At 33.2% G+C, this 144,179-nt stretch overlaps 1 protein-coding gene across 1 annotated transcript; it reads left to right on the top strand.

Annotated features, from left to right (window-relative positions):
• Positions 1-24,860: 24,860 nt before the first annotated feature.
• TMEM161B (transmembrane protein 161B) lies at positions 24,861-122,217 on the top strand. The gene is made up of 12 exons (XM_003759855.4): positions 24,861-24,977; positions 63,801-63,904; positions 71,987-72,070; positions 73,436-73,533; positions 76,193-76,349; positions 104,271-104,422; positions 105,007-105,067; positions 105,536-105,676; positions 108,452-108,565; positions 116,750-116,924; positions 119,119-119,215; positions 120,880-122,217. Exons 1-12 carry the CDS (start codon positions 24,975-24,977, stop codon positions 121,155-121,157), a joined length of 1,464 nt encoding a protein of 487 aa, XP_003759903.1. The 5' UTR covers positions 24,861-24,974; the 3' UTR covers positions 121,158-122,217.
• The last annotated feature ends 21,962 nt before the right edge of the window (positions 122,218-144,179 follow it).

Genomic DNA, 144,179 nt, shown 5'->3' with positions numbered 1-144,179 from the left:
CTTTCTCTTCCTCAGAATAGGTAGAATTTCTGAAGGGACAGTAAGCCAATTTTCAATAATTTTAGAATACTTTTTTTTTCCTCTTTATATTTATATAATTCACATGCTTCTTTCCAATTTTGTGGTATAACTGGCACATAGTAAAAGCATATATGTCTTCATGCACTTTGGTGGTCAGTGCTATATACAGTAAATCAGTTCCCTAAGGTGGTGTAATTTATATGCTTTATAGTTTATTCTGGATTATCTAGTCTTCTTATGGTACTGAAATAAGAAAATGAGCCATTTGCTTTGTTGTTAGAAATAACATTCTTGATACTGAAAATCAGATATTGGGGAAATTTTATTAGAGAAGAATCTTAAGGAATTGTTTTAACATTTCTGGCCAGAAGCAGGCCCCACTCCTCTTCAGGAAGAGGGAGCACTGAGTACACAAATGGAAGAACCTTTATACTTGCTAATGTGGCATAGCCCCTACCTTCAGAGGACAGATTGGTTCATTTCATCTGGGGTACAATCTTTCTGATATACCCCACTCATGTTTCCTCTTCATATACATAAAACATGTTTCCACCCTCATCATACATCCCATGTTCAAAAATGGTGGAAAACTCAGCCTATGGGGTGTTTTGTTTAATATTCATTTAACCTATTATACAATCGCAGTAGTGATTTAGTCAAGTCCTGTCATTGATCCCAACTAGTTTGGGCTGGATATGCTATTATCTTAAGTTTGTGGTTTTCTCAAAACTACAAGATTCTTTCTGATTGGCTGAATCCACCTGCACCTTCCTAGCCCCTCAATTCCTAGTTTGATCAAGTCTTCTATTGATCATTTAATTGTTCTGTGAATCCTAACTTTCCTTAACCTCTCACATTCTGAAAACCTCTTGATCAGTGGTATCCACTATCTCACACTACCTCAAAGCTTGCAACACTGTGGAAACCCCACTTTTCAGCATTTCTCACATTATCATTTATGGTAAGCTAATAATTGCAAAAGTTCTGAGTAGAGGAATCCTGCAATCCTGTATCATTCTGTTTCTTTGATTTTTAGGACCAATATAAAGTTAATCAAGATGCCTTGTCAATAAATATTTCTGCCAGAGCATAGTTTTCTGGCATTTGTGAGGTCCTGTACAGTCTTCTCTGCTACTGTAAGGTCTCAGGGTATATCAAAATATACTTGACTGGATAATCTACTTTGCTTACTCCCTCATTCATGGAACTCATGATATGGATGACAGCTTTCAGAAATTTAAACATGAATCATCAGGACTTCAAATGAAATCAATGAATGAGTGGTATTTTCAAATATTTGGCTTTTTACATGCAGGATGCATTTAGTTCAAAGTTATATAAAAAAAACTGAACTGACGTTATATATAAAGAGACTCACTGACATTTTAAAGTCAAACTTCACCGGAAAGATTATGTTTAGAGCAATTAACATCTCTGCAATGCCAATATTAATTAACATATGCCTTTTTAATAATGAAATGGACAAAAATGGATTTAGAAAATATCCAAACACTCACATACTTACAAAATATAAGGTGCACTATCCCAAAGTATGTATAGAAAAATTAACAATAATCAAAACTAACTGGTAAATGTTCTCCTACTGCATAATTATTAAAAGTTTACAGAAGTTCTTTTTGGACAGACAATAGATATGCTCTTGGATCACATTAACAGACAATAAGTTATCACTGGATGGAGACTATGAAACAGCTAAGATCCAAGAACATAATGAAAAAGATTTTCATATTCAATATGTTCATAAACTGGATTAATAGTATGTCTTTTTAAAAGAGCATAGCAATATCCTGCCCAAAGATTTCAAACTGAACCAGAAGTGGAAGCTGTAGAGATAATAGTGACAGGAATAACTACCAGAGAGTTCAAATCATTGTCTTCCAGATATCCATCAGAGAGTAGAGAATGAGGTCAATAGCAATGTAACATGAACAATCCTATAGCATCAGAGGTATGAACTGTTTCTTCTTGTCATGTCTTAGCCACATAAACAAACGGCTAAGTAGACTTTGTTTACAAAGCAGATTGTTCAAGATATCGCTACAAAGGAATAGATCAGAGAAATCATTCTCTCTTCTTACTTTTCTCTTCAATTTCTTGCATAGTATATAGCAAGGTATGGGTATGTGTGTGTGTATGTGTCTGTATGTGTGCGTGTGCTCATGTGTATGTGTGGGGAAATTCTCCACTCACCATCAGAAGCAAAAATGGTGCCTTGTGGCAGAAATACAATGTATTTGTACAAAGCCTGAGAAGGAAAGGGAAAGATATTACTTCCTGAGCTCTAATTTTCTTTGTAGAGATGAGAGGATTCCAAATTCCCTAGATAGCATTATCTTAGAATTTAGCTTCTTTGAAGAGAAAGATTTCCAGGACAACACTAATTCTTATAGGGTAACTCCTATTTCAAGGGTTCCTGAATTCAAAAAGTCTAATCATTGAATCTTCTAGTGAAAGATTTCCTATTTTTTTTTTTTTTTTTTTTTTTGGAAAAAGAAGGCACTTTACATTGTTAAGAGTTCCTGTTCTTTTTAAAAGAGCATAGCAATATCCTGCCCAAGGATTTCAAACTGAACCAGAAGTGGAAGCTGTAGAGATAATAGTGACAGGAATAACTACCAGAGAGTTCAAATCATCGTCTTCCAGATATCCATCAGAGAGTAGAGAATAAGGTCAATAGCAATGTAACATGAACAATCCTATAGCATCAGAGGTATGAACTGTTTCTTCTTGTAATGTCCTAGCCACATATAATACCCACGTGTGCCCTTGTCACTTAAATATTCTCTATATATGTGTCTCTCTTTTCATCAATATGTGTATCCATTCTCACAGTTGGTACTAGGTGTATTTGTGTGCCTCAGGTTTATTGGGTTGCTAATTTACTGTGCTACTTTAGTAAATTACTGTACTTTTTTCCTCTTGAGGCAATTGGGGTTAAGTGACTTGCCTAGGGTCATACAGAAATTGTCTTTTAATAGGCAATCTGCAAGAGCTAGTGAACTAGTTTTAGAGGTAAGAATACAAGGAGGACCTTGAATATGGAGTATTCAACATCCATGGAATCTCATCCTGTGAATTAGGCAGTGCTTCTAGAAGCTTAACAGAAATTACATTCATAAGGAACTTAAAAGACTGATGCAGACTTACTTTGCAAAGAAACTGTTGAAACTGCAACATATAGAATACTTTTAGCACATAACAAATAAACATGGAGTTAGAAGCATATGTATACAAGAAGCTGATTATTATTCCTAAAATAATGGATGATAAGTCTCAATAACACAAATACAATCCCCTCCCCTACAGTCTATTAGAACTCAACAAGTAAACTGTATTGGAATCAGAGCATGATTACTAACAACGTTGTTCAAAGTCATGCTGATCTAACATTGACCCACAAAAATTTAATAACATTTTAAATAGATATCATCATACTGAGTACTCATAACTTTTAAACTTTAAAAATATAGAAACAGCAAAAGAAATCGAAATCATACAGGAACAGTAAAAAATACATATTATAACTGAAGTTCTGTCCACTTCACTGAATCTAGAGAAAACAAGTTTACAACCCAAGAATTTCATTCGGTGAAAAGGAATATCAACAACAAAAATAATTTCACTTTCCTGTGCAATAATCTATCAAAGATTAAACACAAAAGAATAACAGTATAGTGACTTATCCGTTGGCCATTTCTACCTGAACTCTAGTTAACAAGATGAGAAAAATGAAATAATAATCATCTCACATTTTTATAGTGCTTCAAGATTTTCTTCAGTGCTTCAAGTACTCTCTAAGTGGATTCATATACAAGTTCTTATTTTTATTCTTAGCACTTTATCCAGTATACTATACTCTATGTCTGACATAGAGTGAATATTCAGATTATTTGGTTTCTCAGTCCACAGCTTACTAGTAACAGCAAATTTCAAGCTTTGAGAATTAAATGAATGAAAAGCATTTATAAGCACTATGTGACAGCCACTGTGCTTAGCACTAAGATAAGCATACAAAAATCAAGAAGTTCTTTGTTTTCAGAAGCTTACATCCCAATGAGGGAAGCAATACTTATAGGGGAATGGAGTCTAAGGACTGGTATTTTGGTTTGAGAAGACACAGAGATGGTGAATGGAATCATAGAAAGGGAAATAAGGGAAAAAGTTTGGAGGATGGGGCAGGGGCATGCATGGCATGAAAATATATGAAGTGACAGCTGACTTTTAGGAAGAACATAAACCTTTTAAAAAGCAAAGATAGTAAATCAAAAAGCTTAGTGATTTAAGACTATTTATCTTAAGAGCAAACAACCAAACAAATCTTCGTAGGCTCTGAGGACATCATTGTATTGCAGCACAGTACAATAATTGCTATCTATAAAATAGTTTGTGTAGTAGAAAATTGGATTTAGGAATTAGGAGATTGGGTTTCCAATGCCTTCTCTAATTCTTACTTGTGAGACCAAGCTTAAGGAGGAGTCTGCATTTTCTCATATATTTAATAATAAGATCATGAATCTAGTTCTAGAGAGAACATCAGAAACCATTCAGTCCAATTTCCCCTTTTTGTTGTTTTGTCCTTTGTTCTCAGAGGACCACAACATGAGGGAAGTGATGTCATGAACAGGAAAGTGAATTGAATTTAAACTGATAAAGCAGCTAGGGTTCAGAGAGGCAAAGTGACTTGTCTGAGGTTTCAAATAGGTTGTAAATGTCAGATATTGGATTTGAACTAGGTTTTCTAACTCCAGAGCCTACCCATACTCTCTTCCACTGGATCACAATGCCTTCTGTGACTAATCAATAACCTTTGACAATGTACAGTCGGAGATGTGTGAACAAACTTATCTGCAGGGTTTTTTTGTGAGGAAAATTCTCTTTAGAAATTAAAGTTGTAATTTCTTGGCAGAGCCAAGATGGTGGAGCAAAGGCAGGAACTTGCTCAACCTCTTCCCCAAATTGCTCCAAATAAGGATTTTAAATAAGGATTCTAAATAAATTTTAGAGCATCAGAACACCTAAAAAGAAGGAATAGAACATTTTCCAGTCAAAGGTAACTTAGAAGCTCAATACAAAAGGTCTGTGATATCAGGGTGGGAATCCCAGTTCCAGCCAACCAATGACCCAGTGGCAATCTGGGTGGATTCCAAACTTCTCAGTCCAGACACACCAAAGAGGAGCTGAAAGATCAGCAGAAAAAGTCTGTGAAACCAGAGTGGGGCTCCAGAACTCAATCCCAGCACAGACCCAGCTCTGGCCCAAGCTCTGGCCTGGATCTGACTATTGAAAGTTGATGGAATCTTTACAAAGTGTTAAGTCAGTAGAGTTGATAGAGACAATAATTATATAATTTAGCATGGTTCAATATGATTGATCTGATCTTACAAGAAGATGTTATGGGCCAGAAGAAACAAGGTACTAAGTAGAACTGATAGACAATAATGCTTGTGTTCACACCTTTAGAGAGCTCATATAAGCAAGAAGTATTTAAGTACTCATTGGATTTCACACGTTTGGGAGATTTCAGGGTTTAGTATGAGATATCCAAATTCACACGTCCCTTAATCCCTCCCTCCAAGAGGAGGAGTCAACCTTTGGGAGATCATATATAAAGAGGCTCTTACTTTGGAGCACTCTGGGAGATTGAGAGTCAGGAGCACTCTAGGAGAGCCAGAAGCCCTCTCTTGGAGGCAAGAGAGACTCATTTCATCTTCCACCTTTGTGCTGGCTGGAGGTTGAAAGAACAGAGGCAGAAGCAAAGGACAAAGCTGCAAGAGTTCTTGGAACCAAGCAGAGAGATAGGCCACTAAGAAAACTAACGGACTATTTTGAAAGGAGAAAATAAATGTTTGAACTTTTAACACCTTGCTGCATTTGGGTGATTATTGATTTTAACTGAAACTAAGGCTGCCTCCAGAAAACTTCCCCAAGAAATCTGTTCCCAGAGAGAACCATTATTATTTTAAAGAAGAAAAACACCACAGAAAGTTATTATGGTGACAAGCAGGATCACGTACTCAGAAGATAAACAGAGTCAAAGCTCCTATGTCCAAAGCCTCCAAGAAAAATAAGAATTGAGCTCACCTCAGGTCATGGAAGAACTCTACTGGGACTTTGGAAATCAAGAGAAATAGAGGAAAAATTAGGGAAAGAATTGAGAGAAGTACAAAAGGAAATACAAAAATCTAAAAAGAAGAATGCCTCAAAAAAAGCAAACCTGGCCAATTGGGAAAGAAGGTACAAAAACTCACTGAGGCAAATAATCCTTAAAAAAAAGAACTGAGAAAATGGAAGCTAATGACTTTATGAGAAACCAAGAAACAATAAAACAAAACAAAACAAAACAAAACCTGAAAAAATAGAAAAAAAATGAATTATCTCATTGGAAAAACAACTACCTGGAAAATAAATCCAAGAAAGATAGTTTAAAAATTATTGGTCTACCTAAAAATTATGATCAAAAAAAGAGCCAGGACATCATCTTTCAAGAAATTACCAAGGAAAACTGTGTTGATATTCTAGAACCAGAAGGTAAAATAGAAATTGAAAGAATCTACCAACTGTGTGGGGGCAAGTCTCAACCCCAATTGCCTAGGAAGGAAGGAAGGAAGGAAGGAAGGAAAGGAAAGGAAAGAAGGAAGGAAGGAAAGGAGGGAGGGAGGAAGTGATTATCCTAAGGCACTTAATAAGGTGTATCACTTTACATTCCCACATAGAAGGATAATACTTATAACTCATTGGAATGTTTTAATCATGGCAGTTAGAAGGAGTATATATAGATAGAAGGCATGGATATAAGTTGACTATGAAGGGATCTTATCTTTTAAAAAAAAATGATGGGGCAGTTAGCTGGTGCAGTGGATAGAGCACCAACCTTGAAGTCAGGAGGACTTGAGTTCAAATCTGGCTGTAGATACTTAACACTTCCTGGCTGTGTAACCCTGGGCAAGTCACTTAACCTCGATTGCCTCAGCCAAAAAAAAGAAAGAGAGAAAGAAAGAAATTAAGAGATGAGAGAGGAATGTACTGGGAGAAAAGGAGAGGTAGAACAATGCAAACTGTCTTAAAAAAAAAAAAAAAGAGGCAAGAAAAAGTTTTTACAGTGGAAGGGAAAAAAAAAGGAGAGGATCAGAGTGAACATTACTCTCATCAGAATTGGCTCAAATAGGAAATAACATACATACTCGATAGAGGTATAGAAAGCTATCTTACACCCTGGAGGATAGGAGAGGAATGGGATGTAGGAGTGTGATAAAAGAGAGGGCATATTGAGGAAGTGGTCTACAGCAAAATATTTTTGAGGGGGGATAGGATGAAAGGAGCGAGAGGGGGAATAAAACAGGGGGAATAAAATTAGCAATAGTAATTAAAAATTATTCAAAGCAAGTTTCTCATGGAATATTATTGTTCTCTGGGAAATGATGAACAGGATGCTCTCAGGGGAAAAAAAACAAAGTCCTCCATGAACAAAGTGAAATCTATAGCATACAAAATAATTGCAATGTTCTGGCACAACCAGCTGTTAATGACTTATTCTCAGTAGTACAATCATTCACAACTACTCTGAAGGACTTATGAAAATCCTATCCATACCCAGACAGAAGGAATTGATCAAGCAATACAGATTGAAGCATTCTCTACTTCTCTATTTTTAGCTTAATTTTTTCTTGAAGGTTCTTATTTTTATTAGAGTGGGAAATCTGTATTTTTTTTTCACAACTTGACTTTTATGGAAATGTTTTGCCTAACTTCACATGTGGTTTCTTAATTGTCGATGGGGATAAGGGAGAGAACCTAGAACTCAAAAATCTAAAAAAAATTTAAATTAAAAAAATGTTTTGAATGTAACTGGGAAAAATATTAAATTGTAAAAAGAAATTAAAATTGCATTGAGGTGTTGAATGATGATGAGTATTATCAGTACTGAAGTTTGGGTTGGTTTTGTAGACAATGTATAAGTCACTTTCTTTTCCATATTTCTGAACTATTGAATTATATTGGTGAGATGATTGTTATACTCTCCATATTATTGTGCTGGGATTTGACAATATCAAAAATGACACTATAAAATCTTACCAAACTTTTTCTTCTCAAGGAATGTTATAGAAGAGATTATGGTGAGTGTTCTACCAACCAGATTTCTGATCCATCAGATGTTAATCCTTTTTTCTTTTCTTTTTTTTTTTTTTTTTTTTTTTTTTAAAGTTGTAAGGCAATCAGGGTTAAGTGACTTGCCCAGAGTCACATAGCTAGCACATGTCAAGTATCTCAGGCTGGATTTGAATTTAGACCTATTTGACTTCAGGTCCCATGCTCTATTCATCAGAAATTATTTCTGAGGCATCCTCTTGGACTGACTATTCTGTCCAAAAGTTGTTTGTGCTAATGTTCCCATAAGATTTCATATGAATTACATTGGCTCTGTGACAAATTTGATAGTGAAAATAAAAAGATAATAAATCATATTGATCACTTTTTCAAATATCCAGACCATTCTTAATCCCAATGCTCATATCTGGGTATCCACAGGTGATTACTATGTACCCAATCCTGGGTTTAGCTACATTTTTCTAATCTAATAAAAAGCATTTGAAGCAAATATGATATAGCAGAAAAAGTATGATTTGGAGTGAGATTTGGGTTCAAATCATTGCCTTTGTCATTCACCACCTATGTGATCAACCCCTTATGTTCTTTGAACTTCAGCTTCTTTATCTAAAAATAAAGGATGTTTGGAATAGTTGGCTAAAATTTCTCCAACTTTTAAAACTATATACCATGAGTTATAAAAAGTATGTTTGTAGTAACGTACAAGATTCTTGTGAGGATCAAATGAGATGTCTTTAAAAATACTTTGTAAACCTTAGCTATATAATTATTTATTATATGAAGTTTTTCTCTCAGTGGGTATAAGTAGGATGCAGCATATTTCTAATAATGGCTTTTGTACTCTTATAAAAAGGATATGTTATCCTTATTAATGTATAATATAATATATAATAAGATATATTATCCATGAAATATATGATCAGAAAAGAAGATGGACTGGCTACATCTTTACAGTGATGGATAGTGTTCCAGTGGAAGAAGGAAAGTCTATTCTATTTGAAGAGATTCTTACCTTACAAAGGTTAGTTTTTATATAAACATTGTTAAAGATAAAGAAATATATGCAATTGAACTTTAAGCACATTTATCATTTAATTCAATACTTGTCATTAGCCAGCAGAAAAGTATTTTATATCATAAAAGGCTATTCATTTTCATTGATTGGTTAGGTGACTAACCATTTTAAAAATGATTTTCTCTTAGCAAAAATGCTTGTAAAATTCTATGATTTTCTATCACATTTTTGTGAGGTAACATTTCTACTTTATTCTTTTTTTAAATCAAAATACAAAAATAAAATTGATTAAAAGCAGATTTAAGACTGCTTTTGTCTGGTAAGAAGCCAAATACTAAAAACTTTTGTTAAAACCAAAAAGACAACTACAATTTTTTAGCTTTTTATTTTTAAAATATATGCATAGATTTTCATAGTTTTTAACTTTCACCTGGTGTTCCAATTTTTTTCTCTTTCTCCTCACTCCCTTCCTTAGACAATAAGTAAAATATGTTAACATGTGCAATACATATTCTACACTTACCATGCTGCACAAGAAAAATCATAGCAAAAAGGGGAAAAAAATGAGAAAGAAAACAAAATGCAACAACCAACCCAAAAAAAGTGAAAATATTACGTTGTGATCTATACTCAGTCCCCACAGTCCTCTCTGGGTGCAGATGGCTCTCTCTATCACAAGATCATTGAAATTCGCCTGAATCACCTCACTTTTGGAAAGAGTCATGTCCATCAGAATTGATTTTTGCATAATCTTCTTGTTGCTTGTACAAGGTTCTTTTGATTCTATTCACTTCAATTAGAAACAGTTCATCTAAGTCTTTCCAGGACTTTTTGAAATCTTCCTGTTGATCATTTCTTATAGAATAATAATATTCCATAATATTCACACACCATAATTTATTCAGCCATTCTCCAATTGATGGGCAACCACTCAAGTTCCAGTTTCTTGTCACTACAAAAAGGACTGTTACAAACATTTTTGTACATGTGGGTCCTCTGCTCTTTTTTATGCTCTCTTTGGGATACAGGCCCAGTAGAGACACTGCTGGATCAATGGATATGCACAGAAGAACAACAAAATTAAGCTAACATGTAACTACTATATGTTAAACATCAACTTTGCAACTTCACTAAAATACTTAGTCAACAAAATTGAAAAATAAAAAAAAATTATATTAAATCTTACAGATAATAGTAAACATACATTTTGCTGAATTCTTTTAATTGGATGATTTAATTTAATAATTAATTTAATTTAATTTAATAGAGAATGTCCCACATAGACTATTTGTAAGTATTTTAATGTATGCTGTGAGAACATCCCAGAGTGGCAAATTTTATTGGCCATGGCTCCAAATTTTGCACATGGGTCTCCATTAAAGATAACCCGGCTATTACATAATTGGCAATGGATTTTTGAAGAATAGGTTTCTAAGGTTCCTCTTAAAGGACCAACTATCTTTATAGATGCATCCAAACAAAATTTGTGCTGTATACGCTCATGATTTAACCATAGAGTAGTCAGAACTCCTTTTCAGTCCACTCAGCAGAATGAATTATATTGATTCATGCTACCTCTTATTATCCAGGAGATATAAATATAATATATGATTCAGCCTATTCAGTAGGTGTGATACAACGAATTGCCACAGCCCAAATAAAATTTGCAGCTTCTAATGTTTATCAGCTCTTTAAGGAACTTCAAGAGCAAGTGAAAAAGCATCCAGGTAAGATTTATATCTTGCATATCCACTCACATAGGAGACTTCCAGGTCCTATTTTTGATGGAAATTCAAAGGCAGGATAGCTTTCTGTTAGCCAGTACTCCTTTATTTCAGGAAGCCCAAGAATCTCATTCTAAATATCATCAGGTTGTTCGAGCTTTATGTTTAGAATTTGGGATAACAAAAGAGGAAGCTAGGAGCATAGTAAAAAGCTGTACAGCTTGCCTTCCTTTCCACGCTCCTACATTCCCTCCAGGGAAGAACCCTTGTGGTTTGAGACCCAATGAAATTTGTCAAATGGATGTGACCTATTATAAATCTTTTGGTCATCTGTTTTTTATCCATGTTGTAGTAGACACCTTTTCAGGATTCACTTTTGCAATACCAACAGCAAAAGAGAGAGCCTGAGTGGTCACTGAATTCCTTATCCAAGCATTTGCAATTGTGGGTGTGCCACAAGCAATAAAAACAGATAATGGACCTGCATATACTTCTAAACATTTTGCACACTTTTATGCACAGTATAAGATTTTATACACCAAAGGCATATCTTTCAATCCTCAAGGTTAAGCAATAGTAGAGAGAAGAAACAAAGACATTAAGACACTCCTCCAAAAACAAAATGGGGAGCCACAGGTAACCCTAGAGAACTTCTAAATTTAGTTCTTTATACCATTAATTTTTTAATTTGTGATAAAGATGCACTGGCTCCTGCAGACAGGTTTTATAACCTACCAGAAGGGCAGTGCCCAGTGCGAGCAGCTCCACTATCTTTAGATAATTGCCAGGTGATATGGAGAGATCCTGAAAGTGGTGAATGGAAGGGACCAGATAGTTACTGCTTGGGGAAGAGGGTTTGCTTGTATTTCTACAGATGGAGAAGGAATCAGATGGGTGGCAAGGAGCAGTATTCACCTTGTCCATCAGAGAGAGACAGAAAGAGAAAAATCTGGACACAAAGGAGAAAACCTAAGAACAAAATCTGCAGGAATCATTGGATTCCCTAGCATAAGATGAGACTATTGCAGAACCTGAAAACCAGCAGGAATCATTGGATTCCCTGAGATGAAATATTGATGAGACTATTGCAGGACTTCAAAACTTGCAGGAATTATTAGCTTCCTGGCACATGAACTAATGGACAATGGATTCTTTTTGGACTATTTCTAGGACTTATGGACATGTATAATTCCTCATGTTGATTCATGTTATTTGTTACATCACTACTAGCCTGTGTTATATTGCTATGTGCTTATGTAATTTATGTATTTATGTGTAATACCTCCCATACCTGTTTCAAATGAGACCTTTCAGAAACCGGATAATTTGATTTGATTTCCCATTTCCTTTGATGTTTTCATCTCCCTGGGTAGTCAGGGAGGGTGTGATCAACTCCTTTTTATGGTGTTTTCACTCCTTTTTTGAGCAGTCAGGGAAAGTGTGATCACCTTTTTTTGGGTTCTCACCTCATTGAGAAGTGGGGGGGGGGAGGAGGGGTCATGATCACCTATGTTCTAAATCAAAAGATAAGGGGAGATGTTAGGATTTTTATAAGGTGCCAAGAGAGTGGAATTGATGAGATAATGATTCTCTAATTTACATGTACTTAGTACTTACTATAATTCCACAAGATTCACACCTTTAAGAGAACATATATAAGAGGAGCTCTCAAGGCCAAAGGACACAAGCCCACTAGGTGGTCTCGGAGGAGACAGATTTATTCCATCTTCCACCTTTGTAATGGCTGAAGACTAAAGCACAAACCCTTGGATTCAGAGGGAGCTAGAGACGGAAGCCCACTGGAAGCTCTAAGTTTCAGCCAGGATTCAGTTGAGGAGATTCACAAGTCAGAGAAGGCAGCTTAAGCTCTCGGAACCAAGACTGCAGAAGACCTCCAGAAAACTAGCCAACCTCCAAGTGAAGGAGACAATACTTTGAAGGAGACAATAAAGGATTTGGGTTTTTAACTCTTGGCTGCATTTGGGGTGATTACACTGAACTGAAACTAAGGCTGCCTCCAGAAGTCCCCCAAGAAACCTGCTCCCAGAGAAGATTATTTTTAGGGAAGAATATTACAGTCCTTAGAATAGTTGGCTAAAATTTGTCCAAGTTTTAAAACTATGATCCTATGAGTTATAAAATATGTTTGTAGTAACTTATAAAGTTTTCATGAGGACCAAATGAGAATGTCTTTAAAAATTCTTTGTAAACCTTACTATATAAATATCAGTTATATGAGGTTTTAAAATTTTATATTATATGTCTTTGTAATTATGGGTAGAAAAAACCATATATGTTGTAATTGTAACTTCATAGTATTTTAATTTGCAGTTTTTGGAGGGATAAAAGTCACTATAGTTACTGTAAGCACTTAAACCTAAAAGGTTGTTATGAGTATTATATTAAATACTTTGGGAGTTCACGATGCCTTTTTTTTTTTTGGTTGTTGCTGAAGGCTATTTGTGGAACAAAAAACATTAAAAACCACTGACTAGAAGACAAACATATCCAATAAGTTCCCTTGTAGGACATTCATGGGACAAGTATGGAAAAGGATGGAAACATGAGATAAGGAATGCATTTAGCTTTTTATCCTCTTGTTCAATCTAGATTAATAATAATCTATGGTAGAATTTCAACAGTTTATATGTGTAACTGGATATTGCCAAAATACAATGAAGAAAAGATACTCTTTTCCTTTATAAGTACAGAACTTAGTGGAAAGAATGCTGTTTCCAAATTCAAAGGTCTGGGTTTGGTTTCAATTTGATTTGACATTTATTAAGCCTACTATGTGGAGGCCACTGAATACTAGAGTAACCACAACAAAAACAAAACAACGTTGGCTTTGAGGGAGTGTAAAGGAACAAAACAATAGAGAAAAATATAATATACAAGTGGGCAAAATAAATCACTAGCAATTACTTTGATCAGGGTAGTCTTCACAAAAGAAGTCGTCCAAGCTTAAACTTTAAGGAAGGCAACAATTCTGATAGTCTGAAGTGAGGAGGAAAGAATTTCAAGCCCTAGGAACGATGTACAGAGATGAGAGAGAGAAGATCCAATTCAGGAACAGTTAGTAGTCTATTTTGGATGATAGTTTTTGAATGGAACAAGGATGAAGTATGGAAAAGTAGGTTCAAATTAATTTATAAAAGTACTTAAAACACCAAACCGCATTTATATTTTATACTAGAATTCCTGGTAAACCAAAGTTTTTAAGCAAATAACATGTTAGGCCTTTGCCTTACATCACTGGCTATGTTAAAGATGAACTGGATCATTCACAATTAATCTTATGAAAAATCATATCCATATCCAGAGAAGGAACTAATTATGTCTTAATACAGATTGAAGCATTTTTTAAACTAAATTTTTGAGGGCTTTTATTTTCATTGTAGTGGGAGATCCATGTTTTCTTTTACAACTTGACTATTGAAATTTTTGCAAAATCTCACATGTGGTTTAATTGTGGCTAAGGATAAGGGAGAGAACCTAGAATTTAAAAATCTTAAAAAACAAATGAAAAGTTTTTTGAATCAGGGAAAATATTAAAATAAAAATGATTGGAAAAGAAGAGATAAGGGTTAGAGATCTATTAAGAAACTTTCTCCCTCTGCCTTACTCTCTAAACCTGTCCTTTGTTCTCATTGTAACATCTAGTCATCCCATCCTTATTTGCTTTTCCGGTTATCATTCCTGCTTTAACACTTTCCTTCCTTGAAAATCTTTTAACACATTTAAAACAAATGCAAAATAAGAAAAAAATATAAAAAAGTATATGCCCAGAACAACATGATTCAAAATATTTCCATTTCAAGCAAGCATATTTAACAGGAGATACTGTATTCACAACTGTCCATCTTTGCTTCCTTGTATATTTTTTTTTTTCTCATCTGGGCACTTTTCTCCCTTTTCTTCTTCCAACTTTCCCCAAGCATACTATAATTAAACAGAGATATACACCTACCTACACAAATATAACCCCCCTATGCATATACACAAATGCATATACATCTAAAATATGGCTGATATCTAATATAGATTTCTTACTTGAATCCTTTGATTACTATCCCTATTTTTCCCCCCAATAAATTCTATTCCTGATCAGTTATATTTTGTGTATATCTTATTTCCTATTGCTGCTTACTTCTACCCATTAATTTCCTTTGCTATTAAAACTTCTCTCTCCCACGGATCCCTCATTTTCTCCCACCCTTCCCCACCTTTATCCCACTTCTTAATCTACACACCATTCTATACCCCCCCTAAACCTATTACCTCCCCCTCTCATTTCTTAGCTTTGGAGGATGTTACATCCTTCTAGATGTATATGTATTGTTCCCTCTTTGGCCCATTCTTGATGTGTGTCCATATTAGTTCTTTGCACAGATCATTTCAACTAGTCAGTTGACTGAAATTCACTTCAGCAGTTAAGAGATTGTAACCTTTCAGAGAGTCTGTTAAAAGGTAGTCAAAGTTGCAAGGCTTTAAGAAATTGGAGGGACTTGAAGCAGAGACAAGATTTTTTTAAAGCTTGACAGGAAACCTTTAAGAAAAATAGAAACTGCTAGTTTTAGGGAGTGGATTAAGATTTGAAATTTTTAAATTTTTATTCCTTGGTTTCTTACCCAGAGATGGTGCCATTAACCAAGGAGACTCAGGTGGGCACAATCTCAGAACTCACTGGTTGTGTCTTTTGAATTTGTCTTTTTTGGAGGTTTCTGATAAGCCAAAAAAAAGAAAAAATTTCACCCAAATCTTTGTTCTTGCTCCCAACATTCAGGAATGTATACAAAAGCATAATGAAGAGGATTTGTGTCCCCTCGTTTTGACACGAGAGGCCTCTGTGATATTGCAAGCTCAAGTAAACTTGATGAGGATTGGAAACTAAGGAGTAAGGAAGGCTTTCCTTGGAGTTAGGATTGATGGGATATGGTGATGAAATTAGCTAAAGGGAACTTTGCTTTTTTCCTCCCTTGTTAAACATAGATTAGCTGCAAAGTTAGCTATTTGTTTGCTAAACTAGTGGGCATATGTATCTTCTCTTTTCAGGAGAGGGTTGAGGGACCAAGTCAGTGCTGAAGTCAAGGAGGCAGTTTCCCTATAAATTTTGTTAGTGTAAAAAACTCTTTATCACTTCGAATTACTTTGGACCTCTTTTCTCTTTTTATAAAAGAAAATTCAAGGAGTTCTAAGTACTCATCTGGTGCAATTGATGGTGGCAGTAGGTAGAGATTTGAGAAGAGGTTTTGCTCTTTAGGGGAAAGGTAAAACACGTTCCTGCTTCAGTGGTTGAGGTACAAGGAAGAACAGAAATTAATTTTATTAGGAAATCCCAGAAGCAATGGAGATATATTGTTATACTACCAAGAAGGCACAAATTTCTCTTAACAGGAGACTCTATAAACTATACTTTACAAGTAAATATACAAACTCCAAAAGAAAAAAGGGGAAATCATTCTGGGGAAAATGGGCATGCTGCCTGTGACTTGTTCCCCTAGTAACCTTTTAAAGGAAATCTTCCTTAAATAGCCAACCCTTGCCTCATTTTGAGGGGACATCACTTAGAAATGCTTCAATATTCCAAATGTGGAGATAGGCTCTTTTCATGCTACCCTTCATTGAAATACTCTGTTTTTACATCACCATGTCATCATGTATTTTTTTTTTCCTGACACAAAGGTGGGTTTACTTTGAACAGAGGTTATGGGATTTTTCCAAAAACGACCTTGATAGTAAAAGGAAAAGGTGAGTCAATTTCCCTAGAACAATTCTTCATAAATGTGATTATTCTTAGAGTGGGCCCCACATCTGTAGTGAGGCTCCATCTGTACAAGGGGCTGTCCTTCTATGATCTGAAGGAAAGCCAAATAGTTCTAGCTTCTCCTCCTACCTTTTTTCAAGGGAAACATTACTACCAGAGGGGAAGCAGAAAATTGGGGTAGGAAGGCAAGAGGAGGCACCATCTTACTTTCCTTAGAAAGGATGAGGCTAGAATTATATCTTCTTGATTCTTTAAAAACTGTCAAGGGAATATTAGATTCCCCCTAATTTTTTATTGCTTTGCCCTATGTGGAATCTTGACACCCTTTCTTACCTAATATTGGTTCCATAATGGACACACAAAGAATAGTAAATAAGCCCATTTCACTAAATCATAAAATAGAAATCAGAGAAGATTATATAAGAGAACACGTGTCAGACAATACAGACTGAATGGATTCTCATATTGGGAGTGAAACAATGTGGCTCTATGAAGAATATCCTACATCTTAACTCTCTAAGTCTCCAGAATAGGAAGCTACAAATAGGGACATAGAGGACTGTCAGGATCTCTCATGTTTTCCCAGAGAATCTCCCTTCAGGCTTCTTCCATCTCTTCTTTCAAACTGGGAAGCTTAGGGGAACCAGAAGCTACTTTATGCTTCAACACTTGATGAGCCCCAAAGAGGAACACTATTCCCTGAAGCATCCAAAAGCGGGGATTGGCTAAGAACTAAAGCTCTCACCAATAAGGACAAAGTCGCACACCAGTGGACTTCGGGATAGGGTTTACATTAGGATCACAGATTTAGAACTTGAAGATTTGAGAGGCTTTTTAAGAAAACTGAAGCTCAGAAGTTAGGAGTTGTTGATCATAGTTAATAGTGACAATCAGTACTGACTTCAAATTTATGCTCACTGCACCACAATGGCTCAGAAAATGCAGCTGAGCCCAGGATTGGTAAAATAGCCAAACTTAGGTATTCTCAGATTTGGGCATCTGGAATGAGGGTGATTTGAACATCTGGGAAGTGCCCAACATTATTTCTAGCCTTCTTTTAACTACCAAACTTAAAGAGCTAGAAGAAATAGGGCAGTTTGATGGTAATATTAATGGGAAGAGATAGAGATAGGCCAATCAGGAATGGATGAACTGGAAAATTGGATAGGCAGAACATTCACCAAAATTACACATAACATTCCTTAAAAAGAAAAGGATCTAGGATTTTACCAAGTTAGTTTTGACATTACTATGTCAGATTTGTGCCCATAAATTCTAGCATACTTATATGACAAGTTATAAAATTAACTATTCAAGCACATGCCACATTACAAAAGTTTAGTTGTACAGAAGTTTGTCAGCATCTTGAAATATAACTAAAGAATGACATCTAAAAAAATACTAATTGCACCATACTCCATTAAAAATGTGCATAATCAAGCCCAAATTCAATTCTAAAAATGTTGGTATGAGGATTCTACATACCTACTTTTTTGGGAAGCTTTGTTTCAATTCTTTAGAAAGTTAATTTGAAACCTGAAATCATTTTTAAAGCAGATTCCCAGGAATATCTTAATTATTACTAATATTATGTAAATGTCATTTAAGTTTATAAAGCACTTAACATCCATCAATTAATTTAGTCCTACCAAAAATCCTATGAGGTTAAATATTTCAGGTATTTTTACTTCTATTTTACAGAAAAAGAAATTGAGGCTCAGGGGGATTAAGAGATTTTCCCAATCATATCAGTAATATGCATACATTTAAACCTGGATTTTCTTGGAACCTAGGTCAAAGAAGTCTTTAGGGGAAATCTGTTTCTAACCTTTTCACCAATCAACCAACCAAACAAACAAAAACCAAACCCAGAACAGATGAACTGAGTATGTAACTAAAATGCCAAATGTCCTTTTCACTTCCTTTTTCCCAACAGCTTCCCACTCTCCAGATCACACTGGGCCAGGAGAGATCCAACAGAATAAGTAGCAAGGGGAGCTCTTCCCTTGAGTATTCATGCCAATGGTCCTTCCTCCCAACAGGTTGATGACTTTCTTAGAGGCACTTCAGAGCCAGTTCTCTACCATGTTAGTTATGTTTCTTTTATGCAGCTCATACTATCTGAATGAGTAAAGAATTACTAACTACAATGAGGAATAAGACCCTCTACACTACAGCTTATAAATTCCTGAATGCTGCCATCCCATCTGCCAAGGTACCCTAAGAATTTCTAGATTTTCCCATCCATTCTGCAGCTGAATGATCCTTTAAGTGCCATTTCCTCCAACCAGAATGTGAGCTCCTTGAGAGCAGGATTAATTATTATAATTTTTTAATTTTTATTTTTAGGCCCAAGGCTCAACATGGTGGTTGGCATATTTTAAGGGTTTACAAAATGTTCATTCATAAACCATTCTGCCTTTCTCAATTTTACAAAGCATAAGCAGGCACTATATAAAAACTGAAAAGATAAGCAGCTCTTATACAACATCCACAATATACCTTAATGTACTGTCAGGTTTTGTAAATTGTAATTGAAAGTGATCACTGGCTATTTAAAAACCAGTGATAGCCAATGACTATGCATAACTGAATGCTCTTATTTGTTTTATGTGATTAAATAATGTAGGACTAAGTGATAATCTGAATCATATTCAGCAATAGTTAAGATTTTTACTTAGAAAACTTATTCTGACATTGGTTTTGAAAATCATGACCTTAGTAGTATTATAAAACGACAGAATTGACTCAAAGATGGAAAAAATTAGATCAAGAAAATATTTTTGGGAAAAAAAAGATTGGCATTTTTCTTAGTGAGAAGGGTAAAAGAATAATTGATGATTTTTACTTTGGTCAGTAAAAATATATAAAGGGTCATTAAAAAGATAACCAAATATACACTGAACAGAGAGATGACTGGTGATGGTAAAGGTGTAGATCCTTCATTCTTGAAGATCACCAATGACATAACAAGGATAATATCTTGTAAATTAAAACAAAGACACAGAGCTACACAAAACTTCATTATCTCCTTCAAAGTATCAGAATCCAGTGGCAAAAGACAACTGGCAATGGCCTGAAGATTGGTTTAATTTTTAGGGAAAACGTATATCCTTCACAGACATATTATATTATTTTATATTATTATTATTATATTTTTTATATTATATTAGTTGCTGAAATTGTGAAATCCTTTTTTTTTTTTTTTAAAAAAAACAAATCAAACATTTATCATCTAAATGTGGCTTAGCTAGGGTGAAAGGGTAATTTGAAGAGAACTTTTTTTTTTTTAAATAGAGGCAGCAACTAGTATATTGTGGGCTTTACTTTTATTCTTTATTTAATATCTAACAGTATTTACTTATTCTAGTTGCTTAGTAAAATTAAGTTTGCTGTTAATAACAAGTTGGATGAAAAAACCCAGTATATTTTAAAAATAGATTTCAAAGTGATCTTTGTAAGTTCTAGTAATGAGTACACTGAAAATCAAGCCAATTACAAGTAATTCTAAAAGATAAAAAGTGACACTACAATTAATATGTAAAAAGGCATGAGTATCCAAATACAATAGACTTAAAAGACTTACAGGAAGATGAAATACACTGATGTTCCGGAATTGTATTCTCATAAAAGTACTATAAGTGAATTTGTTTTATGAGGCATTTTTTGTTATTCTAGTAATTAAATGACTTTGTAGAAAATGATACTAAAAAGCATCACATGGAAAATAAGATGTGAAAGGTTAAGGCTGTTTAAAATGAAAATTATAAACTAAATGATCAGGGGTCAGATTTTTTTATCATAGTATTATACCCTTACTAATTATAACCATATTAAATTAATTAAAAAAAAAACAAATAAATCCAAAGAAAAATAATTATTAGTAATTATTTAAAGGTCCAGAGTAAGTCAGAGCAACTATATATAATACAGTAGAAATGTATTTCACAGCAATCAGTAATAGAACTGATGGTATATCAGAGCTCTAGTTCAACCCATTATTCACAAGCTCTTGAGCCCTCAATTTCCTTCTTTATAAAACCTTTAAGTAAAAACCTAAAAGTTTAAAGGCTAAAATGAGAACACATGAAAGTGCTTTAAAAATTGTTAAACACGATATAGATTTACATTTGTACTTATCAGAAAGATAACAACAAAAGTGTTGAATAGCTTGTCTTGTCACTAACAGCTCTTCCCACACCTAGAGACAATTACTTGGTTGAAAAGACAGAAGAAAAACTAAAAGAACACTTTTATAGTCTTTAAGTACATGAAAGGATATTCATAAATCATACAGCATTCATTTAATAAAGGGAATGAAAATGGAAAAAACCATTTATATACTACTATGTGCCACGCACTGTGCTAAACACTTTACAAATCTCATTTAATCAATAAAGTATTTATTGAGGATCTACTGCACTTGTAAGTCTGTGCTATGGAGGAATATAAATGAAAACAAGTTCTTTTGTCCTCCAGGGAGTTTACAGTTTAATTAGAGAAATAAGATATAAATAAAACAAGAGACAGTTACAAAAGCTTTTTACAAATTCATGAATATATAATAACATGGTACAAATTGTATGCATTAAAAGGCTATGGAAAGTTCACTGTGGAAAGGGTTAGTCAGGAGGGGTTCTGAAGGCAGTCATGTTGGACTTTAAAGGCTTTATAGGTGAGAAGATATTTCAATGAATAGCAAATAGCTTAGACATTTAAATCTAAGTTTTAAAAAATTGAATATCATAATGAAAATACGACACTGCTTAAGATTCTGTATGATAAGAATGTGTTAACCTTTTTTTTTTTTTCTTTTTTTTGGGGGGGGTTATGTACTATTTCATCAGTATGGTGAAACCTGGACTCATTACGAGAAGGCTTTTAAATGTATGAAATAAAATACATAGGATTACAAAGGATTGTATTATAGAAATTCTATGATCAAAATATTTTAAAAATTCACAGATCTCAGATTAAGGACCTCTGCCCTAAAATAATCCTCAATCATATTTCAACCCATCAGTGTATATTGCTCAGACACCATTTTCTGCTATAATCTTTTCCTGATGTCAAATGTTAATGCCCAAACTCCCATGGTACCTTGTCTTTATTTTATGTGTATTAGGTACATTTATTTTATTGTGACATGGTAGATAAGTGCTGCATGTAAAATCAAAAAGTCAACTTTGTGAATTCAAATCTGAATTGACATCTACTAGATTGTGTGATCCTGGGTAAGTTAGTTAACCCTGTTTGCCTCAGTTCCTTACTTGTAAAATAAACTCAGGAAGGTAATGGCAAACCATTCTAGTATCTTTATCAAGAAAACCCCAAATGGTATCAGACTCATACACAACTGAAAGAAATAAATAGTAATAATGTGTATATTACAAGTTTACACACATATATAGATATATATACTATATATGCTGTGTGTATGTGTATATATCTATATACATATAGATATAAATATGTATATATTTTTTCTCTTATGTTCTTAGAATGTAAGCTCATTGTGAGGAAGGATCATTTTATTCTTTGTACTTATATTCCCAGTGCTTAGCACATAGGTGTTTAATAAATGGACTGAAAGTAAAGGAGTACTTTACCACTTAATTGGTTTTTCCTTCCTGCTTTTCCTGTTCCTCTTTTCTTACGAATTCTCTGCCTGTGGTAGAAACTTACACACAGGCAGTTTTTTCATTTATAAAATGGGGAGCTGGATGATCTCTATGGTCCCTTTTGGCTGTAAATCCCATTAGTCCTCTGAGATTTGTGGGGCTACCACGTGCTATGGAATGAAATGGTTTGGGTAAAATATACAAACTTCTACAAATGGATACAAACTGCTCACAATTTGGTCCCGTTTTATTAGCGATCTACTTAGTAATTTGTTGTGATGGGGGGCAACCAGTCAACTGAAATTAAAGGATACTAACCAGATGTTATCATCATCACGAAGTGGGAGTACTGAACAGGAACCAGAGTGAAGAAACTTCTAGTTTTAGCAATAAACAGTTAAGCAGCTAGACATCTAGTTGTGATTTCCCTTAGGCCTCATTTTTGCTGGAATAAATTCTATTCTGACAAAAAATTGCACCTGACTGGAACATATATGGAGACAATCTCAAAGAAAATGCCCAATTTAGGAGAATGCATTGTCTTGGATTTGATGTCAAATCTTTAAACTCATAAATTCTTTCCTTCTGTACCTTTTTATGGAGATGGCTGCTGCTTTCAAAAGTAATCAATTACAGTGAGCTCTCAAATGATGACTACCACTCTATGGGTAGCTGCTCCTAGCCCAAGTGCCACTGTAGGGGTAAAAATGGGGCTTCATGAGCAAGATTCCTATAACAATCAGCAGCCTCAGAGAGCCCCATTTCATCACTTTATTCCTACTAGATAGTATTACAAGTCTCCATTATCATTCTTCTTCATCATCTACTTTGCACCTTTCTCTTGTCCCAGGTAACATCCCTTTTTTTTTTTTTTTTTTTTTTTTCCTTTTTGGCCAGGGCTCTCCATCAGAAGCTGATACTAGTGTCCGGTTGAATTACTTGAAGAGGGGAGGTAGGATGTAATCACTACACTTTTCATTCCAGCATCTTCTCTTGAAGGATCAGTACTTCAAAATTCCCAAGAGAAATTGGGACACCATCAGTACTTTTGAGCTTTAGGGACTTGTATGTGTTATTTAGTCCAATCCAATTCCCAACAAAGTCATAGTTTTGCTCAAGGTCACATAGTAGAGTCAATATATGGATCCAGATTCTTTACTGTTTTTCACTATACCAGACCTTCAGGATCGGACATGCTGCGAGTACCTGGGTCGGGGAACAACTATTATCTGAGCATCCCTGAGGATACTGGTATAGAGAGATTATTTTTCTTCTCTCCTCTTTCCCTCCTCCCCCATCCTATATGGGGTTAACTCGCTGCCAGATACGTCTTTTTTTTTTTTTTTTTCCTGAAGTCATTCAGCCTGATTTCTTTCCAGTTCAGCAGAATGGCCTTGGGCTAAGATGTTAAGGAGAGAGACATCACCTGGCTTTCCCCCTGCCTTTTCCAACTTCTCACAATTTACTTCCCAACACAATCCAAAGGCCTCCTGGGCCGTTACAGAACAAAACACTCGGTTCTGGCATTTTTTGTCTTCCAAACTTTCCCTTCTCTGCCGAGACTGCTTACCTCGCTGGCTTCCAGTAAGTCTCAACTAAAATCCCTCTTTTAATCATTTCCTATTTATCTTCTACATAAATAGCTTATTTGTTTTCATGTTGTCTAAGACAGATTGTAAGCTCCTCGAGGGCAACCGTCTTTTACCTCTTTTGGTATCCTCCTCCTTTACCATCGCGAATTCAACGCTAATTGATTGATCCTCCCATCTTTTGTCCTTCCCGTCTCCGTAAATAACAAGAAAACTGTAGGCCAAAGTCAAGAGAACGATTCAACAGTCCTAGCCTTCCTTCTCCCGGCCAAGGTGGAAAGGTCAGAGGGGTAAGGTTATTAAGGGCCAGAAAGTCATCATGAAAAAGTACTGGACGGGAAATGAAAGCCAAGGGGTTGGGGGCGTGTCCAAGCAGTTAAACAAAATCACCTGGACACAAGATAGCCAAGAACTGCGGGACAAGAGAAACATTTACCAGCAGGTCTCTTTCAGAAACAGACAAGCGGGCAACCTGCAGGGGGAGGGACACCTAACTGAGGTGCAATCATGGGGGCGGGGCTGGTGCAGGGAACTGTTCTAGCCACGTGTGTCCGAGTGAAAAGAGGAAAGGAAGCCTGGCTTGTCTTCCGTCGCCCGGGGCCGGCTTCATAGAATCCGATCTTAGCAGCTCGGGCAGTTGCTCATCACTCGGGTACGGCAACCGTTCTCCTTCTCTTGGGTTCCGAAAGGCGCCGCGAACCCGGCCGCACGCACGCGCATGCTCATATGCCAGGCAGCGCGCGCGTCCGCAGCTCCTCCGCCACTTCTGGCCCGGCAGCCGCAGTCTCCCTCTTCCCTCCTCCCTTCCAGGCGCCGGCGCCGAGGCCCCTTCCGACGTATCCCCTCCCCCTCGCCAAAGTCTAGGGGGTTCCTACGGAAGTCCTTTTTTGTAGAAAGCGCCCCTGCGTCCGCTCGCTGGCTGCGTGCCGCGAAGTCGGCTCAGCGTGTATCTGGAGAGGCGGGACTTCCTGTCCCGCGCTCTCTCGTTTTCCGGCCGGAGCCGGAAGACCCCCCGCTCCTGGAAGGAGTCAGAAATTCCCGGACGGGAAGGTGAAACCTTCAGGATCGTCCCGGGGAAAACCGAAGGTGGGATCACCTTGCTCCGGCGCCATGGTGAGTCTGCGTATTCAAGAAAGCGCGGGATTGGGGTGCCTACAAATGGATGGGGAGGCGGGCGAGACCCAAGTGACAAGCCCCGGAGGCGGAGCCCACCCGGCTTCTCGTCCTACTCTGCAGGTGGCTGTAGGTCTCGGGGCTCTCTCTGGCAGAGGCGCCCCTCGCAGTCATCATCGGGGGGCAAGGTATCGGTGGCATTCCTGCTTGCTTCTCGAGTTTCCACTGCGAAACTAGCGTGTTTGAGACCGAGAAAAACCTACTGTGCGCAGAGATGAGATGAGGCGAGGACTCGGATGTCAGTGATCAATCAAAGTCTCGGGATGTGTGGTCTTCTCTGGGAGAAAACCCACTCTGTATCTTCTCAGGAAATAGCACAGTTAAAAAAAAAAAAAAGAGTCATTCTTAAGGGTACAAACATGGATGTGAAATATTCCCTTCACGTAGTAGGTTTATTTTCCTTCTCCAGTTAGGAATAATAGTAAATCAGTCCCCCGAATCTTTAGACTTGAAAGGGTTTGATGCTTGTGCTAAAACTGTACCAGCATCTGTATAAGCTGCCCGCCCTCGGTGAATGTTAACCTTTATTTGATACTTTTTCAGGGTCAAGTTTGGGATGTCCGGAAAATGCATCTATAAGGGGTTGGGCTTTTTGTTTATTCACCTCTAAAAAATTTGCAAGTCTAAATCATGACGAAGTGTAATATAAGACCCTTTAGTTCATATTTAATTTTTGTACCTTTTTTTCGTATTTGCTGCTTAGATTGTATCGTATATTGAATGGATAAGTTGGCAGAGTGGTATAATGGAGAGAACACTGGATTGGGAGTCGGAGAAACCTGTGTTTTGAGTACAGTTTCTGCTATTTACTGCTGACCTTGAGCAAATCATTTAACCTTCTAGAACTTCAGTTTCCTTATCTTATTGAGTTAAATGACCTCTAAACTTCCTTTCAGCCTTAAGTTCTATGATACTGTATAAAATGAATAATCCAATTAGGTGAGTTAGTACACTATTTTCTTTGGAAAATTTGTTCACTTGCTCACTCAATTTAAATAGCTTAAAGGACTAGACTTTTATCTTCAGCCTGGGGGGAAAAAAAGGGCTAATTTACATAATTAAAGATTTTTTTTTTTTTTTTTTAAGAAAAAGGCAGTATATTTATTGAACATTTCCCAGAATACTAAAATTAGTGGGCCACCCAGTGAATCTTTTAAAAAGTAAATTTGAGTCCAAAAGGTTATTAGTTTCGATAAAGGCTGCATCCATGAAATGTTTTTTTTTTTTTCTTAAGAAAAAAGATACACTGAAAAGTGACACTGATTATGTCATGCTCCAGTTTTATACAAACTAATCATGAAAGGAGAAAGTGTTTCCTTAGACCTTCTATGTTAAAGATGGAAATTCAAATAGTTTCTATCATATGTTTAAATTAATTCATGGGACAGATCCATAGTGAACTTTAAGATCAGTTATATATATATATCAGTTATTGGATGAACAATCATATCAGTCCAGAAAGCATCCCTTCAAAGGTAGAATAATAAGCCATATTATCATAGATCTAGACGTGGCATTTTTTTATGTTCTGTCATAGCCTTACCTTTAGCCTTAGTTTCTCCACCTGTGAAGTGGGCTAGAAATCTACTGACATTTTTTGTGCTCTGTCAGTTAACTTTAGTTTTAGTTTCTTCATCTGTGAAGAGGGCTACAGATACACATCTGCTTACTCCTGGCCTGAATCATTTAGTTTTTGTGGAAGTGAGAAGTAAGTTAGATTTCTCCAGTCTAAAATTATATTCCAGAGTTTAAAACTTTAAGACTTAGGTTGCTATCAGAAGTGATATCTATAACTTTGTATAAAACCTCAGAACTTTGTTCTTGACGGACAAAGGAGAATATACTACATATTTCTGTACATAAACTTGATCTAATTATTGTTGCCATTGCTTAGCATTTTCATTAGAGTTGCCTTCTTCGCTAGTTTATTTTTTCTTCATTCTATTTACATTTCCTTAGTTGGATGTGTTTGTTTTTTAGTTCTCATAACTATTACCTTATATTGTATTGTATTGTATATATTGTAATGCTCATTTACTCTGTTTTTTCTCATAATGAATGTTTTTTTGAAGTTAAGATATTCTGCTTTCCTTTTTTCTGATGTCATATGCACCCAAATCAACTGGTATATGTAACTAAGAACAATATTCTTAATGTTTAATAAATGGGGAAAAAAATTTTAAAGACCTGGGATTTTTTTTTTTAAGTTTCTATTTTTTTGATAACTTAGCAAAGGAATAAAAGACTAGTCTTCTTTAGTTATGTATCAAAAAAAAAACATGAAAAAATAAATGCAGCCAGTTTATAAAACATAAAAATCATCATGTTTTTGACCAACTTTAAAGTATTTTCTAGATAGGAGAAATTGAATCTACAAATTAGTAATATAAATCTAATTATTTTACCTTTGAAGGTTAAATTATAATTTCTTCTTTTCAGTTTATTAAAAATTCTAAAGCCATTCCCTCCCCTTCCTTCCCCCCCCCTCTCCCAATATATAGACTCATTTTGTCGACTTTGGAGAAAAAAATTTTAAATTTAAACAGATTTGGTTCTTGAAAATCAAAGGACTTTTTAAAGTTGATTTTAACAAACATTACACTGTGTAGTGTAATGTGTTAGGTCCCGAAAGAACATTTCTGATAGAAATCTTACATAACAATAAATAGCAACCTTGAACAAAAGTTTGTCAAACTTTGAATAGCTCTTGTTTGCATTCAAAGTTTAGCTCACAATACATGAAAGGAGCCTGCCTTTAGACTATTGGAGAAGAGGACAGTCTTCAGGTGTCAAGTCACAAGGGTACTATTTTTTTTGAGCCATGTAAGTATATAATTTTACTCTTTAAAAGAAATAACTTTTAAAGATTTAATACTGTGAATACTTTAAAAGTTTTAATTAGGATAGGTTTATATTACTTTTTGGCAGATAATTATTTAATTAAATTGGTTTTCAGGCATGATGTCCTATGCTTGTAATCCTAGTTACTGGGGAGGCAGAGGTGGAATCTCTTAGGCTCAGAAGTTTCAAATTGTAGTGGGCCACACTGATTGGGTGTCCTGCACTAACTATGGTAATAAAATGTTGAGCTCCCTGAAGCTGTGGGTCCAATAGGTTGCCTAAGAAGTGCCCAGGTCAAAAATGAACAGGTCAGACCTATTATTAGTAGTAGTAGGATTAGACATTTGAACAGACCCTGCATTTCCATCATGGACAAGAAGGAAAGATCCAGTTTTAAATAAATTTAAAAACTTAAATATTTTAAATAAATATCATTTAAATTTAAATAAAAATTTCTTTAAATAAAGAAAATTGTTATTTACTTTCTAAAATTTGCAAATCAGTGTTTTAGGATGTAAATATGTGTTTATTTTACTTTACATTTTAATGTCATTTTCCTATGTCTGAAAGGACAAAAACAAATGGTTCACTTATGTTAAAGGAGGATAAGACGTTGAATTTAGTCTTTAGTTTTGTAATTAAAAGAAATACTTCTGTGCTACTGTTTTATTATAAAACGGTTTATAAAAGTAATAGAAATATGTAGTAATAATAAAATATATTAAAATTTGTTGAATGAATGACTATTAAAATCCTTCTCACTTTAAGACCAGGTATTAGGGTTATCACAAAGTCTTCCCTGGGGGATGATTTAAATGAATGTAGGGCTTCTTCCTTCCTTTTTATACAAATCAAGTTCTTAGATACTATGGATTTTCTAGGACACAGACAAAAGTGAAACAGTTCTTGCCTTCAGTGAGCTTACATTCAAATAGAAAATATAGATATATGTGTTTGTGCATGTATATGTGTATATGTACACATACATTAGATGTTTTCATATACAGGATGTTCCAAAAGTCGTATTGTAGTTTTAGACTTTAATAGTAAGCAAATTCAGTGCAAGGTGGTTTGGAGAGGACTGATGCTGGCAGCTGGTAAGATTCAGTAAAGTTCTTAAGTTCAGGGTCCTAGGCATAACACATCTAAGTGAAAGGAAAGATAATTGGTAAGATAGTTGATGTAGTTTGACCTCCCTGGCACATGCTGCTAACTCTTTTTCTCCCACAGATACCTGGTTGCCTCTGCCAGGCTAACTGGCCTGCCCTGTGTATGGAAATTGGTGGGGTATGACTAGCCCCTTCTCAGGAGTTGCTTTTTCAGATGATGTTGTAAGGATATAATCAGATATATGCTTTAGGAAAAAAGCCATTTTAGTGACTGTGTGGAGGATGTTTTAAAGTGAGGAGGGACTTGATATAGGAAGCTCAAATAGGAGACTTGTAATACTCAAGGTGAGAGCTGATGAGTGATTGAACTAATAATAATTGTGGGAAACAAAGAAGAGGAGATGTTTTTAGGGATATAAACAAGATTTTGCACCTGACTGGATATGAGTGGTGAGAGAGAATAAGAAGACATCACTGAACTTGTGAATTTGACTAGAAAGATACTGTTACCTTCAACAGTAATAGGGAAATTCTGGAGAGGGGCAGTAGTTGGGAAGATAATGTTCTTTTTAGAGAAGTTGAGTTTTAGATTCCTATGAGACTTTTCAGTTCTAGTTTGTTCCTTTCTCCTTACTACATTCTACCTTGTCTCATACTCATAATTTTCTTATTAACTTGTAAAAATTTTGAGGGAAGATATTTTGGTTGTTTTTAATTTTATCACTGAGTGTTTAGTCTATTTGTTGTTTTAAATGGGATGTGTGTCATTATTCCCTTACTAGATCATAAGGTGGGGGATACCCTGTCCTGACATTTTTCTTCTTATAGTAACTATGTATTAAGTACTGTGAAGAGAGGGAATAAACATTTATATTGCACATATTCTTTGTGAGGTACTGTGCTAAGTGTTTTGAAAACATTATTTTATTTAATCCTCATAACCTTATGAGCTAAGTGCAATTATTTTCATTTTAAAGTACAGGACACTGAGGCAGGCAGCAGTTAAATGATATTTAAGATGTCAGGTCCTCAGCTTCTGTGATCTAGTTTTATTGAAAACTGAGATTATAGTCTGAGACTACTCTGGGGATGTTTCATCATAAAACTAAATATGGGCCAAAATGGTGTTTATAAAGATTGGAACTTGTAAAAAGTTAAGGTAAAGTTCCTGCAATGAAAATTAGCTTACATTTGAACTACATGACGTATAAGTTTTTTCTGTGGTTTTATATCTTTATTATACATCTTTGGTGTTTGTTTTTAAACAAATTACAGTCTATTATATTTTCATCATGTTAACATGCATGTAATGGAAGTTTTATTCAGAACTACAAATTGGTATGCCTGTATCACTTTCCCATCATTTGTAGAACAGTTAAGAGATCCAACTCATTGATAATGGTTTTTGTGGAGTCTTCCTTCAGTAGAGTGGGAAGGGGATGAGTCAAAAACAATGTTATTGAGCAGGTTGGCATCAGCAATCTTTTTGAGTGCAGAGTAAGGGAGATGGACTAGGTAATATCTAAATTCTTTTCTAGCTTTTAATATTTTATGACTGTGGTCTTAAGGATGTGGCCTACATGTTTTTATGCTGTTATTACTTACTTTTGACTAGGATTTTCCTTCTCTTCTCATTGCAAAAGCATATAATAGCATACTTTCCTACCATTTTTCCCTGGAGTAAGCCCCTCTTTGTAAGTTTTCTAAGAAGTTTCTGCAAATTGATGACAGTAGTAACACATAGGATAGAAAATCATCCCTCTATCCTTTCTTAAAGTTTTTTTCTCATAATGGAAGAAAACTTTAGGGTTTACTGTCCAGTCTTGGGAATTAATTAATGGTCTCCTTCATTGATTATTTTCAAATAGAATCTGGATAACTATTTGTTGGTAATGTTTGTAGGAGGAATCTGGTAAGCTGTTGGGATGCTTATCTAATATACAATATTAGATATGGTAAACACTTCTGACTATGGCCAAACCAGATTATAATGCGAATTTGGAAAAATTTAACAAAGTAAATATAAATACAATAAAAAACAAATAATAATGTGCCCACAAAAGAATCCTTACTCTAGTTTAATGCCCTCTGTTTCTGTTTGAGTTTGATGGATTAGATCATCTCCGAGATTCTTTACAACTTTTAAAATTCTGTGATTCTGCCACTTAGGTAATCAGTCTTTGGGTAGTGGACTGAAATAGTCGTAATATCATCCACTTTTCAGATAAACTCTGGGCACTGAGGAAATTGCTGAATAGTTTAGAAGAAAGGTAGTAAAGGTAGAAGCATGGCTTTCTTCCCTTCCTCACCATGAGTGGCCATCCATAATAAACTCTAATCTTAGAGTGGGTTCGGGATTGTAGGAGGATTAATGGTTGGGGTTGTGGTATTGGATGGGTTATTGAGAGATGAATATGTGTATGTTTTCAATCCTTAATAGTAGGAATTTCTTCTATTTCTCTGATGTGTGCTTCTTGGAATGTCTTGTGGTCTCCTGAGGCCATCTTTTTAGATTGCTGTAGGCTACTGTCATTTCAGGTGCCAATGTGCCTTGTACCTTAGACTATAGAAATGGCTCTTTAGGAAAGTACATCAAAATAGTTAAGAACACAAGCAGCAATCAGTATTTGACTAACCAAATGCTAGGCTGTGATTACTTTGTTCCTTTGATAAGCTAATGTAGTTACCATGTTTTAGCTAAGGGACAGTATTTTTGTTATGTTTCTAAATTACTTATCAGTTATCTTATGTGGTTATATAAATAACATTCTTAACAAGGAATTAAATTTTTTTTCATTTTATATATATATATATATATATATATATATATATATATATATATATATATATATATATCATTATAAACCCCAACAATTAACTAAAGCTTTTGGCTTTAGTTTCCCTTTTCTCAGTCATATCTTCCTGCTTGATTTTAGGAAAATTAATCCTTTTGGAGTTTAATGAGACAAGGCAAATACTCAAAAACTTTATAAGGAATGTTTTATTTTTCTCTTCTTAAGTCTGAAAAAAAAAAAACAAAGAGTAAACAGATAACAGGGAGAGGGCATTTCTAAAAGGTGAGTGAGCCTGAAATATTTCTGATGTAACTTTGTTGTGTGTTCTTTAGGAACACTGCTTGTATGATGCAGTTGGCTTTCCCCATAAAGTTCTGGGAGAAGGAACAGAAGAGACTAGGACTTGATACAAAGGAGGAGAAAATTATTGGGTGATTTGAAGTGGCTTGGACTGGTGAATTGGGTTAGAGGTTAAATTTGGGGAGGAAAGATTTGGCAAAATTTTGGGGAAATTGAGGAACATATAAAGAATAAGGTAATTTCTTTGCCCAGATATTAATACAGATTCTCCTTCTGAGTTGTAAATGAGATGAGATCAAAGATACTTAAGACAAATATAAAGGGATTAAAAGAGGGTTAAGGTGTGAAACCTGAAGGGGTACACTCAAGAAGGATAAGTTGAAATTAGTTGGTAAGACAATAAGGTAAGTAAGAAATTAAATTGATAAAATGGTCTCTGGTGAAACCAACAATTAAAATGTGTGATTGTGGAGGTATTGAAAAAGAATTTTAGCTTAGAAAGACTTAAATGAACTGATGCTGAGTGAAGTGAGCCGAAACAAAATAACATTGTACACAGTAACTACAAGATTGTGTGATGATCATGAAGGACTTGACTCTTTTCAAGAATGAAATAAGTGATTCAAGATGTTTGTATGGAAAGTGAGGAAAAGTGCTCTTCATATCCAGAGAGAGAATTGGGGAGACTGAATGTGGATCAAAGCAGAGTATTTTCAACTTGTTTTTAAATTGTTGTTTGCTTTTTTACCTTTTGATGTGCAGCATGATGAATATGGAAATATGTTTGGAGGAGTTGCACATTTAACTTATAAAAAAGGCTTGCTGCCTTGGGAAGGGAAGAGGAAGAGAGGGAAAAAATTTTGGAACACAAAGTTTTGCAGAGGTTAATGGTGAAAACCATTTTTGCAAGTATTTGGAAAAATAAAATACTATTAAAAAAAGAAAAGGAATTTTAAATATTTTTTTGTTAAAAGTTCAATGAGGTTCTTAAGATTGATGCATGAACAACTCTAAGTTAATGAAAGAAAATAGATGAGAATATCTCAATTATGGAAGTAGGGAAAGAAATTTTTTATAGTGACTTGCAACATTGTGCTATGTTTGTATTTTGGTTCCAGTGACGTGGAACTATTATGTTAATTTATTATGTTAATTATATTTTAAGTTTAGGCTATTTCTTTTCTTGGGTGAGAATGTGATGAGTCTCAAAAGATAACTTCTTTCTTTACAACCAGATTTGTTAAGAGAAATGAAGGCTTCCCAAAAAAGATGTATGGCTTTGGGGGCTGGTGTTTCCCTGAGGTTGAGGACAAGATTTTTGATCTAATGTTAAACAGAATAGAAAGAAAATAAAAGGATGGTTGTATAATTAGGGCATTAAAAAAAAAAAGGCTTGAAGATCTTTTAGCTTTTTTAAAAAAAGTTTCTTTTTATTTTCAGTTCTGAAATCTCTTCCCACTTCTCACCATTCCAATGAGAGAGCAAGAAAAGCAAGACTGTTGGAAATGTGTAATCAGGCAAAACAAATTCCTGAATTAGCCACATCCAAAAAAGAAATCTTCAAAGCTTCAGTCTTCATTTTGAGGTTACCTTACCTCTCTATCCATGAGTCTTCTGGAATCGTAGTTGATTTCAGTATTGATAAGAAATCTAGTCTTTCAAACTTGTTTATTTTTACTTTGTTATTGTTATAGAAATTGTTCTCTTGGTTTTGCTCACTACACTCTGCATCAGTTCATATAAATCTTACCAGGCATATCTGAAATTATCTCCATCATTTCTTAGAGCACATGCAGACCATAACATGTTCAATCATTACCCAATTGATGGATGTTCCCTTGCTTTCCAATTTTTTGCTACCATGAAAAGAGATACTATAAATATTTTTTGTATATTGGTATTCTTTTTCTGTTTTTTTTTTTTTTTTGTTTTGTTTTTTAATCTTTTGGGGAGTATAGACCCATTAGTATTACTAGGTGTGCATTTTAAAAACTTTTGGGGCATAATTCCAAAATACTTTACAGAATGGCTGGGCTATTTCACATTTCCACCAGTAATCTATTAATGTATTCCTCTTCCCTTCTCTTCCATCCCCCATTGCTCCTTCAACATTTGGCATTTTCCTTCCTCCCCCCCCCCCTTTTAAAATTCAGTCAGTTTTGCCAGTTTGATGTGGTACTTGATGGCCTTTTTTTAAAAATTTTTTAATTTTTTTTTATTTAATAGCCTTTTATTTACAAGATATATGCATAGGTAACTTTACAGCATTAACAATTGCCAAACCTCTTGTTCCAATTTTTCACCTCTTTCCCCCCCACCCCCTCCCCTAGATGGCAGGATGACCAGTAGATGTTAAATATATTAAAATATAAATTAGATAAACAATAAGTATACATGACCAAAACGTTATTTTGCTGTACAAAAAGAATCAGACTCTGAAATATTGTACAATTAGCTTGTGAAGGAAATCAAAAATGCAGGTGTGCATAAATATAGGGATTGGGAATTCAATGTAATGGTTTTTAGTCATCTCCCAGAGTTCTTTTTCTGGGCATAGCTAGTTCAGTTCATTACTGCCATTGGAAATGATTTGGTTGATCTCGTTGCTGAGGATGGCTGGGTCTATCAGAACTGGTCATCATATAGTATTGTTGTTGAAGTATATAATGATCTCCTGGTCCTGCTCATTTCACTCAGCATCAGTTCGTGTAAGTCTCTCCAGGCCTTTCTGAAATCATCCTGTTGGTCATTTCTTACAGAACAGTAATATTCCATAATATTCATATACCACAATTTACCCAGCCATTCTCCAACTGATGGACATCCATTCAGTTTCCAGTTTCTAGCCACTACAAAAAGGGCTGCCACAAACATTCGTGCACATACAGGTCCCTTTCCCTTGTTTATAATCTCTTTGGGATATAATCCCAGTAGTAACACTGCTGGATCAAAGGGTATGTACAGCTTGATAACTTTTTGAGCATAGTTCCAAACTACTCTCCAGAATGGTTGGATTCGTTCACAACTCCACCAACAATGCATCAATGTCCCAGTTTTCCCGCATCTCCTCCAACAATCTTGATGGCCTTTTTGAAGGAAAAGTAAGTTGATATGTCTGAGGACAAAGCTGCCTGCCCTCTCAAGTGTGATAGCTCAACTAGTATTTTTCATTTTTATTATCTACTAGGAAGAATTAACCTTTCTTTACCTTGGAAATGACACAGAAAAAATGAAAAAAAAGTCTAATTGTTGCCCAATTTAGAAAGAGAGGAAGAGGGGAAAAAAGGGGGACAAGAGAGAGAGAGAGAGCATAAAATAGCTGTCTTGATGAAGTCAAGTCATCTAGCCTAGATGAAACGCATCTTTAAATCCTGAAAGAACAAACATATTGAGAATATATTATTGGTAATATTGGCAGATGTCCTGATTTTCAAAAATTGTCTGCAAACTTGAGCCCAATGAGCTTGACTTTGGTTTCTGGGAAAGTTTTACATATCTTTGGAAAATGGTTAGCAAGCATTAAGAAAGGAAAACAGTGATTGCAAAGAGCCAGGAATCTTCATTAAGGTCAGGAATTGCCATATCAATCTAATTTCTTTTTTGACAGGATTACTGAGTTGGTTAAGATAATTATACTATTATGAAAATTGAAAGTTATGTATTTGGGAAATATTCAGTGGGAAAGAAAGAGTAATCTATTGTGTGTTAGTTAATGTGCTCAGTGTCTACGGATGCAGTTAATAAAAAGAAAGTCTCTGCCTTCAAGGAACTTATATTGTAATGGGAAGGGGGGAAAGGGAAGAGAAAGAAGAGAGGTAACCTGAGTAGGGGGCATTATGTTCTTTGCTGTTAAAACCTGGTAGAGCAAGCAGATGTGGAGAGTGGGTTCAAGAGATAAGTTTTTACTAGTTATAAAGGAAGGCTTTGGGAGGAGTTTGATATTCTACTTTCTAGGCCTCTAATCAGAGAAGTGAGGAGGCTGAGGGATTTAGTATTATTTAAGGCTAGAATTAGCATAGTGATGATTTTTAGTGGTGGTGAGCTTAATCTGGAAGCAACATTTTTATCCCTGGAGTTGAAATCAGAGAGCAGAAGATTCCAAATGACATTTAATGGTTTAATGTCCATTAATTTCTCCAGTGGACTACTTCATTGAGTTTTGATTTATCTGATTTTATCAGTGATTTTCATAAAATGCATAGATGTTAAGCTCATTGAATTTATAATTGCCACAAAACTAGGAGTGATAGCTAAACATAGCATATGAATATCAAATTAAAAAATGAACTTGACAGGCTAGAGTATTGTACTCAAATTCAGTCAAGATAATTGTAGACTTGCGCTTGGACACAAAAAAAATCAACCGTACAAACTGTACAAATACCGTACAAATTGTACAAACATTAGGTATGTGAAGCACCAGTTCTAAAACTTATCTAAGGTCTTAGCAAATTCAGTATGAGATTACTGTGTAATGTGGTAGCCAAAAAGCCCAACTAATGTCATCTTGGCTTTCATTAAGAAGCAGCATATAGCTTTCAAGAATAGAGAGGTTGGGATGTGATAGTCCCAAATTCTGTTGAGGGCATCGTTTTAGCCTTTTTTTCCACATCTAATCTCTTGTCAAGTCTTGTCATTTTTACTTTCATAATAATTCTCATATATGTCCCTTTCTCTTCATTCTCCTAGCCACTACTCTAGTTTAGGCCTTTGTCACTACTTACTTGGATTATTGCAATAACTTTGTAATTTGTCTCCTTGCCTTAAATTGCTCCTCATTCCACATTTTTCACATAGCAATTTCTTTACATGTTGTATACCTCTAGTAGAAAGCAAACTCCTGTAAGGCAAGTGTTATTTCTGCCTTTCTTTATTCCCTTAGTACTTAGCCTTATGCCTGGCACATAGACCTCATCTAGAGCATTGTGTTATCACAGTTTAAGTAGGACATTAATGAGTTGAAGAGTTTCCATAAAAGCGTTGTGGCAAGAGTAGGGGGAGGGTAAGCAGGTGGTTTTCTAACCCACAAAGGATATATCTGCAGCTTCTGAGGTGGTAGCAACTTTTCCTACTTCTTAGACATGAGAATGATCTACAAATGGTTATCAAGAATATGTGTATAGGTAAAGAAAAAAGAGACTTGTGTTTTTTAGATGACTCCTGAAAGGTAGAAAGATAGAAATTGGTATGTGCAAAATACATACACAACAGATGGAAGGTAATTTTAAAAGAGAATGTTGTGGTATCACTGAAATCATGAAAAGATTCCCATAAGTTTTCTTAGAGTTTTTTATTACTAGCAGCAAAGTGTAAAAGTTGAGTATATTGTGGGGTTTGAGGTACTAGGTAGAGACTTTTGCTTCTTTCCTCTAGACTTTTGCTTTTTTTCTCTTTTCCAAAACACTCGAGTTTTTTCAGTTTAACAGTAGTAAGAGTATATTATACAATCCCCTTTCCTCCGGGATCCTAGATGGTATTGTAGGAACTGCTAATGGATGGAAGTGCTCCTCTTCATTTGGTGGTCTTCAGATGGAAGCTGTATGACTATTTGCCAAGAATGCAGCGGAGGGCATTCTTATTCAATAGACAATTGGAGTAGATGGCCTATGATGTCCTTTCTAACACTGAAATTCTGAGATTCTGAAAGTTTTTGAACGAAGTCACTTAACCACTCTGGTCCTCATTTTCGTCATTTATACAATGAGAAGGCAGGATTAGATGGCTTCTGAGGTCTTTTCCAGCACTGAATCTATTATATTTTTTCTGGTTCTACGTCATAGACAGAGGAGAAGACAACTTTTTGAAGCTTGAATATGATAGGAGGCAGGCAAAATTGGATCATTTAATGAGGGAAAGGAAGAAGTTGCCTGAGAAGGACTAATTTCTTAGAGGAGGGAGGGGAGATATTGGATTGGTGGGAGTAATGTCAATTCATGTCTCTAATTTGGATGACTAGAGAACAAATTAGACTGAACAAAGCATTATTTTAAAGATAGGAGAGTCAGGGATTAAACAAAAGTTTAATTTCAAAATGAGGAAAACACTTCTGAAGAGGAGGACTTATGACTTGTGGCAGGGATAAGCTTTTAAGCATGAAAAACAAAGTGGAATCCATCATATTCTTAGGTCTTGAGTAAACAGTTCTGACAGCATTTTGGGGGACAAATACAAGCATTTTGTAGGATTAGTCTCTTAAGCTATTAGAATTGGTGAGTCTTGTGATTATGTCAGATTGTTAGGGTCATTGAGCCTTGTCAGCAGCATACAGAACCATAGTTAATGTGTCAGGAAAAGGAGTATAGCACCTGGTTCAGTTCACTTAGCAATTACAAGCACAGGGATTGCTTATAGAATATGAGGAAATGTGATTGATCATTTGTGCTGCAGCAACTTTAGCTTTCAGGCCAGGATCTGCTGGGAAATACGGATCTAAGTCATTATATATATCCTATAAACATTTTCCAGAAGATAAGATCATTCAGAGAGTGAGCTCAAAGGAGTGTTTATCAACAAGCTGAGGACACAGCTTGCTTGTTTATTATGTCTTAGCTCTTGAAAACAGGATATCTCCTAATATCCTAATAGTAGGTCGTTTTAGCAAAAAATAAGAATACTTCATGCTCTGAGGTAGCAGGGAAGAAGAGTCTATTGAAAAATTTTGAGAAGCAGAAATGAATTGAAAATACTCTTCTTGAATGTTTTCAGTTTTCTCTGTAGACTATGTCATCTGCCATAATTGTGGCTTTTAGTTATGTGACTCAAATTTTAATAAAAAAGATTTGCATTAGCTGCTGTAGTGGACAAGATTGAGAGTTATCCTCAGTTCATATATCTACAGTTAAATGTATATAATTGTTCAATATTGAAAATCTTGTTTGGAGATTAGACTAGAGCCAGGTCTAATTTCATCTTGATATCATTATAGCAGCATGTTTGTTCTCTTTCTTTTTTCTTAATCTCTCTCTCTCGCCCTCTCAAGTCTTAATTGCTAATATACATTTTTGAATAGGTCTTATATGTCTTTGTAAGGTATCTAGTTTTTGCCATTATTAATGGTTTTTGTTTTATTGTGATACATACAAATATATGTTTTGCAGTTAATTTGTACTCTATTAACCTCATTTATCATCTTTTTTGTTGTTTTGGTTTTATTCAGTTCTATTTTTCAAAATTTCTTTTGGAAAGTTTATTTTTGAGAAGAATCAAAAGGAACTTGCCTCCCTTTTATCCTGAATTGTCTATTCTTCCTAGATATTATTATTAGTAAAGTGACTTGAAGAATTAACCTTCCCTAAAATTGTAAATGAATTGTTGAGTCCTGTGTTTTGGAAGGTCTCTAAGAAATCTCTCCACAATTCTACTATGCATATTTATTGGAGGTTTTGGGGGATTTCTAGTGGGGAAAGAAGTTGACTTCCTCCTTTTCTTCCCTGCATCCCCAGTTCATGATTATAGTTGGGTCTCTGGACTACAGAGACTCCATGCTAGAAGTCTCAAATTCATGTGCTATGTTGTCCCTCAGTGATGGCAGCCTTGAATATTATAGATACAGAAAGTAGTTGATATGAATCCTCTAATCTCTAATTTTAAAAAAAAAAGAAATAAAATAATTTACAGAATTGGGATTAAGGACCAAAACAATCAGACTATTTTTCTCATTAGTAGAAAGAAATGGAAGAACTGTTGAGAACATATTCATTTTTTCATAATAAAGTGATTTTAATATAAATATTCATTTTTAAAAAATTCTTAATAAAATTTTTAATTTAATTTTTAGTGAAGGATGATATAGGGTTCTGTTGCATTAAGATAGAATATTTAATATGTAAAGAGGTAAATTATTTCTAAGTCAGTTCAACACAGTATACTCTCATTTTCCCCTCCTCTCTGTTTTTTCCCAAAAGTAAGCACATAATCCCCTGGTAGTTTTTATGAGGAATTTTACTGCTAGCAACAATATAGAGGATAAAGAAGAGAGAAAATTTTCCTTGTATCTTTTTTTTCATTCATTCATTGTGTTTGTATATTTAGTGCAGAGTTCAGTGCCTTGCACATGCTATTCATTTGTTTCAGTCATGTACTTCATGACCCCATTTGGAGTTTTCCTAGTAAAGATAGTGGAGTGATTTGCCATTTTCTTCAGCAGTTTGTTTTACAGATGAAGAAACTACACAAACAGGGTTAGGTGACTTGCCCAAGATCAGACAGCTAGTAAAGATCTGAGGTCAGATATGATTATTTCTGACTCGAAGCCTGGCATTCTTACCTATCCACTGAATCACCCAGCAGCTCATAATGATTGATTTGGCTTTTCAAGATGAATACTGATTTTTTTTTTCCCGTTCCTGATAATAGTGACTGAAGCTTTCAATTAAAAACAACAATTAAGAGAAGGAAATAATAGAATCATAGAAAGAGAAAATGTAGCAATCAACCAGCCCAAATTCCCTGCCAATACAGAAATTCTAGCAGGTGTTTGCCTCTATTTTATATCTTATTCTGTTTTAATGTGTTTAATACCTCGTATTTTATATTCTATTTTTAGACTTTCTAAATTTTACAGATGTGGTTCTTTTATTCTTATCAATCTTTTGGCTAGCTTTGTCATTTTTTTGAAAGTCTGAGTATTACTCTGATGTTTTGTTGTGGTGGAGTGGTAACTTTAATAGTTCCTGGACTTTGCTGATTGAAAGAACTGGTACATTTCAGTTAAGCTAGAAATTCTCCAGGTATAGATGACTACTGAGTAAAGATGTCATTGCATAAAGAGATTTTCGTTCTTTATCTAGAATGAATCCCATTACTTTAACTCCAGTACCTGAGTTCGACTTATTTATGTAATCTTGGGCAAGGCATTTTACTTCTTTGGGTCTTATATTCCCTAGTCTGTAAAATTGAACTTGAATTAATTGAGGTCTTCTCCCCTTCAGTTATCTGATCATTAACCTTTGCTTGCAATAACAACAAAAGAATGATGTTCAGTCCTCTGTAGCCCTTTTTGATTCTTATGTAATAAACAGTGATAGAGTAGAAATGGGGATCTTAAGTGGCTAACAATTAGGTTTTTAATGCTATCTGTAATTTTAACTATTGGTCACTTTAAAGTGAAATTTTAAAAAGTTTTATGGATATCTTTTGTTTTTAGAATCTGTTGACCTACAAATTGACCAAGGGGAAATCTGAACCACATCAATATTGTTATCTATATTTTCGTGATAATTGAAATCAGAAGACAAAAGGAAGTTGTAGCTAAATGGAAAAATGATTGTGGGGTTGTGGAAAGGTAGCATCATGCCTGAAACTAAAATAAACAAACAAACAAATAAATAAATCCTCTTCAAATAATGGCTACTAGGGCTTAGAAATTCACCATTGTAAAAAGAAATAAGAAAAGTTGCTCCTAGATCCCTCTAGCTTGTTCAGGTATCCATTAGGGCCCCCAGTGGGGCTCTCTGAAGGAGACAAAATTAGGTAGATAGAAAATAGTACAAGACAATCTATGGGAATTATGATCAAGGCATTCTTGGTACAAGTGAATTTAAGGTCGATGGTAGGAGGCAGGATTTTTGCAAAGAGCAATCTGGGATATCCCTGTATCCCAATGAATTTCCAAAGGGAGCAGCTCCATCCAGAGAACTCCCAGTGAGATTAAGTGTGACACTAAATAGCCTAAGCCTTATGGTAGGAGAAAAACTTTAAAGAAGATTGAGGTGTCTCTGGATTCCCTTTTGAAGCAAGTACCTAATCTTAACTATCACTTAGCATAGGCAAACCATGATCATATTATTTATTAACAATGCTTCCCTCCCCATCCCCACCCCCTATTTTGAATGGTGAGGCTGATGAGATGACCAAGCCAAGGAAAACTTAGCAACATAAACATTGAAAGATGCCCTTAGGCTAAATTCAAGTGAGAATAATGACCCCATTACAAGTTCAGATAAAGCCTTAGGGGGGAAAAATGTCCTGATCATAAACACTAAAGAGTACAAGTGATAAAGTGTTAGGAAAGAATGGCAAGGAGAACTGATACCTTGGGACCTACAGTGGGGACAATCTCATGTAAGAACTGCATGCTCTGAAAATTTGGTTGCATCAAGCAGAAAATGATTTGGGAATATAAAAAGAAATATTAAAGCATTGAAAAAAGAAAAGTCTTAAGAAATATTATTGAAAACAATTGATCCAGAAAACTTCAGAAAGAGATAATCCGAGAATTAACAAACTACCTGAAAATCAAGGCAACTTATTCATCACCCACCCTTACCAAAACAATTGGAAATTATTTCAGGAAATTATAAATGAGATAGTATAGTAGATAGGGTATTAGCTGGAGTCAGGAAAGTTCAAATCTGAGTCTGAGTTCAAATCTAGCCTCAGACACTTGACATTCTGACCAAGAGCAAATGACTGAATCCTGATTGCCTTGCCAAAAAAGAAAAAGATTATAAATGAAAACTGCCCAGAACTCTTAGAACCAGAATGTAAAGTAAAAATGAAAATAATCTACTGGTCACTCATTTAAGAAACCCAGAAATGAAAACTCCAGAAATATCACATCATAGCCAAAATCCAGAGCTTCTGGAGAAGAAATACTATGAGCAGCCAAAAAAGGAGCCACATTCATGCAAGACTTTGCAGCTACTATTTTTAGGGAGAGGTGAGTTTGGAATACAGAATTCCAAAATGTGAAAGATAAGAATTTACAATTGAGAATAATTTATATGAAAAATTAAGAATATAGTTTAAGTTTAAAAAAGAAAAGGAGTCAGGGACAAGGAAGAGAAGAATATAAAAGAGAAGATAGAATAGATAAAAAAGGGGATTTTAAGCAAAAAAATTTGAATGTCAGAAGTAGGAATTTGAAGGGAGGATTAAAAAGAAATAAAAAAAGTTAAGAGAAAAACTTTGAAATCAGGATAAATCAGGAGAAGAAAAGAGCTGCAACAGGCTATTTCATTTATAGGGAGAAAACGAACATTAATATGTGTAAGGCATTATGCTAAGTTCTTTATGAATATCCCATTTGATCCTTAAAACATTCACAAATAAGTGCTGTTCCCATTTTGCAGCTGAGGAAACTGAGGCAAGCAGGTGTTAAGTGACTTGCCCAACATCACAAATCTAGTTGCCTTTTATAAATTATAAATAACAGGCATACTTAAGAAAAAATTCCTTATGTATATAAAAAAAATAGGAAAAAGTATAAGAGGATAGGATGAAAGGAAACATTTAATAATCATAATACCAAATATGAATAGATAAACTTAGTCATCAGATGAAAAGAATAGAGTGGATTAGAAAATGGAATTCCAAATTATATTGTTTATAAGAAATAGGCAAACTTCAAACACAAAGATTCACATAGTCAAAATTAAGGTCTGAGCAAAATCTCTTTATGTTCAGGTGAAGTAAAGGCATAGTGGCAGAAGGAGATTAAGATGCCACAAATGTGGACATGATTAAAAAACTAGATAAGCAGGTAAATTACATTGTATAGTTAATACAAAGAATAAATCAGCATTAATTATATATACCAAATAGTAGAGCATTTAAATAATTAAAGGAAAAATTAGTAGAAATGCCTAGAAAACTCTAAGTAGGTGATTGTACTACTGTACTACTTTTAGTACTTAGTGTACTACTTTTAAACTCATTAGAGATGATAAATCCTCTGCTGATTAAATAATGGAAACAGGTTTTTCATACCACTCACTTGTACTTGATGTCTATTTAAAAAAAAAAATGATTAGAGGACAGTAAAACCATAATGAAATAATTTGTATTCAGTAATTGGAGACAAATTAATCAAAGACTAAACATGATTCAAAGAACTGATGGATAAAAGAACAAATCATCGAAAAATCTCATCAAAGAAAATGACAATAAATGAGACAACATTGCTTAAGGAATGCCACTAAAGCATTTCTTATGGAAAAATTTATATCTGTAAACTGAAAAACCAAAAAGAGAAAAAATAAGTCAAGTTGGGTCAGTAACTTAAAAAACTCTTAAACAATAGCACATTTAAGTCCTCAAATAAGCAACAAGATAGAAATTTAAAGAATTGAAGAGATTAATAAAGTTCTAAGCAAAAAGACTTTAATAAAACTAAAAGCTGCTTTAAAAAAAACTAGTAATATAAAGTTAATTTGAATTGATTTTTAAAAAGAGAGGAACATTACCAAATTGTTCATTTTTAAAAATGAAATTTATATCAGAATAATTTTATTAGATAAATGAATTCATCAGAAATATTTTGCCCACTTAAATACTAGTGAAATACATAAAGCAACAGTTGTCAAAATGTGAATTTCCTCGGATTTCTGATACTTTTCCAGTAACTTGTAAGGTTAAAACTTGTTTTTGTAATAGTACTAAGACATTTTAATTTTTAATTAAGTAAATATTAATATGCATAATTCATAAATACCTATTTTGGGTTCCTTAGATTTTATGTGAGTTGATCTGTGATCAGTCTAGCACTGTGCACCACACAATGCCTTCATCACTCTCACATCTTGTCTGTCTCTTCTTACAATCACATAGTCTATTAAATGCCAATGTTTAATGCAGTGATTTGTTTTTTTTTGTTTTGTTTTGTTTTGTTTTTTTGCACCTAGGTAAAGAGAATATGGTGCTAATTTTAGCCTAACACCACCAAAACAACACAAGTACTCCCATCAACCAGTACCTCACCATCCATATGTGGAATCATCAGTAATAGCAAATGGAGAAATTTTGAATACTGTCAGAAAATTCACTTTGGCATTATAGTTTCTGGGGATGTCCACAATGATAATGAGATTAACCTAGCTCAATGTTTGGGAAATTCCTAAGGAAATGTGGGGGAAGAGAGGTATTTGACTGACTAATAGACCAATGGTCTATAGACCTGTTGTGCTAACCTCATTATTGTATACCTATGAAATCTGGACAGTATACCAGTGCCATGACAGGAAACTGAATTACTTCCATTTGAATTGTCTTAGGAAGATTTTTAAAGATCATCTGGTAGGATAAGATAACAGACCCTATTGAACTAAACTGCCAAGCATTCCAACTGTTACTGCAGAAAGTGCAATTGTGTTGGAATGCCAAATGCACGCCTACCAAAAAGATTATTTTATGGAGAACTCACACAGGGCAAGTGTTTGCAAGGTGGTTGGAAAAAGCAATCCAAGGACACTATCAAGGTTTCTCTTAAGAACTCTAAATTTGATTGTAGGACATGGGAGACACTGGGACAGGATCACCCAGCATGGAGTGTCCTCATTAGAGAAGGTGCTGTCCTCTATGAGCAAAGAAAAATTAAATTAATTCAAAAGAAATAGAAAAGTTAAGACAATCCCAGATGTTTATAGGGATTATTAATGTCTGACCTGTGGCGGAGAATTCTGAATTTGTATTGGTCACATCAGCCACAGTTGGACACAGTAACTTGACTAACAGTGATGTCATTTTGGTTTTCTTTGAGGACAAAAGACAACAGCCAATCAGTCAACCATGTTGGTGGGGTCCTGAGACCAAAAAGCTTGAGAACTGCTAACTTAGAGGAAGGAAATAGAGAAATTGTTACAAAAATATAAAAATATTTAGATTAATGAAAGAAGATATAGACTACTTAAAAAACCAGTATTATCGAAAAAATTAAATTAAGCAATCCACAAATGAACTATTGAAAAGGGAAGGGGGGAAAATCCCCAGTATCAGAAATTTGAGTAAATTCTATAATATGTTTTATACAGAGTTTACCCTTCCAAGTTATTTCTGTGATACAAAAGTGGTCTTGTGGTCAAAGAAAAGGCAGAGAAAGAAAGTAAAGAGATTAATATCCCTAATGAACATTGAAGCAAGGCCTTCAAATAATATATTAAGTTATATAACATATGAGAAGGATTATACTCTTAGGATTACCTTGTTTATACCAAGAATGCAAAGTTTACTTAAAAATAAGGAAGACAGTCAAACGCATAAATACAGAAATTAAAAGATGCCCATTATCTTAAATTTAACATAGTACTATAAATACTACTTCTAACAATAACATAAAAAGATAAATATATATATATCCTGTCTATAAATGTTTACATTCTGTGTTCTATATTAGACTGAGCTTTTTTTTTTTTTTCTTTTTTATTTAGTAGCCTTTTATTTACAGGTTATATGCATGGGTAACTTTACAGCATTAACAATTGCCAAACCTCTTGTTCCAATTTTTTACCTCTTACCCTCCACCCCCTCCCCCAGGTGGCAGGATGACCAGTAGATGTTAAATATATTAAAATATAAATTAGATACACAATAAGTATACATGACCAAACCGTTATTTTGCTGTACAAAAAGAATCAGACTCTGAAATATTGTACAATTAGCTTGTGAAGGAAATCAAAAATGCAGGTGGGCATAAATATAGGGATTGGGAATTCAATGTAATGGTTTTTAGATTAGACTGAGCTTTTTGAGAAGAAGGAACTGTTTTTTGTTTTGTTTTGTATTCCTACAACTTAGCATACTGTCTGGCACTTACTAGCCACTTAATGTTTTCTGACCATTTCAGGAAACAGAAGTATCAATTTTTTTAGATGACATGATTTACTTAGAAAATCCTATAGTTACTCCAAAAATTAATCAAAACAAAACCAGTAAAGTTTCAGGATATAAAATAAATCCACATAAATCACCAGCATCCTTGTAATACTATAATAAAAAACTGCAGGAAGAGCTAGAAAGAAATTCTTTTTGAAATAACTACAGAAGCCATAAAATATTTGGTAATATGACTATCGAGATATTCCCAGCAACTATATGAATTCAAAGTATAAAACACTCTTGCAGAAATTAAGATAGAGAAACATTAATTCGTGATGATTAATCAACATAACAAAAATTATAATACTACCTAAATTTACTTTTTAAACTCTCAAAGGAATATTTTTATGTGGCTAGAAAAAAATAATAAAATTCATCTAGCACAAGAAATGCCAACAGTCTTGAAGATGATAATAATAAAAAACTTGAATAGTAAGACAAATAAATATATCAGTATCTGTTTCTAAACTTTTTATTTTTCCAAATACATGCAAAGATAGTTTTTTCAACATTCACCTTTGTAAAATTTTGTGTTCTAAATTTTCTCCCTTTCTCCTCCCATCCCTTTCCCTAGACTGCAAGCAATCCAATATAGATTAAATGTGCAGTTTTTCTAACCATATTCCCTCATTTGTTATGCTGCGCAAAAAAAAAAAAAAAAAAAATCAGATCAAAGGGGGTGAAAAAGCCATGAGAAGAAAAAAAAAGTGCCAGCAAACAAACAATAACTACAAAAAAGTGAGAATATTATTCTTTGATCCACATTCAGTCTCCATAGTTGTCTCTCTAGATGTGGATGGCTTTTTCTACCACAGCTCTATTAGAATTGTCTTGAATCACCTCATTGTTGAAAAGTCATCTCCATCATAGTTAATCATCACTTAATCTTGTTGCTATGTACATGTTCTTTTGGTTCTGCTCATTTCACTTAGCATCCCATTCATGAAAGTCTTTCCAGGCTTTTCTGAAATAAACCTGCTCATAATTTTTTATAGAATAATACTGTATCATTGGATTCATATACCTTAACTTATTCAGCCATTCCCCAACTGCTGGGAATCCACCCATCTTTCAGTTTCTTGCCACTACAAAAAGGGTTACTACAAACATTTTTGCACACATAGATCCTTTTCCCTTTTTTATGATCTCTTTGGAATGTAGATCCAGACACTGCTGGATCAAAGGGTGTGCAATTTGATGGTACTTTCAGCATGGTTCTAAATTGCTTTTTAGAATGGTTGGATCAATTCACAATTCTGCCAGCAATACATTAGTGTCCCAGTTTTCCTATATCCCTTCCAACATGCATCATTATCTTTAACTATCACTTTAACCAATCTGAGAGGTGTGAAATGTTATCTCTAATTTGTATTTCTTTAATCAATAATGATTTAGAGCATTTTTCATGTTTGAAAATGGCTTTAATTTCTTAATCTAATTCATATCCTATGATCATTTATCAATTGGGGAACAGCTTGTATTCTTGTAAATTTGAATCTGTTTTCTATATGGTTTAGAAATGAAGCCTTTATCAGAAACACTGGATGTAAAAATTACTTCTCAGTTTTCTATTTCCCTTCTAATCTTGGTTGTATTTGTTCTTTTCTCTGTATATCTGAGAGAGAGATTATCCCTTGTTCTCCTAATTTGCTTATAGTGTCACTCTTTATGTCTAAAATATGAACCCATTTCGGCCTTATTGTGATATAGGGTAGGGTGGTAAGTATTAGTCAATATGTGGTTTCTGTCATACTTATTTCCAGTTTTCCCAGCAATTTTTGTCAGATATTGAGGTCTTATCCCAGAAGTTGGAGTCTTTGGGTTTATCAAACACTAGATTACTAGAGTCATTGACTATTGTGGTTTATGAACCTAATCTATTCCATTAATCTACTACTCTGTTTCTTAGCCAGTATCAAATGGTTTTGATGACTGTTGCTTTATAATGAAGTTTTAGGTTTGGTAGAGCTGGTTCACTTTCTTTGCATTTTTTATTAGGAATTTGATATTGTTTAAAAAAAAAAAGGTTATAGTTGTGTGACCCTAGGCAAATCACTTAACCCCAATTACCTCAACAACAACAACAAAAAGGTTAATTGGTGGAACATTTTAGGTACACAACTGTAATGCTCTGGTTGGTTTTCTGGAGGCCTTTGGACCAGCCTTCTTTTCACCAGAGTAATCACCACGAGAATAGCCAGGGACTCCTTCACAGTTTGTTTTCCTTGCCTGGGGCTTGGGCTAGCTTTCTCCAAGTCTTTCAGATGGGACTTGGTTTCAGCGGAGAAATGAAGGAGGACAAGCCAGCCACCACAAAGGTGAGAGATGGAATGAATGTCTCTGGCTGAGTTTGTCCCAGCTTATATACTCTATTATAATTACATCATTGTAGATGTGAATCTTGTAGAATAGGTGTCAATCTTGTGGAACTATATTAAGTACTAAGTATATATACTGAACTAGAGAACTATTAATCACCATGCTAAACTGATAACCATTGTCTTATCAATTCCACTGAGTTAACACATTTCAAGAATGCTTGTTGAAAGTACAGAGTTCTAACCCATTACATCTCCTGCTTTCTTTTATTTTAGAGCACAGGTGGTCATGCCCTCTTTGACTTTTCAGGGAGGTGAGAACCCCAAAAAGGAGGTGATCATACCCTTCCCTGACTTCTCAGAAAAGGGGGTAAAAACATCAAAAAAGGAGGTGATCACTGCCCTTCCTGACATCTCAGGAAAGGAGATGAAAACACCAAACGGAAATGGGGAATCAAACCAGATTAGCGGGTTTCTGAAGGGTCTCACTTGAAACAGGTATACATAAATCCATCAACATGGGAGGTATTACACAAGTAACACAGACTAGTAGTGATGTAACAACATGAATCAACATGAGGAATTATACATGTCCTTAAGTTCTAGAAATAGCCCAAAACCAATCTATTGTCCACTACTTCATGTGTCTGGGAATCCAATGATTCCTGTAAGCTTTGAAGTCCTGCAATAGTCTTATCATGTTTCAGGAAATCCAATGATTCCTGCTGATTTTGAAGTTCTGCAACAGTCTTATCAACAATTTTTCATCTCAGGGAATCCAATGATTCCTGCGGGTTTTAAAGTCCTGCAACAGTCTCAATATCAGCCATGCTCTTTCAGTGTCAGATGTTTCTTAGGTCTTCTCCTTTGTTTCGAGGTTTTTTTCTCTTTCTCTCTCTCTCTCTCTCTCTCTCTGAAGAGAGAGACATGTACTGTCTCCTTGTCTCTTGGACAAGGAGAATACAACTCGGCACCCATCTGACTCCTTCTCTATCTGTAGAAATATAAGAAAACCCTCTTCCCTAAGCAATTAACCTATCTGGTCCCTTTCATTCACCACTTTGTGGGTTTCTCCACATCACCTGGAGATTATATTGAAGCTGCTCGCACTAGACACTGTTCTTCTGTATTCTACCCAATTGTAATTCCTTTTTTCCCATTGGATTGCTTTTCAACTGATTGATCATATCAGAGTACTGAAGTTCTAAAGACTCTGGGTGTAATCTCAGCTGCCATCATTCCCCACCTGTTCTTTGAGGTCTTAGAGCAGGGCCCTGCCTCTCATTTCCCTGGGTCAGTCTACATTCTGAGGCCCAGTGGAAGCCTCTGTTGCATTTTGGACACAGGGTTTTGGGTTTTATTCTCTCACCCTGTCCTCTCATTGTATCTCTGCCAACATTGAGCTTTCAGGCGTCCTACTTTACCACATTGAAAGCATCTCTTTGGAAGTCCCTTGCCAGGAGGGATCCTGTCTTCCTATGTTCTGCATCATAACCTGGGTATAGCCCAGTGTGGCATATCTCCTCTAAAGGAACATCTTTGTGTAGTCCCAGTATGATTCTTCTACAAACTTCATTAGCATTTTCTCTAGCAAGTTGTTTTATTGTAATTCCTGTTGCTTCATTTTCACCAATAGTTTGTATGACAGCTGTCTACAGACGTCCCACAAAATCAGCAAATGGTTCATTTGGACCTTGCTCTATTTTTGTGAAGGCTTCCCCTCTATATTGTTTTCCTGGGAGAGTGCCCCATGCTTTGATAGCAGCAGCAATTTGCTTATATGCTATCAAAGGGTAATTAATTTGTGCTAAAGCATCTGCATACTGACCTTTATCTGCTAGTTGGTTAAAGGTGATTTGTATATTAACTCCAGTTTGCCTATTTCATTGGGCTTGTATTCTACAGAGTTCACTATATTCAGAAAGTCACAACAGGTTTTGTCCAGGTTCTAAACATGTCCTTGCTATAGATTTCCAATCACATGGGGTTAAGACTTCATAAGCCAAATTCTCTAATACCATTTTAACATAAGACGATGTATCCCCATAAAGAGTGCAACCCTTTTTCAAATATTTTATAATTTCCAGATCAAAAGGAGTGTATCTTCTCCTTTTTTCTATTAAATCAGATATAGCCTGTCCTTTTTAAGCTTTAACTAGTGCCTTTTGTAATCTTGTCATGGGGGTGGACAAAGCTGCTGCATGGATGGTGCTGATTGTGTCACTGCCCCTTCCCCTTTTCCCTCTACCCATGAAGGGTTAATTGACAGGGATAGGTCGGGGGATGGGGAAATGCCCTAATGGCTCCTGCTGTGAAGCACCACATTCCTTAATTTCATCAGCATTGTATTTAACTCCTTTTTAATCTAATTCTTCATGCTTTTCAACTATTATATTAGTAGTCTCCCTCCTGCACTTTCTTCTTTTTCCTTATTCTATAACTTATGTAATTCCCTAAAGACAATTATATTAAATTATATGTATAGAATGTTTCTTTAGGAATTGAATCAGGGCGATTATCATTGTAATATTCAATTAATTGCTCTCCTACTAGTTTCCACTTGTCTGGCTCTAATTCTTCTTCCTTAGAGAACCAGGGAGACAAGTACTGTAATGTTTCTAAAAGTCCAAAGTTCTACTCCCAAGTTACAATCAAACCTTGGTTTTTTAATTAGTCTTAACTGCTTTCTACATACTTTGCTTGCGGTGGAAAAGGCTGTTTTCTAAACATTTGTCCCATTTCAGCTGAAACACTAGTTTAGCCCTTAACAAAGTTTCCTCCTTGTCTATTTTTGTACTCACCCTAATTTATGGATCACGAAGACTTTTTCACTGAACTCAGGATTGTGTCAGTTTGGACTTCTGAGTGTAAATCCTTAGTCTCACGTTCAGACGACAAAATGTAATGTTCTGGTTGGTTTTCTGGAGGTCTTTGGACCAGCCTTCCTTTCAGCAGAGTAATCATCATGAGAATAGCCAGGGATAAAGTCCAAATTCTTTATTATCTCCTTCACAATCTGTTCTCCTTGCCTGGGGCTCAGGCTAGCTTTCTCGAGGTCTTTCAGATGGGACTTGGTTTCAGTGGAGAAATGAAGGAGGACAAGCTAGACACCATAAAGGTGGGAGATGGAATGAATGTCTCTGACTGAGTTTGTCCCAGCTTATATACTCTATTATGTTGTTTATAGAATGGAAACCTATTGACTTCCACAATGGTCTGTCTATATACTTTACTTTGTTTCTTTGGGTTTTTTTTTTGATATAGATCCTTTCTAGGATATAGTTGTAGTCCAAGCACTGCTGCTTATTCATAGTAACCCTTGTTTATGCCTACCTAATTCTTGGCTTCCTCTTGAAAATCTGAGGATATCAGTGAAGAAGGTAGACTGAATAGAAGGTGGAATGAATATTCCTTGCTTTCAATTTGTGATCAATCTGTAGACTCATTTAACCATACATTTTGGATATCTTTTACTTTAGAGTTCATTGGAGATATATTATAGTCTGCTCATTTCTCTTTTTACTTTTACTTTTGCCTTTTATATAATATACAACTCTAACTTTTTTAGAGACTATCATATTCCATGATTTGTAGTTACATAGAATTGCTAGAAAAAATATTGCCTGAAAGATTGCTTTTATGTTAGATGAAGCTTATAGTCCTTAAAAAAAACTTTTTCTAAAGACATTCCAGTCTTTTTCTTATCCAGTGATGGGTCTGCATGTTTCATTATGAGTTTACCACATCTGCCTTATTATACATATGTACTATGGACAAGTTGTATGACTTTTCCATATAATGACTTTTTATTGTCAGAATGGTAGACCTCCTTTTTTCTACTTGGTTTTTCCAGTTTGGATACTTGGTAAAATTGTAGAATAATTATAGATCTCATTTAGGAAACTTCAGTTTCTAAGGCTTACTACAATTAGAACAGTATTTTCAGTAAATTGGAAAATCTGGAGAATGTTTTAGTCTGTAGAAAGAATCCATCTTGCATTTGGACTCAACTACTATATTTTCAGACTCAGAAATGGATCCCTACTGAATTGCATATTGACTTACAAAAGCACAAATTAGCTTTATATGTGTTGCATGTTTATTTTGTTAAACATTTCCCAATTACATTTTATATGGTTCTAGCTATATTTCCACACTACTAGATTCCCCTCCATGACAATGACATCCTTTTGATGACAGAACATCTACTTCTTCTGTTCCCTTATTAATAATCAGAGGGACATAGAACAAAATTATTTCACCTGTTACATCACTCATACAATTTTCTATAACTTTTACATGTACATAGGAGAAACTTTTCTTGAAGGAATTTTTAAGATTTTTCTTTGCTCCACCTTCTTAGTTGTTTATTATTTTATATTTAGCAAATCTACACAGTGGTGTCTTGTGTTCTCCACACCTGTTATTAACTGTGGAACTAAATTGATGTGATATTGTTGTGGAATATTTTCTAACTTTACAAAATGGTTGAGAGTATTCTACATGCATGTGTATGCATCTAGAAGAGAACAAACTTTAGAAAATGGTTCTTTCAAGGCGTATAAAAGTTATTGGTATTATTGTTATCATTTGGCAAAGGTGAATGAGTCAGAAAAGGTTTGATTCTTTCTCCAGGTTTTAAAAGGTTTATAATATAGGATTTTGACAAGGTTATCTGAACATGAATCTTATTTACACAGTTGACCAATCTTGATTGAAACAAATGTAAATGTAAACATGCAATAAAATTGGAACTCCAGATTACACATGCTTGAGAGTATGCAAAACAAGTCCTGGGTGTTGTGCCCCAAAACAAAAATATTTTGGTTGGGTCCAGGACTTAAGGAAACCCAAAAGTTCTCCTAGTTTCCAATTCATTGTTCCTAGAATTATTGTAATCATTTTGATTCCCCATGAAATGTTTTTTGTTTCTTGACACAAGAATTCTATTGCATTCCTTCTTTTATTTTGTGTTTGTTCTGTATATATCTCTCTTTATGTTTGTATATTTATTTGTATATTGTATCCATTATATTGTGAATTCTTTAGGGCAGGGACTATTTTTTGCCTCCCTTTTTATTCCTAGTGCTTAGCACAATTCCTGATACATAGTAGGGGCTTAATGAATGTTGATTGATTGATGAGGTTCTCTATATTGACAGAAATAAAATTTCAACTTTTTAAAAAGAATCAGTGGAGGAAAGAAAAAAAAATTCACTTTCAGAAATTTCACTGTCTCTAAGACAGTTCATAAATTCATTTTAGTTCTTAAAATTATATAATATTTATTGTTGAAAAGTTTGAAATCATATAATTCAGTCTGTTAACTTACAGCCAAAGAAAATGCAAAGATAAAAATATTCATTCAAGGGCACAGTCAGTGGTAGAATTGAAAGGACACACTCCATTGCTCTTGGTAGTTTTATCTAAAATCCATATTTAAGTCCTGACAATCAATTTAATATCCATCAAAATATATCTAACTCAACATTTTGATTGTTCTAATATGTAATGAATGATATTCTATTATATTTACTTGTCTTGGCTTTTTTAACTTTTCAAAATTTATAGAGGAAAGCTGAAATTTGAGGTTTATTTTATTAAATATATAATAATTGTGGTTATCAATTATAATATTTAGCTTTAAAATATAAAAGAATGAAATATAATCAAATAGGTTTTTCTACTTAAATTTTTGGGTTTTTTTTCATGCACTGCTTATATATTATATCTGCTTATTTTGAACATATGGAAAGTAGTATAATGCAGTATTACAAGTAGATTCTATCTAAAGTTAACAACAGAAGTCTGCAAATTTAGGTGTTATCCTCTTGTTTAAAGCTTTATCCCTTGGTCACAATGTTTACATATAGAGTAGACTGAGATTGCCTCTTTTATGTGAAATGTAGTATATTAATAAATTTCAAATGTTTTTGAGATACCAATAATTTCATTCATGATTACAAGTAGCTTCTAATCAAGATAAGACCTGTTAGCCGAAGCAATCAGCAATTAGTATAACATTTGATTTGTAGCCAAGAGATCCATATATTTCCTTTATATTGTTGAGGTACAAATAGTATTTTGGTACTAGTTTGTTTTTATATTTCAGATGCGATTCCTTTAAAAAACTATACATAGCATTAATTTGAAGACCTTAAAAGTGATTAAAATATAGCTAGCATATTATATTGTGTTATGATAAGCATTCTATTTTTCTGTACAGAGAAGTATCTCTATCATATCCTCTTTTTTTCTTTTTTTTATCCCTTTTTGCCTGAAGTCAAACATCACTAGTTTCCATTTTAAAATTTTTTTTAAGATTTCAAAGTGACAGCCACAATAATTTTCTATCAAAAAAACCATCATTTTTTTCATCGATATCTTAACATAGATAACATTATATTATATTTAACATATTATACTTAGTTGAGACAATATCATTGAGATTTTTGGCCACAGACATAATTATTGCATGTTTAGGCCATTTGTTTTTATTTTTTAATTACTAGCAGTTATTTTTATGTGAAGTAAGTTTGCTCTAAGTATAGTGTTGTTTAATTGTTTAACACGCTTAGTTTCATGATTTTGTGTGTGTGTGTGTGTGTGTACATACACACCTGATTTCTTCAAGATTAAGTTTATGGTATATGTAATTAATTTTTTTAGGTTAATGTAATTAAATCCAAGAAACAATATATATATTGACTATTGTGTATAAAGCAACTAGGTTGCACGGTGGCTAAGAGTGTCATTCCTAGAGTCAGGAAGACTCAACTTCCTCAGTTCGGATTCTTCAGTATCTTTACAAAACAAAAAAACAAAAAACAAATGGGATGTGAATAGTCACACACAATTGAAATGACTGAACAATAGACATAACATGTGCTAGACAGAGGGCATTTAAAAACTAAAAATGAAATTATCCTTACCTGTCCAAGTCTAATGGGAAATTATATCATTAATATAGATAAGTAAATAAAAAATAATAAAAAGTATTTTCAAGAGATAGAAACCACTAACAGGGGATAAAGAATTAAGAAAAGCCTTATTTAAAACAGTGGCATCTAAGATATATTTTTAAAGGAGAGGTGGAAATAAAGCAAGTTCCATATATGGGGAATAGACAGATTGTACACAGAATTAAGTGAGAAATGTGTAGGGAACAGCTAGCAGATCAGTATTAGAACAGAGAATACTTTAAGTTAAGTAATATGAAATAAAAGGTGAGTGTGAGTTAGGTTGTGGAAAGCTAAATATAAATTGTTATGTTTGATGGTAGAACCTTTAGGGAACTACCGAAGCTTTTAAAGTAGGGTAATGATATTGTCAGATCTTTGTGTTTCAGGAAGATCAAATTGACCCTTGTATGGAGGATATATTAGAGAGAGGGAGAAATTGGTTGCAGAAATATCAATTAGGATACTTTTGCAATACATGTTTAGAACTTAAACTAGGGCAGAGACTATTTGGAATGGAAAAGGAAGGAAATAAGCATTTATGTAGTGCCTATTATGTGTAATGCCCTGTGTTTGCCCTAATAACTCTTGGGGAAGTATGTGCTGTTATTATCCCATTTTGTAGTTGAGAAAAAGTAGGCAAATAGAGTTTGTGACTTTTCCAGGATAGTACAGCTAATAAATATCTAAGGTAGGATTTGAACTCAGGTCAAGCACTTTGCCCAGCTGGGTGTTACAGCTGTGAAATTGAGAAACACTGGCCTTAAATATTGATTGCATGCTGCTTATGAGTATTTTTCATTATGTGTAAAAATGTATTCTTTGAGACTATTTCATCATGATCTTTTGTATTTATTCAAGAAGATCTCTAAGTAGGAAATATTTACTCATTTCTTCTTTTATAAAACTTGGAACAAGTACTGAAAACGCATGCTATAAGTCCTTGGATATAATAGATTTTGTTTTCTTTTTTAAAAAAATATAACTTTTCTTTTACTTTTTTTTTCAATTAACAAGCATTATCTTCTCTACCTTCTACCTGCTTGCTACCTTCTGCTCCCAACACTTTCATTTCCTGTTATTTCCATAAGCTTTGACACATACACATCCACATCCATCCATGTCTGTATTTCCAAGTTGGAAGAGCTATAATTTAGTGCTTTCCCTTTTTATCTACAAACTGTAACACTAGATCACTTTACCTTTTTTATTTGGGAAATACTATTTAAGAGAGAAAATTTGGCCCTGTAGACATGTATGCTGCTGAATCTTTTTGTTCTTCTCTAATAGATTGACAAGAAAAATAATATAATGATTATTACACTGTTCCTCCCACCTTATATTATCTTCTGCTTTTATTTTCTGTACCTCATTTACTAATTTACCAAAAATATCTGTAATATCCAAGGTGAATTCCTAGTTTTACTTTCATCCACTAAATTGGATGTTAGAAGATCTGATTTTTGTGTAGCTCTCATTTCTTTCCCCAATTTCTCCTCTAGCACTATTATTTGTTTTTGATCATTTTTTGGCCTTTTTAAAAAAAAAAAAAAAAATCTATTTAGTCCTTCTAAGAATTCTTTTTGGACTTGTGCCCAAACTGCAGTTTTCTTTGAGGTTTTCTGTTGGAGATATTTTCAAATTATTGTCTTCTTGTGTGTCACACAGCTAGGAAGTGTTAAGTGTCTTGAGACCAGATTTGAACTCTGATCCTCTTGACTTCAGGACTGGTGCTTTATCCACTGTGCCACCTAGTTGCCCTGGTAACTAATATGTGAAACATAATAGACAACGATACAGTAAATCAGTTCAGAAATCTTAGAAATGCTATGACATTTGAGCTATAGGAAATAGTATATAATTGGGGGAAATTGTTTTAAAAATAATTACTAAAACTTTTATGTAAGAATGTTTGAAGAGTTTATGGAAAGAAAAAAAAAAACTTGGTGAACGATTTAGTAGTTTTTATGGAAGGGGGGGGAACCTTAGTGAAAAACTTGATTTTTATCAAGTTTTACAAGTTTTTATATCGTGTTTATAAGAATACTTGCTTAAAATCTTATCATTTCCTTTTTGTATGATGGGACAAAAAATAGAAGTTATGTATTTCCTATTCCATATCTATTTGGTTCTATTGAGAAAACTTCTATTAAGTGTCCTTTATTTGCAAGGCCTTACAAAGACAAATCATGAAAATTCTCTAATTAAAGGACCTTAAATGTAATTAGGAGATAAGGTATGTGTGCAGAGAAGTAAATAAAAGGTAATATAGGAAGAAGGCATTAGCAATTTGGGACGATCTAGGAAGGCTTCCTTGAGGAGGCCATATCTAGGCTGAGCCCTGACGAAAAGAATTCTTCAAGAAAGGCAATAGAAATTACAATTCCACCATGATTGAGAAATGAAAATGAGGAGATTGAGTTTTTGTAGATATCTGAAAAAAGGATGCAAAACAGTGTGAATATAAGGTCCTAAAGATATCAGATAGACCAGTCTGGCTAGAATATAAAGTATTTTGAAATAAATTTGGAAAGTTTGGTTGGAGTCAGATTATAGAGAAATTTATATCCTTGGCTGAGGAGTTTGTACTCAGAAATAAATAGAAGACACAGGAGGTTTTTTGTTTGTTTGTTGGGGAAAATATGGTATCCATATTAGAGGGAGAACAAGGTGAAAATTGGGAAAATAAATTAGCATATTAGTACAGGGAACCCCACAAGAGGATTTAAATAAGGATGACAATTATGAGATTAGGGTGTGAGAGTTGGATGGCAGAAGAATTGAAAAGTTCCATAAAATGAATATTAGTGAAGGGTGTGAGGTAGGGGAAAGAATCAGGGAATCAAGTCAGAAATCCTATTTATTGGAAGGATCATAGAATCATAGAATTTCATAGTTGTAAGACTTCTCAGCATATCTGTGGTCTAATACAGGTTTTAAAAAGATTCTCTATTCCAACATACTTATCAGGCTTTGTTTGGAGATGTTAAATGAAGTAAGAACCTATCTCCTGAAGTGGCCTGTATGGTAGTGGTTGTTTTTGTTTATTTGTTTGTTTTCTTTTTTGATGTTTGTCTCAGGAGACAGGGGGAACAGAAATATTTTGCTGTTTGATTCTGAAATGTCAATGGCAACATTCAGTCAAATTTGTCATCAAAGAGTTGGTTGGTATTGGGGTTCTGGAGTTCAAGACACAAGTTATGACTAAATATTTATAAATATTTGTGGTTCTTTTCTCATTTTGTTTTTAATTATAAAATTATAAATGGGAAAGGGGACAATAAACATAGCCTATTGTGTGCCAACCTCTATGCTGTGATTTACAAATATAAATATAACATTTTATCTTTACAACAAACCTAGGAGATAGATGCTATTTTTAATCCCATTTTACAAATGAAGAAACTGAAACAGACTGGCAAATTGATTTACTTAGGGTCACACTGTAAGAGACTAAATTTGAATTGAGTTTTTCCTGACTCTAGGTAATACTTTTAGCCACATTTCCAATTCTTCACCACCACAAAAAGAGCAACTATAACTATTTTTCATATGTATCAGTCCTTTTCCTTTTTTTCTATATTCTTAGGATACAGACCTAGATATTACTGAGTCAAACAGTATGCAGTTTGGGCATATTCCAAATTGTTCTCCAGAATGGATGGACCAATTCACAATAGCATTGCATTAATGATACCTTGGTATTCATTATTAATTGGTTCCAGAAGGCAAGATATAAGTGGCAAAAAGGATGAGTATGTGTAGTGTGCTTTCTAGAGCCCCAAGTTGGGGTGCCAAAATAGACTGTTCAGACTAGCTCTCTGGAGGATCTTGGGACCAGCCTGAGTTGTTAGTCTTAGTAGAGGAGTGATGAAGGCAGGGTACCCACAAGGATAGTCAAAGATGGAGTCCATTTATTTCAAGTCCTCTCAGCCCCTAAATACCTTAGTAGTGACGTAATTGTACTAATGTACCAGGTGGCACTTGCCCTTTTGGGAAATTGGGGCTTCCAGCTGTAGAGAAATAAGCCAGTCCATTGGAACTCTTCCCTTCTTGACTTTTATAATTTCTCCCCACACCACAAAGTCTAAGTTGGGGCTGCAGAGCAGGATGGGAGGGTAAGGGACAGAGGGACTCATTATGGAGGAGGAGGCTATAGCTATGCCTTTGTGTCCTTTGTTGCCTTTTCCTGGGCTCCCACTGCTGCTGCTCTTCCTCCTGATGAGCATGTCAGCCCTTTCAGTGCTACTGTTTTGGAAGCCAGGAGATTATATGCTGCAACCACATCATCCTGCAGGAACTTCCCTGCCACCTGCTCCCTGACATGTGCATCCTCAGCATTGTGGGCTCCAGTTCTGCGTAGGGCTGCCTTTGCTAGGGAGGAACTGCCTAGGAACAATAGCAGTGGCAGCAGCAGGAACTGGGCAATATTCCTGACCAATCTCACATCCCTACTACTCAACCAAGACAGTCAACAAGTAAGACAAGTATGGAGCAGATGGCAAATGCTGAAATATTTTTTTTCTCTTTAAAATGTCTCAAATACCAGTTGTGAAGTAGAGTGCTGAGGTATCACTATAGTTTGAAACCTAGTACTGCTAACTCACATTCCTAGTGATTTGATTGATAATGGCACTGATAAGTAAATTAGTTTAGATAGAATTATAAATTTTTTCAGTTTTATTCTATTGATTTTATCATTCATGAGCAATGAATATTTCTACACTTGTTTACATCTGTCTTTATCTCACAAGTTTTTTTTTATAATTATCTTCATATGGATCCTGAGATTGTCTTGGTAGATAGACTGTTCCTAATAGATCTTGTTGATATGTAGAAATGCTAATGATTTATGTGGGCTTATATCTTTATATTTTGCTAAAGTTGTTAATTGTTTCACCTAGTTTTTTTTTTTTTTTTTTTAGTTGATTTTAGGATTCTTCAAGTATTCTATCATACTAGCCACAAAAAGTGATAGTTTTGTTTCCTCATTGCTCAATCCTACTCCTTCAGTTTCTTTTTTTCATGTTATACTGCTATGCCTTCTATTTCTGGCAGTTTCTGGTAATAATAAACATTTTTGCTTAACCTCTGATTTTATTGAGGTTTCTAGTTTCTCTTCATTACCACTTGTTTGAAATAAATATTACTGATTTTAAGAAAATTTCCATTTGTTCTTATGTTTTTTAGAAGGAATGGAAATTGTGTTTTATCAAAAGTTTTTTCTATGTCTATTAGTATATTTTTGTGGTGAGAAACTATTTTCTATCATATTAACAGCACTTTATTGGTTAGGATCCAGCTTTTGTATTTTTTCATTCAGGAACCAGCTTCTGTAGGTCAGTCAGTTAATTTCTGAAGGACCAGGCTGATTCTTGAGATTGAACTAATCCTTTGAAAACATGCAAATCTTGGACTAAACCACACCCAACGAAGAGATTTTACTTTTGTTTAGAATGTAAACAGAATCTAATCCAGTTGAATTTTAGCCCTCAGCATCAAGTCTGTGCCCTCCTTACTTTAGAGAGATTTTAGGGTGATCCACTTATGAAGGAGAAAATCAACCAGACTTGTTTGGGTGGAGGTGAATTTCTTTGTCCAGATTGCTAGAAGCAGCTACATCTCATGATCAAGCTATGTTCACAGAAAAAGTAGCTGAAGGCTTTCATCTTATCTCCTTATTTAAAATGAGGGTTCATCAATCAGGGTTAATTTTCACTCGTCAGAGGGCATCCCCTTTTTCGAAAGTTTTTAAAGCATTCTATGTCTCCATAGTTTTTCTTTGGTGAGAGGAAATCATTAGCCCATCATTTTTTTATTTTTTATTTAGCTTAATTGATAAATTTATCAATTACCCAGAAAGTCTTGATTTTTTTTTTTTTTTTTCATTTATCTCAACTGTTTTTATTATCAATCAATTTGCTTGGTTTTGTGGTTTTAGGCTGGTGCTCTGATTTACTTTCTCTTTTTTATATTTTAAACCACAGTAGTTGTATTGGTGCTTAAAAGTGATGGTTTGCTTTCTTTTATACTTTTGTATAAGTATTTTGAGGAATTGTTTCCGTCTTATTACAATTTCTTTTTAAAAGTCTGAGATTTTAAAATTCTTTGGATTTTGTTTTGTCAGAACCATGAAACTATTTGAAATTGTCTAATACAATCTGTTGCAAATGAGGATCTTCAGAAATAAATTCAAGTTGGAGATAGTTGTTGTATTATGTTTCATTTATATTGGAGAAATGGTTCTTAGACCAGGTTTGTAGACATATTTCGTCATTGGTCTTTGTTACTCTCTTATTTTATTGACTTTTCAAATGTTTTGGTTTTATCTATTGTAGGTGCTGGCATGCACCATGTATAACAAAAGATAGTTTTTTTAAAAAAAGAACTTATGATAAAGATACATAAATTATCATAAAATTAGTCTATAGAGACAGAACAACAATTTACTTAGAGCATATAAAACCTTATTCGACATGTTAAATGATTGATATTGAACCAATAAAAAGGCAACTTTTAAGTTGCATGGCCAGCCAGTTTTTTTTTTTTTTTTTTTTTTGTTTGTTTGTTTGTTTTTTTGTGCTTGGGGACATTGACTGGATGTATTATATGCCAATAGAACAACAAAGTCAAATAGATTTTCAGTATGTGCTTGACCAACATTATAACATTTTTCTTTTGATATGATAAACTTGGGTTGTAGGGAAATTTAATATATAGCAGAAGATATATTTAAAATTTGCTACAAAAGTCACTTTCTAAAAATTAATACCTAGAAGCTCTTTATGTTCAGTATAAAATTTATACTTTCCTTGAATTCTGCCCTTTTAGCATTTATAATATTGATTATGCTATGAGATTGCTATTTAGGTGAAATTTAATTTCAGGAATTGTGATTATTTTGGTGTATCATTGGCTTTTGCCTCCTTTATCAAGGGCTAACATTATATAGAATTTCATTATATAGTAATAAGTCTTCCAGTCAATACCTGGGAAAGGAATCAGCAATCAGTGTCATGTATACTGAAGATGGCATCAGGGTTTGGGGATGGTGTGTCTTTTATCTAGTAGCACTATTATATACCATTTCCTGATTATTAACTGAAATTGATAAATTGTATATTCCAGAAGAACAGGGATCAATTGAATTGACATGTCATTTTGGAAAAGTTTGACATCCTTAGTGGATTAAAAAGAATAAGTTGAAAAAACAAAATGCTTTTAAAAATTATGCCTTCTTTTGAAAGGGTCAGTGTTGAAAAATTACCCATGCGTATGTTTTATAAATAAAAAGCTATAATTTAAAAAAACAGAAGAATTACACATGTTTAATCTGTATTAGATTATTTTCTGTCTAAGGGAGGGAGAAAGGAAGAGAAATGGAGAAAAATAAGGAACACAAGGTATTACCAAGGTTAATGGTGAAAACTATCTTTGCATATATTTTGAAAAATAAAAATCTAGTATTAAAAAAATTATGCCTTCAAGATAAAAATCAGGAAATTTTACTTATGTAGAAAAATTTCCATACAGTGTCTAGATATCTATACATATAAATCATTTATTAAATTTAGGTTCCTCTTGACTATTTCATATATTTGGATACGATCCTTTGGTAACTTATTATGGAAGAAAATAAGGAGAACCTTAAATCTTTCAACTTTTACTTGAGAAATGTAGAATACCTAATATTATAATAGATTTCTATAGTATACAGACCTTTACTATAAAGTGTTTTTTAAAAACACTATTTGGAGGTTATGTAAGATTCATTCAAGGAAACTCAACAAAGCTCTATTGCCTCCCCTAATTGAGCATTGATTTATTAGTAATTTGTTTTTTTCCACAGGGTGTGATAGGTGTACAATTGGTTGTTACCATGGTAATGGCCAGTGTCATGCAGAAGATCTTACCTCACTATTCTCTTGCTAGATGGCTTCTTTGTAATGGCAGGTAAGTCAAGAATAAAATGATTTTGATAATGACTTTAAAATAAATTCAGTTTAACAATTAAATTTAAATTGAGTTTCACTTCAGAAAATGATGTGAATTCAGTCACAATTTTTTGAAAAGGCAAGAAAGGAAAATTTTTTAAATTATCTTTTTCTTAATTTTTCAATTATTTGATTAAGTTGAAAAATTGATAAGGTCAAGGTAATAGAATCAGTTCCCATATGAATCACTTAACTTTACTATGTTCTGTAGACATTCTTAATTTGTATCAGCTTCCTTGAAAACTCATGTTGTAGATTATAATGGTGACAAGTTGTTTAAATTATGCACAAGTCAAAACGTATTCCTCCCTAATAATGATCACTTGTTCCAGTTAATGGCAGTTACCCTCTACTTAAAGTAGAGTTTGTGATTTGTTTTGCTGAAAAGTTCCAAATTTGAAAGGATGGAGGTGAGAAAGTTACTTAATTTGTGAACATGTTGTTTTCTATATAGAATCTAAGTTCTTTGAGGGCAGAAGCTTTTATTTTTGTTTTCCTTTTCTTAACACTTAGACACAGTGCCTTGAATATAGTAGATACTTAGTGATTATTAATTGTTAAGATTATGATTGCAGTAACTAAAACTACTACTATTTTGTAACATTTCCCCTAGTTTTTCATCTTTGTGAAATTTCCATACTCTCTTGATGTATTTATTGTTCACCATTTTCTTATGTTTGGGCCTTTTATGGAGATCTAGAATAAACAGCTGGATACCATTTTTCTCTTGATAATTTAATATTGTTAAAGATAGGGAAGTTTTTTAAAAATTTCTTTTAATGTTTCTCTACAGAGTTATCTTGACTAATTGGCATTCTCTCCAGTTTCTTTCTCTCTCCCCCCAATCTATTTTATAATATTGCAGAGCCCCATTAATTCAGTCTTGTTAGAAAAAGGAAAGGTAGTCTAAATTAGAGAGTTTATCACAATAATATAATGACAGATTTTTCTTAAGGCCTGCAAGATCTCTTTTAATAGTTATGGGTCATGTATAAGTGGCTTAAGATTATATGCCTAGATAATAATTGTAAATTTTTTTAGGAGGGCTTAACATTTATTCTGTAACCTTATTTTCATAATTAATTCATTTAACTTATCCTTTTTTCATAGATGATAAAAAGGAATTTTAGACAAATTTATAAATTATCGATAAATTCCAAATTATTTGAGTTTGAATATATGTATTCTTATTCTACAGATAAAATTGGACTTAATGCATTAATGAAGTTTTGGACTCCAGATCAAACTGTATCACCTCTGTTTTATACATATGACTTCTGTGTGTGTTCGTGTTTTGCTAGCTCTAAAAAAAATTTTTTTAAGAGTAGACATGTCTGCTAAATCATTAAATATACAGTTCATGAAGACTACAATTTTTCTTTCACTGACATTTTGTCCTTGGTGATCTTTCCCTATCTTCATCTGATATGTATTTTATGTGATAAAGTATATCACCTTGAGCCCATTGAGTTTGCTAGTTTTACTAGGGAGAAAATCCTGAAAATCCAGATTGCTGTATTTCCTTTTCAGTATTCCTGAATTTTCTTTGTAATTTGAAGAATTTAAACCTTTGGTTTTGATATGAGTATAGTGTCACAGTTCATAAACTTGTAGTCAATGGAACAAAGTGGAATTAGTTGATCAGGGTTTGAAGTATAAGTAAATCATTACATTTTTCTGAGTTTTAGTTGATGATATCTGAATACTTACAATGATAAAACTTGCCTGTCTACCTCATAGTGAAGTGAGGAAATTACTTTGTAACATTGTAACACTTTATTGTCTATTGAAAGTATGACCTTGTTATAAAGTAGATGACTTAGCACTATTTAATATTGCATTCAATACCAAAATTGGTATTGGATGCAGTCTATTGATGCTACTTAAATTCTTTCCAAGAATACTGTCAGAATTTAGTCAGAATAAATTACTGCCTTTCTTTTTATATTTCACTGTCTAGTTTGTAAAGTGTTCTGGTGTTTACATAGTGAATGTGCAGGTGTTTACCTAGTGAATGCAGAAGATCGGAGAGAGAATAATATTTAAATTCCTGGTGAAGGAGAAATTTATTTTGTTTTTATTAGATAATAATATTAATATTTTTAATATAAATGTGAAGACAAAAGCTGTAACTTTTTTTGTTGTTAGCTCAAGTGAAAGCAAGTGTGCTGGAACAGGCAGAGGGCTAGAATTAGAATGAAGAGCCCTGGGCTCAAATTCTGGCTATAATTTGCCACCTATGTGACTTTGGGCAAGTCATTTAATCTTAACAGTTTTTAATTTTTTAATCTCAAAGGTGAAGGTCTTAGAATTCACTCTCGGATAGGGATTCTTAACTTTTGTTTATATCATAGACTCTTCTGACAGTCTGGTTAAAAACCTAGAGGCCCCTTCTCATGATGTATTTAAAATGTGTAAAACAAAATATCTGTGATTATTCCTCCCCCCCCCAAAAAAAAAACCCCAATTATATTAAAATCAAAATACAGTTTTAAAAATACTTTTAAAAACAGCTTCATGGACCTCAGGTTAAGAATCCTTTGCTTTGGCTTTTCCAGCTTTCCAGCTCCACATCTTCTGATCACAATTATACTTTGAAAGCATTGTGAACATAGCATTTTATTTTTTATTTTATGTTATTTTAATAATAATAGTTTTTTTTTTATTTTTCAAAATACATACAAAGATAGTTTTTAACATTCACCCTTGCAAAGCCTTGTGTTCGAAATTTTTCTCCCTTCTCCCCTCTTTCCTTCCCTAGACATCAAATAATCCAATATAGGTTAAACATGTATGAGTCTTCTAAACATGTTTCCACATTTATATTAAAATGTAATTTAGAAAATATATAACAATATAAATAAAAATACAACAAAGCTAATACTAAGTTGTAGTTTTCTAAGTCAATATGTTGATCATCACATAATCTTGTTGCTGTGTACAATGTTCTCTGAAGGTTCTTGTCACTCCCACTTAGCATTACTTCATGTAATTCTCTCCAAGCCTTTCCTTTCTGAAATCAGTCTGCTGATCTTTCCTTTCCTTCCCTCCCACCCTATTGGGCTATTGGGGTTAAGTGACTTGCCCAGAGTCACACAGCTAGGAAGTGTTAAGTGTCTGAGGCCAGATTTGAATTCAAGTCCTTGTGACTTCAGGGCTGGTGCTTTATCCACTACACCAACTAGTTGCCCCTGATTATTTCTTCTAGAAAAATATTATATTACATTTATATACCATAACTTATTCAGCCATTCCCCAACTGATGGGAATCCACTCAGTTTCTAGTTCCTTGCCAATACAAAAATGGCTGCTATTGTGACTATTGTGTTGCCGCTAGGTAAAAGAAAAAAATTTTTGAAAAAAATTTTCAATTTGAAAGTGTTTTAAGGAGTTTGAGGAGGGAATAGGTCAAGTGAAAACTTTTTAATACCATAAAGAAACATTAAAAATAAGTTGTGTGAAAACATTATTGTTTAGGTGCCAGCAGTTTAGGAAGACCACAGGTAAGCTGGTGTCCAAAGTCTGGTTGTCCAGAAGAGTAAAACCCACAGAGGTGAATGAAGGTTCTTGAATTTGTTATGTGACAGTTGGTTGAAGGAAGTGGATGTGTCAAGTCTAGAGAAAAGCAGACTGACACAACAGCTTTTTTCAGAAAGGCTGCTATGTGAAAGAACCATTAAATATGTTTTATTTGATTCTTTGGACAGAAGTGGGAGCAGTAATGGGAAGTTACAGAGACCAATTTAGGTTTGAGATTTTGGAAAAATTGTCTCAAAACCAAATGAGTTCCCTGGAAGGTTGCATATATAATAACAGAAAATATACATTCTTTTTCATGAAAATTTTGGACTTGAGCAGTGTTGTCAAACTCATATAAAAAGGAATCTTTATAGGCTACATGTTGACTTAGAAGACTACAAATTATTATTAGTTATATTGTATTTTTATTTTATTTTGTTATATATTTCCTAAATTACATTTTAGTAGAATTCAAAAATCTAGTCTAGAACTGTAAGTTGGATACCTCTGGTCTAGAGAATTATATCCCTTTCAATACTGAATATCTGTGAGTTTTTTTAAAAGTGATTATATCTGTATCTATTTATACACACATACCAAAATGTGCTTTGCCGCATTTTTGTTTTTGTCTTCCTCTGTAGACTTCAGAGCTTCTTTTTTTAATTGTGTTAGTCATTACTTTTTGATAATGCAGTACTCTCTTTCATAGCCTCTGTTCCCTTATGGAATAAAGGCCACCAGCTTATACTCAATTATGGTAGGTGTTTAAAAAGTAATCCAATCATTTTCAGAAGGGCTAATAAAATAAGGAAATAAGAAATTTCAGTTTTCTTGTAATTTGTTCATAATCTGCCCCATTAACTATTTAAACTTTTATGACCTTATTTACTCCTCCCTCCCCCACTGCGGTTTATGAAAAATTAATGTTATTATTATTTGACTGGATCTATTCCCCCTGGCAAGGAAAGTTTAGTTCTTGACCAATTCAGATGAGCAACTTTTAGTAGCTTATATTATAGAAAGTTGCCTGTATCACTGAGTAATTAAGGGACTTTCCCAAGGTCATGCAGCTAATTTGTGAGAAAGATGAATTATTTTTAAAGGAAAACTTTTCAGGATAGCAACAATGCTTTCAGAATTTTGTATACAAAAAATATGATTCTGGAATTATGATTGTTGTTTCATTAGCTGCCAAATAATTATCTTAATATGAGGCAATTGGATTTTTGCTTTTAGAAATTCACTAAAAATTCTCAACTTGATCTACTACTATAGATAGCCATTAAAGCTAAACTACTTCCTTTAACTTCCGATTCTGTGTTAGATTTAGAGAAGGAAGAGATATTAGACTTTATAAGGTGCTAGTAGGAAAAATTGTATCGAAAACAGGTTTTTTTCTTCTTTTTCCATCTTTTCCCACATATTCTCTTATGTAGTATATTCATAGAAAACTGTTTAATTTTATTCTAAAATTAAAAGATTAATATAAAACATTGATAGGAATTACTGAGCACAAGCCAAGTGTGTAATACAATTTAAAAAATGTTATCTGTCCTAATAACTTACCTCTCCTATCCTCTGTGGGACTATTCTGTGTAATTGAAATGACCCTCCCTTTGATTTAACTTTATTTTTCTACTTTAGGTGTTTTTCATGTTTGGAAATAAATTTTTGACCAATTAGAAAAACTAAGCAACTTTTTTAGGGGTCTTTGTTTCTCTCTCTTTTATCATATCTTATTCCTATGAACTGGTCAAAAGAAAAAAAACACTGGAGTATTTGGTAACATTAGGACTTTATCCAGGAAATGCTGCCTTTTTTAGGTTCTTCAGCTATATATAAGCTATTCTCTATAATCCTACAGATAAACTTCTTGTATCCTTCCCTGGTCACTCACCTGCCTATTAAAGAAATCGTTACTATAGGGTGACTAGTTATGGAGTGAATTGATGTTTATATGATACATTGTCCAGTACAGACTATTTTATCTAAACATTCTGTTCCATACCCCATCTAAAAATCCAGAGCTACGGAGTATTATACTCTGTTGTAATTAAAGTTCCTTTTTGTTTTGAAGTGTCTTGCTTGGCCCCTCTCTTCTTGGAGAGGTAAGTGATAGGCTATAATCTTTTTGTACATTTGAATAGTGGGTTTTGCATGGGGATTTGGGGAAGGTACTGGTTTTTCTCCCTGTCAGTGCCTTGTTAGACTTGCTTTTCTCTCCCTGATTGTGCCCTTCAACCTGATGCATTATCTTTGCCCCCTCTTCCATCTCCTTAGGCTCTTCCATTTGGTGAATTACCATCTTTCTCATGTCCCTCTTCAAAAATCTACCACTCTGTTCAGATGCACAGTAAATTTGACACATCATTTATTGGGTAAAGAAAAATATGAAAATGCCTCCATATTCAATTGCTGGGACTCCTTTTGCCTGTTGTCTTGCATGTTGCCTGATCTTAAGAGCCTATTTATTAGCTTCCTCCTTTAAACCTACTATTCAAATGCACAGTAGGTGAGATTGATAATCTAAGGTATGGGAATAAAGTTTAAATACCTCAGCTCTGTCCTAAGTGATGCCTGAAACCCTTGCTCTCCTTGCCTTGGCCATTTTTTTCCCTTCTCTCTCTGAAATGACCATGGTATTTTGTTAAAATTGTCAGCAGAGAAGAACAGGGATCTATTAGGTATATGTACAAGAAACTGAATTTTTAAAAATAAGCACATTTTCTAGAAATGAAAATGTTGCATATTTTTGTAAGTTGTTATTTTAAAAAAATCAAGAGGAAAAAAGGATTCAAAAGTGAGATTAGATTTTTCTTTAGTTTTCTAAGTTGTATATTTAGGGTTGGAAGCTTTTTGGAAATGGTGCAATTTTAACCAATGTTTCATATTTCTTTCTCTGTCTCTTTTTCTTTCTCTGAAAATTCAAGATTCACTTTATTCACAGTTCCTTGTATAATTAGTTTCTAAGAAACTGGGAAACTAGGATTTTTAAAATTATAAAATAGGTTAATTGAAGTGATGTTTTGTTTAGTTTTGTGAAGTATATGAACCATATATATGTATATATTGTTGATTACTGACATTAGACCTTTGAACAGAATTACTAAAATGGTGTGTTAGGCTAAGATTATCATCTTCTGTGAGGGAATCAACGGGCAAGAATGTTCTAGATATTATTCATTTTGACATGTTTGTGCTTGTATTTAATATAGAGTGATATTTCACTTCATCTTAACAACAAGGCTAAGAACTTGGAACTAAGAGAAAAAGAACCAAACCTTAAATAAAAACAAGAGAGGCAGGACTTGAGAGGCCAAAATAATGGTCAGACTCTGTGTTTTATTGATAAGAGATTTCTCAAGTTCATCTTCCAATCCTATTAACTTAATAAAACTATCCTTGTTAGCTGATTTCAATTTAAAAATTAAAGTAAGAATCATATATAGGCAATTGTATTGATAATTGTGAGAAGTAACTGCAGAAGAAAAACACACAAACTTTTTTAAAAAGACATGGCAGCCTGAGGCCAGTTAGTGTATAGGCAACCAAACAGCATCTCATCCTTCATATCTTACATTAATTATAGCATAACACAGCTATTTATCAAAATGGCAATGCTGAATCGTTAATATATTGTTCATTTTACTTTTTAAAAATCTTTCATATTTCTATACTGAGTAATTAACTTTTTTGAAAGGCTTGATGCTTATACAAATGTACCCTTATCCAGAAAACTTGACTAAAATGAGGAGAGAGTTCTAAATAGACCAAGTTTTAATACGATAATTCTCTCATGTTATTAATTTTCTTTCACTCTATAGAGAGCAAAGCTATAACAATAATCTTGGGGTTCAGAAATTGTCTATTGGTTCAAGGATTCTAATAAATGTTGCAAGTTAAGATTCTGGCCCCAAGCTAACATTTCTAAAAGCTCTTACCTACCCTTTGTTGCCTACCCCCTTTCAATAATATCCTCCCTAATAGCACCTCCCCCCTTATTTTTAAAATCACTCTGTTCCCATGTTCTCATGTAGAAACTATTTGGATAGTATACATACAATTTTTTTTTTTTTTTTTTAGGAAGTAAATAATACAGAAAACTCGATTATTAACAGTTTGTTATCTCTTGTAGTTCATGTAGTTTCCATGCTTCCTTTCCTGTTTCATTATTTGATACCTATCAAAGAGAGTAAGAGACTGACATGGGCAATGCAAATTGATCACTTTTTGGCACTTGTTAACTTCTCTGGGGAAAAGTTTAAGTAAGACTTAACTCTTCCAGAAAGTGTAAAATTAAAAATACTGTCTAAAATGAATTCTGTGGTCTTGATCTTATCCACATAAGTAAAATCTGTAAATAAAGCAATAATTTATTTATTGCCATGGTCTCATTGTTAAGTGAAGAGGATAACAGAAGGAATGGCTTATTATAATACTTAGAATGAATGTCAATATTTTTTAAAAGCTTGATACTTTGATGTGTTTACTATTTATTTTGTTGAATTTTTGTTGTTGTTAGTTTGCGATGGTATCAGCATCCTACAGAAGAAGAGTTACGCCTTCTTGCAGGAAAACAACAAAGAGGAAAGAGCAAAAAAGATAGGTAAATGTGTCATTATTGTGTTTGTTATGTCACATTATTGGATAGTTTGTTTAAGAGAATATTTTTATGTTAGGCTTTCAAACAGAAATGTGAAAGTTATGATAAATATCAGGATGAAAAAACTAAGGAATTTGGAATAGAAACAAGTTGTAAAATGTCTATAATTGAAGTACTTTAAGAAAATTTGATATGCAAAAATCAAAATAATGTAAAACATAAATTAGGTACTGACTAGTAGCAGTCTTGAGGTACTGTTGTATTGTGGATATGATAGAACAAAAATCAGACTGGGTTCAAATCCTTCTGTGATCTTGGACTGGCTGGTATTTCAGTATACTAGCTATCTCTCTAAGAGAGGAGAGGTTAGTTGCTAATCTGTAGTAGAGTAATTAATTACATATTAGGAATTCCATATAACAAAATCAAAGGTCTGTACAAAAAAAGCCCTATTAACAAAAAAAAAAATCTATTTCACAAAGTGATTTATTGAAAATTTCCTTTCTAGAATAACTATGGAAAATATCTCTATCTCTATCTATCTATATACATAAACATATTTTTAAAACTTTTATGAAATATTTATGTTTACTATAAAATATTATAGACCTTTATAGCCCAGAACTGTTATATCCATAGTTTTTTTAGTTTGTTCAGTTTCTGTGTTCAAAACTTTTACTTGACATATTTTATACACCAAAAGTATAGGCTTTTTCTTTCTCATTAGTATGATGCTTGCATGTATTTAGAACATAGTCAGGCTATTTCACCATTTCAAATGTGCCCAGGACCATACCTTGTAGATAGTAGTTGTCAATATTTGCTAGTTTATTAACATGAAGTAATTTCTTTATAACAGTTTATTTTTAAAATTTAAAGCTATGGTCTAGTATTTTAAATAATCTTATTTTATATCTCAGTTGTAGTGTACATATGATTTATATATATATTGTTTGCCTGGTCATTTTTTAAAATTCTAGAATGATGGCAGTTTCATTAGATTTCTTCTCTGCACCCTCTCCCTGACCCCCCAACAAAATTTCTGTATCAGCAATCTCTTGGGAAATTCAGGTCTGTGACTCTTATTCCAAACAGTGAGTATAGAATTAGGGTTTGAAGCTGTTTGTTAAGCTATCAATAAACTGATATTTCCCACAAAATGTTTGTTCCTTTAAGTTGGATGCCTGGTTTATTCACTTAAGGGTCTTAATAAGCACCAAATAATACTTCATTGAAATAATTTCTAAAAACTGATTGATGCATTGGTATCAGCTATTCATTCCCCTCGCTTAAAAAAATTTAAATTTTGACATAGTAACCTAGACAGCAATTTGATAACTTTTTGTATATTTTATCTCATGTTTATAGGAAATATAATGGCCATATTGAAAATAAGCCACTAACCATCCCAAAGGATATTGATCTTCATCTAGAAACAAAGTCAGTTACAGAAGTGGATACTTTAGGTAAGAAAATTTCAATAAAGGATTTTTGGTTAAGAATTCTTTAAAGCTCAGTTGCACATTACCTTCAATGCAGTTTAAAATAATAGAACTTATTTATATATTTATATGTTGCTCTTATTAATATGTAGGAGCTGTGTAAACATTTAGAACTAAGAAACTCATAGAGATTTCTTTTAATGACCTTTTTATTCATGTATTGGTTAATCTATAATAAATTCTATGTTATTTTGACCATTTTATCATCTATGTTATTTTGACCATTTTGCCATGGGGAAAACAAGAGGTTAAGTGGCATGCAAAAAAATAGACTATTTCATAGGCATAAATGTTGAAACCATATAGCTTTCCTTTTCTTGATGCTTTTAATTCCAGGTCTCATTCTACTATAATGTTCATAATGATTAGATTTAATTAATAGACATGTATGTTAATGCTGAATTGTTTTGTTTATAACATTTAGTTCTAATACAGAATAGTTTGGATAGGAGTTATAAAAATCTAATTTATGGTTCTGCCACTGAAAAGAGGTAAATTTCTACAATTCAGTTTAGCTAATAACCCCTATGCCACTGAAAAGAGGTAAATTTCTACAATTCAGTTTAGCTAATGATTAAATGGGTATATTATTTTTTCCTTGCCTTAGTGCAGTTATTTTGAGTATAAGTGCAAAAATATGTATAGTGCTTAACATTTCAGAAAGAATAATAATTTAAAGGAATCTAATTTGAAATTATGTTTGAATAGCCAAATTTAGCAGAACTAATAGTAAGTACAACAAATCTTGGTTTTGTTTTTATAAAATAGTGGCCATTATTACATAGTACTTAATATACCATGAGTACCTACCTACATATATTGCTTTTCTGAATTCTGCCTTTTTGCAGCTCAACATTATAAAAGTGTGACAAAACATACAATAGAGTTATATTAGACTTAATGCTAGTGTTGTAGATATGCAGAAGATATAATTGACAATATCTTTCATATGCACTGGGGGGAAGTATAAAATAAAGTAGTGAAAAGACTAAAAGAATATGTCTTTTGTGTTTTATCATTTTCATTTGTTTTCCCCTTATTAGTAGATATATGGATAGAATATAATATTTTTTGAAGTCTTGATTTAATTATTTTTAATGATGTTTAAAAATATCTAAACATATATGATCAAATGTTTGGTTCACCTTTTTGGAGTTAGAGATTTAGAGGCTAACAACAACCTAGAACTCTATGGAAGTACCTATTACATAGTGAGCTTTTAATAAATGTTTGTTAAAAAAGGAAAGCAACCAATCTTAAAGATGTCTAGAGATGTGATAGGATGAAACCTTCTGCTTTATTGAGAAATCATTAAGTATATGTGAGAACATAAGTGCACAAAAGAGAGCTAAAACAATTACCTTGGGTATGAAATTAGAAGTGTTAAGTCAATTTGAAAGCAAGTGAAAACTTTAGCCAAATTGAAAAAGCATTAAGGGCTTGTTACTTTACATCTTGTTATTTTACCTCTTTTACCTCTTCACAGGGAAATCACCATGGGTTTAATGTTTTAACCTATCTTGTTTAGAATAGCATTATTTTATTTTAACATAAATTTTTCTTTGAGTGATTTTTTAAAAGATTCACAAAATTTATATGTTATAACTAAGGGCCAAATATTCCACTCTCAATTCTCACAACTTGTCCCCAAAGCAATGTGTATGCATTTTATATTAGAAGTTAGAAGAAATGAAATTCGACACATAGAATTTTGATTTAGTAAATAGGATTGTATTAATGGGCATTTATATTGTTTACCTATGTGAGTGCTATTGGACTAAATTCTATATCAACAATTAAAGGTGTTTCCTTAATCTTTGAAGTTTTAACAATGTAAGTAGGATAAAAGGAAGAAATTAAAAACAGGCAAATAATAATAATATTTCCCATTCAGTTTCAGGCCCCTGACCCTGCCCAGATTTCTTTCTATCCTTTCCCTAAGTGGCAGAGCTTAGGAAAATTGTGGAAAATACTGGATGTTAGGTCAGTTTTAAAGGATCCTTTTAGGGAGACATATTAAGGAATATAGAGACCAAAAGAAAGTAAAAGTCTGTTCATATTACAAGTATTCTGCTTGTAATGCAAATTGGAGATGGGACAATTATATCTAAAGAGACTGGTTTTATGGAATCCAAAGGATTTCTCACTATTTTAGTAAAGATCCATCAAACAGAAGAGAAAAAACAAAACAATACTTTACAGTTTTTTTTTAATTGCTTATATTAACTCATAAAATAACCCCTCCCCATCATTGATATTAAAATGGCTTGTTTCTTTTTTTAAGCAAAGCTCAAAAGACATGTACTTTATATGTATCCTCATGATAAAATGAATAAATGAAATTCTCTTTTAAAAGATAAAATGCTTTGGAATTTTCTTAAAAATTAATCATTAAGCTACAATGTATTTATAGTCATTTTAACATAAATTTATATTGATGACATTCAGTTTATTATGATAATAAAATTTGTAATGCTTAATTTTGAATATAACATTCTGTATTAAAACCATCTTCATGTTTGTAAACATTCATAAATCTAGAAATAGTTTAGTATGCTTAAGTCCTTTGTTATTGATAAAAGTTTAGATAAAACTTTTGTATTTGAAAACCTTTATTTTTCAGCATTGCATTATTTTCCTGAATATCAATGGCTGGTGGATTTCACAGTGGCAGCTACAGTAGTTTATCTAGTAACTGAAGTCTACTACAGTTTGATGAAACCTACACAGGAAATGAATATCAGCATTGTCTGGTGCTTGCTTGTTTTGACTTTTGCAATGTATCCTTCACTGTTCAAATGGTAGTTCGTGAATTTATTTTGCTTTTCCAGTATATGCTTAAAGAATTTGTCACAATTTGAAAGATAGCAAGATTATTGAAAGCATAAGGTTTTATTTTTGTGTTAAAATCTGACTTTTTGAAGATATTGGCAAACAACAGTCTGGTGTAAACAAAATGTAAAAAGTACTCTGAACTGACCATATTTTGAAAATTATTTGACCTAGGAAAACAGATCCTGAAACTAAGGTAGAATTTTTAGATCCTATATTCAGTACAAAGCTGTATCTGCCAGCATCTTTACAAAGCAAAATGCTGCACTGTATAAAAGCAGTAATCATCTAAATTAGCTGAAAAGCATGCATAAGATATCCATATTTCGATAATTGTAGTAGCAAATTTAGTTCAAGCATTTAAATCTCTATGGATTTTAGCTGATAGAACTACTTCAGTAGTTAAAAATCATCATGTAATTCGATTTCTTAAACCTCTATTAAAGCAGAATGTGTCCTCTCATAATCAGTAGTCTATATAAAACATAATGAAAATATCTTAACTTTACTGACTGTTGTCCTCCAGATGTTATAGACATTGCATTTCAATACATCTGATACTGATTTCTGATGACTTTGAAAATTATGGTGCTAAAACAATGACACTTCATGGTCTACTTTTAATTTTCCTTAAGTTTATTTAATTTATAGTGTGAGTGAATGTATATATGTACATATACATACATACGCATATATACACATGTAAAAATAGTATATAACAGTTTTGTTTAAAAAACAAAATAAACATTTTTATGTACATTTTTGTTTTAGATCATGACACTACCCTGGATATGTTGAGAGTATAGAAAAGGATATTTGCTAATGGCAAGGCAAATTATTGATCATGTGAATACATTTCACCTTTTGCTTCACTGTCAGCACTAGTTATTAATATGAGAGTAAAGGTCCCACACACTCTCCAGCATTGAACTGACTTGACTTAGTCTTAGCAGAGCTCTTGTGAAAGTCACCAAACAATGCCAACTCTGCGGGATCCCAGGAGCTTGCTGTCTCCCTATCATATAGAGGGACAGAATGTGCTGAAGGGCTTAGAATACAGTCTTGTTTTCCCCCAACTCCGACTTTCCACAATGGAAGAAGGGAAGAAGAGAGAAAAGGTTTTTAAGAGAACCTGTACAATGTAAGAAAATTTTCTTGTTTTCAACTTTATGAGGCATACTGGAATTTAAAAATCCTTTAAAATGAATGCCAGATGATCTAACACCAACCATGATACTATTTACGGCCTATCTTTCATCTTAGCGATAGTGTATCTGGTATGCCTTTTATTCCCTATGCATGGAGAGTCTAGTTGGAATGACCTCTGTCTGGCTTCTGTTCATTTTCTTATTGTCTGTGCCTGCTTATTAGTCAAACACATGTCTCCATTGATTACGTAGGACAATAGCGCTTCTTAATTATAGAATAGCACGTAAATCAGCTAAATCAAAATACCTCTGCAATCATGCTAGTGGAATTGTGCTTTTAAGAAGACCTGAAATTGATGATATATAGCTTAAAGTCAATTCTAAATTTAAAGGTGAAAAAAGCATCACTTTAATTCTGTAATAGTTTTTACTTGTAATTTTTGACTAATCAGATATAGAACCAGTAACTATACGGGAATTTACAGTAAAGCTTTATAAACATTTCTGAAAGGTAGATAAATGAAGCACATAAAAAAATGACACAGAAATCCCAAACCTTATACGTCCTCAGATTCTATCTGTTTTCATCTTTAAAAATTCATACATTTAGCCTTGCTCTAGCTTTAAAACTATTCAGGGCCTTACACTTAAAATAATCCAAACTTATTCTTAATTCTAGCCCATTGGCCCATTTCTTATCATGGACTACTACTTTACTCAAATTCACTATCCCTACCCATTCCTGAAATTACTTCGTATAATTTTAAAACATACATCTCATAGTGGAGGAGATGGTGTGAAAATATATGAATACCTTAGTATATTTTTTTGCTAAATAATTTATATCTATACAAAATATACTCTGAATACCATCTTAGTCATCATCTATATTGTTTCATAAAGCCTTTATAATCAAATCTCCCTGTTCTTATGGTTTTCCAGTTATGAATAGGAGAAGCAAGCAGAAGGGGGGGATTTCTTAAGCATTTTGATTAGGAGTGAAACTCGTAGAAACTTTAAAGTTTCAACATTGTATAGATTGTAAAAAGCCTTCAGCATATTATAGCATAGGAGTTATGAGTCAATTAGATGAATCTGAGTGAGTAGAATGCTGTTTTACAAAGAAAGATAAAGCTTCTCAGTAGTCCTATTATATTTGGTTAAAGGACTGGATCATTAGTCACATTTCCACAATGCTTGTATTTTACAATGTGGATGCTTTAAGGTACAAAATTCTATTGTATATGTTTTTATGGCTGTGTTTAAAATTTTTAATTTGAGGGAAGTATCTAGAAATGCAAATTTTGCATCAAATAAAGTAATGATTAAGCTGGAATAAATTTTAGAATTTCTAAATTCTGTTAGTATTTAACATTTAATCATTGGCTAAATTTTTAGATTGAAGGTCACTGAAGACAGTGGCAAAGTAAAGCACTGGAAAGTCACCTTTCTTGAAGAACATACATAGTTTTAAATAATTTTCCTACTTCTCAGAAATGTTCTGTTTTCCTGTACAAATCCTGAAGTATATAGCATATGATATTGAATATTACCAGTGAATCAAAGCTTTTGAAACAGAACCAAAGTATTTGTTTTGTTTCAAAAATTTGCATTTGGCCTATTATATTAAAGCTTGTTTTTTTCAACTCTTTCTAGGTCTTTTATGCTATGTGGCAAATTATTTGCCTTTCAGGTCATAAACTTATGATTAGAGTGAGAATTTATTTGGACCATACTTATTTCCGAGAACTAATTAATTTTACAGTGATCAATTTTTTTTATTAAGGTTATAATTTTAAGGTTAAAATTGAGATAAGATTAATTTTTTTAACAAGTTACATAAAACTAGTAATTTTGTTAGTTGGGTTAGTGGTTTATAAAATCTTTACATTTTGTCTTAAGGGATCTTTGTATAGATCTTTGTTGTACTCTGAAATACTTTGACTTGCACATTTCATCCAAATGAGATGTATCAAAAAATTTTAAGCATCTACAAAATTATTTTTCTTCTATTTGATTAGAGTAAAGTAATATACTTTTATAACTATCAATCATCTAAAGGAATATATTTTAATAATAGAAATAAGATTTTTTTATTAAGTTGCAAGTTAGGATAAGATTAATATGTTTTTTCTTAAAAGATTATATTTGACAGGCTTGAAGGATTATTGTGCTACTCATTGTTAACATTCCACGTGCAACCTGTGGAACAAAACAGTTAATATGACATAAGTGTTTCAGTTGCTTTTTCTGCTGGACTAATAGATACTGGTTTACACACTTGGAAGAGGAAAAGAAACATTAGAAATATTTGTTTTTCTCAGTTGTCTCTAAAAGGAGATGTTTAGATATGCATGAAAATCTTTTAAAGAAGAGGGAAAATGACTTATTTTGTAAAAGCTTGATTTTGCTAAAGTCAAGGATTTTCTGAAATTTCTCACTAGTCTCCATATTAGTGTTTCATTTGAAAACTTTTCTTTAGACTGTACTTTTATTTTTTCTTTTAATGTCTTATCTGAAGAAAACAGGGAAAAATGTTTAGATAATTTAGGGTTAGATATAGTATAGATACTAATACACTTTGCATTTTTTTTAACTTGTGAATTACCGTTTTAAAATCTAAATAAGCAATTTGTAAAATGATGATAATTAATGATAACTTTGAAGATCTGGGAAGCTTCACATGAAGCTGGGACAAGTCATTTAAATTCCCTGGGCCTCAGTTTTCTCATCTGTAAAATGAGATAGTTGGATTAGATGACCTGAATGTACTTGGCTAGTTTTAAATTTTTGATTCTAGGATAATTTTTAAAGTTTTATTATCTAAAAAGGTTCCCAGGTAGATTCAAGAGCATCTATTCTTTATAGGGAATGGGGCAGTTTTCATTAGTTTTCCCTGCTCTTACCAACCTTTTTTATCTCTTCATTCTTTTTCTTTTCTAAATTCAGCCCATTTGCATAAAAATTGAAATATCACTCCAATAGAGAAATATTAATATTCAATTAGCACTTTAAAAAAAAGTTCATTTCACAAAGGATTTTTAAAAATACCTATTTGTTATATTTTCTTTGTTTGAGTTCATAAATATGAATATAAATATAACATAAAGCAGAATGAATTCTTAATAGCATGTAGTCTATAGTAATTGTTATTGAAAAGTTAAAAATGAAAAATACTAGAAAAAGAAAATTATTGCATTAGTAGATTTTCATGTGCAGTTTTGAGAATCTACTGGTGAGATTATTTTCATAAGGCCTAATTTGTAGAATGGTGTAAAAAAGGTAGAAGCTAAGTGCCATTTATTTCCAATAATTTTTTGTTTATTTCACTTCAAATATGTTATAAATGAAACTTGGTGTATTACTGACTAATTTGATTTTTTTTGGTAAATCTGGAACTCATTTGAAAGGTATTATTTTAACTTATATCAAATTTATCATTCCTAAATTCAGTCTTTATCCTAAATGTAAGCATCTGTTATTCACATGATAATTCTTAACAGTAATTATAGAAATGTATACTACTTCAAAACAATATAATTTTGCCATAAAGGAATAAAATAAGGATTTAAACATTTTTAGATTGCACTTAGGTTATTTCTATATTCTATGTAGGAACCTTTGACTTTAATAAACATCTCATAGAGGAGGAAGAATGTTTAAGAAGTCATAGTAGCAGTCAATTTTTTGCCTTTTCAGAAATGTTATACTCTGGGGGAAAAAATAATAAATGACTTCCTGTTGTAGCAGAAGATTATCACTAAACTAGTACGACAATTTACCAGGAAATTATGTGAAGGTTAACATTGAAATAAATTAAAATTTGTAGACTAGGTAGTAGCAGCTACATTCCTTGTTGTGTTAAGACCTATGCTTGTACTTTAAAATTCCTAATATTAGTAGCAGGCTGTTTCATTTAAAGGTGATAAAGGTGCCAAGTTGTAGTATACCAAATTCTAATCTTGGGGAATAAATCTTGTTTTTGAATTAGTAAACTCACAAAAGCTCAAGGTGATAGTAGGATGATGTTTTCTTAGCTTTGCAGTATTGCAAAATACTGAGAGACAATTTCCTGCCTTAGATTTTCAATTCCAATACTAGGGAATTCCAAGATAGACTTTATTTTATCACAGTTTTGTATTTGCAATTGGAGAAAATTCAGCTTTCTGTAGACATAAAGGTATAACCACTTTGGCAAGCTAGCTTAAAATATTAATGTTTTCCCACTGGGATTCATTGTGGTTCTTCAGTAGTACCAGAAGTGTCCCTTCCTATTATTAGCCAGTGAAACCAGCTGCTGGTTCTAAACTACCACTTTGAGTTTTTTACTACTGTGCAATTGAAGTTACTTGGAAGCAAGTTATTTCATTGTATATATTTGAGCTTAGAATATTTTTCAAAATTTGTTAAATGTCAATATATACATTTTAATCTAAAGAACAGAAAAAAAGGATTATTTGTGAAATTGTGAATCTGTTATATACATTTTTTTTTAGTATATATTATATTTAATATATTAGGATAATAGTTCCAACTTTGCCCTCATGAACTTCTTTCTGCTTTCTGTTTATTTTTTTAGTAGTTCTTAGTAGGTTTTAGGCATATTTTATCATTGGTTGGTTAATCAATGTAAATTTATCAGAGTTGTTAAGTCTTTCAAAGTCATTCCTCTTGTCATTATTTAGTCCCCTAATTCTACTTATTTCACTTAGCATCAGCTCATATGTCTTCGTATAGTACTCTGATCCATCTGTTTCATCATTTTTCACAGTGCAATGATATTCCATTATGTTTAGATATCATAATTTGTTCAGCAATTCTTTGATTGATAGACACTCGATTTTTTTCAGTTCTTTGCCATAACAAAAAGTAACTTGTAAATGTTTTTGTAAGTGTGGGTCTTTCTGTCTCTGATGTTTAGGAACATAAGCCTAAAAAAAGGTATATGGTATTACTGGTTATTGACAGTTTAGTGATCGGGGAGGGAGGTGAAGTTCCAAATTGTCTTCTAGGATGGTTGGGCCAGTTCACAGTTTCACCAGTAATTTATTAATATATCTGATTTCCCAAAGTTTCACCAACAATTTACATTTTTTTCCCATCTTTGCCATTTTGATGGGTATGGAGTAGAACCTGAGTGATTTAAAATTGCAGTTCTCTTACTAATGATAATTTGCAGTTATAATGTGGTTGTTTTATATGGTTATCCAGCACTTAGAGGGATCACAACATAGTAGGCACATAATAATTTTTGATTGGTTATTCAGCACTTAGAGGGATCACAACATAGTAGGCACATAATTTTTGATTGGTTATTGATAGGTTGTATTTCTTCATTTGAAAACTGCCTCTTTGAGGTGTCTGACCATTTATTACATAATTACTTATATATTTATGCTAATTGTCTAGATATCTTGAATATCAAGATAAGAATCTTTTATGCCTGTGCTTTAGAAAGCAAATTTTTTGTATTGAATTTACTAAACTTGAGAAAATAGTATTATCTTTGGAAGAATTAAATTATAAAACAACAATCCTCCAAAACCTAGATTTAATTTTAATAGATTAAGTTGCAAGACTACCACAGCTAGGAATTATGTCCAGATACAATTAACTTGGCATTGAAAGGCTGTTTTTGAAGATTTTCATACTCTTATGACTTACTAATAAGTATCTTACCTTGGGCAAGTACTTAGATTCTCTAGGCCTCAGTTTTCTCTTCCTTATAAGTTGATAATCTTCAAATCCAGCTCAAAATCTATGATTTTGTATGCCTCACTTTTGAATTGTTTCTTTTTGTACTTTTCTACCTGGGCTTTATTTAGAAACTCATGATCGTTCATTCAATTAAGGCTGTCAAGGCAAAAGGATAAAAAGTGGATTAACATCATGTCTTTGCTCTGAGAGAGGAATCTGGGGAAATAGGACATAAACATAAGAACAGTTAAGTAATAACACAAAGCAATACCAAATTAAGTGTCTGAAGAGTGGTATAAAAAGTAAATGGATAGTTAGGTTGCACAGTGGATATTGTGCTCGACTTGATATTAGGAAACTTGAGTTCACTTCTTTTTCGATTATTTACTAGCAAATTACTTAATCTTTTTTAGGTTCAGTTTTCTCATCTGTAAAATCACTTATTGCCTATTTGGTATAAAGTTCTTCTTGAGGTAGTCTATGTTAAGTGCTTTGTAAAACTTAGATTTAGAACTTGAACTACAACTTAAATATCTTAAGGGAAATTAATATTAGAAAAGATAAGAGATTCCTTTTTTTTAATATTATAAAATATGGAGTTTTTACTAGCTGATCTTTGTAGTCTCCACATACCTCTATATCTCAAGACACCATCATACCATTGCCTGTTTGCCACCTGCCTGGTGCAGAGTTAAAATGTTCCTGGGAAGAGATGGGGAAACAGGGTCCCACAACTATTAAGGGTCTGAGGTCGGCTTTAAACTCAGGTCTTCCTGTGTCTAGGACTAACGCCATGTACCTATCTCTAAAGATTATTGTGATAGTATGTAATATAATTAGAGATAGGAAAGGTTAGAGAGAGAGAGAGAGTAGTAGGAAGTTAATCTAGGTGTGGTTTTTTTTTTGTTGTTGTTTTTGTTTTTTAATAATGAGAATGGTGGTACTGGGAATGGAAAAGACGGGACAGATATAAAAAGCACCAGTTTAACCAATAGGACAAGATTTGTGTGTGTGTGTGTGTGTGTGTGTGTGTGTGTATAATTATTATTGAGATAAAAACCACACTGTTAACATGAAAAACTTGTAATAATGTAGTCTTGTGTATAAATTAAAATTGAATAAATGAATGTAGCAATAATCCTAAAAAAATTTTAATAGGACTGGATTGGGGCAGCTAGATGGCACAGTGGATAGAGCACCAGTCCTGAAGTCAGGAAGACTTGAGTTCAAAATCAGACACTTAATACGTCCTATCTGTCAGACCCTGGGCAAGTCACTTATCCCCAATTGCCTCTACAAAAGAAAAAAATTATGACTGGATCTATAATTTTATTGATACATTGAACGTTGTGAAGAAATTCCTCCTATCAGTGAAGAACAGTCCCTGCTTTGTAGTTAATAGATTTGGAGAGTGGCTTAGGTTACTGGGAGTTTAAGTGATTGTCCCAGCAGTCACTCTGCTAGTATGTCAGATACAAAACTTAAAACTCAAATTTTTTCTGACCCAGAGGTTTCTATATTGCATTTCCAATATGATAAAAAAAAAAAAAATGTTATCTTTTAATTCTTACATTTTTGACAATGCTATTTAAACATAATTCTTTACTGCAGTAAAATAAAGGAATTGTAAATTGGTTCCTTAAATTCTTGTAAACATTTTTAGTAATTTTTAGTAAAATTTAGTAATTTATGGGCCTACAAAGCCCAACAAATACCTTTGGATTGTGGTGAAATCTGGACTTTTATATATACCTTTTTTCTCTGACTTATTGTCCTTTTCTACATTTTATCTTCATGAATCTGCTACAGACCTTACCTGCTACCCCTAAATAGCGTTCATTCTCAAGTAATCAAGCATATTCCAAACTCTGAAAAGCTTTGCTAAAGGTGGCAGCAGTTTTAGACATGAAACAGTGATACATTATCCAAAGACCAATTAAGATACTCAAGAATACGTGTTCCTCATATGTGGACCACAGAGTTGTAAAAAAGATTTTGGTTTCCATTGGTGGTTAGAGAGCTCACACTGGTAATATTGTGGATCCTTCAACTAAAATCTCAAGAAAAATAATCTTTTGAAGTTTTTTCTAACTGGAAAATAATAGGCCATTTTGTTTTATCTTCATAGAGAGAAATAAATAAACATTAACTAACCTACTATGTGCCAGGTAGTGTACTAAATGTTTCACAAATGTTATTTTATTTGATGCTCACAAATACCCTGCAAGTTAGGTTCCCACTTTAAATCTGAGGAAACTGAGGAAATAGATAATTTGCCTAGGGTCACATGGTTGTGTGCCTAAGGCCTAATTAGAACTCAAGTCTTTCCAAGTCTAGCGTTCTTCAAGAGATCATAAAGATCATCTAGTCTAACTATAGTATTTTGGAGATCAAGAATTGAAGGCCAGAGAGATGCAGTGATTTGCCCATACAAATCATTAGCAATAGAATTGAGACTCTTATTCTTATTCTGAAGCCACTGCTCTTAACATATTAAATATAAATATTCATAATAATGCGAATGACCCTTAGGAGTCATTGGATGAAAGAGTTTGAGAATCATTTCTTCTATGCCAACATACAATCTCTCTCTCTGTCTCTTTAAAAAAAATAGGTAGAATTAAATATTTTGAGAATTAAGTTGGAGAATTATTTTCTCTGATGTTCTCAAGATTTGTGGCATTAGGGCAATAGTATTAGGAATAGCATTAAAGATTTTGGAAATCATATAGAGACTGAACGTTCACTGCAGATTAGATGCTCACTGGAGAGATTTGTTACTTGGAAGGAAAGGACACTGGATGGGCTGGGACTTCTTATAGTTAAGTTAGTATCAGGGAAACATACTGCTATTAAGCTGGTTTCCAATTCTCTCCATCTTTTTTTCATGTTAAAAAATAAGAGGCTATACAAATTAATGTTAAAATTCCTTTTCAGCTCTCATAATTCTGAGCATATGGTTTGGGGTTTACTTATCTTCGTATTGCTAACACTTCTTACTTTTAATCAGGTTTCTCTTCCTTCCATCCCACTGTAATAGCACATCATGCTATTTATCCATTTTGTTGCCGATGAGTAAACACATACTCTAAAAGTTTTACAATAGGTTTCACTGTCAAGAAAAATGGTAGGCTGGGATAGGAAGGTTGAAAAGAAATATCTCTGTTCTGTAGACAGAAGGGAATTATCCCTTCTCTCCTATCCTGCCACTTCTCTTTTTTTCACTTAAAGGTATAAATCCTGTAAGGAAATATGGAAGCTAGTTATATTCTTGGAACAGGCTATTTCAGGAATTGATTTCAATTTTATACTTAAGTATCTGTATACCAGGCTTTGTGCTAGGTTTTGGGAATATAAAGGTAAAAATCAACAGATCTCTGCCCTCAAGGAACTTGTATTCTAAATAAAGAACTACTGCCACAGGTAAGTGGTGGTCTCTTTTGTTGATGCTCTTCAAACTCAAGCCAAATGACCATTTATAAAGAATCTTGTAGAGAGAATTTGTTTAGTTATGGGTTGAGCTGAGTGACCTGAAGTTCCTTCCAAATTACTTGTACGATTCCAAATATTCTAACTTGTAATACTATACAGAACTTTTTTTTCCCCTCTGCTTAATTGTATGCTTTCTTTTGCTCTTATTTTCAGATGAATTATTGAAATATTGTAATTATATCATGTATTAATACTGATGCATTCATAATCGGTAGAATATAAAGACCTCAAGGGAAGTGGACTTTTTCTTCCATATCTGAGTAACCTAATCACCTGGCATATTATGTGTTGTAGGCACTCAGTATTTAGTTTGAAAGATTTTGAAAGTACAACATCTCAGCAACCATCTAATATGGGCCTGGCAATGGGGCAGCCCCATTCAGTTTTTTTAAAGCTTTAATTGTTAGGAATTTCCTTATATTTTATAATTTGCTGCTTTGTAGCTTCCTCATTCTAACCTCTGAATTTAGTAAAATAAATTTAAGCCCCCTTCCATATTAGAGTCCTTCAAATATTTGAAGGCTGCTATTATATGTCTCCTAAATCTACTCTTCTTTTAGTTTATATATCCTCATTCCCTTTACTTAATTCTTATATTATTTGATCTTTTATGGTTTTTTTTTATTCTGAATTGAAATGCCAAGTAAAACAAGCATGTCATATAGAAACACAGATAAATATCTATATAGATATGTATAAATTAGAAAAGATGATTATATGTGAAACTGAATCTTATACTTTCCTTTTCCTTTTTAAGTAATTAATAAATTTAACATGCATTGTTTAAAGTTGTCCTGATTATTTCCTATTGGCCTTCCCTCTGTTATTTTCTGTATTTTTAAAAAAAACAATCATTGATGTCACTTTTCTTTTAGTTGAGGAAGGCGAAAGGCAAACAAATTGCTAGCTTTCTATCCTCAGTTCTCCCCACCAGATTGGAAAACAAAACCAAAATCCTTCTAAACAATGCATTGTCAAGCAAAACAGATTCTTTCTTGAGCTGTGTCCAAAGTATCTCTATACTTTGAATTCTTTTCTTGTTGTATAAATTATTCTCTGGATTCTTAACTTTCTATATCATTTTTGTAAAGTCTTGATTCACTTTTCTCTGATAGTTGTACATTTGTTTTTAGTTCTTTCCTCTTACAAAAAGTGTTGCTATGTATAGTTTTGTAAACATTGATCTTTTCTCTCATTCTTTGAAATTGTTGGTGTGTGGGACAAACTGAATAAAGACCTCTCATGGGAATGTGGCTTTGAACTGTGCCCTAATTGTGACTTGAAACTTTGCAATAACAAATTGAGCTATAGCTAAAAAGGTGGAAATGTTCAGTTGTCTTGAATGAACATTTCCCCTTCTGTTTCCCACTACCTTTTAATTAGCATTTAACTATTTCTTTTAAAGGTGATGATAACTTTGGGAATTTAGGTAACAGAATTCTCTCAACCAGGAAAATCTGCTTATATAACAGTTCTCTAGGGAAATTTGAATTAAGAATGTTATTTAGGGGGAAACTAGGTGGTACAGTGGATAGAGCACCAGCCCTAAAGTCAGAAGGACCTGAGTTCAAATTTGGTCTTAGACACTTAATACTTCTTGACTATGTGACCTGGACAAGTCACCCCAGTTGCCTCAGGTAAAAAAAAAAAAAAGACTTTTTATTTACTAATATTTTTTTGTTTCTGGGATAGATTTCTGAGTTTAGAGAGAGTTTAGTATAGAGTGTTCTTCCAGACAGTGGGAGAAAAGGCCAGGGGGTTTGGGAGCTTTGTTCAGGATCTATTTAATCTTGTGTTTTGCAGTTTGTGCTTTGCACTCTCAACTGATACCTTGTCTATTGGGAGTTGCCCTTTCTTGCGAGATCATAATAAATCTCTTTTAAAATTTTTCTTACCTTGAGAGTCTGATTGTTTTTGTGATTGCTGGTGTCCCACACATTGGTGTATTGGCTGTGTTAGGAGTATCTTTAAATTGAAGGGTTGGATACAGATTAATAATTTTTGGATCCAATTTTAAATGAATGTCTGGGCCAGTTCACAGCTCCATGTATATATGATACAGCATATCAGTTGAGTATGCATTTGCTTTGTGCCCAGAACTGTCCTAAGTAGTAGGAATTTAAAGAAAGGCAAGAATACTGTCTCTACTTTCAAAAAGAGATAATACATACACAATTATGTACCAGCAAGATACATACAGAATAAATTGGAAATAATCAACAGAGGCAAGAAAGTGACATTAAAGGAGATCCAGAAAGGCTCCTTGAAGAAGGTAAGACTTTAGCTGAAAAATTAAAGGAAGCCAGGGAACATAGGAGACAGAGATGAGAAGGGAGAGATTCCCAAGCATGGGGGCAGCCAGTGAAAACACTTAGATTAGTATTTGAGGCAAAGGAAGGATTTTGGTATGATTAGATCATAGATTATGTCTAAGGCAGAGGAAAAAGGGGTAAATTGTAAGAGTACTAGAAAAATAGGAGGGGGCCAGGATATGAAATATGAAAGACTGCAAGCCAGAGGATTTTATATTTGATCCTAGAAGCAACAGTCACCAGAATTGATTAAATTGAGGTAGCAGTGTGATTTAGTCAGACTTGTGCTTTTGTAAAGATTACTTCAGAAACCAAATGAAGGATAGACTATAGTGGGGAAAGAATTTGAATTAGGGAGATAGTCCAAAAAAAGGAGATGATGAGATCCTGCACTGTGGTTGTAATCTTAAGAGGAGAGAAGGGAATATACATGAGCAGTTTTGCAAAAGTCAAAATAGGTCTTAGCAACTGATTAATTTTTAAACTAATTAATTAACTTACAAAACATATGCATGGGTAATTTTTCCAACATTGATCCTTGCAAAACTTTTTGTTCCAAATTTTCCCCACCTCCGCATCCCCTTCCCAGCTGGCAGGTAATCCAATACATGTTACATATGTTGAAATTATTAATTATTAATATTAAATCTAAAACATATTTACTTATTTATACAGTTATCTTGCTACACAAGAAAAATCAGATAAAGAAAGGACAAGAAAAACTGAAAAAGAAAACAAAATGCAAGCAAACAACAGAGAGAGCAAGAATGCCATTTTGTATTCTATGCTATGTTCCCATGGTTCTCTCTATGGGTGTAGATGGCTCTCTTCATGACTGAACAACTGGCATTGTTTTGAGTCATCTCATTGTTGAAAAGAGCCACGTCCATCAGAACTGATCATCGTATAGTCTTCTTGTTGCTGTGTATAATGGTCTCCTGGTTCTGCTCATTTCAATTAGCATCAGTTCATGTAAGTCTCTCCAAACCTTTCTGAAATCATTCTGCTGGTCGTTTCTTACAGAATAATAGTATTCCATAGCATTCATATACCATAATTTATTCAGCCATTCACCAATTGATGGGCATCCACTCAGTTTCCAGTTTCTTTTGGCAATTAATTGAATGAGTAGAGGTAGAATTTTGAGAGAGAACATCTTAAAGCCTGCTAACAATTGTAATTTTTTTTTTTTTTATTGTTGTCTTTGCCAATCCAGTAGATACATGTTGGAATCTCAGCGTTGTTTTACTTTTGACCATTTTCCCCCAAATAGCTGTTAACTTGTATTTATTCTTTGTATTCATATCTTTGCTATCTTTGTATTCATATCCTTGATGATTTATCTTTTGTACTATGGCTTTTAAATATATTTGTTTCTTATGTAACTTGGATTGTAAACTTTTATCAGAAACTTCTTGCAAGAGTTTTTACAGTTTAATTATTTTCTCTCTGTTGTTCATTGCTTTTGGATGTTCTATTAAAAAAAAGTTGATTGAGTTTTTCTTTTTTAACCAATACCAAATTCATTTGATGATTATTGCTGTACATATATATACTTTCACATATGATACTGCTAGACCATCTTTCTTCCCACTTTTTACATGATTTCCTTTGATACTCTTGAACTTTTGTTCTGTTGGATGAACTTTTTTATTATTATTTTTAATAGATCAATAAAAGATAGTATTATTGGTTTAAATTAATTTAAACTATCATTTCCTATTATAGCTACATTATTTAAGTCTATTTTTGTAAAGACTTTTTTTATACTTCTTATAGTTACTATGTGTGACTTGGTTGGTAGACTCAGATATATATTCTTTAGTTATTTGGAATGGTATTTTTCTTTATTCTTTTTGTTAATTGTCTTTTGTTTTTGTTTTGGGGCGGGGTTTGGTATTAGAAAGACTGTTGATTTATGTAGCCTTATTTTCTATTCTCTAGCCTTACTGAAGTTACTTTTTCAGCTAATTTTTAGTTGATATTAGTCTTCTCTACACCATTTTCAGAATGTATCGTCTTGTTTCCTATTTGTCTGTGCAATATCCTTTTTTTTTGTCTTATTGATTTTTGTAATATTTCTACCACCATTTGAAGTAATATTAATGTTAATGGACATCCTTGCTTTTGTCCCTGATGTTACTAGAAAGCTTTTGCCCTTCTTTCAATTTAATTTTGGCTTGAGGTTTTTTCTCCTTATTAAGGAAAGATCCATTTATTCCTATAGTTTGTTCCTTTTAATCCATTTTTTAAAAACAGGAATGAGTAGTGAATTTTATCAAAAGCATTGTAAACATCTGCTGATTCATATATTTTTAATTTTTTGTTTATATTTATTATATATTGATATTTTTAGTATAGATTTCTATTTACTAAATATATGCATGAGTAATTTTTCAGTATTGACCCTTGCCAAACCTTCTGTTCATCAGTTCATGTAAGTCACGCCAAGCCTCAAATCATCCTACTTATCGTTTCTTATAGAACAATAATATTGCATAACATTCATATACCACAATTTATTCAGTCATTCTCCAATTGTTGGGCATCCACTCAATTTCCAGTTTCTAAGCCACTACATAAAGGGCTGCCACAAACATTTTTGCACATACAGGTCCCTTTCCCTTCTTTAAGATTTCTTTGAGATATAAGCCCAGTAGTAACACTGCTGGCTCAAAGAGTATGCTCAGTTTGATAACTTTTTGAGCATAGTTCCAAATTGCTCTCCAGAATGGTTGCACTTGTTCACAATTACTTTTTGTGTTTTTTGTTTTGGTTGTTGTTTTGTTTTGTTTTTGCTGAGGCAATTGGAGTTAAGTGACTTGCCTAAGGTCACACACCTAGGAAGTATTAAGTGTCTGGGGTCAAATTTGAACTCGGGTCCTCTTGACTTTAGGGCTGATGCTCTATCCACTGTGCCACCTAGTTGCCCCTCATTCGCAATTCCACCAACAATGTATCAGTGTCCCAGTTTTCCCACATTCCCTCCAATATTCGTCATTATCTTTTTCTGTCATAGTAGCCAATCTGAGAGGTGTGTAATGGTATCTCAAGAGTTGTCTTAATTTGCATTTCTCTTATTAATAATGACTTTTGGAGCATCTTTTCATATGGCTAGAAATAGTTTCAATTTCTTCATCTGAGAATTGTCTGTTCATATCCTTTGACCATTTATCGATTGAAGAATGGCTTGATTTCTTATAAATTAGAGTCAATTCTCTATATGTTTTGGAAATGAGGCCTTGTCATTACCTTTGAGTGTAAAAATCTTTTCCCGGTTTACTGCTTCCCTTATAATCTAGTCTGCATTAGTTTTGTTTATACAAAAACTTTTCAATTTGATAAACAGAATTTTCTATTTTATGATCAATAATGATCGTTAGTTCTTCTTTGCTCATAAATTCCTTCCTCCTCCACAGGTCTGAGAGTTAAACTATGCTATTTTTTTCTAATTTATTTATAATCTCATTCTTTATGCTTAGATCATGAACCCATTTTGACCATATCTTGGTGTACGGTGTTAAGTGTAGATCAATGCCTAGTTTCTGCCATACTAATTTCCAATTTTCCCAGCAGTTTTTGTTAAGCAGTGAATTCTTATCCCGAAAGTTGGGGTCTTTGGGTTTGTCAAACACTAGATTATTAAAATTATTGACTATTTTGTCCTTTGAACCTAACCTATTCCACTGATCAACTAATCTATTTCTTAGCCAGTACCAAATGGTTTTGGTAACTGTTGCTATATAAATATAATTTTAAATCTAGTACAGCTAAGTCACCTTCATTTGGTTTTTCGTTCATTAGTTCCTTTGAAATTCTTGACCATTTGTTCTTCCATATGAATTTTGTTATTTTTTCTAGGCCATTAAAATACTTTTTGGGGAATCTGATTGGTATAGTGCTAAATAAATAGATTAGTTTAGGTAGTATTGTCATCTTTATTATATTTGCTTGCCGTATCCAAGAGCACTTAATATTTTTCCAGTTGGTTAGATCTGACTTTTATTTGTGTGAAAGTGTTTTGAGGTTTTGTTCATATAGTTCCTGAATAATCAGTTTCTTATAAATCAATTTTCTGTATACTTTGGAAATGAAGCCTTTATCATTGCTCCCTTCTAATCTTGTCTACATTAGTTTTGTTTGTACAAAAACTTTTCAAGTTAATATAATCAAAATTTTCAATTTTGTGATTAATAATGATCTCTCCTTCTTCTTTGGTCACAAATTCCTTCCTCCTCCACAGGTCTGAGAGGTTTAATCTTCTAATTTATTTATAATCTCATTCTTTATGTCTAGATCATGAACCCATTTTGATCTTGGTGTAAGGTGTTAAGTATGTAGGTCAATGCCTAGATTCTGCCATACTAGTTTCCAGTTTTCCCAGCAGTTTTTGTCAAATAGTGAATTCATATCCCAAAAGTTGGGGCCTTTGGGTTTGTCAAATATTAGATTGCTCTAGTCATTGACTATTTTGTTCTGTGAATCTAAGTTATTGCACTGATGAACTTCTCTATTTCTTAGCCAGTACCAAATGGTTTTGATGACTGCTGCTTTATAATATAGTTTTAGATCTGGTATAGCTAGGCTACCTTCATGTGATTTTTTTTTTCTTCAGTTCCCTTGAAATTCTTGACCTTTTGTTCTTCCAGATGAATTTTGTTATTTTTTTTCTAGGTTAGTAATATAGTTTCCTGGGAGTCTGATTGGTATAGCACTAAATAGATTAGTTTTAGATTTATTAATCTAAATAGATTAGTTAATTAAACTAAATTAGTTTATATTAGTTTTAATAGTTTAAAGTATTGTCATCTTTATTATATTCGCTCTACCTATCCAAGAGCACTTAATATTATCCCAGTTGTTTAGATCTGACATTATTTTTGTGGAAAGTGTTTTGTAGTTTTGCTCATATAGTTCCAGACTTTCCCTTGGCAGAAAGATTCCCAAATATTTTATATTATCAACAATTATTTTACATGGAATTTCTCTTTGTATCTTTTGCTGTTGCATTTTGTTAATGATGCATAAAAATGCTGATGATTTATGTGGATTTATTTTGTATCCTGCAACTTTGCTAAAGTTGTGGATTATTTCTAATAGTTTTTTTAGTAGATTCTCTGAGGTTCTCTTGATATTTATTTGTAAACATTTTTTTGGTCAGCACTACTTAGTGACTAGAGTCGAAGTGGATAGAATTCTGGACCTGGAGTCAGGATGACTACTCTTCCGGGGTTCAAATTTAGCCTTAGACATTAGCTGTATGACTCTGGTCAACTAATCAGCTTTGTTTACCTCAGTTTCCTCATCTGTAAAATGAGCTAGAGAAAGAAATGTCCACTCCAGAATTTTTGCCAAAAAAAGCCCCAAATAGGGTTGCAAAATGAAAAATGACTGGACAGGCCTTGGGGCCAGAAAAATGTGGATTTAAGTTTTGACTTTGATATATGCTGACTACATCAATATAGGCAAGTCACTTAACTTCTTCATATTCCACACAACTCTTAGACTCTGAGTTTTGGAAAAGGTACTGAACTGAATTGATAGAAGAAGTTGACTCGCCTAAAAGTGAAAATCACATACCAGTGAAATCACAGGTCTACCCCAGTCCCACAGTGTTATAGTTTTCTTTACATTGACTCAATTCTGTTTTCCTGTTATATATACAACCTAGTTTTACTAAATGGATACTCATAATATCTGGTAGATTCTAAAGAGATATTATAGGACTACATTATTTCTCTGCTTGATTTTCCCCTGATTTGGATATCAAGGATTGTAATATTCTAAAATGTATTGTTCTCTGTTGAGTTTTTCTTGGGGTCTCTGAGAACCTTCATTTCAATTCAGTGTAATCATTACACAAGTACAACCAGGTGTTAAAGCCCAGATCCTTTATTGTCTCTTTAAAAGTCTTGTCTCCTTTCCTGGGGCCCGGTTAGTTTTCTTAGAAGCCTATCTCTCTTCTTGGTTCCAAGAGCTCCTGCTACCAGTCCTTTGCCTCTGCTAGCTTCTGCCTCTAGCTTCCCTCCAAATATCTCTGAATCTTTCTGGCTGAGGCTTCTAGCTTATTTGCTGCACACTGAATACAAACCAATCATTATATCACTAGGAAATCATTATTTGTTGTAGGATTAAATCAATGCTAAACTAGATTTAACCATTATCTCCTCAATTCCACTTAGTATCTTGTTTCAAGTTCTGGCCCATAATATCTCCTTGTAGGATTAAATCAATCATACTGAATCATGCTAAATTAGGTAACTATTGTCTCTATCAATTCCAATGAGTTAATACTTTGTAAGAATCTTTTGTTTCAAGTTCAGAGTTTTGGTCCTTAACAAAGGATATCAATATTATATTTGGCATAAGGAACTATTTTTGCATTATTTCTGTAGTTCTAGAATTAATTATTCTTTAAATATTAGATAGAATAAAAGATAAGATATATATTTTTCTTGTGCATATATATCTGGCCTAGAGGGTCTCTTCTCCCTCCCCCTCTGTAGTATCTCATGTATGATTTTTTTCAGTTCCATTTTCTAAAACTGGATTCCTTAAATTCTCTTTCTTCTGTTAATCTGGATATAATATTTTTATACATATTATATTACTGGAGTTAGTTTATTGACACTTAACTGGACAAAATGCTTTCTGATAGTTTACTTTTTTCCCCATTTGTTCTGAATTTTTTTCACTTTTGACGCTAACAATTTGATTATCCTTTTTCAAAAACATTGGATTAGGTAATTATTAATCTCATTAGTTTTTTCAATTTTTTATTACTTTAAATTTTGTTAATCTTTTGAATTTGAGATTTGTCGTTTAGTTAGGTTTTTTTGATTCGTTGCTTTTCTATTTTTTAAAACTTAATTGCCCAGCTCATTGAACTATTTTTCTGAAATGTTGATAAAATTTAGAATTTAAAGATACAAATTTTTAAAAAAGCTTTGGCTATAAGCCTAAAAGTTTTAGTATTTTCTCTTGTATTTTTGTTTGATAAACTTCTCTTTTTTTTCCCCTATTACTGGTTCTCTTGATGCACCAGTTCTTTAAAATTAAATTATTTAGTATACAATTGATTTTAGTCTTTTTAAAAAAAATAGAGGCCTTGTATTTTTATTGCATGTATAAAACACTTTAAATTTTATTTTTTTGCATTTGTGAAGTTTTTATACTTTACTGAATTGTCAGTTTTTGCAAAAGTGCCATGTTCTTCTGAGAAATATATATATTCTTTTCTGTTCTGATTGAATAATTGCCAGAGAATTGTTATTTCATTGCCAGTTTGTCTAAAATTCTATTCAGGTCAGTAATTTTATTCTCATTTTTCTTTGAATACATTGAGGTTCACTGTTATTGTATTCCAGTGTTATTGTCTATTTCTTCTTGTAATTTGACTAACTTTACCATTAAGTATTTAGATGCTATGCTATTAAGTGTTACTATTGATTTTTTATCTTTGTTGCTTTTATGTATAACACTTTTTATTTATCTCTTTTAATAATTCTTTTTTCACTGTTACTTTGAGATCATGATTGGTACTGCTCATCCTTTGTTGAGTGAACCTGAAGTCACTCAGTCAACAGTTGTTTGTTAATTTATAACTATGTATCAGGTACTGTGTTAAGCTTTGAGGGAAAAAAAAGTTTATGACCTTAAGAAACTTAAATTCTTTTTTTTTTTATTATTTAATAGTCTTTTATTTACAGGATATATGCATGGGTAACTTTACAGCATTAACAATTGCCAAACCTCTTGTTCCAATTTTTCACCTCTTACCCCCCCAACCCCCTCCCCCAGATGGCAGGATGACCAGTAGATGTTAAGTACATTAAAATATAAATTAGATACACAATAAGTATACATGACCAAAACGTTATTTTGCTCTACAAAAAGAATCAGACTCTGAAACATTGTACAATTAGCTTGTGAAGGAAATCAAAAATGTAGGTGGGCATAAATATAGGGATTAGGAATTAATGTAATGGTTTTTAGTCATCTCCCAGAGTTCTTTCTCTGGGCATAGCTGGTTCAGTTCATTACTGCTCCATTGGAAATGATTTGGTTGATCTCATTGCTGAGGATGGCCAGGTCCGGCAGAACTGGTCATCATATAGTATTGTTGTTGAAGTATATAATGATCTCCTGGTCCTGCTCATTTCACTCAGCATCAGTTCATGTAAGTCTCTCCAGGCCTTTCAAGAAACTTAAACTCTAATGGGAGAGAAAAATATGTAAACATTTAAGTAAATGTAAGCTGTAGATAGAATGGGTGGAATCTCCTCTTATTTGAGGAAGAGAGGGAATGACAAGTTAGGGGACTGGGGTAGTCCTCTTGCAGAATGTGGGATTTGATTTGAGACTTGAAGGAAACCAGCTAAAACTAAAAGCAGACATGATTTTCAGGCTTAGGGGATAGCTAGTGCAAAGGCAGGAGCACCAAGGAAGCTAGTATTAAACTAAGTCATAGTCTGTATATGGAATAAAGTAAAACATAAGAGGAATGTAAAGATAAAAAGGGAACATTTTATAAATAATTTTAAATGCCAAAAGGAATTTATATTTTAGCCTAACAATAATAATGAGGTCATTAGGCATGGCATGGCATGGTTTAAAAAAATCTTCATATCAATTGTGTTCAGGATGATTTGATCCAAGGTAAAATTTAAAGCTGGGAGACAATAGAAGGCTATTGCTAGGAGCAGCTAGATGATGCAGTGGATAGAGCAGTGGCCCTGGAGTTGAGGACCTGAGTTCAAATCCAACTTTAGACACTTGACATTTACTAGTTCTCTGACCCTGGGCAAGTCATTTAATCTGGATTGCTGCATCCCCCCAAGAAAAGAAAGATTGTCACAATGTCTAGTTAGAAATTAAACCAGAGAGGTGATTGTGTGAATGGGGATGATAATTTTTTTTTCATTTTCATTATAGAATCTGGTAAAGCTGGGTGGTTTCTTTTATGATTTTGTGAAATAGAGCATCCAGCTTTTTCATTTGGTCATAGTTATCTTTGGCTTTTTTCCCCAGTATTTTTTTGTTGTATCATGGAACCATTGAGTTATTATTATCATCTTTTTTTCAGAGAACATACTATTAATATAAGGTTTTATATCTTTCTGTCTAAAGTATTCTCATGCCAGTTCTTCCTTACATAATTCAGATTTCTTTTATAATCTCTTACTGTCTTCCAAGTACTTATGTAATCCTTTTCTGAGCCTTCTAGTTGTGGAATTGCTTTCCCCAAAGATGTTTTCCTCCTAGTTGATACTTGGTTCATGATTTTTCTTCAAAATGTTAATGTATTCATGTTTACTTATATCATTAGTCCTAGTACTTGTCTAAATATTTAGTTCTAGTTTCCCTAGAAATTTCCTGGTAAGGGACAGGGGCTTCTAGACTTTTAGCCTGCTTATCTGCTGGCTCCTTTAGCAAGACCCCTCTTCCATGATGTAGCTTTTAGTTATTTGGGGCTTCAAGAAGGAACTTCAGTTGTTCCTTTTCTCATTCTGGCTACCTCATCTCCCCTCAGCCCTTGAGGTGTTGGGAGTACAGGTTCCTATATGACTCAGTTTTGAATCCCTTTGCCATCTTGCTCCTTTGTTTGATCTTCAGTTTATCTGTGTCTTTACTAAAATGTGGCGTTGTATTGTAATTGATTAAAATATTCAGTTATAGATTTATAAAGGTAGAAGAGTACATGAAGATCATGAAATCCCAAGTCCTGTTACAGTGCTCCTCAGCTTAAATTGCAACATTTTTTTTTAATGCCATGTTAAATTGTTCATTCTTATCTTTTTCAGACAAATTCCTGTTTGGTCATGCCTTCTCAGGTCATACTTAGAAGATTGATATATATATTTTTTTAATTCAAAAGATTTAAAAAAATTTAAATTCACTTTTTTAATTTAATTTTTTTTAAATTCAAAAGTATATTTATGCCTATTAAATGCCATCTTAAGTACTGTAGACCAGCTTTCTTGAACATGAGTATCTTATTCAGAAAAAATTCTTAATATAAGCATATTAATATAATATAAGCATAAAACAGTCTTTCTTGGTAATTTGAACTACAGGAGAAGGACTCAGTATTTAAACGATTTTTTAATTTGTTTAGTTTTCTTTCAACTTCACTATATTGTTTTGGAATTTCAGTAAACCATAGTAATTATCAAAAAAGAGAGAAGTTTTGCATTACTGCAAATAGTATTCCTTTCCTGATCAAAGATTATCTGTGCCTTTCACATACACTTATATTCTCATCTGACCATTTAGATATACTTTTGTACCACTTAACAACTTTATTCAAGTAAAAATTCTTTAAAGGGTAGTGGTCATGATTATTTGTATCTTCACATAACTTAAAATCCCATTCATACGTAAATAAAGGGTGTTTAATTAGTATTGAAAGGAAGGATTGCTTTTTATTCTGATATAACATCCTCCCTATGTTTTTTCCAAGGGATAAATGGTTCCTTAAATTTATATCACAACAAACTCTTTCTTAAATTATGCCAGATAAGATCACACATATCAAAACCTAAATCTGTCCAGTGAATAATGTCTTACAAAAAAAGTCATGATCGAATATGCATAATAATTGTTTTATAGATAGTAAACATGTAAAAGGTAAATTTTTTTGTCATGTTCATCAACATACTTCATAATGATCATATTGAATCTATTGAAATAGAATAATTTTAACTTTTAATTGAAATTGACAATTTAAATAAGGCTTTAATAATAAGCCTTCTGTCAAACCTAAAATGACACTGTTCTTAAATATTTCCCAATTGCTAAAGAAATTACCTTAATTTTGTAATTAACAGTGAGAAAGCTCAGGTTAAAATTGAGTAAAAGTATGTTGATAGTTTGAGACCTTTAAAAATAATTTTGAGGGGAATTAGAAGAAGGCTAATCTTAATATTCCCATTTTGACACAAACATAGGAAATTTGCCAGTTTGGACAATTTATCATATTTATTGGTGAGTGAAACTCTACTTTTGAATATGTTTATGTGTATATGTATGCATGTATGTATAATGTATGTGTGTATGTATATATTATTGAAATATCTAAATATGTTGTTTGAAATATGATTCTCTTTCCTTCCTCCATACTAAATATCTGGAAAAGGTTGATGTTAGATTTTATGAAAACTTATGCAAACTTTTCGATTCAATAGAGTTTAGGAATTACTAGAAGTTGGCATAAATTCATAAGATGCTATTATTTTTTTAAAAGTTTAATTACAATAAAAAAACTGGAAGGATGCTATTTAGGTAAAGTATTGAATATTATTTAGATGACATTTAAGTAAAACATTCAGTTTAACTGAGTTTAACTTCATTTCTTGTTGAAAAGATTCTTTGGCTGAAATTTGCTCTATTAATACACATAAGTTACAGTGAATTCAAGGACAGATTAATAGTGAATAGAAAGAATAATTTTTTTTTATTTGGTTCTCCTACCTTGACTATTTTTTCTTTTTTAACTTAAAGTCTTGGGGAGAAAAACAAAGATAATTAAAGCTATCCAAAAATGGAATGGACTCCTTAGTTAGTTAGTCTTCAAATGCAAATAGGAAGATCACTTATGGGAATGCTAGATGAAGAGAATGAATTTCTTTTGATGTATGGGTTTGACTAGGTGACCTGAGCCCACTTCTGTTTCAGATTTAAGATATTTAGTAGTTAACGTTCACTGTTTTATGAAACAAAAAGTACAGGAAGGTAGATGTGTAGAGGTTTTCTTAAGTTTTTAGTATATAAAACAGACCAAAGAGCATAAATGGACCATCTTAATAGTTTCTATTCAATAAAAAGTGTATATAGTTTCAAAATATTCAGTGTGAATAAAATAACACAATTTAATATTGTATTTATATATAGCAAATATACATGCCATAGTATCAAATTACATTGTTTAGATCACACTAAATATTTTTAAATTGTGTAGGACATCTCAGGAGTAAATTAGCTGATCTTATTTATGAATTGTCCATAATTTATCATCAGACTCATGATTAGGGTCTATCTCTTCCTGATTTTTCACCTTTCTTTTCATTATTCAGGACCTTCCCTTGATAGCCTCATACAAACTGTTGTGAACTGACCAGGATGTAGTAAGATTGTAAAAAGTCCCCAGCTTGCCACAAGTTGGCTTTGAGTAACAAATATAACTATACTGGCTTACAAATTAATGAAGTTATTTTTAGTATATTTTGAAGAGGTGTGCTTCCAGGTGTGTTACATGCTTGTCCTAGTGAGATTTAAAAAAAGTAAATACAGTCTCTGCCTTTTAGAACTTAACAGTTTATTAGTACGATACTAGTGCTAGGCCAAGTGGTATTTCAGGTTCTGGATGATTGAAGTCAGGAGAGATCAAAACTGACAGGGGGCAGGGAGGGGTGTGTCAGAAAAGAATTTGTTGAGAAGAAATAACTCATCCTTTAAAGAATATATAGGATTTAATCAGGCAGAGATGAAGGGGATTGTGAAGTTATTGCAGGTATAGGGATCAATCCGAGTAGTTGTGGAGGTAGAGAATGCTGAATTAATTTAGGGAATAGGCCGTTTGCTTATAGGGGAAGGATGTAGCATGAGATGAATTTGGAAAGATAGGGTGATGTCAGATTATGAGGGTCCAACAGAATAATATATATAATCAATCAACAGTTATTTGGAATTTTGGAACACGTTTTCCTCAAATCTTTGGAATGATATTGTTTAGGATAGAGTCCTAAACTATCATATAAAAATCTACTGACATTAATAATGTAACTTAAAAATATTTGATTATTATAATAGAAAATAATATATTTTACATAACCCTAAAATAATCAAATTGAATAAATGTCCATTTATCTTGAATGCTGCTATTTGAAAAATAGTTTTCTGTGGAATATATTACACTGTAAATGGTAAAAGACAGGAAAAGGGGAGAGATAGACACAATTTATTTGAGAGGTAAAAATATATTGGATTGAAATGGTAGCCATCTCTGGTCAGTGGCTGCTGTTAGTCCAAGACAGTTTGGTTTCTGTACAGAGATGGATATAGAGTAACAATTTAAAAATAAGTGCTAAAATGAACCTTTGGAAGTGATTTTACTATCAGATCACATTGTCAGTGACTTGTTCAGAAGTGGGTCTAGTGATACAGCTTGGACTGGAATCCAGGTAGCACATGCAAACATACATACATGCATACAGGTGTGTGTGTGTTATGTGAGAATGTGTCTATATGAGACAGACATAGGTCAGTTGTTGATGTTTTAATTTGAGGAATGTCTACATCATTATGCTTACAAGCATATTAAAAAGAGAGACTGTAATTTAATAACTTTATAAAGGATCAGGAAGTCTCTTGAATTTGTAATTATATAAATGATGAAAAGTTTTGTCTATTTTATACTCTTAGAATCATACATTGGCCTGTAGAGCTGTAAGAAGTTTTAGAGATCTCAATTTTGTAGATTTTTTTTGTAGATGCATAATTACATACTAATGGTAGAGCTACGGCAGAATCAGGCCTAGAACTCCATTCCCCTAACTTTTTCCACTTCAGTCATAAAATATTCCTCACTTTTTGAAGGTGTTGTGTTCTGAGTTAATTTCTCTGTTTGGTTATTTTGAACTCAGGAGTGTTATCTTAGAACTAATATTATAGTTAAGTTTTCAAACTAAGCTCAAAAGGTTAAAATATAAGACTAGTAACAAAAATAAAAAAAAACAAAAACAAAATAAAAGACTAGTATTTCAGTTGCATCTAATCCTTGAATATAGAATTGTCTCTATGGAAAAATTCATTGATTTCCAAGTTCAGATACCTGAATAAATACATCTCCCCTTGTTATAAGTAGAAGTTTCTTTTATACATAAATGTGACAGGTTAGTACTAGAATTTAAAGCTTATATAAAGTTTATATAGATGTTTTTGTTTTTTTCTTTAAAGAAGACAATGTAGTATAATGGAAAAATCTCCTGAGAAGGGAAAGGACGTGGGTTCTAGTCCAAGATTTATCACTAGACTCAATTTGATCAAGTCACTGACTGTGATCTGATTGCAAAATTCTTTCTGTGGTTCATTTTAAGACTAATTTTTCTAAATTTTTTTTTTGTAATAATCTTGAAGCACAGAAAAATTAAGTAATTTGGTTAGAATCACACAAATGAATTTAGGGCTTACATTTCCACATTTGAAGATTTCACCAGATATAGAACTAAAAAATAATTTCCCAACTATGGGTTAAAGTAGCACCAGCTATTGGTTATTTTGAATTCAGGGATATTACCTTAAAAACAGTATTTTAATTAAGTTCTCAAGCTGTCTAAGCTCATATGGTTAAAATATAAGAATAAAAGGATTATAAAGACTATTTCAACTGCATCAAACCCTCGAATATAGAATTGTCTCAATGGGAAAATTCATTGATTTCCAATTCCAGATAGCTGAATAAATATTAATTCCCCTTCTTATAAAGCAGCATGGTCTCATGGAGTGTGCATTGGTTCTGGAATGAAAGGACTCAAGTTTGAATGTTGACACTGCCTGGGAAAGTCCCTTAGCCTTTGTAAGTTTCAGTCTCTTCCTACTAGGACAAGAGTTGCATTAAATGACCTCAAAGGCCCTGAGGCTTCTAGTTCTAAATTCTACCTTATCAATCCAGGAATTAGGATTTTTTTTTTTTTTTAAACAGACTCAAGTGTTGCCTACTGTCTTGAAGACAACTAATTACAAACCCATGGTGAAAAATCTTAGTTTCCTAAAATGGCTGCTTTCCTAGTCTTTCCTGTCTCCAAGAACCTATTGCATAGATATTACTGTAGTAACCTATAGTGCAATATGATACTCATTTTAGTATCTACTCTATTTGAATTTTAGTATCTACTCTATTTGTCCAAGGACAATGTTGCTACTGTTTATTCTCTTTTCCTAAGTCAGGGCTACTCTAAACCACATTTGAACCTGCTGCATTCTTAAATGCTACATTCAGCTTCTTGGGAGAATGACCAGTTTTCCACAAATTTTCTGATTTCCAAAGGTTAAGGAACTTTACCAAGCAGTGTCAACTTCTGAACTTGAAGTTACTTTTGTTGTGGTATATTGTAGACAGTGTTGAAATTCTAATGACATTCCAGGTAGCATAAAGTGGTACTACTGTTGAACTCCACAAAGTTGTTTGTTTTTTTTTTTCCTGAACTTTTTATTCCTACAGCAAGGTACTGTTTTCATTGACTACACACTATTTCAAAGTAGAAGAAGGTGGTGAAAGATCAGTTTGTGTTACCTTTGGATTTTTTTTCTTTGTCAAAGCTATGGCAATCTTGATAGTTACTGAAAACTACCTAGAATTTGGACTTGAAACAGGTAATAAATGCTTTGAATTTAAGATGATTTTATAAATATGTGTGTGTATATGTGTCTTTTCACTGCCCCCCCCCCAATATGTATATGTGTGTGTGTGTGTGTGTGTGTACATTACATATATTAAAATAACTTGAATGTTTCAGGTATACTTTTAATTCTTTCATGTTGAAAATGTGTCCCATTTTAAAAAGCACAATTTGTTGTTCATTGTTTTTAAAAGAAGCAAGTCTTCATTGTGCAGTATTTGCTTTGCTGATATTATTTGCTTACCTTTCAATTTTAATCCCCACCCTGCAACTTTCTTACAGTTAAATATTTCTGTGATGCAAAAAAATTAAACAAATTCCTGAAGAATTAATGCAAATTTTATTCATGTTCATGGAATGTACAAATATCAAAGGGATGTTTTCAAAGACTGTTCCTGTTAATAACCAAATTTTATTGCATTGTGGCATACTAATTAGCACATGAAAGAGCTAAGCTAGACACTTGAAAATTTAAGATGCTGTTTTCTAGCATTTTATTTCCAAAGAAAGATTCTGTATTTTGCCCCTATAAGAATAATACATTTTTTTTTCCTACAGGTTTTACAAATTTTTCAGAAAGTGCGATGCAGTTTCTTGAAAAGCAAGGTTTAGAATCCCAGTAAGTTTTGGAAGATTTTAAAGATAAAATCCAAATATTTTAGCTGAAAATTGAAGTTTGCTTTTTTGTATAGGAAACGTCCTTTCTGATACCATCTTTGTTGCTTTACCTATTCCCTAAAAACTTTATCCTTGTTACAAGGAAGTTGAATTAATAATTTTTGTTTTTAGATTTTGCATTTACCTACTCTTATTAATTTTGTTTTGACCTTTCCAGATTCAAACAATTCTGACTAGAATTTGCTTGCTCTGATATGTCCTCTTAAATGCTTTTTTCCAATGAGAATTTTAACTAGTTAAGTCAGAGTTGCCTTTACCATTACTGTTGTCTTGAGTCAGAAATTGATCTGAATCTGTTTAAAATGTTTCTGGCTGTGATTATTAAATATAATTCATGGACTAAATTGTTAGGAAAAAGGAAATTCATAGTTACTTAAAGAAATATTGATGAATCTTTTCATTTTTTTAGGGGTCCTGTGTCTAAACTTACTTTCAAATTTTTCCTGGCTATTCTGTGTTCACTTATTGGTGCTTTTTTGACTTTCCCTGGGTTGCGGCTGGCTCAAATGCATCTGGATGCCCTGAATTTGGCAACAGAAAAAATAACACAGTAAGCGGAAAATGTACATAAGCACATGCAGATAAATATATGTTTTTCATCTCAATGCAGGTATATGCAATTTATTGTAATGAAAATTAATAATGAAGTAATCATTGATCTACTTAGATTGTACTTCATATTTCTACAAGTTGAACACCCTTTTTACTTTTATTTTTGTTAATGCAATGTATTTTTAAAAGCTATTTACCTTCTCCTTTTCCACCCCTCCAAATAAATCTTCTGTCCAATGAACATAAAAGATACAAATACATATTTGTGCTTTTATTTAAATTGTTAATACTAACAATAACATAATCACTAAAATTAGAATGCAGATATAGATATATATATATAGTTATATATATATATATATATATATTTTTTTTTTTTTTTACTTTCATAATTTGAGCACATGGTTTTTCTTAACTTTTATGTTTGTGCACCAAATATACTGAAACCCTAGTTAACAGTACAAAAATTACTGTTTTATCAACAGTTCTGATAACATAATTTAGGTTGTTGATATTCCACTATGTTGTAAAAATATTAATCAAATTCTTGCTCTAATTTACAATGTTGCCGTTTGCTTTTTAGCCCTACACTGTTGTATGTCATTGAACACTTTTTCAGTTTGAGATATTTTGCTGAATTTCCAAAATAGTTAATGACATTTATTGCAATGTACTTTTCATTATCAATAGATTTTTCTCTTTTTTTTTTTTTCTTTAATGCAGAATATTTGGGGAAAGGCAGTTATTTGTATACAGTTCCACTTATATATAAATCCAAGTTTTCCTTTAGTCTTTTTTTTTTTCTTACAGTTTAAGTCCAAAGTTGAAAATAATCCATTTGATCTATTTATTTACAATGATTAGGATACTCTGAGTAATTCATATCTCCTAACATTCTTAGTCTGTAAAACCCTGTATTTAATAGTGGACCTTCTTTATAGTCTTTTTCTTAGGGAGATGAACATTCATATCACTTTTACCTGTGTCATTTTCCTTTATTTAATTTTGACAGTCCTTTTGTTTTGTTTCCCCCACCTCCATTTTTCTGCATATGCTTTGTGTGTGGGTGTACTTATTCCCACCTCTAACCACACACCCCTTCATCCCCTTTTATTTCTTCCTTTTACTCAGCATGCTCTTGGCTACATCCTGCCTTTCTCCCACCACCCGTCTCTCTAATGGCTTCTTTTAAGAGAAAACCTGATTCTCCCCCTCTACTCTACACACACACTTCAGTCCACTAACCCCAGCGTTATGATTTAAATAAGCTGAAAAGGGTGGGTGGAGGGGAGCCCTTCACAAGCTACTGAAACCGCTGTGGGCTGCTCCTTGATACTATAGTGTTCCCTAGCAACACTGCATACCTAATACTGCCTCTTTCTTTGGCTAAACCCACTGCCTTACTCAGACTGCTGGATGAAAGAAACACTTCATAAAAATATTTAAGCATTTATTATTTTTGTGGATGCTTTATTGGCCCTTGGAATTTAATGTGGTTTTTTAAATATTCTGCTTTTTTGTGCTTGGGAAATTTTTTTTGGGGGGGTGTTGCTTCAGCCCTTTCCTGAACATCCCCACCACCCATTGTGTTACAGCACTGCCTATTTGCAGGGGGTGTGGGCACGCTATCCTGGCTTTGAGAGTAGCGTGATTGGCACAAAGACGTTACCCTCATGGCGGGTATCAGTTCTTACTATGTTACCGGAGGGCAGTGGCCAAACTTTTACCTTTTTCCTGTCAGTTGTGCATGGTTTCTTAACTCAGACACTGTTTCCCCACACAATTTATTATCATTTTAAGATAACAGATATTAGAGCCACTTTACTTTTAAAAATGGTTCTTTGAACCCTCTCAATTTTCTCCACTCAGGGTAGTTGACAATAAAACCAACACCTGTAAAATAAAATAACTATTCTAAAGAATTTGCCTTTGTTCTAAAATAATAAAAATATCTTCTCCAACCATCTGTCCCTATGGGATAAAAATTCTGAGTACAATTAACAATGAAGTTACAGCTATGAACTGAAACCCTTTGCTGTATTGGGAATATTGCCTTGTCAGAAGTGAAATATTTCCTTGATTTGTATAGGATTTGAAAATTAATTTCAGGTATGTTCTTAATGATCCAAGAAAAAATGAAAATTTGTGAATCACATATGATTTTGATAATATGATTTAAACTTTTTACATGATCATTATATACTAAAAGGATTCTAATTTAAACAGTGTTTCACTCAGGTTTGTCTGCCATATGCCTTATAGAGTAATATTATGGACCTCTCACTGTCACTTAAATTGATATAACTTTGTCCTCTATAATGAGAAGACGTTCTTTTAGCTGCATTAAATATAAAAAACTTACTTTTCTATACCTCAAAATTCACTGGGGTCATTGAACACTTAATTCAGAGAACTGCTCATAGAGCTTTTTATTGAATCAGAGTGAGAGTATAGTATAAAGAGGCTGGTGAGGAAAGTTTAGGATAAGATTTGAGGGTTCCCATCCCAGCTCTGCCACTGACCAGCTTTATGACTTCAGCTATCCTTTCTGAACCTCAGTTCCCTTAAGTATCCCATATTTCTCTCACCAGATTATTGTGAAGATCAAATGAGATCAGGTGTTAACACATTCTGGGAAAATATAATGCAGTAGTATATTGTTAGATTATGGTAGACTAAATTTCCAACTTCAGTCTGACCCAAGTCTTCTATAGGATAATTATCAACATTTGTTCTTTTTCTGTATTCATGATTATTTCTTATGTGTTTTCAGAACATTACTTCACATAAACTTCTTGGCACCCTTATTTATGGTCCTGCTGTGGGTAAAACCAATCACCAAAGACTACATTATGAACCCAACTTTGGGTAAAGAAAGTGTTCCTTTGTAAGTGTCATTTTTTTTTTTTTTTAATTTTAAAATAATCATTTATAAGATTTTCTGATTGATTTTATTCAATTGCATATTTTGTATAATTAAATACTACTTTTGACCTTATATTTATCATTGCAATGCTACTTTTAGTGAAAATCAATAGAAAAATTCATTTTAACAAAGGAAGATAACAGGCAAAAAGAATGTTTAAACGATTTGCATAATTGATAATTTACTTGATGAAGGTAAACTTTTAAGTCCTCAAAATTAAAGTCATAAACTATTAGATATCATTGGTTCTGGATTCCGTGTTCTTGCAGTATAAAAAAAAAAAGTACCATTATTCACCCATAGTAAATTCATAGATGAAAAAATATGGAGTTTAATACATATAATTTAAAACTATTTGCCATGTGAAAAGACTACATAGATATTGAATCGCCAAGGCCATATTATGACTATACTTCTCTTAGGTTTAGAATATACTTATATTATATCAGGGGTGTTTGTTTGGTTTTAAAATAGCATTTGTATTATTCAAAGTTAACACACTATATTTTTAGTTATATAGTTTGACTGTAGCTTCATTGGTCTGTATTTAAAATTGCTCAAGTGCAAGTTTGCCTTCTTATTTGTATTCCTCGTCTTTAAAAGGTTGGAGTAAATGGCTAGTCTAGTAATAAGGGGGAGTAGTGAGGAACCAATAAGGTCTAGGTTCTATATCATCCTAAGATTAGAGAAAATCTTCAATTCTGTGTAGGGAAGCCATTATGTCTAAACTTTGTGCCTAGTAGCATTCTCTATACAATGGACTCTTAGTATTTCTTTTAATGAGTGATCTTGTTCCTAATTCTGAATTTTTCACTCATGCATGGACTTCAGTCATTGAAGTTGAAATTGTTATCTTCTCTAATCAGTTTTCTCAAGTTCTGGTAAAAGAAGGAGATGGGAGAAGGATATTAGAATGCCAGTTTCTTCTTCAGGTATATATTTAAATTGAAATCTGAACAATGTCACAACTGCAGATTTAGCATCTTAGCCTTTCTCTGCCTCTACTTCCACTTCATTTTTTTTTTTTTTTTTTGCACCTCAGTTTCACAATTATTGCAAGAAAAACTAAACTCTCATCTCTGTTCCATCTCTGATTGACTTTCTCCCACTGTCAGACAGTTCTGTTAAGTAATTAGAAAGAGACAGTAAGGTTTATTTAAAATGCACAGCCCACATGGTAGATTGTGAAAGGACCCAAGCAGGCAGCTATCAATCAGGAATGTAGGGTAATGGGGGAAGTGACAGTTTTCTCTTCTGTCATAAAGGCTCAATAATTTCTAGTTAAGTCCTTTGTTTGCAATTAAGAACAAAATTGATTGTAATGAAGATTCAACCTTGAAATGGATTCAAATATTTATGTATTCATTTGTTAGCAGTATTAGTTATTTAAGTAAACCATGTCCATATACCCGAAGGCTTATATGAGCAAATCTGAAAGGTGGTACTGTGACAAAAAAAAAAAAATGCCACTGTACAAAAACACTTGTGTGTGTGGTGTGGTTTTATATATATATATATATATATATATATATATATATATATATATATATATATATATATGTGTACATATAAAAATGTGTATTTTAAATACTTTCTTACCAAGTTCTCAGGAATGATTGATAGAGATTTTTTTTTAGCTTATTCACTAAACTTCTCTATCCCTTACCTACCTGGGGCTTTAGAGATCTAGTACAGAATCAATTTAAGCTACTTACTGAATATTTGTTAATAATAAGTAAACAGCATGATACAGTAGGGAAAAGAATTAGATTTGGCATCAGAATACCTAGGTTCATGAGTTAGCTCTGCCACTTAGTACCTATATGAGTTTAGACAAATCAGATCATTCTGATCTGATCTTCCCTCATTCGCAAAATGAAGGCTGTTAGATCAAGTGATCTCTAGAGATACCCTCGCTCTTAATCTCTGAAAGTATATAATATTGCATCATTTCTTTTGATTCTCTAAACCAGCAGTGTCAAACTTAAATGGAAATAGATCCCTGCTGGTCAACATGTTGACTTAGAAAATCAACGATTGATATTATCTGTGGCATTATCTATTTTTATTTTGTTAAACATACAACAATTCCATTTTAATGTGGTAGGGCCTCAAGAGCTTGTGAGTCAGGTCTGCATGTCTTCATGCAGATGGAAGACATCTTCATGGTGGAAGATGAGTTGACTAAAGTTGAGTAAACAACCCTATTAGGTAAATCATGCAAATATTCTTATCCTCATTTTACTGATAAGCAAGGTGGAATCATAAAAGAGGTTAAATGATACATCCAAATGATTGAAGTAGGCTATCAACCTTTATGCCACCCAAATCTAGTTCTCTTTTCCACTGTATCATACTGCTACTTCAGTGAATGATTTGTTCTGAGTTCACCTTTTCCTGTGTACTGTTAATTAGGTTATGTAAATCATGTGGCTATATACAAGACCTCAGACTTCTTTAGGATTCTTCAGATCTCTTTTCTTAGGCTGTTCCTCAATTGAAAGCCAATTTCAGACATTTATTAGCTGTGACTTTGGACACACAGCTAATAAATGTGACTTTGGACAAGTCACTTAACCTTGTTTATCTAAGTTCTTGATGTTTAAAAGCTATTGAAGAAGTAAATAGCAAACCACTCTATTATCTTTAACAAGAAAACCCTATATGGGGTCACAGAGAGCAAGACATGGCTTGATAACATTTTCTAATCTTCTAACATTTCCTTTATCTACTCTGACTATCTGATAGGCAACTTCCTATTATCAGCATGGTTTTAAAATCCTTTTTTATAATGAACTTAACAAACCTCAACAAACATCATCATTTCAATATATTGAAGTCCAGGAAGAAAAAAAAAACTATTTGAAGTTTTGAAGTATAATTTTTCAAGGTTCTTCTATCACCACACTTAATCTCATTGTTTTTTAATCTGATTTGGTCTGACTATAGACTAGCTGATCCATTCTTTCTACTCTTTCACTCCCTCTCTTTGTTCACTGTCACTTCATGACTATACTCTTTTTTTCTAACTTCTCTACCTTAATCTCCTTCAAAGGTCTTTTGACAATTTTATTTCCTTAAATATATTACCCTTTGTAGGAAAAATGGGTAAGTAACTGAGGAGACATGTTCATAAGTTTTTGTTTTTATCCAATTGGGTTTTCAGCTTACCCTATTTCATATTCTAAGGAAATATTTACAGGGGTGGTGGTGATTGTTATTATAAATGCGTTTATTTTGTCATTTTTACAAAGACTTTAATTTTTACACATTTTTTGGTTTTAATTTATTGTTTATACTTGGTCTGCGCTGAAGCACTTGGAAAACCTTGTGAAAAAGCCTCTAAAACTAGATGAGATGAAACCAACTACTAATTAGCTGGTTAGGTTGCTTCCAACCCTCATTTTCTACTATAACTCTTCTTAATTACAAGAGCCACTTTCATTTCAGTTGATCCTCATGAATCTCTATCAGATATGCCCCTAACCCTAAACCTGAAATATTCCAGAGTCTAAGAAGCTTGGACTTAGGAGCCAAGCTTTTAACTAAGTATTTAGGTTCTTCTAGACCCAGGACCTCTCAAACTTTTTAGTCCCAAGACCACTTTATATTAGGTTTTGAGGATCATCTCCAAAGAGATTTTGTTTACATGGATCATACCTATCAATATTTACCATCTTAGAAATATAAGTGCACAGCTAAGTGGCACAGTGGATAGAGCACCAGCCCTGAAGTCAGGAGGTCCCGAGTTCAAATTTGTTCTCAGATACTTAAAACTTACTAGCTGTGTGACCCTGGGTAAGTCACTTAACCCCAGTTGCCTCAACAAAAAAAAAGAAAAGAAAAGAAATATAAAAGTGCTTCATATTATTATGGTATATTGTGATATAGGAGCCATCTGCCAGTGCCTATTAGAGGTCTGACTCAGACCTGTAGAATGTATCTCTTCATGTGAGAGGATGATGGTGATACAAAGAGACTGAGAAACACTTACATTCTCTAATCTCCTCACTGAGAGGCTGTTGTGTTGTCTGACCTCTCTCCTCTTCCCTCCAATTTATTTCATTCCCAATTCATAAGGAACATCTGTGAAGGCTCCTTTGCAACTCCTTCAAGTGCTATAATCCATAACTCTGGGGGCTCTCGGAGAATTGACCTGTCCCTTCATCTAGGCATGGTCCTTAAGTAGTTTTGACCTTAAAGATCCATATCTATATTGCTGTTGTGTTGAAAATTCTCCTCATGTTATTTTGAACCTTCTGCAGAGAAATAACATCGAGGTTATAATGTGATTTCCAGAGTCTTTGGGGAAAGGATGACTTACTCTTAGTCTAAGCTTCTGAGAGACACTGCTGGCAGAAACAGGTTTTCAAAAATGTAGGAAGTGAGCTTCTCCAGATGCATGAATTAACTAGAATGATAGATGACTCCATAGTGAAATTCAAAGATACTGAAAAAAGATTGCCAAGTGTAAAAAACCAAAATGGTTGAAAAGCCCATTTAATTTCAACTTTTGATATTCATTAGATATACCATTAAGTTAGTTCATTAGTACATGTATATCTTATATTGCTACTGAAAATGGAAGATGAGCTGAGCCTAAAATTGAGTAGTAGAACTTTGAGCTTAATGATATTGGAAAATTATATAGTATTTTTAGAGATCCTAAGCTTCAGAAGTCCTTTGTTTTAACACTAGTATTTTCTCAATAGATATATAGGCTGCAAATCAAACATCCCCATTATCTGAAAAATAAAATTTGATCCAGACCATTGTAAGCTTCCTTACATTAATCACAGTGGACTTGAGCATAAGAAGTATCACAAAAGGCATCATCATCAAGTGTTATAATGTTGGAAAAAAACGATAGTCCATCTGTGTGATAAATCCATCCATAAGTGCTCATCTTCTGTCTTCCCCTAAGTTTAACACAAGAGTTCTACCCAGTGTGCTGGGGACCTTCCTCACTTCCCCTTGACATCTTGAAAAGACAAAAGACCAGTGACATACAGTCTACCATTGATCTTACCATGTGACCAGCATTTGTTATTTTTTATTACATATATCTTTGATGACATCTTTACTCATTTCTTCAATGACTCCTTCTTTGTTATGTGAAGTCTGCTACCTAACACACATTTCACCATTGCCTTCTGAAAGATATTAATTTTTAATTCTTTAAAGATTGTTTTGTTCTGTGATTCACAGTCATGCAATACCTTCCATAGAATATTATTTAAAATTGACTTTGTTCTTTGAAATGTTTGAAGTTATTAAAGGAGTTTTGCAGTTTCCCAAAGACAATCCAAACTCTTCTTTTTTCCCTTTTTTATTCTAGGTCCAAGTTGTTTTTCAGTTGCAGTGTCTGTCCAAATATATATTGATGAGTTCTATAATTTGACCAACTAACTGCACATCATAATCAAAATAATAGTAGTTCTCCACATTTGATTTTTTTTCCTGTGAGTTTGTTGGGTCAAAATCTTTGGACTGGTTATAGATCTCTGTCGGGGAAGCTCTGCAAATGTTCCAATTAGCATTCTGTATGTTATCCAAAACAGAAATATCCAGAGGACCTTTGTCAGTATAGATAAAATATTAAAGAAAAGTTTTTGGAATGTTGGGTAACACTTTTGTTTCCCCATAGAGAGTTTATGAATGAGAAAGTGTGATTGGTTTGTATCAATGGAGGAAATATGAGCCCTTAATGAAAGCACAAATCCACTGAAATAAAAGTACAAATGATGACCTGTTTTTTACTTAATCATGAGGATAAAGTAAAATGATATGCCTTAAAACATATTAAAAACCTTACAGATAAAATAAATGTTAGTTAACATAAAGTATACATATACATATTAAGTTGCTATAATGTTTTAGGCACTGTACAAATTGCTGGAGATGCAAAGAAAACCATATCCCTCACCAAAACAAAAAATCAATACCACTTTCAAAGATGGTTAGTAAAGGAGCACATGGAGGCCAGGAAGCCTCAATACCCATATTGATAAGCCAGGTTGAGCCAGTCACATACCTTTCTAGTAAAGGAAAAATGTGAAAGCATCTGCACAATAAGGGGCTCCTGGGATTTCCAGCTGGAAGTCGTCTGCCCCTATACACAGCCTAACAATGATCAGCATCGCAACTATAGCCTACAAGCCTGATGATGTCTTTGGTTTTAACTTCTAATGTAGCAGCCTTCCATGCCAATCCCTCTCTACCCCCAGCAGATGGGCACAGATAGTATTGGTATCTAGTATTGGTGTTCTACAGATCATCAGTCCCATTAACCTTCTTCCCCCTCCCCCAACACACAGATACCACATTCTAGTAAACCCACAAACTATACATTCTTTGCTCTCTGCACATATTGTGTATATACCAGTTCGTATATGCATGCACACAGGCCATCACATATGCATGCACCTATATGTGTAATAGATGTATACCTACATGAGCAATTTGTATGTTTCCTCCCCCCCAACCCTATTCAATATAATATTAAATTACATTGGAATAATTTTAATAGAAGGAATCATAGATGGACATTATTACACCTACATAATCCATGAGCTTATTAAAAATGGACTAGTGGTGATTTTTTACAAGGAAAAAAAAAAGCTACAGGTTGAAGATCTGGAATCCTGTGCCCCAAATTTACAAGAGCCTTTTTCATGAAATCCTAATGTTTTTGGTTTTTATTTTATTATTATTATTATAGTAACTTTTTATTGACAGAACCCATGCCAGGGTAATTTTTTTTACAACATTATCCCTTTCTTGCACTCACTTCTGTTCCGATTTTTCCCTCCCACCCTCCACCCCCTCACCTAGATGGCAAGCAGTCCTATATATGTTGAATATGACATAGTATATCCTAGATACAATGTATGTGTTCAGATCCAAACAGTTTTCTTGTTGCACAGGGAGAATTGGATTCAGAAGGTAAAAATAACCCGGGAAGAAAAACAAAAATACAAACAGTTTACATTCATTTCCCAGTGTTTTTTCTTTGGGTGTAGCTGCTTCTGTCCATCATTGATCAATTGAAACTGAATTAGGTCTCTTTGTCAAAGAAATCCACTTCCATCAGAATACATCTTCATACAGTATTGTTGTTGACGTATATAATGATCTCTTGGTTCTGCTCATTTCACTTAGCATCAGTTCATGTAATTCTCTCCAAGCCTCTCTGTATTCATCCTGCTGGTCATTTCTTACAGAACAATAATATTCCATAACATTCATATACCACAATTTCCCAACCATTCTCAATTGATGGGCATCCATTCATTTTCCGTTTCTAGCCACTACAAACAGGGCTGCCACAAACATTTTTGGACATACTGGGCCCCTTTCCTTCTTTAGTATCTCCTTGGGTATAATGTAGAAACACTGCTGGATCAAAAGGTGTTAACAAGTTTGATAACTTTTGGGGCATAATTCCAGATCGCTCTCCAGAATGGTTGGATTCGTTCACAACTCCACCAACAACATATCAGTGTCTCAGTTTTCCCGCATCCCCTCCATCTATCATCATTATTTTTTCCTGTCATCTTAGCCAATCTGACAGGTGTGTAGTGGTATCCCAGAGTTGTCTTAATTTGCATTTCTCTGATTAATAATGATTTGGAACACTCATATGAGTGGTAATAATTTCAATTTCATCATTTGTAAATTGTCTGTTCATATCCTTTGACCATTTATCAATTGGAGAATGGCTTGGTTTCTTATAAATTAGAGTCAGTTCTCTATATATTTTGGAAATGAGGCCTTTATCAGAGCCTTTAACTGTGAAGATGTTTTCCCAGTTTGTTGCTTCCCTTCTAATCTTGTTTGCATTAGTTTTGTTTGTACAGAAGCTTTTTAATTTGATGTAATCAAAATTTTCTATTTTGTGATCAATGAAATCCTAATGTTGAGGGCATCAAATCACTCTTCAGAGTTGTTCTTCTTCAGAGTCTGACTTTAGTATCTCTGGTCAATTAAGGGAACCCCATTACAGATGATTCTGCTGAAGAATGTTAAAGGTTCTACATACCACTATCCTCCTACTCCCCAGGGTCCTTATTTGCTCAGGTATCCACAATGAAAAGTAACTCCATTGACCTTTGACAACACTTTATCACTTTCTTTGATCTGCAGAATGACAGAAGCTACATTTGATACTGTGAGACTCTGGTTGATACTCCTGCTGTGTGTGCTGAGATTGGCTCTGATGCGTAATCACCTTCAAGCTTACCTAAACTTAGCCCAGAAGTGTGTGGATCAGATGAAGAAGGAAGCTGGTCGAATTAGTACTGTTGATTTGCAGAAAATGGTAAATATGATGCAATGAGGCAATCTTCTTGTTAGTTAGAAAATAGCATTCAATTCATTTATTACCCTATTCCATGGGTTCATTTTCTTTTCTGTATGCACAATGGAATTCAATTTATCAGGTATTTATTAAATGCCTTCTGTATGCCAAGTCCTGGGCTAGGCACTGGCAGGGAGTGCAAAGCCAAAGGCCAAATAGTCTCAGACTTTAAGGAGCTTGCTTTCTATCAGGAGAAAACTGCACAAATTATTAAATTGCATACACAGGCGCACACACACATACAGAAAAAATATAAAGTCACTTTTGGAAAGGAGAATGCACTCACCTGGGAAGATGAAGAAAGGACTTTGATTGGAGGGGAGGTGGGAAATGCCATTTAAGGAGGAGGAAGGATTAATCACCCTGTCCTTCACAGTTCATCATCAAATGAACTAAGTAAAGAAAAAAAAAAATGAAGAAAGTGCCAACTTGAACAAGATGCTCTTTCCAAGCCTCACAGTTGCTAGAGCCTTCACCTCTGCTCCCATCTGTCTTTATATATATTACCTATTTATGTACTTAGGCCTTTCCCAGTGAGAAGATAAGTTTCTTAAGGAGGAAGGGTCATTTGCACTTTATATGAAGTTTTAATACTCATCATAATTTCTGGCATGTAGTGTTTAGCAAAATACTTACTGATTGTCATTTAATTGAGATATCTTTTGTAAAGGAAATAAAATAGTGTGAAATTAAATCATGAGAAAACCAAACAATAGATAGCATTTTCAAAGTCATCTTGCTGTATCGATCACAAAACAGGAAGTTAAACAGTTTAAGGATCTGATTTCATCTCAAGCATGGAAACGTCTGTGTTCATGGGAGCCTTAGAAACAAGCAGTCTCTGAGAATCTCTATTCCTATAGTGACAAGAAGTTGATGGTATGTGATATTACATCCTATAAGTGAGAACCAGTTCCCAAATACTCAATTCTACCAGGGATTTTTTCAATAAATAAGAACAACTTATTTTCTGATACTTTTTACAGTTAAAGTCATAAATGAAAATCATTAACTTGATTTCTGTGGTAGGTAATAGAAAAACAAAAGCTTTCAGTTGTTATTCCTAGTTCTATCTTCAATGATTTTAAGTGTCTTAAGATATTGAGCCTATTAACACTATGCAGAATAGGTTTTATCTGGGCTTTATGACTTAATGAAGAGTATTTGCTTTTAGGGTTAGAATTTTTTTTCCCTATTGTGCTGTTACCTGAACACCATAAAAGAAATATCTGATTTATAGTAAGAAACCCAAAGGAGAAAAATTGTGAGTAATTCATTCTCTCATCTCATGGGGGAAAAAAGAAGAATAAACGATTCTCTCTTTTTGAGTCTTCACCTCCCCCTATCCCCCTATTAACAGTTATATGAATCCTGGACTCTTTTAGAATCAAATACCTTTCCCTTCCCCACCCCCCGAGGTCTTTTCTTTCATTTTAATCACAACTTGACCATCAGGAGTAGTTTCACCTAAAATAATAGACAGCTGGGTGGTTCAGTAAGTAGAGTACTGAGTCTAGAATCAGAAGGACCTGAAGTCATCCAGCCTCAGAGACTGCTATATGACCCTGGGCAAGTCACTTAATCTCTTTGCCTCAGTTTCCTCATCTGTAAAATGGGAGTATAACAATCACCTCTCAGGTTTGTTATGAAGCTCAAATGAGCTCAAATTTACAAATATTTGTAAAGTCCTTAACATAATCCCTAGCATATAGTAGGTGTTAGGAAAAATTTTGTTTGCTCCTCCAGAGTTGAATTGGGTCTTTACAGAATGAAATGTTTACTTTTTATAGATAGTTTTACATGGCATTTTTATTGACTGAAGATATCATTAAATCTGATTTTGGGGATACCCACTTTCCCATTTTGTCCATAAGAAAAATAATTAGTATTTAAAATGTTATTTAACTTTTTATATATTTTTAAAAGCCTACACAAGAATTTGAGATCTTTTTAAACAGTTGGATCTTTTTGAAGCACAATATTTGAAGCAGTTGTAATATCATGAAAATTTGTTAGAAATGGTGCTTCCTTCTCATGCAAGGATTGATCACATTTTAAGGAGCTCAGCTAAACTGATGATCATATTTATAAGTCTAATGTGATTGTATTAAAATTCTTTGCATTTTTAGTCACTCAAGAATTTTGTTGTTTTCAGGTGGCGAGAGTGTTTTATTACCTTTGTGTAATTGCACTGCAGTATGTGGCACCTCTGGTCATGCTGCTCCATACAACCCTACTTTTGAAAACTCTAGGTATGCATGCCTCGACAATGAAAATAGTGATTTTTTTGTATTCAATCTTGCTGTGTTGGATTAGTAACACACTGACATGTAAAATATGAAGAGTGTTATAAAGCACCCATCTCAAAAATGCTTGTAAATCTAAAAAACAGGAATAACTTTTAGCACAATCGTTTCTTCTGCTTGTCTTTGAAAATTCAATATCATAAAGTTTTAAAACTTCATGCCTAACTTATTCTCCAGGTTTTGTGTTTAGATTTTTAAGAGGATTATCAGTCAACCTATTCATTCTTCAATTTTAAATGAATTCATCGATCAAACTCTGTTATATATTATTCATTTCTGTTTGTATATAGCAAGAGAATAAGTTAAACACTCATCCCTTGAATTAAGTTGCTGTTAATATTTTTAGAAATTTAACAGCTGTTCTATCAGTACTGACTCTCACTCTACAGAATGTTCATTTGAACTGTTAGCTTTGTTGTCTCATTTGTACACTTCATTCTAGAAAATTTCTGGGGGAAGGATTGCACTAAAAGTGCACTAAAAAGTGTAAAGTCTCCCTAGTGTCACGTCCCCTTCCACTTGATTCAAGAATTTTGCTAGTTAGATTGATAACCTTTTATCTGACAGATTCCTCAGGAGATGTGTTTGGGAAGATTAAAAGTAGCCACAAGTGCTATGTGAATGCATTTAATAGATAACATGGAAAATCTAGAGATAAAATATAAAAAATAAATATAAATACAAAATAGGATGTTTGTATGATGAAAACTTTCTGAAAATTATTATTAGCCTCTAGATTTGACATTGCTAATTATTTCTTTTTCTTTAATGTTATTGTGATATTGAGAGTTTGTTATAAAATAGTAAGTACTTTTAAGAAGCCATCTAATCTGTCTTCTGCCTTACATATTCTGGTTAAAGATATGATTAATTAAAAACTCTGCATTGTCAGTGTTTTGTGATCAGTCAACTTCTGACACATACTAGTTGTTTTAGTCTGATCAAGTCTCTTAATATCTGTGGATTCTTTTTTGTCATCTTTGAAGTGGGGATGGCAGTGCTTGTGGTGGCTGTTTCATGCGGTTGTTATGAAGGCCAAATAAAATAATAAATGCAAATTATTTTTTAAGTTATAAAAGAATATAAATGTCAGTAATGACCATTTTCAGTATTATCATGCCGTTCTCCATTAAGAAAATACATTTTCATTATCTTACCAGATTATATTACAATCTAGAGGATTGTAGAGTCAGAGCTGGAAAGAACCTAGAAGGTCATCTAAGTCAAATCCTCTCATTTTATAAATGAAGAAAGTGTGAAAAGTTTTCAAGAGTTTAAAGATGTTAAATGATTTGCCCCAAGCTTGTTAAAAGTCAATTCAAAAGAAGATTTTTTTTTAAATTTTTTTTTTAGATATTTTTACTTTTGATATCAGATTACAGTCTTGTCATTTACTCAGGTTCAATAATGATTTTTATCAAGGAAATGTTACTGATTGCTATTTGTTTTAATTTTATGTTCCACATCAAGAAAAATCTGATGGCAATTTTTCAAATTTAAATTTTGCAAAGTTTGGCTAGAGAATTTTGATGTTCATGTCTCACTTTAAAAATCAACACTTTGTGAACCTCTTCCTATTTATGTTTCAGTTATTAATTTGGATTTTACAGGTAATCATTCCTGGGGAATCTATTCTGAGTCTAACTCTGACTCTCTAGTGGAGGACCATCCATTCTCTGGTTCTATTCACTCTGAATTACCATCTACTGATGAAAAAATGAAGGTAACTGTTACTCAGATAACAATGGCATTGGGCAGCCTAAAGACCATCTTTACTCCTCTGCTCTTCCGAGGGCTCTTATCATTTCTGACTTGGTGGATTGCTGCTTGTCTCTTTGCCACAAGCCTTTTTGGACTTTTTTATCACCAGTACCTGACTGTGGCATGAACTAATCATCTAACAAAGACAGCAGCAGCAAAAGATAGTGATGGCAACTTAGTTAGGAGTCCATGTGCCTTTGAAGAAACATCTAAGGAAAATCGGAAGAAATCAGAAAGACTGAAGAAAAATACATATCATCCAAGTAGCTTCTTCTTCTTCTTCTTCTTCTTTTTTTTTTTTTTTTTTTTTAAATGCTTCTTCTGTCTTCTCAGGGTGAATTAATGTTTTAATGTTTAAAATCACAAGTTGGTTTGTTAATTTTCTTATGTAAATAGTGAGTAACTATTGAATCTTGGCTGTGGAACTGTGACTTTTTTCCTTTCTATATATGGACAAATATATATGCATCTGTGTGTGTGTGTGTGTGTGTGTGTGTGTATACATATGCACACATATATACATACAAACATACATATACATTTACTAATGTGAGAGGGCTATTTAAATGTTTATGATCACTTTAGTTTACAGAAACACTCAACTGTCCTTGTTTGAGTTCAGTCATTGTCTGATGCCTTTGAATGGTATTAAGGTACTGGTAAAATTAATGGTGGCTGCCTAGAGAACAATCTTGAAACTGAGCCATACTTGGGGGGGAGACAAGGGAGAAAAAAATAAACTTCTGTTGGAACTGTATTAGTTGCTCTTCCAGATGAATAACAGCAACTACAACAAATCCAACAGAAAAGAAGAAACAGCTGCTGTATATTACAGCAAAGGAAGCTGTAGTATTTTTTAATTTAATGGAGATGTAAGTGCATAATACCAGCAAGTATTGCTGCCTCAGCATAGCAGGAATTGTTATTGTTAAACATACGTTGTCTCAATCTCTGCAATTTTTTTTTAATGGCCATATGAACAATAATTGCTTTTGAGTCTCACAAATTTGAATAGGCCTCAATTTCTGGAGTTTTTTTCCCCATGTTATCGGACAAATTTATCTTAAATCAGTATAAAGATTTATCAACACTGATCAAACTTTTAAAAATGTTTTAGTCCTGCTGAATGCATATGTGTATTGTACATATTATATATTAGATATATAATATATTAAAGTTATAAAAGATGAATTTAGAGAATTCTTATTTTAAGTTGCTTATTGGATATCAAAAGGTGATTAAATAGAGGTACATATGTTTCTAGAAGTTTCAGGCTTGAATGAAAATTCAAAGTCATTTTTGAAAGTTCAGCAGAAAGCTGTTGATTTGTACTTCCTCTACGACACTTAGATTCCTAAAAATGCTTGGGACTTCTTAGTTGTAAACTCTACTAGTATACTGTAATTCTTACTCTGTCATTTCTTGTTTTCCAGAGTAAAATCTTCAGTACCCTTTATATTATGACCAATAATAAAAATTTCATTTGAATCTTTATAAATAAATATTCCTAAAAGAAATAAATAGGACTTTTAAAAATGACTTATCCTATAGTTTCAGAAGCAAGAAATAATCAGATATTTGATACAGATTTTAATTTAGTTTTGTTTTCTAATACATGCAAACACATGAACATGATGAATTTGAATATTTAAAACTTAAAATTCAGAGTTAGGAATTTAAAGATTTACATGGGTTGTTATTATATAGTGTGATTAATTTTTAAAACAACTTTAAAATAAATTGGACATCTTAAGGAGAGTTATCACTCCAAGCAGCCACCAAGGAAGATCTATAGTCTAACAAAGTTACTACTGCTCATGTTATTTCTGTAGTTTTGGAATAGTCATCAAAACCTGCACATATAATCTTTTTAATATTTTCAGTGGTATAAAAGTTTTCACTTTTATGAGTGATTTTGATTTTGGAAATAGCCAAAGATCATTTGAAGCTAAGGTTGATGAGTAAAGTGCATACTCAATCCTAGGTAGTTCAGTTTGGGTCCACAGTAAGATATGACTAAGTAAATAGTGAAATCGATTTACCTTTGTATTTTATAAAGTGCCCCTGAAAGCAGTTCCTATTGGAGAAATCCAAAATTGTTCTTTGAGGGGTACCCGTATTCGTGACTTAAATGTATAACCTCTTAAGGTTATGAAGAAGGAACATTTATTTAGATGTATAACTTGACATATTTCGTAAAATATCAGTCCTATTACTTTAAAGTCATGTCTCCTATCTGCCTCTCTAAATGTCATTAAGGATTTAGGGATAATTCCTTGTGTTTATTGAACTATACTGCTGCCATATTTTTGCGTGTGTGTATGTGGGTGTGGATGTGTGTATAAGGAAATGTGTTTGAGTAGTTCTGAATTAAGAGGGCATAATAGAATTTGTTGTTGCTTTTATAATTTTAAGTTCTTACCAAAGGTACTACTTACTCCTCAGTTTTTAAAATCTGTACTATGGAATAAAGTACAGAAAGAAGAAAAGATCTCTTCATAAATTGAAAGAAACCACATTTTGTATAATCTCATTATTTCAGATGGATACTTATAATTTTTTAAATATTCATATGATTTATTTTAAAACCTATATTGTACCAAATTTCTAAGCTACAAATTTTGCACAATTCGCAGATTACTTCAGGCAATAGATATCTATTCAGTTCTAGAACAAATTCTTGACGAAAAATTTTTGAGAGTAAATTAAGGATAATGATTGCTAGCTAGAAAGTTTTCAAGGGCTCATAGCAAGTAATATAACTTTATGGGTGCAAACGTGTGTGTGTATCTTTAAAGAAGCTTGTAACATCAGAGTTAAATCAAATTTTTATTTCTGGAGCATTGGTTATTTGATTATCTCAAAACTTGTGTAGAGAAAATTAAACTATTAGATTATTCTTAATTTCCGGATTTTCTTTTACCTTATTTTTTTTTCTATCAGACTTTTTTCTCACTGCTATATGCTGAGTAAAGTATTTTTTAGTGTACTTGTGTGACCATAGTGAATAGAAACACTTAAAATTCTATATTATATGACTTGGTGAAATTTTCCCCACAGTTGTTTCAAAAAATTGCAACAAATACATGACAAAAATTTATATATAGGAGAAATGATTCATTTTTCATTTCTGATACAAACTAACAATAAAATGATTAGCAACATTTTTCCTTGGGTTATGATTCAGAAGAAAATGAAGTTGATAGGTTCAGGGAAAAGGAAATAGTATTAATTATGGAGCTACATTTTGTTCTTGTAAATAGAAATTAGATACTCTTTCCAAATATAAAATTTTGACATTCTCAGAAATCATCTAGTTTCTCAATCTGGTAGACTTTCTGAGACCATCTCATAATTGAAAATTTTCTGTTATGGTCTTGTAGCTCTGTTCAGCAAAGTAAAATTTTTGAATGTGAATCATTCAGTATCTTCATGAAGCTTTAGTTGGCTTAAAGAATCAGATCCAACCATACTTATGATCCTATCCCATTGTTTGAACTCAATCTCAAATAGTCACCCAATTGCAGCTTTTTTCTCCCACTAATAACATTATATTTGTGCTTTAACTTTTTAACTAAACTCATGGTGATGTGAACACTGAATATGACCATAGAGCTAATAACATTTTTCATACCTTTTCTTTAAAGAATTAATCAATGATTTCCCTTTATTCTTGACTGTTTCTATTTATGTACATTTCTTAATCACAAATTACTTTTAAGTTAGGTGAAGCTTTTCTTCATGTGGAAAGAAACAGTAGAGAGTGGATTAAATTATCTCTAAGGTATCTTTTGGGACACTCTAAAATTCCAAATCTGATATGAATTTATCTGGTTTGATAGTAACTTGAAGAATATTTATATGTAATAATACTATGTATTTAGAAATGTCTGCTGACTATTTTTTTTCAAGTTGTGTTTTTTTTTACTTATTTATTTATTTAATGGGTTTTTTCCCCCTAGTTACATTCAAACAATTATTTTTTTTACATTTGTTTTTAAGATTTTTGAGTTCTAGATTCTCTCCTTATTCCCACCCACAATTAAGAAACCACATATAAAGTTATACAAAACATTTCCGTAAAAGTCAAGTTGTGAAAGAAAACCCTTGAGAAAAATTAAATTAAAAATAAAAACCTATAAAGAGAGAATGCTTCAGTCTATATTCAAACACAATTCCTTCTTTGCATATGGATTGGATTTTTCATCATAATCCTTTAAAGTAGATTATGTGGATGATTGTACTACTGAAAATAGCAGTCACTCACAACTTGCTGACCATATTTCTTAGTGAACATTTATTAAATACGACTTGAAAATGATGATATATCAAATTTATACTCAAAAGTATTTTTTACCAAAAATAATTACTTTGGGGTAATTTGGGATTGCAATTTGCCATCTTTGTTATGCACATGGTCATAGGACTTTATCATCTGATAGGGAAAGAAATGATTAATACAGAACACAGAAGTCATATTTATATTAATTTATCATATCTTCGAAAAAAAATCTCTTCTCACCTCCCTCCAAAAAAAGGCTGGTTATTTTAAAATAACAAATTATGTAAATTTAACCACTGAAGTACATTTTCATTGAATCAATTTCAATTTAATTCAACTGATATTTATTAAACACCTATTAAGTACACTGTGATAAGTACTTGGGATAAAAAAGATAAAAACAATACTCCTGCCCTCTTGGAGCTTGCAGTCTTTTGGGAGTTACCACAGGGACATAGATTTGTGTTTGTCTTCCCATCTAGTGTAGTGCTTTGTATAATAAGTACATAATAATGATTGACTGGTTACCTAAGGTAATTTCAGGAGCCTTAGAGGTAGCACTTTAAGGATGAGGTAGTACCTGACTTAAGCTTTGTGTGAAGCTAAAAATTGTCATGTGTTTTGTCATATGCTATTCAGGTTAATTGAAATGCTATTTAAGATATTGTTATGCATATTTGGGTTGCATATTTGAAACTGTTATGTGACTGTGGCAAAAACCAATCCTGCTCCTATTGAGAGATGATCTCTTATCTGACAAATTAGCATGCACTTTTTAGAAAGGTTATCTATGCCCACAAGAAGCTCTGAGACTGGAGAACCTTTCTGCCATGTTTACTTCCCAAATCCATTCAGTTCAGTAAATACATTAAAACATTTACTGTGTTCTAAGTGTTAAGAATGCAAAGATGAAAAAAATCAGGTCCTGCTGTCAAGAAATTTATATTTTATCAGGACATTCATGGTTTTCAAGAAGATTTTTCAGTTAAAGAAGTAGGGGATTTGAGATGAGAAAATTTTGCCTCAATTAAAATGGTTCAAATGACATTAAAGACTCTGGTGTGGGAATCTAGAGAAATCTTTATGAGGGAGTAATTTTCCATTTTCTCAAGCATTAACAAAATGCTGGTGGTATTATATGCCTTTCATGATTTTTTTTTCCAAGGGAGGGAGATATCTTCAACTTTTTTTTTATTTTATTTTTTAAAAAATATACTTTTTTGATAGTCTTTAAGGAAAGAAATTATAACTACTACTTTCCCATATTGTCTGATTCAGCAAGCAGCTGCTGATGCCATTCGTTATCTTTTTCACACTGCATCATACCAAAGAAATTATCTTTTTTTTTTTTTTTTTTTTAATTCCATTCCTCTTTTTTTACTATGAAGCATAGTGGTTAGTGTTTTCTTATCAGAGTCAGTAGCAGCAAGTTAAAGTATAATATCTGAATCTAAAATTTCCTTTACTTCCTCCAGAAATTTCCTCATGCTACCCAGTTACCTGTTAATAGATAGACAGGTTTTCAAGGAAGTAATTAGAAGAGACTAGGAAGACTTATTAGTTGGTAGAGGAACCTTGACTCCTATTTTCTTAAGAACCTGATGCAGATGCCAAGGGAAGTGATAACTGCAAGAGCCAGTTTATTTGTTTGTTTTTCTGGACAAGTTGGAACCTAGAAGCTTATCTACTCTTCATATATATATATGTCATCTTCTCTATCAATCAAAACAAAAGTATTCTATAAGCTACAATCTTTGTATTTTTCCTTTCTGGATTTAAATTAAGAGAACATAATGAGCCATATGTATATGTAATTATATTCAGGATATAACTTATTCTTGAAAGGTATATTAATAATATCTGTATAGTCAGCTTTAATTTAGTCAATTACTGCCCCATAGTAATAATACCCATTTGGTCTGAAATTTTAACTACTCAAAATGTATAGATTACATAGTGAAATTTCTTACTCACCTTTGGAAACTAACTTGATGTTTATTGAAATTATTAGAATGCAAAAGTTGTATCAATGATGCATATGCCATCATTATTTATGTCTTGCCTATAAGATGAATGTATTTATTCCTTGTGTTATCTATGCAATAGTAGCAAATCAGATGGATGGCTTAAATTATCAGTTAAATTTCCAGAGGCTGTTTTAGTGGCATTTAAAGAGTGGAACCCATATATCTGGTACCTTGTCATTTGCCACATCTGTTTTGCAAGGTGCTAGTAAATTTGAGCTATGTTAAATTTTATTTTCTATAAAACTTAAAATATGAAGGTAACATAGTATCCAGAGTTTTCATATATGTTCATTGGAATACATTGCTTAATTTAAATTCAAATTAATAAATATTAGGCACTTGTTACATGCAAAGATTTATTCCCTTAAGTGACTTAAAAAAAGTATTTTCCCAGAAAAATGTGGAGGGAGGGGAGAAAAAAAAATTTTTAAGTATCACTTAAGTCTCAGTCATTTAAATTTTTTAAATTTTACAAGTTTGAAAATAGGATGCATGGCATGATATTCTATGTGCACTGCTAAGAATATTGGGAATAAACAAAAATTATATTCAAGAAGGTTCTTCTGAATTGGCTTTGTTCCCTTTATCTTCATTTTTAAATCTTAGTGTTTTAAATGTTAGTCTTTATGAAGAAAATGTGTTTTGTTTTTTTTAATGCCAAAACACAAAAAAATTAAACTAGTTTGGCTTACTTTTTAAAAATAATTGAGATATTGAGAGTAAAATCAGTAATGGTTATGAGTATTTGTACTTATTCTTTAAATATCCATGATTACATTTCTTTCCCTTTCTGAAACAGGTGGTTTGCATTTTAAAAGATTTCTTGAAGCTCAGTTAAAAGAAATGAAGTTTGCAATTTTCTATCTATAGGGGAACATGAATATCAATTTAAAATTCATAAAGCTTTAATTATTATATAGAATATTCTTTAGTTTCAAAACAAGGGAAAAGACATGGCTCATGTCGTATAAGTTATCTCACTTTAGAATGTTGCTTTATTCTACTGATTATAAACACATTTAGCTTTTATTAAGGGGGAAAAACATTTTTCTACTTGCTTTTTTAGCAACAAACTTAATACTGGAACAATTGTTTTGATTGTCTGTATCCATATATATAGTCATGCTACAGTTCTTTCACATATCCTTTATAAAGTTTGTTGTTAACAGTATTTTTAAAGAGTTATAAACCATGCCCTGAATTGATTTTTACCGTTCTTTATAACATGTACCTTTTCTGTAGCTGATTTTTATGGCATTTAGTACTCTTAAGTATTCGATTTTATATGCATACTTATAAGTGAGGATATATTCAGAAGATGTAAATATCATTTTTCTCCAGTCATATGCCTCTTATTTTATCCTGGTCTTTACAGAATTACACTACATTTTAACATATTTTCTCATACTTAAGTTACAAATAATAGAATTTTCCATCAGAGATGAGAATTTTTAAGGTACAAAATTACTTTATAATTTAAAAAATTGCTTTAAAATGCCTGTTTGTGTATAAACTACACATTTAGATTTAAGGTTATATTTCAGTGGTTTCAGGATTCCTTTTGGGTATCTTTAAATTAATTTGAATTTCTAATACATTATCCATAATTATATTCAAAAAAGTAGCAAGAGGAAAATGAATAATTACTCTGTTCATTGGCACCTAATATACCACATATTTCAGTATAATTCGAGAAAAAAAAGACTCCATCTTGTTCCTAAAGCAATTGATGTTATTGGTTATTATCTTTGGTGCTTGCTAAGAATTTGTCCATCTGTGCTAGTTAGTACATTAAAGTAGCCCATGGTTTGTCAAGAGACATCTGTCATAAAGGAAAAGGTCAATCTGTAGGGCAGCATTCAAACAAAAAAATCAATCTTTAAACAGTGTCATAAATTGTGCATATTAAGAAATACTATCTCAACTTTAGAGTAAACTATATAAATATTAAGGTGCTTCAATATTTTAAATCTCCCAATTTTACTTCATAAGGGACCAAAAAAAGAAAGAAAAAAATCTTAAAACTTTAGTTGTGGCAAAAACAAAAGCCATTTTCACTGTATTATATTCTATAGGATTTTGGAATCAAAGCCTATTTGGCAATTAGAACCCTCATGCTTGCCCATGTTATTTAACATTATAAAATTTGATGGGGCAGTACAAAGCTTAATAATTTGCCATTGACAGTACCTTCTTACTGTCCTTAGAAAATAACATTTTTAAACTTGTTTTGTTCTCTTTTGTATCATCCACTCCAAAAGACATCTTTTCCTTTATTCTCATACTTGTCAGAGGTGATTGAGAAAAAGGAAAAACATGATCTTGTAACTTGTTCTATTGAAACTAACACAATGGGAATAATGTGGATAAAATTATTGAATTAAAATCAGATAGTTTGGGTTTACATACATCAAATCAGTTAGTAGAATCTGACATTGCATGCTGGGCACTAGTCAGAAAGAGAACTTTTACAATTTGTAGCAAGCATACCATCTTATAAGTTGATTTGCCAATTGGTTTGGGTAAGGTCAATAAAACTTGCATATTCATACTGTCATGCCAACATGTATATAGACATCATAGAAAGAATACAGTAGATTGAAGTGAGAATGATAATTGTAAAGTTTTTTTAAATATGTTTTTATGTTAAAGTCATGACAAACTGTTGGATTTGGAAGTTTTATTTTTTTAAAAACTAAAAATTTTGGTATTTAAAAATATTTACATAGTGATTCAGCAGAAAAATAATATGACTCAGTTGTATGTGATAATTCAAGAATTTGCTCTTTTTGCATGTAAAGAATTAAATATATGTGTAAGCTGTATTTTTGAATTAATAGCATATACACCAAAGGAAACACTCCTTATAAAGAAGCCTTATAGTGTCTTCTGCTTTTCAAGCTAAAATGAAATGTCATTAGTAATTAGTATATTAATGTAATGATGGGGCAAGGGAAATGTGTCTCTACCCAGCTACTGTATAGCTCTTTTGTTATTTTCTTGCACCATGTGTAGGATGGTGCATTGTCTTTATTGCTGCTAATGTTTTATTTAAGAGATTTTTTAAAAGCTTTTTATCCTCTTACTTGATAGATATTTGCATGTCATTAATAAAAAACTAATGATGTTGAAAATGATGAACAACTTGCTGATTTAAACTTTTTTGCCAAGTAAGGAAATACTGTGAGATTTTATTGCAACTATGATTTGTGATTTTGGTGTTTTTGTTTTTTTTTTTTAATGCTCCCATTAATTTATTTGAAATTAATGTTTTCCCTTTAGGAAAAAGCACAAGTTAAATATTGATTAAAAGTTTTAAAGTCAAGATACTTGTCTTCAAATGATTATAAATAATTATATGATTTAAAAGAAGTTTTTTTTTTTTTTTTCCAAATTGGTTGTGATCATGTGTAGATACTGTGAAATGCATTCAGATGCAGAGGGAGATATTATAAACAGTGTCTATAGTTTTAAAAGAAATATTTTCCCACCCTCCTTTTGTGTATTTTCCCTTTCCGTCATTGTAATACGTACAAACTTTGTTGTTTCTGTTCCTTTACCTTTGCATGTAGTATATTCATTAAATTGTTTTTACACAGTACTGCCTGAATCAGAAATACAGCAACTTTGAAACCAAAGATCAATAAAAGAATTTCCCCCATATATTAATTTTTGTATATCTTGTCTGTCTGAAATAATTTTTTAAGTTATTACAAATCATGAGCACATGAATAACTTTTCAAAACATGTTTCTCTTCCGTAAATTATTAAACTAGGTATTGACCTAGGAGATCGAGCAAGTTCCCATGATGTATGCTGTTTTTCAAAGTTCTGTGCTGTTGAATTTCCTTTCATTTAATGTTATATGATTACAATAAATCCTTTTGATTAGACAATTTAGTTCTTTTAATTAAATCCACATAGCATTTCAAATACTATAGTTTATTGGATTTCAGCATCCATGTATAATTACCATCCACAAAGTAATTGTTATAAACAAAATGTTTTTCTTTCATGTTTAATAATCCCTGGAATTAGGAGTATCTGTATGATTCTGTGCACATATCAATGGCATTGGTCTCATTGATACTCTTCAAGATTGAAAGAAACTTTGATATACTGTTGGTTACTTCCCTGGATCAGGTTATTCCAAAGAGCACTGAAGCACTTTTCTCAGAGCATGTAAAATTACTCATTAATAGTAGAGAAATTGAACTGTGTCTCAACTCTTGAACTTATATTTAGGTTTCTGATATAGAAAGTAATTAATGAACTCACTTTCAGATTCTAAAAGCTAGGTTATATCTATAAATCTTACACTGAAACAAGGAATATACTATCTTTTTTAGTATAGTGCAGTGGGCTCACAGCGAAATAAGGAATTTTTTTTTAACCATCTGTTGTTACTAGTACAAGGATGACCTTTTTTTATGTTTAACTATATGTTGAAATAGTTCATTTTGGTCTTCTAAAATACCCTTATTGGAGTAATGAAGATGAGTCAGTAGACTGGAACACATCTGGTGGCCATAAGCTAAATCAGTAAGGTAATAGTAAGAGGGTAACTTTCTAGATCTATTTCCGTCATTTAACTAAATTGAATATTTGAGTGTCACAAGCACCAACCAATGGAATATTTGTAGTAAGCATTGATTATTGTTTTACTACTCTAACACAAGAACTAAATTGAAATTGATTGTTTCATTCTTATAAAATCAGCAGTTAGGCGTCTTAGCTATAATATAGGCATAAGATTTGATTTCATCTCATTTGGCATTGATAACAAATGACTGATTAAAGTTACAAAGATCTTGAAAGGGATCATCTTAAAGCCATTTCTTCTGAAGTGTGGGAAAATTCTATTCTGTAAATAGTCCTTCAAATCACGGATTTTGCCATCCACAGAAAATGCACTTTTATACACATGTATGAATACTGAAATGAGAAATTAATAACATAAAAGTTTTTTGTTTAGAATGGAGTAACTTTTCATGAGAACATGAGTTTTAGGAATTATATTCCATTTAGTAAGACATAATTTCCAATTCTACCTACAGGTTTTACTGCTTGGATTTTTGTTGATATATAATTGGATATGTATAAATGGGTATATAATTTCAGTGCTCCATAATTTCTCCAGTATTAAAGATAATACTCATTTGTCTTAATAAGGATGCTTTCCATTGATATACATTGCTAGAAGCTTCATAATTGAATAAAAACCAAGTAGAAGTCATGCCAATCTTTCAGAATCTTGTCAAATATGCCAATAAACAAAATGGACATGTTAAGTACATAGATACACAGCGGTAAGAAAAAAGAAACCTGCTGGCACTTGGACCTTTTCTATAACAGAATAAGGGATGAAAAATTTACAAAAAAGATAATTTGGAGTCAGTGAGTTAACTCTTGAATTAATATTGTATTCTTCAGCATTTAAAAGGAACTGGAAAGTCACAGCTATGGGACAAAGAATACAGAAAGGAAAGATAATTTTAAGGAGACAAATACTTTAGCATTTTGCCTTCCTGCTGTGTTTTCCCTCCAACTAAGTGGGAACAAGTTCCCTCTGCACATTTATTTTATCTGCTGATTGCAAAGTCATTTCCACTTGCCATGATTTATAAAGAACTATTTGGGTTTTTTTGTTTGTTTGTTTTTCCTGTCACTGACTTTGCTATAGGGGAATTGAGTATTAGTGAGAAGCAGGTGGTTAAATAGGGCACTGCATTAGAAGTCAGAAAATCGCAAATCCCATTTCTACTATCGTCTACCTGTGAAATCTTGGTTAAGTCACTTATCATCTCTGAGTTATTTTCCTCATCTATAAAATAGGGGAAGCAGTTTAACATATCTGTGAGGAACAGAAACCTGTTTGCCTTTATGATTTCTTGAAATACAATGTGCAGACAAGATCATAGTTTTCAGGGAGTTGATTGGATTTTGAATCCTCTCACCTAATTTCCACATCAGTATATTTTTGATATCTGATATTTTTCTCTCCTTTTTTTCAATCTTGTGGGTTCTAATTTTTTATTCAATTTTAATTTTATTTTAATATTTCTTGCTGTCTCAAGGAATCATTGATTTCTATCTGGTCTCTTCTAAATATTAGTACTTCCAATAGTTTGAATTGGAGCTGAAAAATCAAAAAGGATGAGGACTGAGAAAAGACCATCAGATTTGGCAACTAAAAGGTCATTAGTAACTGAAAAGAACAATTTCAACTGAACATTGAAGTTAGAGGTTAGATGAGGGAGAAAGTGGGGAATAAGTGAGAAAAGATATGGCTGTGGAGAAAGGATAAGTCATGGGATTTAAAATATCTGAGGAAATGGGAGCTTGAGTGAGCATGAGTAGCTCAGTAGATATTAAAAGTCCCTTAGTATCATAGTTGAGGAACTGAAGGAAATCGTGAACTAAATATTCAAGATTGATTCATAAAAGATTTTTTCAGTGTCCAGATGACCTCAAGGGAAATTTTAAAACAAGCTTTTTTTTTTTCTTTTCCTTCAGTAATTTGCCTTATCAATAAGTTATTGTATAGGAAAATAATGTATTTTTCTGTGATATATAGAAAGGGACAAATCTGTGATCATATGTCATTGAATTAAAGAGAATTATAGAGAAATGGGGAAAGGTGGGATTTACACCCAGGATTCTTATCCTAGCTCTGCTACTTACTATGTATGACTTTGAAGAAGTCTTTTAACTTCTTTGAACTTCAGTTTTCTCATTTATAAGGAGGAGCTTATGCTCAAAAACCTCTTTTAAAATCTCTTCCAGCTCCAAAGAAGCGATTTCAATTACCCTGGGAGACCTTTCAATGGTATTTATGACTTCTGTGGTCACAGTGGGTGCTTGGCTTGGGATGAAACAGGGCAACTGTCATAAACTACAGGGCAGAGATGGAGGGGGGAATGTTAGCTAGGGTAGAAGGACTGCTTCAAAGGCCTATAAAGCATTTACATGTTTTATTTGGTCCTAAGCATTATTTCCATTTTGCAGATGGGGATCTTGAGCTTCAGATTAAGACTTGGAGTGTTACATAGTAGCTAGACAGTTGGTCTCAGGAAGGAATACCTAGATTCAAGTCTTAATCTCTTGGGGCCAAACACAACTTGAATACTATAATTTGCAGTGAAAATACCAACCCACATTGATAGAGGGAGTACCCCATACCAGTGAAATCACATTCAATTCTTAAGTCTCCCTATGTCCCTATCTCTCTAAGGTCACAGAACTAAGTGTCACAAGTGAGGTTTTAATTGGAGTTGGAGAAAGTGCAGGGAGCAAGAGAAGGGATTATATCAATTTTCTATCCTTAACTTTGAGTGACACTGATAATCATCTTTCATCCCCACTATGAATGTTTGTTAAATGGATCTGACAAAAGACTATATAAGATTATCATCAGTGGCTATTTTTTGTTGTTTGCAATATAAAGCTGTGCTAGAAATGCTGAGTGCATACTTGAACATGCTCTGGGTTAGTGGGATTCATATACTTGCATTTCAGAAACTGCAAAGCAGAGTTCAAGAGCTACTTTCTCTCCCTGCGCTCTGGTTAGCCCACAGCTCATAGTGGGTCCTAGCACTGATTGACAAGGTGTTCATATTCAGGCTGGGAGTAGGAAAGTAGGGCAACCTAATAATGGTGCAGCTTATCTAACTTTAGTCTTTTTTAATCCATTGTCTAGCATGATATTTCTCTAGTACGAGTGGTACAAGATCTACTAGCTATATGGGATTACATAGATATAAGAAAATATCTGAAATCTTTTAAAAATAGGTTCCACAGAGCATACAATACTTTAAGAAGCTGCTAGGAAAGAACTCACAATAAAAAGCTAGGTTTTTTTTCATACAATAATGGTGTAAGAGAACTAGGAAAGGTTAATAAACCACTGTGGACCTCGACCTCAACTCTAGTGAGAAGTAAGGAAGAAGCCTGGGCAAGTGGAGACTCCTGGAGAATGAGAGATGACTAAGATGATAGGTCTAAGTACGATATTGTTAGGGAATACTTTGTGGCTAAGATTCTGTACTGAAAAATAGTACAGGGAAACATCTGGAGATGGGCAGGATTTCCTAAAAGTAGAATCATCTAAATTTGTATGAATGACTGGAGTAAAGGGAATAGATTGACACTGGCTGATTAGAGTATATATATTACTAGGTACTCCACAGTTCTTGGTTTATAGATTTTTTTTTTATTATTATTATTTCTATGCTGTAAAATGTCAATACCAGCTGAGCTAACCTTGTTAGTCATGCATGGGATTTTTGAAAGCAAACAGATCCCAGAAATCTTTGGGTAAACTCATTTATTCTGCCATCACTAACTTCTGGCTTCTAATTTAGCTTATCTTCCTTGACCTTTGTCTGGCAAATTGGTAAATACTTCTGATCTCTTCCTTTTGACACACCCATATTTTCTTCACCTCTGTGGATTCATGTTTCCTCATCTTCTCTACACTATAGTGTAGTTATCTCAATAATATCTCAATTGGTGATCTCATGAATTCCATGGATTCAATTTCATCTTCATGCTGATGATTCTCAAATGTACTTTTTCAACCCTAACTTCTCTCATCTTCAGTCTCACATCTCCAACTTGCTATTGGATATCTTGAACTGTAAAACCTTTTTAACTCAATGTGCCCAAAACAACTCATTAAACCCTCCTCAATCTCATTCCTTTTCCCTAACCTCCATATTTCTATTGAGGGCTCTACAATCTTGTTAGTTACCTCGCTTCTCTACCTAAGTGTCAAATCTTGAATCTCTTCTTACATCCCAAATCTAAACTGAAGCCAAAATCTGTAGAATCTATTTATATCATTTCTCCTATATGCCTTTCCTTCTCCGTCTTTCTACTTTCATCACCCTACTGCAGAATCTTTTCAAGTCCACCTGGTCTATTTCAAGAGATTTTTGAGTATTCCTCCCCTCTTAGATTCCTCCCACTCCAGCCTATCTTCCACTCAGCTGTTAAAAACTCCCTTCAATTCAATAAATCCTAGTGACTTCCTTTTATTCCTAGAATCAAATATAAAAATCTCCTATTTGACTTTAAAGCCTTTCAGAATCTCATTTTTTCCTACCTCTTTCATCTTCTTTTGACTAAGTCCTCTCTACGTACTTTTATGTCCTCCTGGTTGTTTCTTGCACACAACATTGTATCTCCCTTCTCTGAGCATTTTCATTGACTATCTTCCCTCTTCCTCCCATCGATGACTTACATTCTGACCTTCCTCATTTCCCTCTCTTGACTTTCCTCATTTCCTTCAAGCTTTTCCTGATCCCTCTTGGGCTAATGCCTTCCCCCTATAGAGTATCTATCTTCTAATTGCGCTTTCTTTCTCTCTTTGTGCTTTATCTATGTACACACACACACACACACACACACACACACATCTATTTTTATATATCACCATTAAACCATGAGCTTTTATAGATCAGAAACTGGTTGTTTGCTTATGTGTGTGTGTGTGTGTGTGTGTGTGTGTGTGTGTGTTTTGCCTTTCTTTGTATCCCCAGTGTTTAGCTGGGGATATTTATTGGCAAATAATAAGTACTTATTGTTCATCCTTGATTTTCAAAGAGGGTCAATGACAACATAGGATGATGTCTTAACTTGTCCACAAATTGGATTTAAGTGAAGCAGAATTGCACAAAGTCCTCAGCCTCACTCTCCCAGAGTAATCCAAATCCAAAGTCAAGATGACTGGCGAAGGCCTGGGATGCAGTGGATGACCTTGAAATCTTCAGCATCTGGCCAGGCACCACACTGCTTGCTTCTGCTGCTGTCATGGCTGTTGGAATAAACTTTTCATCTGCCCATTCCACTGGGGGAATTTTTCACATACTTGTGATAGACATCTTCCTAACTCATCAACAGTTGTGAGACCTGTTACCCTCAACCTGATTTAGTCTGCTGAGAGTTTTATTGAGGTGTAACAGCTACACGTGCTACAGCTTCTTGGAGCCACATGTAAGAGTTGGGTGAAAGTGGCTAACATTGGTGGATGAGCAGCCCTGAAAAGGGTCCAGCAAGCCCCCACACCAGAGAGATGCTAATCCTCCTGGAACATCCCATACATTCCTTATGTATGTTTAATAAATGCTTATTGACTCGATTGCATTTATTCTTAAGAATCTTGCTTTGTAGATTAGCATCAATAAACCCTGCTGCCTTGTGATGTCTATCCAAAAGTAAAAAATTTGAGCTAGCTAGATTGATTTTTTATTACTTTCCCTTAAGTACCTTACAGGATCAGATTTAGGACTCAAAGGAGTCCAAGTATCATAGATATAAGCCTGGGATGAGCCTTGGACTTCATTAATTTTAACTTTCTTATTTTGTATATGAAGAAAAGGAGGTCAAAGTCACAGGGATAAATGGCACAGCTGAGATTTAACCTAGATCCTTTGAGTCCAAATCCAGCTCTTTAAATTATAGCATAAGTTCATGCTTAAGTTAACAATGTAGATACATTTGCTGACTCGAGTGTCAATGTGAAGTCTTCATTCTCTTGCTACAGCTACTAAGATAGAACACATTCCAATTAAAGATTTTTTGCTAGCTCATTCAACTTCCCACATCTTCTGGCTAAGAAGTCAGCTTAACATAGAGACAGTAATACATAAGTGATTTGGTGCGTTATGAAAGAATATCACCCTAGAAAAGTGCTTCTCTTAAGTCTTAGTGCAGATAATAGAAATTCTACCATTTAAGAGTTATTCTCTCATCTTTGACCCTTCTCAAAACAAAGGATGAGGAAGCTATTTATCTCAGGACAAATCACCCATTGGACAGAGATGTACTGAAAATATGGGTATGAGAAGGCACCTTCACCAACCTCTTAATTTTGCCCAGAATCAGCTTTGTCTGGACTTACCATCCAGCAGTCTTTTACTGATAACTTGTAGTATGGAAAGTTTTCAGAGGAAGGCCAACTGTATCAAGTCCACCCAAACTCACCTTTGCAGTAGTAATGAACTGCCTCTTCTGACTTACTAGTTTCTGAGACTGATCACCCAGAACTGGTTGCAAAGTTAATATCTTTGTCTTCCGTTCATGCTTTGTCCTAACAATACCTAATCTGTTCTCACTCTCCTCACCTCAGATTCTACAGGTTATCATTTTTAATTCACACAACAGTCTGCTCAACTTGACATTTACTGGCAGCCCCAACCTTTTACCTTCACTCTATTTCCACACATTATCTCTGCCTATCAGCTTCACCTAACTTGTTTTATTTACTTATCCATGTAGATGTTTTTTCCCCCTAGTTGTATATAATTTCCTTGAAGGCCTGGACTAAACTAATTTTTGTCTTAATATATATCACCAGGCCCTAACAAAGTTCCTGGCCCACAGTAAATATTTAATATGTGCTTATCAAGTTAAATGTAATTGCTCTCTACTTCAGTGGTCAAGTCTTAGAAATAACTCCCAATCAATCCTGGCAGACTGACCAATTCCAGACATCTATAAGTTGCTACAGCCAATCCTTTAGTTTCGCCACAAAAACTCTGCCTTATTTCATTTGGAAATTTTATGTCATTTTGGTTCAGCTGGTAGCAGCTTCTTCTGAGGCTGACCTGGATGTTAAATGATTCGTAGATATTGCTACTGCAAAATATGCTGTTTGTGTTACCACAAAGGATATTAGCATTGATTATAATAGTTTCACACAGAAGTTTAATAAATATAAACTAATTGCCATAACAAGGAGACCAAAGAATAACATGGTCAATAAGTTTGACTTTCTTGTTAAGAGGGAGATAGCAACTTAAGACAACCTTAGTTTAAAATATAAACTTGTTTGTAAAATTTAAATGAGAAGGATCATGAAATGAGAAAAGTGAGAAGTATTATCTGATAAAGCAAAAAAAAAAAAAAGAAGGTAAAAAATCGGTTTAAAATCTTGGTGAAAGACCCAACTAACAAAATCGTCCTGAAAGATTTTAAGAATAAAAATGGAAGGATAACAATGAATGGAAGAAAAGATCTACGAAACTTGGATAAGTGTTTTCAGCAGCAAAAACAATAACCTTGACATTAGTCAGATTAGGACAAGTGTATTTAAAAGAAATCCATGCTAGAGATGGCATAATTGTGAAGGTGATCTATTCACAAAGTCTCTGAAGTAGGGATAAGATTCCAAAAAGGTTAGAAAAGTCTTGGACTTTATATTGTAGTATAAAAAAATAAGTGTATGTAGATAAGTAGATACATATTCCACACACACATGAGATACAGAAACCTGAAAATCATCAATCTACCTCCATATGCCTACATGATCATCTGTATAAAAATGTTTATGAGAATCATCTTCACAGGTACCAATGATTTTCTCAATAGGGAATAAGCAGTTTTTCTCAATATTACACAATAGATGGGAATATAACTCTACAACCACCAATTTGACTGAAAGATATGGGAAATTAAAAAACTGACTGTACTTACTATTTTAAAAAAAATTCGATTCAGTAAGGCAAAACATGAGAATTTATTCAAATAAGGTGACTCCTGTACATACATCAAAATCATTTAAGATTGAAGTTGAGAGTGATGGAAAGGTGCATATTGAGTGTGAAGAGAACAAATAAGGAACAATGAAAAAGACTGGTAGTAAAGGATGTCAGAAAAATATGTGTAATAGAAAAAAAAAGAAAAAGCTGTTTGCTATATGTGGTGGGGTTGAGGAATTTCAGGTAGACAACCTGAGTTAGTATAATTGTGATATTTCAAGAAAAGGAGGATAGCTACCAGAATTTTGGAAAGTCCTGCAGTGAACTTATGGGAATACATGGATAATTCCATGCAAGGATGGACAAGCGTGGATGAGTGTAACATACATTGTTGGAAGGTATAATCAAATCAATGAAATCACAGTTCCATTTGAATAAAATACTCACAGTTTGATAGTCTAAAACGAGTTTTGCTGAAAAAGAAAATTATATAGATTATAATTTCTCTTGTCATATACATATAGTGACAGTTACATTATTTGGAAATAGTAACTCAACTTTAAAACAGGGACATGGTATTTATTTGTGTATCTTAGGCAAATTGCTCCCTCTGGGTGTTATTGTCCACTGCAGACTTAGAACTTTCCCTGTAATACACACAACTTGACAGCACAAGATAAATATCTACAATATATGCCATGGATCCAGAATCTTCTGGCATTAAAAATTGTTCATTTATGAAAACTTTAATGTCCTCACACGTGACATCTCTCACAGGTACTGTACCCTTGGCAGCTTTTGACACCTGAACTGGATTGTACTCATTTTCTACTTTCTTTCTGTGGCACATCTAAATTGAAGGTGCATTAAGTGCTTAGGAATTATCACTCTGATGGCCTTTGAGTCTGTAATCAACTTTCAAAACCAGAAGTCATCTCAAATACAAGAAATTATTTCATGCATATGAAGATTTTTGCTGGTAAACAACATTTACATTTTAAACTATTTCATTTTTATAATGCCAACATGCAATGATAATTCTGACTTAATTGTCCTTGTGGAAAGAAAAACAGACCTGTTTATCGAATTTCATTGAACTTTTCAGTCTACATGTAAACCCACAGAATATCCCTAGGTTAGATAGAGCCATTGTTGAAGATTGTATGGAATATTCCTAAAAATACTCTTAGTTCAGTTTTATGTGTTTTTAATGTCATTTTCATTTTTTCATGTAGCATATTCAAATATTGCAGCTACACAGTTCTTGATGGTGAAAAGAGTTTATCATTTAAAAATATGCAGATGCTTTCCAAATTTCCCCTTTAAATCATTCTCAGGATGACTTGGCTTAGTTGAGTCTCTCGCCATACTTTCTTTGAATTCTAGGACTTCTTGTTCTTTCATAAGGCAATATCATTGTTCTCCAAAATAATTTACAAATGTGTTTTGCGCTAAATCAAAACCACTTTTTTTTTTTTTTTGCCATATTTTTCCACTTCAAATTTATGCTACCTGAAGCATATCTAGATTCTTTGAATCTCCTTGGTAGAGATATATGGAGTTTGAAAGGAGGATTAGCAAAATGCATGGAGTGGGACAATTTGAGCTTAGTCAGACATCAAAGATGGCAAGGTCTTCCACTACATTCTGAGCCATTGCCAGTTTTGATTTTTGTCTTGCCGTTGGATTGACAACTTCCTCATTTAAATCCAATCCATGCACAATTAAAGATATCATTCCATGATGTCATTAGTCTACTCTGAGAACAGAGAAACAACAATTATGGTAATTTACACACATAATATATACATATTTATATACAAATATATATACATACACAGACATATAAATTAAATTGTTCAAGGAATTTCTCTACCTCATTATCCAAAAACATGCAACAAATGCTGACACAGAAACTACAATTATTTTCACAGTGACATTTTTTAAAATGTTTATTATGAGAAGTACCTTATGAGAAGGCTAATTGTCTTGAGAAATTCCATTCCATTCCATCATGCCAGGTCTACTGCTTTGTCTCTAGTCTTTGGGAGGAAGGAAAGAAATGACATTTCATCAGCTCCTTCTACTGGTCCCTTCACCTCAACTACCTAAGGCTCAGAGAGGATTACACCCTGAGATCAAATCCCTAGAGATATTGATAACCTACAGGAACTCACTCTTTAATATTTAACAAACTCCTATCCCATCATATCCTCCCTATTCTTGTGATACTGAACTCCTGGTTCTCCTTATTCATATTCCATTCTTTATTTTCCATTAACTAATCTTTTATTCTCATTTTTCTTAATTTTAGATATTTCTCAAAATGACCCACTCTCAGGCTATTCACTTGACGTGGTCCACAATGCTCTCTGGAATGCCTGTTCCATAAGTAACAAACACTTCCATTTAAAATACTTATCTTTCTTGAAGTTTCCATCTTCCATCCCTTTTTTCCATTGAGAACCTATGGCCATGTTTTCATTTTATTACTACTTCCTTTTATCTTCTCATTTTTACCAAGGAAGTCAGGATTAATATTATTCAGCTTCTCCTATAGTGTATCTATTTGTTGGTCACTAGACAGGGATCTCACATTTAGAGTAGCAACAACTAAGTTAATGTTTCTAGGTGGAATAAAAGTCATGATATTCTTAGCATCCTTTTCCTCCTTTTTAGCCTCACTTCCTATTGTTGCAAAAGGGGAAGTGTTGGCTGTACAGGACTGAGGACCATTCTGCATTTTGTGTGTGTGTGTGTGTGTGTGTGTGTGTGTGTGTGTGTGTTTCATGAGTTGCCATGGTCAAAGAATTCTTTATCTAGTGGTCAGCTTCCAGGGGATGAGCTTCTCTCCTTTTAGCTATACTGGCCTTTGGAAAAGAGACAGAATCTGTTGACAGAACCATTTTCAATGTTCTCTCCAAGCCGATAGAACTTGTAAGAACTTGAATTCTACTCACTTAATCTTTTGAAAACTAGGGCCTCTTCCATACTATGATAAAGCACTAGAGGACTTAGTATGCTGGAATTATAATTAATTCTGGGGGGTGAAAGGGACAACCTAACTTCTTCATTTTATAGATGAAAAAACAAGACCCTGGGAGGTTAAGGGACATATAAGTTCATATAGGCAGAGGCAAAATTTGAACCCTCATCCTCTCTTCTCAGATCTGGTGGAACTCTGCTATTTGTTCTGTTTGGAAACCAAACATGTTATATCAACAAAAGATATTTTATGTATATGATCCAAGACATTTCATCTATGAACCTAATTTTGGAGATGAGACTGAGGCTTAGAGGCATGAAATAACCACATAGAAATCACAAAGCTACTCAAAAAGTTGGGATGGGCCTCAAGCCTTTCTTGTCTCCCAGCATAATTCACTTTCCAGCACACTATGACACTTCTCACATTGCAAAACCTTATTCCCAATTATTCTTTATAATGGGATTTACCAATTTGAAAATTAAATGAAGACCAGCTAATCAGATTGAAAAATTCAATTGTATGCTTATATCCTTTTACTACAAGAATGTGATGTAACATTTATGAATGTAATTTGCAACTGATTTCTCAGCCTGAACAGCTGGGTAGCACAGTGGATAGAGTGCTGAGTTCAAATCCAGCCTCAGATACTTTCTAGCTGTGTGACTCTGGGCAAGTCACTTAACTCTTTTTGCCTCAGTTTCCTCATTAGTAAAATAAGCTGGCAAACCATTCCAGTATGTTTGCTAAGAAAACTTCAATGCTATCATGAAGAGTCAGACACAACTATAAAATGACTGAAGAAATCCCTAGGTTTTGTTTTAGAAGGGGCAAGAAGTAAACTCTCAGTTTCACATCCACTTTGCTCCACAGAACCAGACACCCCTCCCACATTAAGTTCATCTCCTCCAATCTCACTGAACCTTGATTTTCATCACCTCCTTCAGTCTTTTCTTCTTTGATTGGAGGGCTGGAGGGGTGGCGTTCCAAACTTCTCCCCATGCTTTCCTTTATAGAAGACAGATATTGGACTCTGCTCATACCACTCTGCATCTGCTGCCCTATTTACTTTCACTTCCACAGAATAAAATATATCCACACCTATATTCTCTAGTGTCCCTTCTACTCCAACATTTACTCCGTTTTCATGCCTGCAATTGTCTTTTCTTTACATTATAAATTCAGTGAGGACAAAGACTAGTTCTTTTTAATTATTATTAATTGTATCCCCAGCATTAACACAGTGCCCAATATGTTGTTGTTCATCCTTCTTTCTCATCACAGCATGACGCCTTGCTTTATTTTGAATTAGATTTAAGAGAGGCAGAATTGCAAAGTCATCCCCCTCAGTGTCTCTTCCACTATGGCAGGA

This window comes from Sarcophilus harrisii, chromosome 1, assembly GCF_902635505.1.
Source record: "Sarcophilus harrisii chromosome 1, mSarHar1.11, whole genome shotgun sequence".
Taxonomy (NCBI): Eukaryota; Metazoa; Chordata; class Mammalia; order Dasyuromorphia; family Dasyuridae; genus Sarcophilus; species Sarcophilus harrisii.
Note: the sequence above shows the minus strand (reverse complement) of the source record. Positions and strands in the feature narration are given on the sequence as shown.

Bases quoted from the DNA above. Each gene is read 5' to 3' on its own strand.
- TMEM161B (XM_003759855.4), top strand. The intron at 72,071-73,435 runs GTAAATGTGTCA...TCATGTTTATAG, and splicing joins GGAAAGAGCAAAAAAGATAG to GAAATATAATGGCCATATTG. The intron at 116,925-119,118 runs GTAAATATGATG...TGTTGTTTTCAG, and splicing joins CTGTTGATTTGCAGAAAATG to GTGGCGAGAGTGTTTTATTA.